The 111,899-nt window shown below is 37.3% G+C and overlaps 1 protein-coding gene across 6 annotated transcripts; it reads right to left on the bottom strand.

Moving 5' to 3' along the window:
- Positions 1 to 19,573: 19,573 nt before the first annotated feature.
- On the bottom strand, positions 19,574 to 90,418 carry SMARCA1 (SNF2 related chromatin remodeling ATPase 1). Of its 6 annotated transcripts, none has more exons than XM_080794853.1 (25): positions 90,038 to 90,418; positions 85,390 to 85,476; positions 82,384 to 82,550; positions 81,961 to 82,061; positions 81,554 to 81,654; positions 78,725 to 78,904; positions 74,454 to 74,609; positions 73,189 to 73,320; positions 72,104 to 72,172; positions 67,993 to 68,102; positions 65,772 to 65,998; positions 64,759 to 64,880; positions 61,866 to 61,901; positions 60,775 to 60,927; positions 58,403 to 58,535; positions 56,803 to 56,951; positions 55,929 to 56,048; positions 50,683 to 50,793; positions 50,308 to 50,421; positions 40,333 to 40,455; positions 37,671 to 37,803; positions 34,673 to 34,791; positions 34,348 to 34,560; positions 21,434 to 21,544; positions 19,574 to 20,313 (listed from the first exon to the last, which is right to left on the bottom strand). In XM_080794853.1, the coding sequence occupies exons 1-25, from the start codon at positions 90,209 to 90,211 to the stop codon at positions 20,242 to 20,244; spliced, it is 3,213 nt and encodes a 1,070-aa protein (XP_080650979.1). In that variant the 5' UTR covers positions 90,212 to 90,418; the 3' UTR covers positions 19,574 to 20,241. The 6 variants fall into 6 exon arrangements, with proteins under 6 accessions (XP_080650979.1, XP_080650983.1, XP_080650981.1 ...); XM_080794857.1 differs by having other exon boundaries at positions 19,574 to 20,382; XM_080794855.1 differs by having other exon boundaries at positions 21,403 to 21,544.
- Positions 90,419 to 111,899: the final 21,481 nt, after the last annotated feature.

A 111,899-nucleotide genomic window follows, 5' to 3' on the forward strand; every position in this document is an offset into this window, starting at 1 on the left:
TATATATACACAATGGCATATTATTCAACCATAAAAAAGAATGAAATCTTGCCATTTGTAATGACATGGATGGAACTAGAGAGTATAATGCTAAGTGAAATAAGTCAGAGAAAGACAAATACCATATGATTTCCCTTGTATCTGGAATTTAAGAAATGAAACAAATGAATATGGGGGGGAGAGACAGAGAGAGGCAAACCAAGAAAGAGACTCTTTAACTATAGAGAACACACTGATGGTTACCAGAGGGGACGGGGGTGGGGGGCGATGGGTGAAATAGGTGATGGAGATTAAGGAGGGCACTTGTGATAAGCAGCAGGTGATGTGTGGAATAGTTGGATCACTATATTGTACACTTGAAACTAATATAACACCGTATGTTAACTGACTGGTATTAAAATAAAAACCTAAAAAATAACTTAAAAAGCCAAAACAAAATTGAGGGGTTCCCAATAACACAACTGACAGATATCCTAGAGAAATTCTCCTGGATTGAAACAACCAACAAAACCCCACTTCTGCTTGACAACTAAAGGCCTGATTTACTCACCCTAGAACAGGGCTTTTTATTTAAAGTGTGGTTCCTGGACCTTTAGCATCAACATCACCAGGGAACCTGTTAGAATGCAAATTCCCACTGACGCAGAAGCTCTGGGGGTGGAGCTCAGTGCTCTGTGTTTTAATAAACCCTCCAGGTGATTCCAATCCAAGCTCAAGTTTGAGAACCAACCCCTCAAAACTGGCTTTGCCCAGAGTGCCAGTATCACCTGGAAGTGGACTGCTGCTGCTCATAGAGCATGTCAGGGGTAATCTTCCCAGACGCAGATTCTCCAGTTGGTCAGATTTGCTGACCAAGGAATGCACTTTTGTGCAATGATGTATGCCTACTGATATCAGTATATAATTCACCACACCCAAGCAGCTGCAGGATGCAATATATACTCTGAATAGACAACCATAGGTAGGCCCAGGAATTGAAGATTTGAAGATTATGAACACTGGGTCTGATAAACAACATTTAACGTGATCTTTTCTCACTACCTCTAGATAAAACTGGGTTGTCTTTTTCCTGCAAGTGGGAGAGTAGGTGTTTGTGGTTGAGGCATAACTGTAGACTGTTTTAGGCAGAGACAAATTTGGTACAGCATACAGGAGGAAGGTTAATATACCAATGGGCAAGAACCAGACTATAAGGAGATACAAATCACAGCCAGCCTGCAACCTCTGCTGCTCATGCTGCCAAGTTTAATATCATGTGACCTTGCCCTTAGCCACAGGGTATAGCCCTGACCCAGGTGCAGCCAAGTCAGTTAAACCACTTACCTACAATGCAACCTGATGCAGAAGATGATCTATACTCCTACGATTCTCCCACTTAAAAATCTGAAGACTGTAGTTAGAAATGACAATCATCACTTACCAAAAATGCCCTGAAGAAAAGAAGGATCTCTGGAGGATCATGGCAAGGCAAAGCAACAACAAAAGCAGAAATACACTGAACAGCATGGAGTTTCAAGAAATAAAATCAGTAGGCCATCCAATGAGGCTAAGACACATAGAGAAGCAGAGATACTGAGAGGGAATGACAAGGACAATGAGAGACTTCATGTAGTCCTGAAGAAAGATGGAAAGCATAACTGCCTGGATTCCTGCTGGCTGGTGTCCTTACAATGCCTGATGAGAGTGCTATTTAAATTAGTTTGAGTATAAAAGCAGGTGAGGACTTTAACAAAATGAAAGAAATACAGTCAATGAGAGACACAAAGATAATGACAGGGAAATATAGATCAAAAGAGACAGAGAAAGACAGTCCTAGTGATGCTAAGCTTAAAGGGCATTCTATCAGAAAAGCGGTCAAAGTTACAATTCCTTCTCCCAGGAGTTTTTCCTAACATCCAAATAAGTGAAGAATAAGTGAATAAAGGCACACATGAATAAATAATAAATATATTTTGGATAAATACATTAAGTTAATGACATTTGTCAGAATAGACAGAGGTGACTCTGGTCAAAGCTCAGTGGCAGAAAGAGCAACAAAATTTCAGAGATCAAATCACTATGAGAGTAGAAAGAGATGGCACTGGTGAGCCAGCCCTTGCCCCAAGCCAGGTAGTCAGAGAGGAACAGGATTGGATCTGTGCAGTGGCAAACCCAGCAACCAATCACACGTCAGCTCTTCTGATGTCCTGAAGAAAAGTCAATGTTTCTAAAGAGTTCAAGTGTTTTAATTCCAGATCAGTTTTTGCTAGAGCACTTTTACTCAGTGGTGGTCTGGGTTGGACCACAGTAAGAGGCCAGATAAGTGATGTGAGCGGAAGTGTTCTGCCCTAGACCAATCAATTCCGTCATAACAAGTGACAATGTCCAGTCCAGTAAGGCAATGGCAACAGGAGCAATCATGGGATCAAAAACCTTGCCAACTTCAATGACAGTAAAAGTGGCATGAAAGCCTGTCCTGAAACAAACAGCTTAGGGTAGCCAAGGTGGAAGTCTACAGCCTTGATAAGGTTTGCCTGGGTTCAGAGCCAGTGCCAAGAGAGGAATAGCAGAACCAAGCCCTGAACCTACATAAACATATAGGACTTGGGGGCATTCCCAGAGACACAGAACATTTTGCCCTCACTGCCTATTTTGACCCTGAGAACATTTTTCCTCTGTATTTTGCTCTTTCCTTCACCCAGAGTGGAGCCATTCACATTAGAACTCAACTTTGCTAGGAGTTTAATACCTCTACTTCAACTTATAAGAAATTCTTCTGAATGTATAAATAGGGATTTGACACCTTGAAAGTAGCTGAGCCCATGAGAGGAAAAACACTGCATGCTGATCTTCCCACTTATAGGGTTGGCACATGTTGCATTAAGGCTTCTTCTCAGAATACTCCTGTTTTGTTAGTTTATAGCAATGTCGACCTGAAGTGTGGTGCCTGAGAAAGAAAAAAGCCATCTCCTGAAATCCAAAAGCTGGTTTGATGGTCACAGCTAAGTCATGTTATTCTCCTATTGGACATTAACAATTTCTCGTATCAACTCTGAAAAACGTTACTTTGAGAACATGAGAATGTGAGATGAAACAAAGCCACATCATAAATTTGTCTTAAGCACAAAGTCAAGGTCACTGTGCCCCCAGCAAACTACCAACCACCACTCTCCTTGGCTAAAATGAATAATTGCTACTTCTTTACCAAATATAGCTTTATCCACTCTCTAGTCAATCCTCTCTATAGATAAGATTTTACTGAGGAACCTAGTTATAGAATTATCCCTGATTTCTCACAGCATCCAACCTAGAAGGATCCCTCATTTCCTTAGACCCTCCCTAATCACCTAACCAAAGCTCAAATCCCATAATAGATTCTACTATCCTCTCAGTGAGAGACCCACGGTTCCCCATGGTTTGTATTTTCTCTCCCTACAAGTAATAATAAGTCCAACCTATTAATCTACAGGTGTGATCATGGTGGACTTCAGTTGAAGGTCATTGACATACCCCTAAAATGTATTCTTTCAACTGATTTATTTTATTTCCATAGTTGTAGGTGTGTGTGCTGCAATAAAGGTTGAAGGACATAAACTTTCAGTACCATACTGATGATTGTGGGGGGGGTGATAACAGAGTTTTACACATTGAAAATATAATAACTGCAAAGAGTTTAAGGAGAACAGGTAAATAGCTATAATTATATTAGAAGAAACTGCTTAATTATGTTGTATTATGAGTAACATTAATTATTAAATCACTTGAGTCCATTTTAATGGAAATTTGTGGAGTTTTAATAAAATTGGTGTCAATTTGGGGGCTTGGGGTTTTATGACATTTTCTCCTATTTAAAGTAATGGTAGGGAAGAGTTAAGATGGCAGAGGAGTAGCAGACTGAGATGACATCAGGTTGCAGGTCTTCAGCTAGATAGTTATCAAACCATTCCGAACACCTACAAACCCAAAAGGAGATCGAAGAGAAGAAGAGTAGCAATTCTAGAAACAGAAAATCAACCACTTTCTGAAAGGTAGGACGTGCAGAGAAGTGAACCCGAAGTGACAAGAAGGTAGACTGCAGGGGAAGGGGCTGGCTCCCAGCAAGCGGTGGAGCAACAGAGCACAAAATTTGAACTTTCAGATGTCTGCTCCACTGAGGGACATCACTCCAGAGGCTAAGTGGGGGTGGAGCCCTTGCGGGGACAGTGTGGTCTCACGTCCCGTGGGGTCACAGAAGGATCAGGGGTGTCTGAGTGTAGCGGAGTTCGCAGGTATCAGAGCGGGGAAGCAAACTACAGAATGGAGCCAAGGAGTAATCTCTCAGCTCGGGGTTACCTTAAACTGTGATCTGTGGCATAGTTGGGCCACTGCTCTTTGAGCAGAGAACCCACAAGTGCCAGATCCAGGAAGACTCACCTTCATCCGCAGGAAAAGCAGAGCGGCAGGAATCTGCTAGGTTTGGAGACTCCAAATGGGGCTGTGTGCCAGAGACAGAAACACTTGGTCACAGGCTGGGTAAGCTCAGAGCACAGCCGGAGAACAGGGAGATGGGAGTGATTGAGCACTTTTCTCCAAGAGTGCACTGAAGAGTGGGGCCCTGAGCTCTCAGCTCCTCTGGGCCGGAGATTGGGAGGCCACCATTTTCATTCCCATCCACCAGAGCTCAATGGAAAGCATTCGGGGAACAAAAGCTACCGAGAGTGAACCCAAGCAGATTTCTTATCCTGGCCCCTGGCAAGGGTGGGACAATTCCACCTTGGGCAAAGACATTTGAGAATCACTACAACAGGCCCCTCCCCCAGAAGATCAGCAAAAACATACAGCCAAGACCAAGTTCAATGATCAAGGAGAACAGAGGAATTCCAGAAGAGGAGAAAGCAAAGCATGGAATTCATGGCTTTCTCCCCATGATTCATTACTCTTGCAAAGTTGATTAAATTTTTTTAATTTTATTTTTTATTCTAATTTTTTAACTTTTCCTCTTTCCTCTTTTAACATTTTTTAACTAGTTTATCTTAACAATACCTTTCTTTAAAAAAATCATTTTAAACATTCATTATTATAGACATATTTTATCCTTCATTGTATCTACCTTTATTTTTCATATACATATAGGGTTTTTTCTTCTAAAAAATGTCGGAATACAATTTCTTCAAATAGAACAAAATATACCCTAAATCTAGCACAGGGTTTTGTTCTATTCTCCAGCCTGAGTAAATTTTCTCCACTTTCTTTTTCTTTCTTTTTCCAACCAACTTATCAATTCCTTTTTTAGAATTTTTCTTCTTAAATTTTCATCTTCACAGTCAAATACCATCCCTTCATGGTGTTTACCCTTATTTTTGTATATAAGTGTTTTTCTTTCTTTAAAATTTTGGGAGGTAGTTTATTCCAAGACACCAAAATACACACAAAATCAAGTGGGTGGCTCTGTTCTATTCACCAGTCTATATACTATATATTATAGTATATTCACCAGTCTTTATACTATATATAAAGTGTGTGTGTGTGTGTATATACTTTAACATTTTTTTAATTTGTTTAAACTTCTTTTTTCCCCCTTTCTTCTCCCCCCGATTTGGGGTCTCTTCTGATTAGGTTAGCATACAATTTTCTGGGGTCTTTGCCGCCCTTTTGGTATTTTATTCTCCCATTCATATATTCTTATCTGGATAAAATGACAAGGCTGAAAAACTCAACACAAAAAAAAGAACAAGAGGCAGTATCAAAGGCTAGGGACCTAATCAACACGGACATTGGTGATATGTCATCGAGAGTTCAGAATCACGATTCTCAAGGTACTAGCTGGGCTCAAAAAAGGCATGGAAGATATTAGAGAAACCTGTCTGGAGAAATAAAAGCCCTTTCTGGAAATATAAAGGAACTAAAATCTAACCAAGCTGAAATTTAAAAAAAGCTATTAATGAGGTGCAATCAAAAATGGAGGCTCTTACTGTTAGGATAAATGAGGCAGAAGAGAGAATTAGTGAAATAGAAGACCAAATGATGGAGAATACAGAAGCTTAGCAAAAGAGAAACAAACAACTACTGAACCATGAGGGGAGAATTCAAGAGATAAGTGATACCATAAGATGAGACAATATAAGAATAACTGGGATTCCATAAGAAGAAGAAAGAGAGAGGGCAGCAGAAGGTATATTGGAGCGAATTATTGTAGAGGATTTCCCTAATATGGCAAAGGGAACAACCATCAAAATCCAGGAGGCACAGAGAATCCCTTCAAAATCAATAAAAATAGGTCCACATCCCATCATCTAATAGTAAAATTTACAAGTCTCAGTGACAGAGAGAAAAATCCTGAAAGCAGCCTGGGACAAGACGTCTGTAACATACAATAGTAGAAATATTAGATTGGCAGCAGACTTATCCACAGAGACCTGGGCAGCCAGAAAGAACTGGCATGATATATTCAGAGCACGAAATGAGAAAAACATGCAGCCAAGAATACTACATCCAGCTAGGCTATCACTGAAAATAGAAAAAGGGATTAAAAAGCTTCCAGGACAAACAAAAACTAAAGGAATTTGTAAGCATCAAACCCGCCCTACAGGAAATATTGAAAGGGGTCCTCTAAGCAAAGAGAAAGCCTAAAAGTAGTAGAAAAGAAAGGAAGAGAGACAACATACAGAAAACAGTCAGCTTACAGGCAATACAAAGGCACTAAATTCATATATTTCAATAGTTACCCTGAATGTAAATGGGCTAAATACTCCAATCAAAAGACAGAGGGTATCAGAATGGATAAAAAAACAAAACCCATCAATATGCTGTCTACAAGAAACTCATTTTAGACCCAAAGACACCTCCAGATTGAAAGTGAGGGGGTGGAAAACAATTTACCATGCTAATGGACATCAAAAGAAAGCTGGGGTGGCAATCGGTATATCAGATCAATTAGATTTTAAGCCAAAGACTATAATAAGAGATGAGGAAGGACACAATATCATATTCAAAGTGTCTCTCCAACAAGATCTAACAATTTAAAATACCAATGCCCCTAACATAGGAGCAGCCAAATATATAAGCCAATTAATAACAAAATCAAAGAAACACATTGACAGTAATACAAAAATAGTAGGGGACTTTAACACCACCCTCACTGAAATGGACAGATCATCCAAGCAAAAGATCAACAAGGAAATAAAGGCCTTAAATCACACACTGGACCAGAGGGACATCACAGATATATTTAGAACATTTCATTCCAAAGCAACAGAATAAACATTCTTCTCTAGTGCACATGGAACATTCTCCAGAATAGACCACACCCTGGGTAATAAATCAGGTCTCAACTGGTATCAAAAGATTGGGATCATTCCCGCATATTTTCAGACCACAATGCTCTGAAGCTAGAGCTCAATCACAAGAGGAAATTTGGAAAGAACCCAAATACATGGAGGCTAAAGAGCATCCTTCTGAAGAATGAATGGGTCAACCAGGAAATTAAAGAAGAATTGAAAAAGTTCATGGAAACAAATGATAATGAAAACACAACGGTTCAAAATCTGTGGGACACAGCAAAGGCAGTCCTGAGAGGAAAATATATAGTGATACAAGCCTTTCTCAAGAAACAAGAAAGGTCTCAAATACACAACCTATCCCTACACCTAAAGGAGCTGGAGAAAGCATAGCAAAGAAAGCCTAAACCCAAGCAGGAGAAGAGAAATCATAAAGATCAGATCAGAAATCAATGAAATAGAAACCAAAAAAACAGTAGAACAAATCAACGAAACTAGGAGCTGCTTCTTGGAAAGAATTAATAAGACTGATAAACCCCTGGCCAGACTTATCCAAAAGAAAAGAGAAAGGACCCAAGTAAATAAAATCATGAATGAAAGAGGAGAGATCACAACCAACACCAAAGAAATACAAACAATTATAAGAACATATTATGAGCAAATATATGCCAGCAAATTTGACAATCTGGAATAAATGGATGCATTCCTAGAGACTTATAAACTACCACAACTGAACCAGGAAGAAATAGAAAACCTGAGCAGACCCATAACCAGTAAGGAGATTGAAGCAGTCCTCAAAAATCTCCCAACAAACAAGAGCCCAGGGCCAGATAGCTTCCCAGGGGAATTCTACCAAACATTTAAAGAAGAATTAATACCTATTCTCCCGAACCTGTTCCAGAAAACAGAAATGGAAGGAAAACGTCCAAACTCTATTATGAGGCCAGCATTACCTTGATCCCAAAACCAAAGACCCCACCAAAAAGGAGAATTACAGACCAATATCCTTAATGAACAGAGACGTGAAAATTCTCACCAAAATACTAGCCAATAGGATCCAACAGTACATTAAAAGGATTATTCACCATGACCAAGTGGGGTTTATTCCAGGGCTGCAAGGTGGGTTCAACATCTGCAAATCAATGGGATACATAATACATCAATAAAAGAAAGAACAAGAACCATATGATACTCTCAATAGATGCTGAAAAAGCATTTGACAAAGTACAGCATCCTTTCCTGATCAAAACTCTTCAAAGTGTAGGGATAGAGGGTACATACCTCAATATCATCAAAGCCACCTATGAAAAACCCACAGCGAATATTATTCTCAATAGGGAAAAACTGAGAGCTTTTCCCCTAAGGTCAGGAACATGGCAGGGATGTCCATTATCAGCACTGCTGTTCAACATAGTACTAGAAGTCCTAGGCTCAGCAATCAGACAACAACAACAAAAAAAATTAAAGGCATCCAAATCGGCAAGGAAGAAGTCAAACTCTCACTCTTTCCAGATGATGTGATACTATATGTGGAAAACCCAAAAGACTCCACTCCAAATCTGCTCCGAACATGTACAGGAATTCAGAAAAGTGTCAGGATATAAAATCAATGCACAGAAATCAGCTGCATTCCTTTACACCAACAGCAAAACAGAAGAAAGAGAAATTAAGGAGTCGATCCCATTTACAATTGCACCCAAAACCATAAGATACTTAGGAATAAACCTAACCAAAGAGGCAAAGACTCTCTACTCAGAAGACTATAAAGTACTCATGAAAGAAACTGAGGAAGATACAAAGAAATGGAAAAACGTTCCATGCTCATGGATTGGCAGAACAAATATTGTGAAAATGTCTATGCTACCTAAAGCAATCTACACATTCAATGCAATCCCTATCAAAATAACATCAATTTTTTTCAAAGAAATGGAACAAATAATCCTAAAATTTATATGGAACCAGAAAAGACCTCGAATAGCCTGAGGAATATTGAAAAAGAAAGCCAAAGCTTTCTTAGCAACTCAACACCCAAAGAACAAACAATCCAATCAAGAAATGGGCAGAGGACCTGAACAGACATTTCTGCAAAGAAGACATCCAGATGGCCAACAGACACATGAAAAAGTTCTCCACATCACTCGGCATCAGGGAAATACAAATCAAAACCACAATGAGATAATACCTCACACCAGTCCGAATGGCTAAAATTAACAAGTCAGGAAACAACAGATGCTGGCGAGGATGTGGAGAAAGGGGAACCCTCCCACACTGTTGGTCAGCCACTCTGGAAAACAGCATGGAGGTTCCTCAAAAAGTTGAAAATAGAGGTACCAACGACCCAGCAATTGCAGTACTGGGTATTTACATTAAAGATACAAATGTGATCCGAAGGGGCATGTGCACCTGAATATTTATAGCAGCAATGTCCTCAGTAGCCAAACTATGGAAAGAACCTAGATGTCCATCAATAGATTAATGGATAAAGAAGATGTGGTATATATCTACAATGGAATACTATGCAGCCATCAAAAGAAATGAAATCTTGCCATTTACAATGACGTGGATGGAACTTGAGGGTATTATGCTGAGTGAAATAAGTCAGAGAAAGACAGTTATCATATGATATCCCTGATATGAGGATTTGAGAGGCAAACTGGGGAATTTGGGGGTAGGGAAGAAAAAAATGAAATCAGATGGAATCGGGAGGGAGACAAACCATAAGAGACTCTTAATCTCACAAAACAAACAGGGCTGCCAGGGAGAGAGGGGTAAGGAGAGGGTGGTTGGGTTATGGACATTGGGGAGGGTATGTGATATGGTGAGTGCTGTGAAGTGTGTAAGCCTGATGATTCACAAACCTGTACCCCTGGGGCTAATAATACATTATATGTTAATAAATAAATAACGTAATGGGAATTACAACTTTGATTTAGGAGGATTTGCACTAAAGGAGACTGCCAGAAACAGATCACTTATAAGTATGGATGTGCGATAGCATAGATCCAGTCTGAAGAATGGGAAAATTCTGGAACATCTGAGGGGAGTTGCTCACAAATTCCTCATGGAATCACCAAGAAATTAGCATCAATATCCAAGTCATAAAAATATATCAAGTAGAGGGACGGGCACCTTTGTGGTGCAGTTGGTTAAGCGTCCATATCTTTTTTTTTTTTAAGATTTTATTTATTTATTTGACAGAGAGAGACACAGCAAGAGAAGCAACACAAGCAGGGGGAGTGGTAAAGTGAGAAGCAGGCTTACTGCCAGGCAGGGAGCCCGATGTGGGTCTCGATCCCTGGACCCTGGGATCATGAACTCCACTAAGATAGATGCTTAATGACTGAGCATCCCAGGAACCCCAAAGCGTCCAACTCTTGATTTTGGCTCAGATCATAGGATAGAGCCGCGCATCAGGCTCTGAACTCACTGTAGAGTCTGCTTGTCCCTTTCCCTCTGCTCCTCCCCCCACATGCTTTCTTTCTATCTACCTCTTAAATAAATAAGATCTTTTAAAAATATATAGCAGGTAGAACTCACCAACACAAATACAATGGTCAATGTCTAAATATGCACATAGTAAAATTTATTAGAAACATAAAACTAAAAACTACATGTCATTTATAACATTGGCCACTCTGAAAACTGACCTGAGAAAATGTAGACTTGGTGGAAATAACCACCATAGAAAAACATGAAAAGTGGTGAAACTGCACATGATAAATTTTGTTATTGGCTGTAATTTTATAGAAAAATCACATATTCTTGAAAAAATAAGATCTGTAAATTTTGACTCAGAGAAACCAGACCTTGATAAAAATCATATCCACAAATCAAAAATTTACAATGCCAAGTAAATTTTACTATGAAAAAGAATTTATTGATAAGGCAAATCCTTACTATAAAGTTAAGATGGAACTAACCAATCCCAATGAAAATATGTTCAGTAGAATAAAATTACAAATGGAAAAAAATGGAAATAGTTTACCTTACAATTTAGAAAATTCATCAAGGACTTTAGTTGGTTTAAGGGAATTTGTTTCAACAAAAGCTTGCTCAATAAAATATCATCAATACTGGGGTATTAGGATAGAGTTCCATATACTAATAACAACAAAATGTAAGACAGTGCCTTAAACAGATGGAATACTATTTCTCAATATAAAGGAGTCTGGAAGTGGGGGCACCCCAGGACTGGAAGGCTGTTCCATGGTCATCAGGGACCCAGACTCCTTCTATACAGTTGCTACACCATCCTTGATGTGCATTCATATAATTCAAGATGGTGGCTTGAACTCCAGCCATCAAGTCCTCATCCCAACCGGGAGGAAAGAAGAAAGGATGAAGAAAACTTCTTTTCGGGACACTTTCCAAAAGTTGCAATGTTACTTGTCTTTACATCTCATTGGTCAAAACTTGTATGTCTTAAGTTAAAACTTGTATGTCTTACCTCACTACAAAGGAAGCTGGGTAATGCAGGCTTTTAGGTAAGTGGCAGTGTGGAAAAACTGAAAATAGATGTTCTTATTACTAAGCAAGAAGATATATATTGGAAAGCAACTCACAGTCTCTATCTCTGTTAGCATGATTGTGATAAAACTGTTTATACTCAGAAACAGGGAGTCCAAATATTCTTGGGACCAAAATAGATGGGGGGGTCCAAACTGCTAGGTCAAAAAGACTACTAGTTTAAAACGGCAGTCAAAAATAAAATATATCTGTACCCTTCAAAAACATATCAGGAAGGAAGGCTCTAAGTGATAGACTCTGGACTTTTCCACTGAGCTATGCACACGGGGACTCAAATGTTATAATTTGGGATACTACTAGAAGACTGTAAGTCACACACTAACTATAAATCAGGACACCTCAACAGAAAGAGCCTGCGATAGATTCCCTTCCACACTCATCTTATATCCAGATCTTCTGCAATGTAATTTTGCAGCATCTCCCATCTAGAAGTAGAATCAATTTCTCTATCCCTTTAATCTGGTCTGGCTTTATGATTTTCTTTGACCAATAGAATGTAGTAGAAGGTGTGTGAAATCTAAGCCTGGGTCTCAAGAGACTTGCAAGTTTTGCTCTTTCTGTTAGACCCCTGCCAAGCTACCATGTGAACAAGGCCAAGCTAACCCACTGGACAATAAGAAATATATGACTGAGTTACCCCCACTGACCAAGCCAACAATCAGTCGACCACCACAACCAGTGTCACCTAACTGATCAAAATTTGACCAAAGACACATGAGTGAGCCCAGTCAAAAGAACTACCTACCTGAGCCCAGCCCAAACTGCCAACCCACAGAATTGCAAGTTAAATGGTTGTCTTGGGGTATGTGGCTGGCTCAGTTGGTAGAGCATGTAACTCTTGATCTTGGGGTTGTTTGGAGTTTGAGCCCCATGTTGGGCATGGAGATTACTTAAAATAATAAAAATAAAAATAAATGGTTGTTTCAGGCCACCAAGTTTTAGAGTGATTTGTTATGCAAGAAAAGTTAACTGATACAGAACCTAAATAAAACCAAGATTAGTTGTCTTCAAAGGCTGAAGCTGACAGTTCTGAATATACTTCCAAATGTTTCCTTCAGTGTATTAATTCTAAAATCTGTATCCTGGGAGAGACAATCACTAGTTACAGCTCTACAAGGCTTGGGCAGTGCAGCTTGCTATGCTCCAGCACCTACATAACACTGCAGAAGATTTCCACGTGAGGAAAATTATGGCAGGCAAATTATTCACATACAGTTTACAATGTTTTTTTTTAAAAAATTACAAAATAAAAACAGATTTTTAAAAACATAATCCATGCATATTCAAATTTTAGCAGTAAATGTGCATTTATAATAGCATATGAAAAGCATCACTTTTTCTCCTACTATCATGACTGGCAAACATGATCTTTCTCCCAGAAGAGAAGACTCAAAATACCGTGACACTGTTGTATCATAAGCGATTATTCACTGATAAATTTTGTCTCACCAATAATCACAAAATATGATAGGTGATAAGAAATCCCACATAGGTGATACGATTCTTGTTAGAAGTTACCAAGTTTGCATTCTGTAACGGTACCTCTTCTGTAACAGTACCTCTTGTAATACTTTTTGTATTAGTCAATGTTCCAGCCATGTATCAACATGTATCAACCACAAGCTGTAGGACTTGACCTGACTATAGAAGTTAAGCGTTGAAACAGTATAAGCATAGTGTTCATACTGGCCTCCAGGGGAAGGGGTTCAAAGCTCCTCTGTGATCCTCTCCCTATCCTCCTACACAAGTAGGAGGAGTGCTGAACTGATGGGTAAGATTCCCAAACACTTTTTGAACCAGAGTTTCTAAATGGGTAGAGCCTTGGGAATCTAAACAATCCCATAGAGAAAGAAAGCCTCTTTCTGGATTCATTCCCTCTGGAGTTGGTAGTTGTGAGGTTTTTTCCTCATTGGAATGGCAAATTTTGAGATTTGATTTTGGCTTAAAGGAGATGCTAAACAATTCACCTTACTTTGGTTCTGAGGTCCAGGCAGCCTCTACCTTAAATCTCCTTGTGCTCAAGCACACCTCAGTAGCCTACTAAACTGGGGTTTGGAACCAAAATCCCAATTAATAGAATGCTACTTTGTTTCTTTTCTTTTTATGTACATACATTCCTTGTGGAACACACAGAGGCGGTAAGGTCGAGGCAGAATTTAAGTATTCCTGAGTCCCCTTGCCTATGACCATCATAATTTCATCCCTTAACAGTACTTGCCTCTCACCTTCACCCCTAACATGGGCATGATCTCAGCAGACAAAGCAAATATGTGCCCCAGGAACTGACATTTGGAGAGCAAAGTCCCTCTAAAGAGACTGAGGTTCAGGGGCGCCTGGGTGGCTCAGTGGGTTAAAGCCTCTGCCTTCAGCTCAGGTCATGATCCCAGGGTCCTGGGGTCGAGCCCTGCATCGGGCTCTCTGCTGAGCAGGGAGCCTTCTTCCTCCTCTCTCTCTACCTGCCTCTCTGCCTACTTGTGATCTCTCTCTGTCAAATAAATAAATAAAATCTTTAAAAAAAAAAAAAAAAAGAGAGAGAGAGACTGAGGTTCAGTCCTCCAACTTGAAGTACTGCTTCTGTAGGCCCAGAATATAATTTCCCATGGGTAACAGGCAGGTGCTGGTATTGGCACAAATATTCCCTTTAGGAGCTAGGGTAGACTTCAAATTACAGGAAGAGCAAGGTCCTAAAGTCTTCCTAAAATAAGCATCTTTGGCCTATTGGATTGGTAGATATAAATAGTCACATGGCCAGCTAGATGGCAGGCCCAAACTCTAACTCTCTTAATCATGTTTTAACCTGCATCCAGGGATAAAGAGAGAATGACAGCAAGATGAAATTCTGGGGTGCCTTCTCTAAAGTTTTCAGAGCCCCTTCTCCACCATATGTTCTCATGTTGACTCTGATTTGAGCAATATCTAAATCCTAATCTACAAATTTGTGGAAAGAAGATAAAGGGATAGAGTAACAAAAATAACCCTTAGTCATTTGCAAGCCTTATTCAGGAGAAAATACATTCCTTGAAATGGCTTTCCTGATCAGGTATCTTCAGCGAGCTCTGGTCAAATGTCTAATTATGGTTTTGGATTTCAGAGGCTTCAGAGTGTGGATACAATCACTGCAGGTAGAATTCACTAATAAGAAAGAAACTGAGGCCTTTGCTTCACAGTGAAAGTAGACTTTCTGAGGTGGAGAGGAAAATGTAGTGAAAGAAAAAAGTCAAAAAGATATTAAGTAATGCCTATACCCAGAATGCCTTGGCTTTGAGAAATGGGTTGGCCTGGAAATAGTGGAAGGCCCTTAGTCAGCAGGTACAATAATTACAGGGTATTTTAAAATTCTAAACCAGGAGATACTCTGAGTTTTAGTTGTGATGGGGTGGGGGTGGCAAACTAGGAAAGAATTAAGAAATTAAGAGAAAGAATAAAGCTTGAGATCTTAGAAACCAGGATAGATACATGAAGGAAAAAAGAACATACCTACAAAAATATGACCAGATGTAATTGTAATCATCTCTCACAAAGGTATGGGAGTCCATCTACCTAACCGTGAACAATATACCCAACACATACTGAGAAAGAGTAGACTGAATACTTGGTGATCAGAAAAAAATGGGTAAATTATCATATTTTAGCAATGCCCTCATATGGCCAGTACAAAAACTAAATGGCATTTGGAGACTTATAGTTGGGTTCTAGGAAAGAACTGAATAAGGTATCAATCCCAACTGATGATGATGATGATCACATACCAAATATTCTAGATAAGACAAGACCTTATGCAAAGATCTTTACTGTCTTAAATAGAGTAAACAGGCTTTGATCTCTATCACTAAAGGAAATATATTAGCTCAAAACTGTATTCATGATGGGAGGTAGATAACTGCACCTACATGACACTCACCATCCATTTTTCATAAATTGAAATCCTCAAAAATGGACCACAAAATTTGGTAGTACTATTTGAACAACTTCTAAAATGTATCTCATGGGAACATGATGAGAAATTAACCAAGCATGTCTTGGCAATATGGAAGACAAGGCTGAAAGCCAGTGGAAATACACAGCTTGAATCTGACTACAATGGCCTAGATGAAATTCTCCCCAGTAGGGAAGCGATTTATCAGGAAATGGACAAATCATCAGGTCACTAGGCCAACAGATGAAAAAGCCTGGTACCACCAGACTGTTACAATGGCTACATGTCATAGTATAGGGAGAAAGGGCAACACTTGGTCCAGTTATCTAAATGGACCACTGCTACAGGAAAGGGGCACCAACTAGCATGGAGAACACTTCCAGAGACCATAAACTGGGCACTAGCTTTGGCCTTACCAAAAGCTTGGGAACCCTTTAACTTCTGCCTAATGATAATTCCCAATGCCATAACTGTTGGTTATATGAGAAAGTTTCCTTTGTTTACAGAGAGAAATCAGAACCCAGCACTTTGTACCAGGGTAGAATATCCTGATGTAATCCTATCACCTACTAAGTGTCCACAGAGGGGTAGACCTTCTAAGAACAGATAAATGATATACGGTCATTACTCTCCTTAAACACTCTATACCTTTTAATGAAATAACTGAAGGGTAAGAACTATGTACACAAGGTGAGTGTCTTAATTTGGGTTTCCCCAGCCTATCATACAAAGGGTAGAAAAACCTTCCAAGGCCTCTGATGGAGTCCTCAGACAAAGCCCTTAGACAAAGAGATACCGGCAGTTCAAATCAGCTAGAGTACACAAAAATGATAAGGATGAGGGATAGGGGACATGACAAACAGCATTAGCTACATGTATTTTAACCACAGGAAAATCTTATCCCTTGTCAATTGGGGAGGATAGCTTAGGCAGACTAAATGAAGGAGACATGAAATAGAATACTGATAGAAGTTTGAAATTTGATGACAACTTGAGGAGTTCAGGATTTGGAAGAACAGCTACAGAGAAAGTGATGTGGACACCAGCACTGCCATGGCCTTGAAACTGGACAGGAATCTGAACTAGCTGGCTGCATTGGCTTCTGCACCATAGAGGAAGGAACACACAGACCACAGTGGAGACCTTTGTCAGTAATTGGGAAAGAACAGCATTTTATTTTGGTGACAGTAGATAGTTTCACCAGTTGAGTTCAGGCTTTTCAAACCAAACACCCAGCGCCTAAGATAGCTGCAATACCTTCTCTTAACTGGGAGGTCTCAGACAATGAATCAAGTTTAGGGGCATATTTCAAGGGAGAATTGTATAATGCAACAAGTACCCAGATTTTCCATTTTCCATTCCACTCATAGGCCAGGGAGCCAGCAGATAAAGGAGCTGTGCAATAAAGATTGAGATACAAATGGCTATTAGGCAAATGAGAGATTACTGAGCTCACCACCTTCTTTTGATTCTAAGGAAATTAGAGCCTGAGTACCCAGTGGATCAAGACAGATGCTTTCCAAGTGCCTCTGTGGGAGGATTATTGAAAAACCTATTCCCCTTTGTCTTCTACAGAGGTCCTGAGTGAAGAAAACCACTCAGGGTCCCTGTTCTTCTACTGACTTCCATTCTTGCACATTCTGCAAATAAGCAATCAGGTAGGGTCAGATTCTCATACAATTGATTGGACCATTTTTGCTGGTGGGCTGGATCATTATACATTTGCAAGATTATTGTCATGAAAACAGCACACTCTTCTGCTTCCCCTGGCCTCCAAGCAGCTGGTAAACTACATGTCCTGCTTTTTCTCCCCAACAGGACAGTTAGTTCTAGGGCTACTACCCCATCAGTCTCAGTCCCTTCTTTGAAATGAGATTTCTTTCCCAGGACTTTTGAATTGTCTATCATTCTTTAATTTCTCTGTGAGAACTGACAATAAGAGGTTTCAAATACAGACTCAGGGCATTTTGTATCCCCAACATTGTATTATTTGGACTGTGCTATCATCTGGTGTTCACTGCATGAGCCTCCTTGGTAGGCTATGTTCAACAATGCTGTATATAATCTAAGATAAGGAATAGAGTAGGTGGTGAATTTTTCACTAAATATAGTGTGATCTTTATGTTAATGTCCTGGATAAAACCATTTCACAAGTTTCTGAGGATGACACCAGAGGCATTCATTGAACATCCTGGAGAGCCGAATTTCACTTCTCTTTGGTCCAAGAAAGTCTCCTAAGAGTCATGATACGGATCAGGAAAATGGCCCCATGAAAAGGCTGGAAGAACTTACCTTCAGATTTTCTCCCCTAAAGCAGATAGTGACATACAGCTTAGCTATTAACCCCTCTGGGTTGACAGGGAAAGAACGAGCAGAGATTGTCAAATTTCCACGAAAGAAGTTTAAAGATCCTAATTGTATCAGCTCCCACCCTACATCTTAATTCCTAAGAAAAGAAATGCTGAGCTGATTGATCAGAGTCCACACCCCTCACTTTTCAGTACACAAAACTTGGGGGTTTCAGTAAAACCCTCTCGGGTATCATTTTCTCTAGCCCAGGCAACTATAGCATTTAAATCTCACTGAGTAGAAAATTCCAAGATTTTATTTTGGGCTTAAGAGCTCTGGATTGAAGTTTGGAGTCAAAGCACCAGGTACTGCAGTATTACTGTGCTTACCTTCACCTCTTTGTGGACCTTACAGAAAGGGTAGTTAAGACAGATTTGGGTAACTCTTGGTCCCTTGACCTAGTATCATCCTGACTTCATTGCCTAATAGCACCTCAATTTCACCCCAACTTCCAACAGAGTACAAGACTCTAAGTCCTAAGAGTAGAAACAGTAAAAGGAATCCAATCACAAGCATGGCAGTTAAGAAATATGAAATCTAGACAATGAATGAAGACTTGGAAGAGTCCAGCAGACAGGGGACTGTCATTCTAGATCGATTCCTAGGTGTCAGAACCCCCATGAGAAGACTGAGGGTGTGAATTTCATGGCTACCCAACTTTTGCCGGAGACAGAATTGGATAGGAAATGTAAAGGATTTTGGTAGAGGGAGGGAGCAACTCTTTAGTGATCCAAACGTTGTTTTGATAACTAAAATCACTGTCCTGCATTCCCAACTTTGCTTATTTGCTATGTGTTTCGCACTAGATTCCAATCCATTTTCCCTGTTCCCTTATAACCTGACCTTGATTTTGATTAATCACATGCTAACAGTTCCATGTGAGAGACACAGGTTCTTTGCTGAGCCAACAGGCCCTGTGGCAGAGGCAGTAATGTAAAACATTCCGCTTGTTCCCCTACATTTGCCAGCCATCTTTCACACACACAGGACCATGTGACTATTTTAGGACGATGAAATATAAATAGATAGGACATGTGTCACATGTCCCATGTCTGGGCCTAGGTAATGAAGAACCTACATGAGATTCTTCAGCCTTTCTCCTACAGCAGCAGCAGAAAAGGCCACATGTTCCAGATGGTACAGTGACAATACAAAACGTTGAAGCCTCAGTCAGCCTGGAACCTTGAGTGACTGCGTGGAACAGGTCTCCTCCCATTCTCATATCCTTTTGATCTGCGTGGAATCTGTAGTGTGAGCAAGAACTAAACTCTTGGTGTATAAAACCTCTGACACTTTGAAATTGTTTGTTATCCGAGCATAATTGTATTCCTATAGAAGCCAGACCCCCTTCTTCTACATGCATAGCACTTAGTTGTTAATAAATCTACATGTTATACCCAGACTCCTCCGAACTGGCTCTATGGGACAGAAGATCATGCACAATTCAGCAAGCAAAGCTTTAACTTTCAACCAAATACACAGTAGTGAGCAATGCAATTCAATAAACACAACTATTTTTCTACTGCACAAAACACAGGAAATAATTAAATTTCTTATAGACATTTCTTTATTATATTTTCCCACTTGAATATTTAGAGAATAATTTAAATGTAATGCATACTGACAGCAAGCACAGTATCAAATATTAGGGGTTTTTTTTAATATTTTTCTGTTCTCACCCTTTATTCCTTTAGGAAAAAAATATTTAGATGACCTCAAAAGAAACAATTATTATGCTAATCACAGTATGCAGTAACACATACAAGCCCATACTCAATAGAAAAGAAAGCAACAAAGAAGTGAAAAAGTCTTTCTCCTCAAATCATTTTAATTCATTTTTCCACAGCCATATAAATTTAAAGTATGAAACAACAATAATACAGCTATAGAATCTAGGTTCTCTTTCAAAGCAGCGGCATATAAAACATAGAAAAGCTAAAACCTCAGCACAAGCTTCAAAAAGAACAAGGACTGAGAGGATTTTGATGAAGACATGAAATGCACAAAATACAGTACACAAAAATACTAGAATGCATAAAATATAAAGCTACACATTTCAGGTAGAAAGCATTGTAAAATATATAAAATATGCAAGAAATCAAAACCAAAGAGATTTTTCTTAGAGTACCATGAATACACTGGAACTGGCAATTAGCATTTGAAGATGGGAACAAGAAAATAGCAGTTTCCCATTTAAAACTTTATTTCTAGGCTTTAGGATTTCACCTTCTTGACATCCTTCTTTCCAGAGCTCTCAGTAGCTGACTCTGCTTTTCTTTTCTGTGACTAAAATGGAAACAGATTTAATGTTCTGCTCCAATATGCACATTTTTAAATGGCCCAACAATGTTAAATCTAGGATGTAAATGCATTAAAAAAAAATTTTAACATGAATATTCACTTAAATGTTATACTCACAGTTAATGTTCTATATAGCCCAACAAAATATATAACCCAATGTAAAATAACCTCCAAAGATTTTTTTTAAGAAAAGACATAAAATACCCATCAAAAATAGTCAGCAAATGTCTACTTACAGATGGTACTATAAATGTACTTTCATCTTAAAGAACTACTTAATACTTAAAGTTTTCTGGACAAAATGCTATTTACGAATGTATTACTTTTTAAAACCATATGATAGATATTAAAATACCATATTTCATATATTCTATGATGTGCATTACTTTTTCACTTTAGCATCTCTGAAATCAGGATGCATCTTACCATTGATGACAAATTAGTTACTTGGCAGCAGTTTTACTTAGTGATACACAAAATAATGCTGTGTCTTACAAGAGGAAGCCATCTTAGACTTGACGAAATATGGTAGTTTATTTAACCACACTCAAATAAAATGATCTATTAAAGAATATTTTAAATTGTAGCTATACAAGGCAACCTGACTAGATTAAAATCAAGTCATCTTATTATTCAACAGTTAATTTATGACCAAGTAAACCAAATAAAGCTTTGCTGTCTGCTCAAAGTTCTCATTTATACTCATAGTTCCACAAATATCAGAAAACTTATTTGATCAAATCAGAACTCCCAGTTTCAACCTCAGCCCCATCCCATCCCCCCACCCCTCTCCTACTCCCCCACGACAACCAGAGTCTCAATTCAAAGGATTTTACTTGCATTATACTTCTGCTTAAAGTCATGAGGAATTTTTTTTTTTTTTGAAATACTGAGCCCTGTTACTAGGGAGTTCCTAACCATATGTTCTACAAACAAATAGGGAATGCGGTTGTAGCATATTCTTTTTCTGTCAAAAACAAATCAGCACTTCATAAAAACAGTTTTTATAATAGGTATCACGTGGCATTAAACATAATATAGGCATTTTAATTATGTAAAAAAAATGAGATCTACCTAAAAGTTAGGAAAATGCTGAAAATTTTACCATTGGAGTTTTAGTTGCCCGTTTCTTCTTTTCTGCTCTCTCTCTTTCCTCAATTTCCATATTTTCTTTCTCAATCAATGAAATCAGAGTATTACAGCGTCTCTGGAATTCCTAAACCAGATAATAAGAGTTTTAATTTCTGCAACTGAGACATAATCTTTAAAAAGTAGTAATTGTTTAATGGCATCATTTCTGTGGTACAGAATTTCTTAAGTTGGTATACTTAGAACAATATTCATACAGGATATTAATAGATTCCACCAAAAAGATGAGGAGGGGTAAATGTTATTCAGTGGGTGAATGGGTAAACATATGGTGGTCCATCCACACTACGAAATGTTATTCAGCAATAGAAAGGAAAGAACTATTGGTACACACAACAACCTGGATAAACCTGAAGTGAATTACGCTGAGTGAAAACAGTCAATCTCAAAAGGTTATTTACCATATTATTCCATTTATAGAACATTCTTGAAATGACAAAAGTTTAGGAATAGAGCACTTATCAATGGTGGCCAGGAGCTAGCACAGGGGGAAGAGTGCGTGTGACTATAAAGAACCAGCATAAGGGAGTCTTTGTGGTGCTGATTACACTAAACCTACATGTGATAAAACTGCACTGAAACACACACACACACACACACACACGAGTGCATGTATAACCAGTGAAATACGAATAAGCTCTATGGATTGTACTAATATGGATTTCCTAATTGTGACCCTGTAATATAGTTATGTAAGATGTTACCAATGGTTAAAATTTGGTGAAGGGTAAATAGGACATTCCTATATATTTCCGTATAATTTCCTGTGAATCATTTCAAAATTAAAAGGTAACAAAAGTCACAAAAACAGGAAAGAGGGGAAGGTCCTATTGCCAAAGTAAGTTTGGGAAATATTCAGGTTACAAATGTCAAACAGATTTCTCTACTCCAGGGCTTCTCAGAAACTTAACTTCCTGCTGAGCACCGTCAAGCACTAGGTGGGAGATGCAGGTTGCAAGCAGTTCCCAAAGCTACTGAACCAGCAGAAATCTCTTCTTACAGGATGTCTTGAGGGATTAGAGCTCTGAGGAGTGTATCTCAGGAAATGCTGCCGAATTTGTTAATGCAAAGCAAACAACAGCTGAAAAGATTCTGCATTAACCTTGCCACTACCTGTATTTCACCGCCAGCAAATCAATGCATCCAAACTATAAACAGTTTTCATGAATGTATGGTGAGCATTAAACATATGATTCGTTAATATAGGTACTCATACATATTAACCCTGTATACTCAGCTGTGTTTAGAGATAAATCATTGATAAATAACATTTTAAAGTATAATTCCTTTTCTGTATAAGCAAAAATGTCTGATACATACAAAATAGCTAAACACATGAAGAAAATGTATGTTTATTGGCAATTAGAACCCCAACAAAAACATGGGGAAAATATAAGAATAGAAATCACAGAAAATTAAAATATCCAAGTATTTTAAAATTTTTCACTGAAACTAATGATCCAAGAAATGCAAAGTAAAATAACGCCATCTTTATTAAATTGCCAGTGATATGTGCATGCATGTGTATTTGTATAGATCCAGTGTTGGCAATAAGATGGGGATACAGGGGGTGCCTGGGGGGCTCAGTCCATTAAGCACCTGCCTTCGGCTCAGGTCATGATCCCAGAGTCCTGGGATCAAGTCCCACATTGGGCTCCCTGCTCAGCGGGGAGCCTGCTTCTCCCTCTGCCTGCTGCTTCCCCTGCTTGTGCATGCCTGCTCACTCGCTCTCTCTTGGGTGCATGCACTCTCTCAAATAAATAAAATTTTTTAAAAAGATAAGTTTAAAATCTACATTTAAAAAAAAGATGGGGATACGGGAACTCTCATTCACTGATGATGGGATGCCAATGTTACTGCCTGCTACAGATTGCATTGTATCCCCCCAAAATTTATATGCTTAAGCTTAACACTCCCACAGTGTGACTATGTTTGAGTATAAAACCTTTAAGGAGGTAATAAAGCTTAAATGAGGTTGTAAGGGTAGGGCTCTAACCCGACAGGACTGGTGTCCTTACAGCAGAGGAGGAGGCACCCAGAGATACTTCTCTCTACACTCGTACAGAGAAAGGACCATGTGAGAACACAGTAAGAAGGCACCATCTACAAGCCAGGGAGAAAGACCTCACCACCAACCAACCCTGCTGGCACTGTGACCTTGGGCTTCCAATCTCCAAAACTGTGGAAAAACTTCTGTTTAAGTCACCCCATTTGCAGTATTCTGTATGGCATCCCAAACAGACTACTGCACTACACTTTTCAGGGCACCTGGCTGGCTCTGTTGGTGAAGCATGCAACACTTGATGTTGGGCTGTGGGTTTGAGTCCTACCTTGGGTGTGGAGGTCACTAAAATAAAATCTTTTTAAAAACTCTATACCTTTCTAGAAAGCAATTTGGGAATATCAATGAGGCATTTTAAAAATTTCCTCTTTTGAACAATTCCACTCCTAGAAACTTAAAGGAAGTAAGAGATGTACACAAAAATTTACAAAAGAATGTTTGGAGAAGTATTATTTTTAGCCAGGAAATACTGAGAACTAAATTTCTGATCATGTCAAAGTGGAGGGTCACCAGGATGCTCATTCGGTTAGCCATCTGTCTTCAGCTTAGGTCTGGATCCCAGATCCCGGGATTGAGTCCTGGGATTGAGTCCTGACCATGTTGGGCCCCGCTTAGTGGGGAGTCTACTTCTCCCTCTCCCTCTGCTCCTTCCCCCACTTGTGCTCGCTGTCTCTCTCTCTCTCACTCACTCACTTTCTCAAACAAAATCTTTAAAAAAGAGAAAATGGAATGCACAGACACATCTTACAGTATCTATGTATACAGAAAAACAGCAAGAGAATAGTAACCACAGCATTATGAATAGTCAGCAGCAACTACCTCTGAACATAGGACAAATGTTAAACTATTATTTTCATTTTCATGCTAGACTGTATTTTCCAAATTTTCTGTAATGAACGTTTAGGTCCTGGGCAACCTATAATGCTTTGAAGAAATGGCAAATGGTTTTAACTTTCAAATTATAAGCCAGAAAAAATGACATACAACATAGGAAATGATACATATGGAAAGATTATCAACTATCCAAGCATTTTCTACTTTCTAAAATTTCAAGCCCAAAAGGAGGCAGAAAACCAAAGGTAGTCTACCCAGAAAAACAAATCCTCCTTAATGTTTCTTTAAAAAATTACTATTTATTAAAAATAACCTTACAAAACACTGGCACATTCAAATATCTCCTGCATCCCCAATTACCCAAGGTTAAATAATTTAGGAAAAATAACATCCTTACTTACCAAAACAATAATGGTATCTTTAATATGCAGACCAAATACTCTTCATAGCTTCATTCAATAACACACATACAAATTAAACATCATGTTACCCAATTTATCTATTATAAAAAGGGCTAAGTTGGCCCTGGTAAGATTTGATTGTTGGTTTCTAGGGAGACTAGATAGAGTCTTTATGTAAAGCTGATTCTTGAATCATTAAGCTATACCCTCTGGCTGTTATTATTCTCAATAAGTAATAGTTGCCAGTGACTGCAGATATCTTTAGATACATGTTCATGGTTCATATAGGGTGATTCAGAGGAAAAAACTAATACTTTTGAGACTGGCTCATATTCAGGGAAGTAGAATATTTCCAAATGATTATAAATAGACTGTATAATAAGTTCTTATCTTCATTCCTTTTAACATGTCACTAACTACTCCAGACACAGAAAAATACCCTCTCAAGAGAAAGGCACCAAGGAATGGAAGAATATGGATGTTACCTTCCTAGCATATTTCTCTACAGATACCAACCCCATTTTTTATTCACATGCTTAAGCAATGACTAACTAAACAGATGGTATCATAAACAGAACACTAGCTAAAACCAGAAATTACAAGGCGAAAGGCCAGATTATCAATAAAAATGGTGACTCGCTTTTTGAATAACTCAGTGACTGAAAAATTTCATTATGTCAAAAGCACCTTCACCTTATACAATTTCTCCTTTCACACCCATATTCTTCTAAATTCATGTACATCTTTATATTCTCATTTTCCTGGGGTTACAGGGAATGTTTCTTGTGGTCTCTGTTTCCACAATTCTGTGGTCTAATTATCTTTTATCATTTCCCAATCAATGCTAGACTTAGGAATGAAGTTGGAGGAAGAAAAACAGCACACAAGAGGAAGAGAGAGGATGCAAAAAACAATAAAAAACTGAAGAGGGTGAGAAAATGACAAATGGAGGGGCGCCCGGGTGGCTCTGTCAGTTGAGCGTCTCACTTGGTTTCAGCTCATGATCTCAGGACCATGAGGTCAAGCCCTGTGCTGGGCTCTGTGCTCAGCATGAAGTCTGCTTGAGATTCTCTACCTCTCCCTCTCCCTTTACTCCTTCTTCCCCCATGCACTCTCTCCCTCTCATTCTCTCTCTCTCTCAAATAAATATATAATCTTCAAAAAAATAAAAAGAAAATGACAAATGGAAAACTGGTGTTAGTATCTGTGGCAAAAAAAAAAAAAAAGTATTGTGTTCATACACATGCGGGAAATACTGGATTTTTAAAAATTTAAACAAATTTCTTCAGGGCAGTACTTGGGAGATGCTGTACAGGGTAAGAGTGATAAAGCTAAGTTTGTATCAAAGGGCAAAGAACCTAGACACTAACAGTGAAGAACTTAGGAATTTTACTGAATTTAGCTGACAAAAGGATCTCATTAATGGATTTTTGAGCAGAACTGGTGATGTAATCAAAGATGTATTTTGTACTCGGAAATCTTCCCTTGATATAGACTCTCAATAGCATGAGTTCATAAAGTCACAGACTCTCAAGATTAGGATCTTTAAAAATCATTCAAGTTGATGCTGTATCCATTCTACTAGGTCTCTGCTAGTTAGTTGTCTGGTCTTTCTGAATTCTTCCAATGATGGCACTACCAATAGATTACCTCCCAAGGCTGTGTATTCCACCTTTGGACAAGTTGAAAACGTACCCTAATGCAGTACTGCCTTATATTTCCCACAATGGGTTCTAGGTCTAATTTTTGTAGTCACAGAGAACAAACTGGCTCTCCCTTTACCCATCCTTCATTTAACCAGAGCGCACATCTTTTCTGTGAAAAGCCAGATAGTACATATTTTCGGCTTTGCAGACCACACAGTCTCTGTCACAGCTACTCAGCTCTGCCACTGTAGCATGAAAGCAGCTGTAGACAATACACAAATGAGTGAGTGTGGTTGTGTTCCCATAAAGCCTTATCTACAGATACAAAAATTTGAAATTTGTATCATTTTCACATATCACATAATAGCTTTTTAATTTTCTTCCAACCATTTGAAAATGTAAAAATAACTCTTGGCTTATAGGCCATAGAAAAACAGGTCGGGGTAGGGGTCTGTAGTTTGGCAAACCCTGTTTTAAACTATAGTCTTTAGATTTACTTTAAACAAATTATGCTGCCTCAGTTTTCCATACCTTTCTAATCGTTTGTTATTCTACTCAATGCAGTCATCCAAGTTCCAACTTTTGAATACTAGGATATGTATCTCTACCTTTACTTAATAAATGATGAAATGTTTGCAATAAGCAGCATTGCCCCTTACTGTGCAGTGAATATCAATCATGCCAGGCACCAAGTTCAAATATCCTTTGCCCCAATACTCAGCTTCAAAGCATCAATTCAAAAGGCACAGAAAGCATCAGTAGACTTGAACTGGCTTATTGAAAGAGATTAAAGAGGCTCCACATTACATTTCCTATGTACTAAAATCCTAGACAGTAAGCCTACCTAAGTCTGAATGACAGAAGGTCTGTGCCTGTTATATAGTTCAAAGTCAAAAGCAGGTGAATGAACAAGGGCAATAAATAAATAAATAAATAAATAAATAAATAAAATTGCACTCCACATTTGTGCCTCTAAATTTGTAGGTAGCTCTATAAAGTCAGAATTTTCTTCTACACTTCTTAGTAAAATAAAATGGGTGTTTTTCTCCTTTGCTCTTTTATTAACTCCCTTAGCTTTACTTTAAGAATCAATACCTTAACTGTACATTCTGTGGTATATTTTCCAGGTTCTTTGTCACTTTTGAACCTCTATCATACTTCAAAAAAAAGCAACAGCATTCTATATTAGAATCTTAGGGCCCAAGCATACTGGCAGTTAAATGGGAGTTAATAGCCCAATAAATATATTCTATATTTCTCAAACAAGTATCAACATTATGATACTTTTAGTTAACTGATGCCATTTACACATCATTATTTATAAAATGTTATTGTCATCTCTTCACAAGAAAACACATACGTAAAAATACATAAAACGGACTCCCATTAGTGCATTTATCATATTTCAGACTACTAGAACAGTTCAGTTTTCAATCCAATACTACAGTTGCTAATAAAAACACATATTTATAACAGGCTACTCAAGCTTATGAAAAAATAAAAGCTTCAGGGATGACAGCCAAAGACAATCATTAGAAAAAGGTAGATTAAAAGAAAAGAACTCAAACTCATTGCTAGATTTCTTTACTTTCTATCTAAATCTGATCCAACCGTAGGAGTTTATGAGATAGAAGCCAACTGAAGCACGAAAGTTCCGTGCTCATTTATTCACTAAATGTCTACTTTGTGCAAGATGTCCTGCTGGTCCCTTTAGATATAACTTAATTGCACTTGAAGGTTAAGAGAGCAGCAGTTAAAAAAAAAAAAAAGACTCTGGGGCAGATGGTGAATATATTAGCCAAGGGAAGGGAAAAAAGTGGAGGAACAGAGGAAAGACAGAGATACAAATTTGGAGATTATCAGCTTATGTGGTAACTGAGGTAGACATTTGCCCACTTCCACAGAACAGTATTTCTAAAATGTTAATCTGATCATTGTCACTGCCCTATTAAAGCCTTTCAATGACTCCCTCCATTTCCTATAGACTAATAACGGAAGACTTCTGAACAGCAGCCAAGGCCCTTCATAATTTGGCAGCACACTATTTCCTCATCTCCCAAGACCTCCCTACTCACACCCTACTATACTAACCTACCTGCAATTTCTGAATATGCTGTGCTTGTTTATACCCTTGCATATGATGTTTCCACAACCTGGAATGTAGTCCCATGGCCAACTCCTAGTTTTTCAAGACTCAGATCCAAGAAGGACCTCTTCTGGGAAGCAGTTCCTCTCACCTAACCCTCAAGGCAAAGGTAAGCACTACCTCTCCTATACATGCCTCTGTATAGAACCTTTTTTAAAATAAAGACTCAAAAGGAATATTTTATTCTTTTAGATGCATGAGAAACACTACCCCTATGAGCATAAATATATTTTGTTTTTCATATTTTAATAATACTATAGTCAAGAATAACCCATCAATATATTTTACAGTTTACCAATTTTACCAATAGTGTATTAAATCATATTTTCATATTTCATTGTAATGCTCTAAGATATCAACATTGGCTATTATCACACAATTAAGTACTAACATATAAAATAAAAAGTCACAAGCAGCATTCTGTATGAAATTTCCTAGACTATGTTGCATAAGCACAAAAGTGTTATTGTGGCTACAGAACAAGTTGGAAATTTTTGAATTTGACTTTCATTTTTCTAAAGTATCTATTTAAAAAATCCTCTTCAATTGGACAGATAATTTATAAAATATCATGTCTCAAACTAATAACCTAATTAAGATTTGCTATAGATAAAATCCATAAAAAGGAAGCAAGCTAATAAAAAGCTACAGCAATATTTTCTAAAAAGTATTTTTTTCTCCTGCAGTTCTAATGAGGAATGTCATTGTCTTAATTTTAAATAAGGAACACTTTGATTAATAATAGAGTTGTGATTTGAAAACAAACAGTAATAAGGTGGAATTTTATTACCCTGTATATGACCATGTGCAATTCTTTCTCTGAGATGCTATCAGAAAAATTCATTGAACTGCCTAAGACAGGGTAACTATAAACAATTCATTACTAATACTTTGATTCAACTCCAAGGTACACGGCTACAGGCAAATGAGCACACAGCTTCTTGAGGTGGCTGAGAGGGGAAAGAAAAAACTCTTCAGAGGCTAAAAGGCAAGAATGTTTTTTGACTAAAATTAAAAGTCAAAGCAACCCTGCAAAGGATGCAATAAATGGTTATATCAAGAAATGTTCTTCATCTCAGAGAGTTAAAATTCTGCCTTTTCTCCTATAAGTCCTTAAAAGCACCTAAGCAGGTCTAAGGAATTACTGATTAAACTTTGGGTATCTTCCACATGCTCTTTCCAGTAAACTTGAATAACGTGCTAGATCTTTTGAATCTCTCAGATTCTTTTCAAATCTCCCAGTCACATTAAGTCTGTTACTAAATGAATGGAGATAATACCCTGAAACTCACTCCCTAAAAGGAATGGCAAAAAAATTAATGAGCTAATGTTAGTAAACAGATTGGCAAGTATTACATAAAGGATACTATATAAACACAGAGTATTATCATTTCCTAATAGTCACTTAGTAAAGTCCTTTTAATTCTGATCTCTGAAAGTCCTAAGATTAAGACTCCATTATAAGATATCTTTCTTAGCAAGAAAATGGTAAGACGATTCACAGCTTAAAAATCTAAATTGATCATATCCTTCCTACTTGTTTATGCAAGCTCAATAGCGACTGATTACTTACTTAAAGACCACACAAGTCCTCAAAGAAAAAAATCACAATCTTTTTAGCACATAGAAATAGAACTAAAACTCATTTTCTCTTTTGTATAGCCAGCATTTTTAAATGGAGAAGAGCCTCAAAGAAATCTTCATACTTTAGCTGAAGGCTTTCAAAGTGAGACATATTTAGAAGTGGAGGTTCATGCCTTTAAGCACTATAAGACTGTTAGTTAAGTCAGAAGCCACATATTCAGTGCTCTGAAATGGCTGAATAAAATATAACTATCAAGGTTCTCACTTTTTTCCAAAGTATTTCACACTATTTATTGGTGTCTCTGGGAAAGAAGAGTCACCTTTAAGAAAACTATGTTTTTTAAAGACAGCCCCTTTAGTAAGCTAAGCTTAACGTTTACTAAGATTTTAATTTGAACACAGTGACACACTCACATAATGTATCAAATTACATCCTTTGTAGTTCTAAGATAGGATTTTTCAATCAAACAAATTAACTTTGGAAAATACAACCGCCTTTTTCAAGAGGAAGTTCCTCTTCCTAGACTGTGCATGTGATTCACTATACAAGAACAATTATTTAAAATAAGAGGGCAGGGGTGCCTGGGTGGCTCAGTCGTTAAGCATCTGCCTTGGGCTCAGGTCACGATCCTGGGGTCCTGGGATCAAACCCCACATCAAGCCTTGCATTGGGCTCCCTACTCGGCAGGAGGCCTGCTTCTTCCTCTCCCCACTCCCCCTCCTTGTGTTCCCTCTCTAGCTGTGTATCTCTCTGTCAAATAAATAAGTGAAATCTTTAAAAAATAAAATAAAATAATAGGGCAAAGGGATCACCTAGAATTATTAATAATCCATTCCTTTAATTCCTTAATGACTGATAATGCCATGAAATATTCCAAAAAGACAGTCTAACTATATGCATGTTCTAAAATATATTACCTATACTCTAAATCCAGAAATATAAACAAAAATTATCCACTAACTAGGAGGGAAATAAAAACAATATGACAGAAAAGTTAACAAACAAAAAGCTTTGGATTAAAATATTTAAATATGAAATAAACTATTATATGTTCTTACAGATTCTTTAGAAATCATAAATTCCACCTCCCAGAAGGACAAAGGTATCTTCGTTATTAGCAGACAAAATAAAGGTTTCACTTTGCAATCACATAATTAGTGATAATTATAATATCTGCTCTTTGGAAAATATACATTGGAGATTTAAATCTCTTGGTAAAGAAAGAAGTAAATGCTTTGTAGAAAACAGAGGAAAATAAGAATCTTTACAAAGGAGTTCAGAGACATCTAGTGGTTGATAATAATATACCAGGGTTTTTTCTTAGAAAATAAAATAAAGTTATGTGGTTCTATAGCCATGTTCTTATTACAAATAATGTAAGGTTTTTCTTGCACTTTTGAATCTGTTTCATCCTCTGCTTTAGTTTAGTGATTCTAGAAACTGAAAACAGCATTAAACTCTCAACCTTTTAAAAAATTAATAAGATATCATTGAAATAATACTCAAAATTCAGCAAATGTTCTATCACATAAAAGGGCACTTATGAACTAAAACATGATTCATTGACAAATGCAGGTAGGCATTTGTCTTTTACAAGCTGTTGATGCTGCTCTACATTAGATCATTACACACATAAAACTCCAAATTGCTAAAATTTTTAAATTCAAGGCTTTTCAAAGGAGTTCTCTGCTAAACATGGTCATAAATGCACTGTGCTAGAAGATACGTCAAAAGGCCAACTAGCTCACTGCCAAAGTCTTCAGTCAAAATAGAATCTCATTTTCAAAGATAATAGAAAAGCTATTTACATTGTTCTTCAATAATCTATTTCAATCATCTAAAGGACCCTGTCAAACAACTCTTTCCTATCTCAAACATCAGCTTTTCATGCTACAGATTATCTTTTTTATTTTTAATTCAATCTTCCTACTATATCTTATTAACATATATACCTCTTCATATTCTTTTGTGTAAGCATAGCACTTTAAATTTTGTGCCATACAGTGGCTAACTGAACTAACTAAATAAATAAATATTCTTCTACACATTCTAAATAAGTAAATAAATAAATAAATTTATCCCTATTAAATGTCATGTTGTGAGACTCAACCTGTCCATCATTACAATTTCTCTAGTTCCTTTTGAATCCTGGCTTAATCCAAAGTATTTGCTAGCTCTCCAGCATTATGTATTCCATAAACATTCTAATAATCCAAGACCACTCTAAATTTATGTTCAAGTTTTAAGAAATATTTGATCTTATAAAGTATCTCCCCAAATTAGTGTCTTCAATATAGCAACTCAGATTTTTCTTTTCCTTTTATTCAGCTTGAACTGAAAATATAAAATGAATCAAATAAAGTATTAAGCACTGTTTCACACCCCTATTCACACTTTAGGCCAAGAAAACACTTATGATAGATACCAACTACCTAAAAATGTCCATTGTTCAGGGGCACCTGGGTGGCTCAGTCAGTTAAGCGGCCAACTCTTGATTTCAGCTCAGGTCATGATCTCAGGGTTGTGAGATCAAGTCCCACATTGGGCTCCGAACTGGACATGGAGCCTGCTTAAGATTCTCTCTCCCTCTCCCTCTGCCTTGTTCTCCCCCCAACTCTCTCTCTACCTCTCTAAAATAAAATGTCCATTGTTTAAATTGTTTGTTTCTGGTGCTTTTAATTTTTAAACTATATAAATCTATTTTATCTTAATTACCTCAGCTGACAAAAGACGGACAATCCTAACATTAAAAATGTGTTGCACTTAAAAAAGTGTTCAGTATCAATTTGAACACTGTCAAGCAGCAGTAGAATTTAACAGGAACACAATTCATGTTACAAAGTAATGAAGTAAATTGCACAAAGCTAAAATATCTCTTCTACTTAATTATTCTCTGTTGTATCATATTCTTTTAAAGATTCAACTTAAGCAAAAATTCCTTCTCATTAAAAACAAATCCTTAGGTCATTCACACCATCTCAAGTATCACCTGCCTAATTACAAAGGGGGAAGGTACCTTTAAAGCTCTGGTGGTCATCAGATTAACCAAGGGATCAAACTTAGCATAACCAAGAGTGGACAACCTATGTCAACGTGCCTCCTGATGTGATGTGATAAGTACACATCACTTATGTACATTCTTGCCCCAAATGCTTAACCTAAATTTAACAATAAGCAAATGAGTTAATGTGGGACGTTCTACAACACAATAAGCCCAAGCACCTTAAAAAAGCCACTGTCATAAAAAACAAAAAGAAAAACAAAAAGTTGTAGATTGAGAGAGACTAAAGAGAATCAACAACTAAATGCAATATGTGAACTTCCCGTGGATCATCAATTTAAAAAAAGAGTTGAGAGACACCTTGGGAACACCTGGACAATTTTGTACAGGGACTGTATACTACATGACATTACTGAATCAATGTTAACACTGTCAAGTAGAATAAAGCTATTGTGGTTATGTAAGAAAAGGTCCTTATTTTTAGCAGATAAATGCTTAAGTATTTAGAGATGAATACTCATGATGTCTGCAACTTACTTTCAACTGGCTCAGAAATCTAGATTTGTAGATTTATGAATACCAGATACAGGTATGTATTTCTGAATATAGATATATTCCTGTATTTCTGAATATAAAATACAGATTCTATATGTATATATAGATTCTATGCATGTACGTTAAGTGCATATCTGGGCAGAGGACAAAATGTTAACAATTAAAGAATCTAAATGAAGAATATGGGGCACCTGGGTGGCTCAGTGGGTTAAGACTCTGCCTTCGGCTCAGGTCATGATCCCAAAGTCTTGGGATCGAGCCCCACATCAGGCTCTCTAATCAGCAGGGAGCCTGCTTCCCCCACCTCTCTCTCTCTGCCTGCCTCTTTACCTACTTGCAATCTCTGTCTGTTCAAATAAATAAATTTAAAAAAAAAAAAAGCCTCTGCCTTCGGCTCAGGTCATGATCCCAGGGTCCTGGGATCGAGCCCCACATCGGGCTCTCTGCTCAGCGGGAAGCCTGCTTCCTCCTCTCTCTCTGCCTGCCTCTCTGCCTACTTGTGATCTCTGTCTGTCAAATAAATAAATAAAATAAAATAAAAATACTTATAAATAAATAAATAAATAAATGAAGAATATATGATATTTGAGATTTTTCAAGATAAAAAGTTGATGGAAATAATTAAGAAAAGAATACATACCATGGCAGTTCTAGACTTGATGAACCAGTCAAATCTAAACTGAGGAGCATTCCGTACGCACTGTCTTAATTCTTCATATACGTTTTCTCTATCAAAGCCCATTTTGTGTAACATACAAATCAAGAATCTATCTTCTTCCTCAGTATAGTTCTTTCCTTTGCTGGTTCCATACTGAATACGCAACTGATGAAATGGAGCCTTGTATCTTGCAATCTATAAATTTAAACAAAACAGTGATTTTAGCTAAATGTGCAATAACTCAAAGCTAATCATCCTGTCAATTAAAATAGTCTAATAATAATTTGAAAATTATGAAACATAGTACTTTGGCATCCAGGGCTTTCTTGATACTGATCCTTCGTTGAATTCTTGCTTCTCCACGTTCAATCTGAGCCATAATTTTCTCAATGTCCTGTAATTCATTGCAACGTTCCCAAAATACAGCTGAAAAACAGAATTATTACTTTTCAGTAACTGTACTACCATCTTAAGCAAATGAATCCAATGAGCTGTAGAACAAAGAATTAAGATTCCTAATAATTCTTTAACAAAGAATTAATAAAAATAAAAATAATTCATATATTTCTTTTCATGAAATATTATGTAATTTTTAGTCATCAACACCAAATGACTAGAATTTCAAAAGATGCTACAGACACTAATTTAAGCTATGTGTTCATTCAAACATGATACGGAAAGGACCAAACATATAAAAAGAAGAGAGGGTGACCATATAAACTTAGAGAACATAGCTTCCCAGCATATAAAATCAAAAATGAAACCCATTGGGGTGCCTGCTTGGCTCAGTGGGTTAAAGCTTCTGCCTTCGGCTCAGGTCATGATCCCAGGGTCCTAGGATTGAGCCCCGCATCAGGCTCTCTGCTCAGCAGGCAGCCTGCTTCCGCCTCTGTCTCTGCCTGCCTCTCTGCCTACTTGTGATCTCTGCCTGTCAAATAAAAAATAAATAAAATCTTTTAAAAAAATGAAACCCATTATCAACTGATCACTCAAACTTCCTAAGAAACAGCAATTTCTACCAAAACTTTTGCTTTACTTTTGGAACCACTCACTATACTTATAATATTTCCAATGACCTGTATCTTGTTTTCTAAACTTACTTGAAATAGCCTTTTCTCTTAAAAACAAAAAACAAAAAACCCAACAAAGTCACCCAAATTTTATGTATGATTTAAATAATTTGGCTGTATTATGTCACATGTTATGATTTCAGAGAAAGACCTTTTAATACCATACTCTACCTTCTCAAACTTTTCATTTTTAGAGCCTATTATAAAAGGAATGTTAGAGCTCTCTGACTTTTATTTATTTTTGTGGGGGTGGGGCTTCAACAACAAACATTTATTTTTCACAGTTATAGAAGCTGGGACGTTCCAAGATCAAGGTGCTGGCAGATGCCAAGTCCAGTGAGAGCCCACACTCTAGTTCATAGATGACCGTATTCCCAATGTGTCCTCACATGGCGGAAAAGGCAAGAGGGCTCTTTGGGGTCTCTTTTATAAGGGCACTAATCCCATTCATGACGGCTCTACTTTTATGACCTAATCACCTCCCAAAGCCCCCATCTGCTAATACCATCATGCTGGGGGTTATGATCTCAACATAGAAATTTGAGAGGGAAACATCCAGCCAAGAGCACAGAATTGGTACATTAGTGGGCCATTTTCTTCCTTGCACTGGACATTAACCACCCATCTCAGCATCACATGAGGAACTGACACTCTCTGACTTTCATAAGCACCTCTGTTCATTTTTCATTCTACTTATTCACTCATCATATAAATGCCTGCTATGTATAATATACCCACAAACAGCCAATTGTATTTTCTTTTATTACAACCAGCTACATAAAGTCATTCTAATCTCCCCACCCTCTGACATGACCCTAATTAAGCTGTCCTGAGGTAGTCATGCCACCAGAACATCTGACATGGTATTTTTTTAATCACTTGTTTTCTTACAATTTCATACACATTGATGCTATTTTAAAGAAAATTCTATTTCAGAAAAATCTCTCTGCACAAGATCTCTCTTAGACTCTTTTCATTCTATTCTTGCTACTAGAATTTTTCTCTCTCATCTATTTTTGCCCTCTCTAAGACCCCAAATGCCCTAAACTATGTGATAAAGCTTAAGAGTAATAGTAATGTTATGCTGGAATCAAGGAAAAGGTAGTTCTTAAACTTGATATTATATGAAATAAAAACTCAATATAATCAGCCTCAAAATTCCCTGGTAATCACCAGAAACCCTTTCAGATTTCTAAAATAAAAAGCATCTTTTCTCTAAGAACCTGGATTTCTTCAAGCACTAACACTCTAGATAAATTAAAAGCTGTTCCTAACTTGTGTCAATTGATGGTGTAATTATTAGTACTATAACATTTCCTCCCTGTTATTTTTCACTAAAAAGACACAGAATTTCAGTTATTAAGCTAAATAGGCTTTGAGAGGTTAACACTGAAACCTAAACCTACTTTGTATTATTGCTTCCATAAGAAAAAATGCTCTAGACTCTAAATAGTTCATATTCAGACTAAATGTGAAAGTTCAACCTATTCGGAAGTTAGAAACTTGCTATCCTGTATATAGAAAACTTGCTAGAGATAATTACCTGTCTTTAATAAGATTTGTTTCTGAAGCCTGAGGTTGGATGTGCTGTGACATGGGAATTAGTATTAACTCCATATGCTTCAAGACCAAAGACACAGCTGAGTAAGAAAGGGAGATGACTCTAGAGCCAATCAAAAGATTTATTCAACCAGGCTTTTTAGATCTATTTCAGCTTGCCCCAAGTTAATGGAATGCACATGACCTGCCGGGAGTTGACTGGAACCCTGAGGGTGTATGAGGATATAAAATGGCCTGAGAGGAATTTTCTACTTCAAGGATGACCTAGAAAGACACTAAGTCAATCCTTTGAACCTAAAGTCTCAGATTTGAATTGCCCAGAAGACCAAATTCCAGAGATGGGAAAGTGGGAAACTAAATTTTTCAATGCTCATTCAATAGCTACCTTTGTTGCATTAGGGCTTTACTTAACTCTATTAGCTAACTACTGATGATAATTGCAGTCCATTTAGATATTTTTAGATGATTTCTAAATATATAATTCTAATCAATAATTAGATAATTTAGATAATTAGATAATTTCCATTTTTGTGGAAATACAATTATTTTTTATATTTTCACTTACACTTCATTTGCAAAAGTTTAGAAGATCTCTGAACAATGATACAATTAAATTGACACTAAAGAAATGAATAAGCTTACAATTAAATACTATCTTTAAGGTCATATACAAACCTGAATATTCCATGACCTCCTCAGGGGATTTGCCCTCCACCTCTCGAGCTATATTATCAATGTCATCTCTTCCGTACTTCTCATTAGCTTTAATAAACTGGTTAAAATCTCGCTTAGTCCAGTTTGTGAATCCCTGTGAACAGAAATTAAGCATTATCAATACAAGTTAAATTAACAAACCCATTTATTGTTTTACTTTCTATACAATGATACATTAAAAATAGTTTAAAAGACTTAAAGTGCTCCTCCTTACAAAATCCCAGGTTTTTTTAGAAAGAGAAGTTGAGTGCTATAAAAATAACTGTTTTTGCATCATGAAGAGAATGTACTTCTCTCCAAGTACTATGAACGGATTTATAGTTCCAAGATATTGTGTTTTTAATTCCATATTTAATAGATGCCTACATTAAAATACAAATGCAATGATACAAAAATGCTAATACAAATAATGAAGCCCTGATATTCTAGTACTCAGTTTTTTTCAAAGATCTGTTCCCAATGTAAATTATGAAAGGAATGTGATCGCATTAGATCAAAAAACACAGAGGAAAAAATAAGAATGCAGAAAAAAAATGTGTAGCTCTTCACATCATTCCAAACTACAGGTGACTCTTGAAGAATATGTGTTTGAATCATGTAGGCCCACTTATAGATGGATTTTTTGATAAATACTGTGCAGTGCTGTAATGTATCTTCTCTTTCTTATGATCTTCTTAATACCATTTTCTCTCCTCTACTTTAATGTAAGAATACAGTATGCAATACATGTAACATACAAAATATGTGTTAATCAACTGTTTATGCTATCGGTAAGGCTTCCAGACAACAGTAGGATGTTAGGTATGTTTGGGGGGAGTCGAAAGTTACAGGAAATTTTTCAGCTACATAGGGGGTTAACACCCTAACTCCCACGTTGTCTAGGAACAACTGTACTGTGAATAAATTATTTCTATTCAAAATTGTATTCACAAATAGAATTTCTATAAATGGAATGTTATTGATCCCACTCAATTTCTTTATTAAAAGACAGAACAGTTTAACCAATCAATGTTCTAAATCTCTTTGGTATTATTAGTATGTCTGTGAAGTCACAAAACCAAGAATTTTTTTCCATTCCTTATATCTAAACCCATAACAATGTGATATCCCTGGCTGTTCAAGACTCTAACCCAAGCCTTTAGCTGATGAAGATTTCAGATGACCCCACATTTTGTACCTTTGCCATGATTTTTTTTAAAGATTAATTGTTTAAGTCACCAGAGAAAGCTGTTTCAAGGTGAATTCGACTACTAGGAGGAGCAAAAAAATTGATTTTACTTCTAATTAAAAACTAGAGCAATTCCTCAGTTGATACTGTATATTCACAATATAGTATACATTCACCATATACTGCAAGCCAAGTAGCATTCTAAGACCATAACTTTATTTCTATGTTCAGGAAATAAACTGTGAAAATAAAACATGAATATTTAAATGTTTTATTTTATTCTGCAGTAAGTCCTAATGGCCAACTGCAATTACATTTGTAAACTAAACTTTACAACTTCCAGGCATTTGGCTCAAAAACTTATGAATAATTTGTAAAAATTCATTCAGTAAAATTACACATCATAACAAAGACCTACATAATAAATAAGATATAAATACAAAAATTATCTCTCAATAATTAATGTGGCAACTTTCCTAGCACTGTGCCTTGCATTGTTCAAAAGAATTTGTTGAATAAATAAATCTTGCTGGCATCCTTCTACACTAAGGTGGTTTCATATAGTATACATGTTTGTTTATTATCTTGCAAAGGTCTTTTAAGCTATAATTTTTTTTATCTCCTATGGATTATTCATCTTCTATAGATTATTTGTATATTGTTTCTACACTCATAAGACTTATTAAAGCCACAATGGCCAGAAAGCATTAATATTTTGTTCAAATGAAAATGTTCCCTATTTAGTAACTATTAGCTTTTAATTATACAATAATCACCTTACAAAGTTTCAGAACTCTCTCACTGTTACATTAAAGTTCTTTCCAAGACAGGATAAAAGGCATTTTGAGAATTATGAAATTAGTCCATAAATAAAAGATTAGTAGAGTATAATTTCAGAGGACAGTTCACAATCAATAAAATAAATGTGAACTTAAAGAATATGCTAGTACTGGGGCGCCTGGGTGGCTCAGTGGTTTGAGCCTCTGCCTTCGGCTCGGGTCATGATCTCAGGGTCCGGGGGTCGAGCCCCGCATCGGGCTTTCTGTTCAGTGGGAGGCCTGCTTCCCCCTCTCTCTCTCTGCCTGCCTCTCTGCCTAACTGTGATCTCTCTCTGTGTTAAATAAATAAATAAAATCTTTAAAAAAGAAAAAAAAGAATATGCTAGTACTTATTGCTTATCAGGAGTCATATGTGGTTAACATAATTGATAAAATGTATGTCTTCATAGAAATAACTGACATATTTTGCATTTATGTATTTCCTAGCATTTCCAAATGGGTGTATTCTATAAACAGGATAAAAAATAGGAAAATAGCTGATGTAAATATATGTTTACAAAATAGCCCTGTGTGTTGTTGATGTGTCTAATCAGCCCATACATTAAAAGGTAAATGTGTTCTGTATTTTTTTTCTACTAGTTAATTAGAAACACTTCAGTCACTTAAACTATTTTACTTGGGTAAGAAGTTTTTCTTTTTCTTCAGTCTCCTCTGGTGTAAGAGGTTCAGCTCCATCAATCTTTTTTTGCTCCTCTCTTTGAGCCACAGCTGGATTTGGAATATCGGGATTCCTTGGGACCTATAAATCAAGAGATGAATTATAAGTAAACTGTTGAGAAAAATTAATTGAGAGTGTATATTTATATATCAATCTTAGAGTTATTTCAACAGTAAACATAAAGTCATACCAGAATGACATATAATCTTCTCCACATTCTTAGTACAATGATATTACCAAGATAAAAAACCATTCTTAAATGTGCTGCATGGTATTTTAGAGTTAAACCCCTTGTTAAGTGCCACATTATATTCTAGATTTAATTATAACTGTGGGGATGCCTGGGTGGCTCAGTTGGTTAAGCGGCTGCCTTCGGCCCAGGTCATGATCCCAGCGTCCTGGGATTGAGTCCCACATCGGGCTCCTTGCTCGGCAGGGAGCCTGCTTCTCCCTCTGCCTCCACCTGCCACTCCGCCTGCCTGTGCTCTCTCTCACTGACAAATAAATAAATAAAATCTTTAAAAAAATAATTATAACTGTGGAACAAAATACATCGTTGTAATATTGTAATATAGGGTAGTAACAATAATGTCATTATGCCAACACCAACATTATATAATAAAATCTCAAGCCCAGAACAAACAAAAAGTTTTGCAGTATAAAAAGAGCCCACATTCACCTGGCAATACAGACCAGGAGGGGCAGTGCAATGCACCTGAAGTATGTATTCAATGCTCTCATCAGGTCAAAATGCAAAAAGAAAGAAGTGCTTTTACTGCTTGTCAGGGTATGGAAAGGGATAGCATCTTCACATAAAATGTAAAGACTGGAAGAAGTGAGAGGATAATGAAGAACCAAAAAAAAAAAAAAAAAGAGAGAGAGAATATATATAAAAGGGAAAGGGTAGCAGAGCACACAAACAATTATGATGGAACCAGCAGTCAAGAGAAAAAGCTACAGTAGCAGTGACCAACAGAAACTCTAGTGTTTTAGATACAGAAGTACAAATACACTGCCAACTGAGAAGAGAGCTCAAGTCCAAAAGACTGAGGACAGAAGCTCAGCTCTCCAAAGAGGTAAGCAATAAGCCATTCACCTGCATCTCAAAGCTGTGGCCCCTATGTTCCATGTGTCACAGTGAACACAACCAGTACAGTTCAGCAATATGGAACAGCATTCATTGTAGGCAGTGACAAACTAAGTCACTCAGGCCAAAGCCTCACACCTTTTCTATGTGCACCTGCAGTAACAATGTAGCACCCTTGATTTAAGATAGCAGGTACAGGGGCACCTGGGTGGCTCAGTGGGTTAAGCCTCTGCCTTTGGCTCGGGTCATGATCAGGGTCCTGGGATCGAGCCCTGCATCGGGCTCTCTGATCGGCAGGGAGCCTGCTTCCCCCTCTCTCTCTGCCTGACTCTCTACCTACTTGTGATCTCTCTCTGCCAAATAAATAAATAAAATCCTTTAAAAAAAAGATAGCAGGTACATAACATGTGTGGTATATTTTATAGGATTCCATTAAACATGAAAAGGATTGACATTAGCCTTCCACTGTTTGATATGCACACCTACCACAAACAACTCATTCCCTAGAGATATCAGATAGTCATGGTTTTACTACGATGTAATTATAATATGTTTCAGAGTACACTTCCCTAACTGATATACATTTTCAGAGAGTTTGAGACTATAGCATGGCAACTTGAAAAAAAAATTTTTTAAAGATTTTATTTATTTATTTGTCAGAGAGAGAGAAAGAACAAGTGAGCCCGAGCAGGGAGAACAGCAGGCAGAGGGAGAAGCAGGCTCCCCAAGGAGCAGGGAGCCCAATGTGGGACTCGATCCCTGGACCTTGGGACCATTACCTGAGCCGAAGGCAGCCGCTTAACCAAATGAGCCACCCAGACATCCCAAAAAAACATATTTTTTAAAACGACTGCATCCAGTAGTTTTTTTTAAAATATAAACCCCACTAACTGGGTTTAAAAGAATTACTGAAAAAACACGTTCATTTGCAATCATAAGTATCACACAATCAAATTAATAAGTACTGATTAAATGTCTATTGTGTCCATAGCACTATGACAGGTATTCACTGGAATATAAAAGCAGTAGACATGATCCTTGCCTACAGGAAGCTCACAACCTAGTTGTGGAATTTTGAAGTCTAAGGACTTGGGGAAATGGAGAAGAGGGAAACAACATTCTAGGCTGGAACAGTATGAGCAAAAATGGTGAAAGCAAAGCCAAGAAGGACCATACAGGGTTTATATTGAAAAGGAGTAGAAACAAGACCAGGTTGAGATAGATTTGCAGGGGCTTTTGAAATTACACAGCAGTGGGGGCATCTCGGTGGCTCAGTCGGTTAAGCATCTGACTTTTGATCTCAGCTCAGGTCTTGCTCTCGGTGTTGTGAGTTCAAGCCCTACACTGGGCCCCATGCCAGGCATGGAGCCACTTTTTAAAAAAGCTATACAGTAGACAGCTGCAACCACTAGAGATTTTTCAGTAAGAGACTAAAGTGTCAAAACATAGTGTTTTCACTTGTAAGCTCTGTGCTGGATGGATTGAAGCAAGGAAGCAACTAGAGATAAGAGAACCAGCTGAATGGTCATAATCTAGAAATGAGGTATGACCACCTGGCCTAGGATGGTAACAAATGGAAATGGAAAAGAAAGTATAAATTAAAAATGAAATGCAGGCTAGTGATAAGCATAATTAAAAAGCAAAAACAATGAATACTGTTACGCTGAAAATAAAAAAATAAATAAATAAAAAATAAATAAAATAAAATAAAAACTTTTATCTTTTATATTTATTTTCTTGGGTAACTTTTTCAATAACTAAATTCAATTTTTAAATTAGAGGCACACCAGCAATTCCATTCCTATATATCTATAAAAAGACCTTTGCAAAAATGTTCACAGCAGCTTTACTTATAATAGCCAAAAAACATAAAACAGCCCAGATGTCCACCAACATGAGAATGGATAAGGAAACTGTGGTATAGCCTTACAATGGAATCGTACTCAGCAATAAAAAGGAATGAGTCACTGATAATGGGACATGAATGCATCTCAAAAAGCATTATGTTAAGGGAAAGATACCTTGCACATAATGTATGATTCCATGTGAAATTCTAGGGAAGAAACTAATCTATGAAGGAAAATAATATCAGAACAGTGGTTGTATTTGGGGAGTGGGTCTTGATATTGACTGGGAAGAGGCAATTTCTGGGGTGACAGAAATGCTCTAGATCTTTCTAGGGGTTCCAGTTATGTCAGCATATACATTTGTCAAAATACACTGAATGAAACACTTAAAAGTTTATACATTTCATTATATACAAATTTTACCTTAAGAAAAGAATCAAATAAATATTGAACTCTGGCTAATGATAGGCACATTGAAGTGTTTCTGGGTGAGATATACTTATGTCTGCAACTCTGAAATGCATTTTAAAAAGTTGGACAGGAGTGCCTAAGTGGCTCATTCAGTTGGGTGTCTGCCTTCAGCTCAAGTCATAATCCTGGAGTCCTGGGATCCAATCCTGCATAGGGTTTCACTGCTCAGCGGGGTCTGTTTCTCCCTCTGACCCTCTCCCCTCTCATACTTTCTCTCTCCCTCACTCTCTCTCAAATAAACAAATAAAATCTTTTTTTAAAAAGTTGGATATCCATTCGCTAGAGGCTGGATGAATGGACAAATAGATGACAAAGCAAATACAGTAAGATGTTGATTGGAAAATACATGTGGTGTGTATATAGATTTCACTATACAACTATTTCAATATTTTTGTATGTTAACAATTTTTTCATAACAAAATGTTTGGAAAAAATTATAGGCATAGCATTAAAAGTTTAACGGACCCTTGCTGGTATGTGAAATAACTTTGGCTTCAAATGTTAACTGAAGAAAAACCTCTTTAATTTTAAGCTATTTCTCTATCAAATAGCTTCAAATACTTCATGTCCAACAAACCATATTTTAACAAAGCATTTCATAAACACTGAACTTTATGCCAGAAAACAGAAATGCACCTAGAAACATACCCACATAAAATAAATGGTTTACTCCTATGTAGATATCCCCAATACTAAATATTGCCCCTTGAACTTTAATAAAAGCAAAATCATATTATATTATATTATATTATATTATACCACTAGTTTTTAGGCTCCATGGCAGACTTCTTTCACATCCACTGCTCATATTTTTAATACAACAAAACTTTAGAATGACTTCATCAATGTTATGGTAACTATTTTCTTTTTTTTTAATTTTTTAACATTTTTTAATTTGTGTGTGTGTGTGTTCCAAAATTCATTGTTTATGCACCTCACCCAGTGCTCCATGCAATACATGCCCTCCTTAATACCCACCACCAGGATATGCTAACTATTTTAATTCAAATACATAACTGCTAAAATTTCTAGAATTAGAAATGACTCAAAATTCCTATATTCCTGTACCTCCTCCCACAAGAAAAAAAACTTCTTAATATTCATCATTTTTAAAAGCTGTTCATTTTTTATTTCATGAGGTTCTTATCAGCATTAAACTTCCTGGAGTGATTTCAAAGTGCTATGTAAGAATTAAGTAGACAGGGGTGCCTGGGTGGCTCAGTGGGTTAAGCCTCTGCCTTCAGCCCAGGTCATGATCTCAGGGTCTTGGGATGGAGTTCTGCATTGGACTCTCTGCTCAGCAGGGAGCCTGCTTCCTCCTCTCTCTCTCTGCTTGCCTCTCTGCCTACTTGTGATCTCTCCCTGTCAAATAAATAAATGAATAAAATCTTTTATTAAAAAAAAGAATCAAGTAGACAAATTATAGACCAAGAATACTAATGAGATACCTAGAAGCTATCTCAAGTATTCATACTGTATGTCTTACTGATGGCCCCCAGTACCACTTAATACAGCCACAATTTAATCAGTTACCTTTCAAAAGGGAACAACTCAATGATTACTTGGATTTCTAGTCAGACACTAAGGAATTTGCAATTAAGAGCTATGTTCCATGGAAAAGTGAGAAGAAAATTCTGGTCTTGGCTAGAACAAGTTTTAGCAAACATTTCATAGAAACATGGAAAAATGAATTAAATGTGGCAGCACACAAACTGAAATCCACACACTATACTGTTCCACCACAGCAAACAGGTGGCTCACAATGGCACATTACCCAAACTCACAAAGATTATGAAACTTCCTCCATTTGTCAAATGTTTATATCTGTCCGTAAAGAATTTTTTTATGAAGATAAATGTTAGAATGTTTTACAGCTTTCTTCAGCTTCAAATATGGCAAAAGTCTTTCACTCCAGGTCTTAGATTCAAGGGACTTCTAGATCCTCTGGATTTTTAAATTCTACAATTGAAATTTCAAGATTTCTGGGAACACAATGACTAAATACATTAACTCCTTTAAGTTGCAAGAGCAATAAAACTGCTAAATGTGTCTAACTTGCAACAAGGTCAAAGCTTAGACAGCAGGGAGAATTGACACATAATGCACTGCTATCCACCAAGTGGTTAGGGCAAAACAAACAATACTTCTCAGCCTCAAATAAAACAAAACTCTTTATTTCCAGATATTATCATGAGCAATATAGTTGTGACCTTGCTGTGTTAAATATCAGGGAGGGAAAACAAAATAGAAAATAAAAATGCAAATAAGCAAGCTCTGGAGAAAAATGCTCTTTACCAAGTGCTTCAAAGTACCAAGCCCAGGGTGCTTGGGTAGCTCAGTAGGTTAAGCATCTGCCTTTGGCTCAGGTCATGACCTCAGTGTCCTAGGACTGAGCCCCTTGTCAGGCTCCCTGCTCAGCTGGGAGTCTACTTCTTCCTCTACCTCTGTCCCTCCCCTCAACTCATGTGTGTGTGTGTGTGTGTGTGCACGCGCGCGCACGCACACACACACACTCTCTGTCCAAATAAATGAAAATAAAATCTATTTTTTTAAAAAAAAGTACTGAGCCCCTTGCTGTCCCACCCCAAATCACTACAGAGTAAGGCTATGGGGACTCAAAATTGACAGAACAGTACCATACACCATAATACCCCCAGCTCTAAGACTACACCTCTCTCCCTTGAGCTAGCAATCCTTTAAGCAGAGGGTGGAAAGGAGTCCCTTTCTGAGAACCTAACTATGCATAGAGAATACCAAGTAACTGCACTGTAACAATTCTGTTCAACTGAGAATAAACTATTGCTCCACTCACTCTGTGGTTCTGGTGAGTTTTCTGGAGCTATAGTGGGAAAAAAAAAAACATTAGGTATCTTTGAGAAGATATGTATAACAGTTATCAATATCACATCATCCCTGAAAAAAAAAAGCAGATTTTGCAGATGACTAGCATGCCATGCTCATCTGTCTCTACTCTGAATTCAAACACAACACCTACCTAATTAAAGCACCCACCTTAGCTCAGGTCTGCATCCACTGGTAAAGAATGGAAGAGACAAGGTTTAGAAAGAGCCAACATCCAGAATGTACTCTTAATTTGTCTCATAAATCCTCAGCTAAATACGCATATATATGAGCACAAGGCAAGTCTTAAGATGATACAAAGACAACCCAAAATGAGGCTAAAGAGAGCACAAGGCTAGTAGAGTGGTAGGGGGTGGATTTTCCTTCCACCATCACCACCACACCACTATACTCCAAGCCACCACCATCTTCTCTCATCTTTTCACACTTTAACAGCCTCCTAGCTGGTTTTCCTATATAAACTCATCATTCTCTGTACTGCAACCAGAGTGATCTTTTAAAAATGTAAATCTGATCATATTCTACCATTTAAAAGTTGTTTGACCCAGGGAAAATTACTCGACCTCTATGCACCTCAGGTTCACCATCTATAAAACAGGGATGTAGTTTTAGGGCTGTTATGAGGATAATGAGCTAATCTTTTGAAAGAACTCAGAACAGAAAGCAACACAAGTAAGGACGAAATAAGTATTTGCTATTAGTATTTTACCTCCCACCCATCCATCTGCCTTAAAAAAAACCTTAGTGGTTTTCCTTTGCTCTAAAGCTAAAGTTCAACCTAATTAATGTGACCTACAATTAATGTTCATCACTTCAAATGGACTGACTACTCACTCACCAACTTCATCTCACCCCTGTCCCTCCTTACCAACACTGGGCTGCCTTCAGTTTCCGAAGGGGCCGTTGTCCTTCCTACTATAACCTATGGTTTCCCTGCCCGAGCTCTTCTCTCCCACACTTCCCTTGATTAATTCCTGTGTGTCTCTCTGATCTCAATGTAATAACACTTCCTTAGCGACCATCACCCTGATCTCCCAATCCACATTAGATACACATTGTCATGCTCCCTCATAGCACCCTCTGTAGGCACAGAAAACAAATAATGTCATTACTCTGTGGCGTCAGCTTACTATCTGTCTCCTCCATGAGAACACAAAATCCATGCACTGAGAGACCTCGTCTGTCTTCTTCACTACTTTATCACCAATGCATGGCCTAGGACCTGACACAGAGGAGTATTCAACAAGTATGGATTAAGTGAAAAACAGCCCTTGTTTCACTCATACACCCTTCTCCTGTCATGTAACTCTGGGAGGTGAGGAAGAGAAAAGAGTAAGGTGCCATCGCATAGAGTCCATGTCGCCTTCCCTCTCCTCATTCATCCCTGTTCTCTCTTCTTCCACCTGCCTCCTTCTTGTCACCTTTTGCAGTTGTCCCTTCATTCCTTCCCCTTCTAAGCTTTCTGTCTCCTCCATCTCCTTCCAGTTGGCCACCACTCAACTGTGATTATGAGACCTCACCCTAACCACAAACTGCCTGTAATGAAAGGAACTGCTTGCATTAAAACCAGAGCTGTGGCCAGGATGTGGTGGGCGCTGTACTATGGCAGGGAACAGAATCTCAGAATCTCCAAAGAAGGAGCATAAACAGTCATATTGGCAGAGAGGACTTTTTTTACTGCTGATATTTGACTACTCCTTGGCTCACCTCCCAAACAACATGTCACACCACTATAAACACAGTCCTTATTTAGGGCTGCAAAAAGCAGCAGGGCTATGTCACATGCAGAAATAGCACAGAATGTCTGAGTGGAAAGAGCATAACATTTGAACACTGAGAAACTGGAGTGGAGACCAGCACCCCTGTTAGCTATGTGACCTTGAACAAGTACCTCTCTGAACTTCAGTCTCCTCACCTCTTATATGGAGGTGATAACAACACCTATCTCACAGGGCTGTTAGAAATCAAATGACATATGTGATAAAGCATTTCATAAATCATAAAATGCTCTACACAGATATTTGGTTGACTACTAACTGGGCTTAACATTTCAATTTTTCTAAGTCTCACTAATAGCAATCTACAAAAGTAACAAAACAATGATCTAAACCTAAAATCTGTATAACTTTTAGTGGGATAATGCATATTTATTTACCTCATGAAATATTACTACTTTATTAACTTTTACTATTTTCATTTTTATTTTGGATCTACAATTTCCTGTTTCTTCTGGTATATCACCATTTTCACTTTCTTTGAAAGTGATTTCATTCCTGGTCTGAATGTTCAACAATGGTACTTTTATTCTTTGACAACTTCCAAAGACAGACTTTATCCAGTCATGTTGGTTAAATACATTCAAAGGTAATTGTATCTCCCTAAGAGATTATAACTAACTTATATTCACTTTCTTGTTCCTGTTTATGTATATATTGAAATTTGGTACATAAATAGCAAGCAAAACCTTTTTTGTTCCATTTCAAATGGTAATGCTCTCACTCTGGACAAATAGTACAAACACTCTAGAGATCCACTCTAGTTCCAAAATACAAATGAATTAAGTACCTGATACACATGAAGTTTTTCTCGGCACATTACAGCTACTAATCAAAATAATTGGGCTTTGTTCCACTTGTGATAAAGGTTCACAAAATAAATTTTAAAACACAGCTTCCAATTCATAAAATAGAAAACTTCATAAAATTACAATAGTATTAATATTTTTATAATTTTGCTTTTACTACTGAATTTTACACCTTTGGTCATCCACTGGAAAGTCATTCACTGGAAAGTCAATTTCAGCATATAGAAATAACCAGGTATGCTTATTCTCTCAGTATGATATACCTTTAGGGTGACAAACATTCCCCTCTCTAAAAACAGGTTTCTATCTAACTATATAAATAAGAATCTTCATTTCCAAAAGATCATTTTAAAATGTTAGAACTCATTATCACATTTATCATGAACACCTAAGTGGCAACAATCAAATAACTACCAATAGGGCTTTCCTCAACCCAAGAACAATAAATACAAAAGTACTGTTCCTTGGTCATTTTAAGGAAAAGGATTAAAAACTTCCTGTCGTCTATCATATATTCACTTCTAATTAAACATACGCCTATTGTTCATTCTACACATTCTTTCATTACTCAAATATTTAGCATTATTACAATAATATATGTTATTATCATGATTTTTGAAATATTGGATAATTCTCCATTAATCCCATTTTGTGATGCTCCTACTGGTGATTCAGTAGTTTAATGCTTGACTCCTAATTAAACCTCCTCTTTAGATTTTTTTTAAGATTTTTATTTATTTATTTATTGGACACAGAGAGAGAGAGATCACAAATAGAGCAGCAGGCAGAGAGAGCGGGGGAAGCAGGCTCCCCACTGAGCAGGGAGCCTGATGCGAGGCTCGATCCCAGGACCGAGATCACAACCCAAGCGGAAGGCAGAGGCTTAACCCACTGAGCAACCCAGGCGCCCCTCCTCTTTAGTTTTAGAAACATCACTATTTTGATTTACTTTTATGTTCTCTTACATTAAAATGGAATGCTTTCTAGTCTGATTTATAGATTATATTAGCTTAAAAGATTATATTATACAATCTAAAAAAATTTTTAAAATAAGTTAAATAAATAAAAACTTGAAAAATTACCTTATAGCCTATTGTCTTCCTATAATAAAGAATTTCCTTTTCCAGGAGCTCAAATAAACGTGGTGGGAAAAACTGGAAATCCTGGACATTTGGCTGCTTTGGAGGTCTTGGAGCCTATGGGAGAAAATTGCATTACATACATATTTGTTTTCAATACATAAAGTGAACATACTTCTTTTACTATTTCTTTTATATATAGAAAAATAAATACAATGACATCCCTTTATGTTGTGGAGCCATATCAAGTAATTTTATACATCATTGTTGTATTTTAAGAACTATAATGTTGCATTGATATAAGTCAATCTAAATCACAGACCATGTTACTAGAGAATTCTGCTGTAGAACATAAAAACTGGCCTCATAATGTTTTACCTTCGGAACCTTTGGCTCGCTGACACGTAAAGCCTCTCTAAAGTAGGCATCCACTGCATAGTTTGCTTTGCGTTCTCGTTTAGGAGGTTCAATCCATTCCACCATCCCAAGCTATACATAAGAACAAGGAATTTAATTATTCCAAATGTTTTTAAAAATCAAACACATCAAGGTTGTAGAAGCATAGAAAAACTAAAGCCATTCAGAAAAAAGCAAAACTTGCACTTTAGAAGTCACAATTTTACGTCCCAATTTCCAAACCCTTGTACTGTATATGCCAAGTTTAGGTGCAAGGATGCTTTTGTTTTCTTTTTTTAATAAGTAAGTTTAGTTGTTATTAAAAACTTAGCTCTTCCTTAGTAATTGAGAAGAATTTGCACAATCTGGTTAGTATTTTATGGTGAAATAAATAGTATTTAATATAGAAGACTAACATTGACTCTGGTAACCGAGTTAAGTGTATGAATTAGAAAGTAGCTGAAAGGGATAAATGATGAATATCAACACGACAGGCATATGTCCCTTCAAATCAAGAGAAATTTTAAACTGAAATAAGGTCTTGGTAAGGTAGCTATGGAAAAGGTCAGTGGAATCAGAAAAGACCTGAATTTGAAACCAGGTTCTGCCACTGTACCAGTTGTATAACTTGGGGAAAATTAATTTCTCCCTCTGTGAAGTGGGAAGAGTAATACCTATCTTGAGGATTAAATGTGACCACATAAGTTAAGGCATTAGATAAACTGCCAGGAGTTAAACCTAAATTATTATTAAACACCCAAAGTTGAGTGAACAATGATGATTAGGTAGCATTACAAAACTCTACCCCAATATCAGCTAGAAAATACAATTTAAAAGCCAATAGACTAAACTGACAATACAAAATTCTGGAGTCTATAAGGATGGTTTTCCAGTTCAGGTATTTTTCCCGATTTCACAGTGCTTATTCTAGTACCTGCACACAAAAGAGCTCACTAATCTACAATTAATGATCCCACTCTATTTGATCTTGTCTAAGGATGGAATTCCAACCTTAGTATCATAGTTTAAGAGTGGATGATAAACTAAGATGACTAGGATGGTTAGAGATCTACAAACTCTCACAGTGTCCAAAGAAGTAGACTAAAAACAGACATATTGTGGCCCTCACATATGTAAAAGCATATCAACTAGAAAAGAACATAGTTCTCTGTTGATCTATAAGGTTAAAACCAATGTGGAAAGTAGATTGCTACTCGATATAATTTAACAATTATGTCTTAAGTACCTATTGTATTATTTACAAGTCAATGTCAGATACAAAGCTGAATGAAATAATCTCTTCCATCAAGGAACTTATAAGTCAAATAAGAAGTTTTCTGAGAACGAAAAAAATATAAAACAGTGAAATGAACTCTCCCAAAAGGAGTAAGATTCCCAGTATGACCATATTCAAATAGAGGCTGGATAAATGCCCTATAGATGGGATTTCTTAATTACAAAAAGGTTAGACTAAATGACCTTTAAGTTTCTTTTAACTCTAAGAATCTCTGAGATAGACAGTATAATGTGAGTTTACACAAAATAAAAAATACTCAGAGCACTGCTAGTTTTGTTCCCTCCCTCAAATGGATTAATGTGAGAGGATAGAAATATAAAAGATAATTTACCAATGACCATTATGTCATTTGTCTCAATTGGAATGAAAATAAATCAGTAATAATTAAAGTTAACTTAGTCAAATTTAAGTTAAGTTAATGTATTGGCCATTTAACTCATACTTACATGCAGGTCTAGGTATTCAAATTTGGAATAAGTTTTTAGGGCCAATTCCCAAACTTTCAAATACACTAAATCATGCTGAATTAGTTTGTTTTAGATAAGAGTACATTAATACAAACTAATTCGGGTTAATTTCTTCAGGATCAATGTCAGTCATTATGACTTAATTTACCAGGCATGGTTATAAAATAATGCAACTGGTTCAACAAATCCTATATGAAAATCTACCTCATTGTAATTCCCATGATTTATGTATAAACAATATTTTTGTAGGTTTCAATTCTCTTCAAAGGATAATTTGAATCTATCTTAAGAACCTATCTAGAAAATATGAAAAGCCAGAAATAAAAGATAATGTCAAGTCAGAATATTTTTAAATCTGATTTTGTCATTCAATTGTAAAAATATAAGTAATCATAATTATTACTAAAATTTCTCTATACTTGTACATTATTTTACTGGAATTGGAAGCACAGGAAACCTCCTATATTAGACATAGACAAGTATTTAGTAAGTCTAATTTACTCTAAGAATGTAGAAGTTCCACCGATATTTAGACTCTTCACTGTTAAATATTTTTCCACTTTATAAAACACTCTTCATACCAATAACCCCATAGAAAGAATTGTAAAATTTTAAGAATTCGTATCACACAATGAGATCTCAAAAACAATTTCTACCTTTTCATGCAAATCATCATTTTCATCTCATCAAAATAAAATATAAGCAGTCTAAATTAAGGTTATAGATAGAACAACTAGATAGATGTAAGTCAAGACACTAAAAACTACCAAATACAATGATAGCAACAAAGCATTATCAGCATACTAGTGCGATGCAAACTAAAATGGCTCACCTCTCGTTCTTCAGTAAAATCAATATCCAAAAATAAGCTTTCTTATTTTAACAAAATTCATTTCTGTGAGTTAAAAATATAACAGCTTTACAGAACAATTTCGGCAAACAAAACAATGATAAAATTGTATTGTAACTCAAAAAAATAAAATAAATATCCATTGAGTCCATGCTGATATAAATGAGTAGAAAATAAATGAGAAGAGACAGGTCTTCCTTACAGAAAAATCCCAGTTAGTAAATGTAGATGGAATGAAAGAAATACAAAATTACTATTAGCCAAACATCACAATAATAACTGTTGCAGGCAAATGCCACCAACACATGCTAAAATCAGTGGGTATATGTTTGAGGAATGTATTCCCCAAGATATTTATCAAGTACAAAGAGAAAAATGGTAACTCTACAGTAAAGAAGCCCAGCAGACACCACCTCAACTAAGTGACAAGATTACTATTTCCTGTAATACAACACAACAACATCTTCTATTCCCTGGTAAGATGTTCTGAAGACTTAACATTCCTGCCATGGCATTCTTGCCAAAAAATATATAATCTCAATCCAATCATGAGACAATGTCAGACAAACCCAAAATGAGAGACAAACTAAAAACTAACTGACCAATACTCTTCGAAAGTATAAAGATCATGAAAGACAAAGGAAGACTGAGAACTAACATAAATTTCAGGAGCCTAAGAAGACACAGCCAGGAAAAAAAAAACAATGTGGGTCAAGAGAATGAGAGGAAAAGTCACAGAATGACAAGAAAATATTTGCAAACTGCATCTTATAAAGGACTGTTACCAAAATATAAAAAGAACTCTTAAAATTCAACAATAAGAAAACAATTTGATTTTAAAAAAGGGAAAAGACCTGAACAGATGCCTGACCAAAGAAAACACAGAGATGGAAATAAACAAATGAAAAGATGCTCAACATTTTATGTCAGTGAAATGCAAATTAGAACAAAATACCACTACACACCTATTAGAATGGCCAAAATCCAGAACACTGACAACACCAAATGCTAGTGAGAATGTGGAGCAACAGCAATTCTCATTCATTGCTCATGGGAATGCAAAATGGTATGGCCATTTTGGAAAAAGTGTTGGCAGCTTCTTACAAAACTAAACACAAGCTTATCATACACTCCAGCAATCATGCTCCTTGGCATCTACCCAAAGAAGTTAAAAATCTATGTCCACCCAAAAACCTACACATGGATTTTTATAACAGCTTTATTCATAATGGCCAAAACTTGGAGACAACCAAGATGTCCTTCAATAGATGAATGAATAAATTGTGATACATCCAGACAATGGAGTATTACTCAGCACTAAAAAGAAATGAGCTATCAAGCCATGAAAAAAACATGAAAGTATACCTTCAATGCATATGATATTGCTTAAGTGAAAGAAGCCAATATGAAAAGGCTACATACTGTATGATTCCAACTACATGATATTCTGGAAAAAGCAAAACTATGGAAAGTAAGAGGCTATAGAGAGAGAGAAATGAATAGGCAGAGCACAGAGGACTTTTTAGGGCAGTAACACTATTCTATATGATTCTGTAATGGTGGATACATGTCATTACACATTCATCCAAACCCACAGAATGTACAATACCAAGAGTGAACCTTAACGTAAAAGATGGACTTTGGGGATAGATAATGATGTGTCAATGTAGGTTCAATTGTAACGAATGTTACCACTCTGATGTGAGATATTGAGAGTGTAGTAGGCTATGTTTATTTGGGGCAGGTGGATATGGGAACTCTAATTTTTCCACTTTATTTTGTTGTGAACCTAAAACTGCTCTTAAAAATAAAGCTATTTTTAAAATTGCAATGTGAGATCCTGGATTGTATCCCCTGGAACAGGGAAAGAATGTTAGGGAGAAAACATGTTAATTTAAATGTACTATGATTATGTAAATTGTTAACATTAGGGGAAGCTGGGTGAAAGATATATGTGAACTCTGTACTATTTTTTGTAATAAAGTCATTTTCAAAGTTTATTTCTTTTAAAAATTAAAATTTTTAATTATAGCCATAATTTCAAACAAAATAAATAAAACTCCCATTTTTTTCAAAGGACCTTTGCTGTGCATGCAGTATATTACTATAACCTCCATTTGATAGTGGAAAAAAATGAGTACCCAAAGTCACCTAATTAGTGATACAGTTGGGATTTCAGCTTCAAAATCCAGGAATTCCACGATAATCCTATACTGTTTCTCAAAAACAATAGTAGCAGCAGCAACGGCAGCAAAAATGATGAGAAGGATGATGGTAATCACCATCATCATCATCATCATCATCATCCAGCAAAATTTATTAAAGATAGCAACTGCATGAAATCTGACCTACATCAAATTTCACTCCATAGCAGAGCATTGTAGTAGGTAAGTGACAGTGGGGTTTTTTTTTATTTTATTATTGTTTTAATTTTATTTATTTATTTATTTAAGTAATCCCAACCTCCAACATTGGGTTTGAACTCACAACCCCAAGATCAACAGGCACAAGCTCTACTGACTGAGACAGCCAAGCGCCCTGTCAGTGTTTTTTAATAATAGTTACGAGAAGAATTGCTAATTTGAGAGTCTAATGGCTGAGGGTAAAAAGTTACCTTCTGTTTTTCTCTGTAATCTTCTCCTTCAAACTTGTACAAACTTTGTTCAGTGTCCATTCTAAAATTTCTCAGAGAAGACTCTCCCATTTTCTGCAAGCGTTCATTCATCTCTGCAGTCTACAGTTCAATGCATTGAAATTAGAAAATTATCACTGAATTACTTATAAAAATCTGTGGGCTCTCTATCTTTTTAAAAGTCAGGTTTGACATGAAATACCCATTCCATTAATTTACAAGGTAAGAATGCAAGGCTAACATTAAATGAATATAAATTTAACTTGCTCCAAGTATTTTAAATATTTAAATGGTTATTCAAGTATTCTCAATTAGGCTTTCTTTAAAATCTTTTATCCCTGAAGATGTAGCCATATCATAATTTCTGTCTACTTTTACTATGTTTGAAATTATCCAAAATAATTTAAAAAAAAAGCAAATTCAACACAAAATTACAATATTCTGAAATAGTTTATTACACTTTAACAAATAATGCTTTAGTATTTTATGAAATGTTCACAAAAGATTTTCAGTTAATGCAATGTAATCCAGTGTAAGAAAAGGGTTGTGAAAATGTGGTCCTGATATATGTGACTGAACATGAAATTTATTTGGCTTTCAAGTAAATACCAACATTATTTTCAATAAACATGAGATATAAGGTCATTCAATTTTAAACTCTAGTTCTTAGTCGTTCTTAACAAAAATTAAACTAAAAAACCCTAAACTACCTTTGGATAAAAATCTACAAATCCTTAGAGAGAACAGGAGTCATTTGAAACATGCATTTGAAACAACACAAATCCAATTAAGCATGCTGAAGTACTTTGATTTTAAAGCAATTCATCATGAAAACAAATGCCATTTTAAAACTGACCTTCTTTTCCCCTCTTTCCAGAAGAGTTGTAATGTCTTCATCTGTCAGCTCACTTTCTTTAGAAGCAAAAACATGGGTGGCTCCATGACGTATCATCTGCAACATTTCCTCTTTTGCCAGCTTGTTAGACTGTTGGTCAATGAGTCTTCCTAATAATAAAAATAAAAGTTGTGTACATTCAATTATATTTCTGAGAAAGAATAGCACAACAGTTCTAATCAGACTCTATCATATTTAACCATAAGTAAAGCTCTGTAAGCAGATAAAATTAATGAGCTTTGAAGTTTTATTAATTGGGGCGCCTAGGAGGCTCAGTGGGTTAAAGCCTCTGCCTTCGGCTCAGGTCATAATCCCAGGGTCCTGGGATCGAGCCCCACATCAGGCTCTCTGCTTAGTAGGGAGCCTGCTTCCTCCTCTCTCTCTCTCTCTGCCTGCTTCTCTGCCTACTTGTGAACTCTGTCAAATAAATAAATAAAATCTTTTAAAAAATAATGAAGTTTTATTAATGAACATACCTACAAGTTTTTCTTCTACCATACCTTCTATTTCAATATGAGTTTCCTTCCATAAAATTCAGTTAAAACTCAGAAGAACAGAATATTTTTTTCATTTTCAAAATTCATTTTTCAGATCAAATTTTTTTTCTATTAACAGGCACTCTCTAGTAAGTGTTTAAAAAAATTTTAGGGGTGCCTGGATAGCTCAGTCAGTTAAGTGTCTGCCTTCAGCTCAGGTCATGATCCCAGAGTCCTGGGATGGAGTCTCATGTCCATCAGGCTCCAATTCTCCCTCTCCCTCCGCCCTTCCCCAACCTCCACTAGCTCATGCGCACGTGTGTGTGTGTGTGCGCGCGTGCACGCAAGTGCCTCTCTCTCTCATAAATAGTCTTAAATCTTTAAAAAAAATTTTTTTTAAGATTTTATTTATTTGACACAAAGAGAGAGAGAGATCACAAGGAGGCAGAGGGGCAGGCAGAGAGAGAGGGGAAAGCAGGCTCCCTGTTGAGCAGAAAGCCCAAAGCAGGGCTCGATCCCAGGACCCTGAGATCATGACCTGAGCCGAAGGCAGAGGCTTAACCCACTGAGCCACCCAGGTGCCCCTAAAAAAATTTTTAACAAGACATTTTACCTGCTAAATAATATCAGGTACTTCAGGAGACATGCCACTAGCATTCAACTATAAGCTAGTGATGTTCAGCTATCTATTCCATATATTGAATGCAAGGCTTTAAATTAAACAGATCTAAATTAGCACTTTTTTAAAAACTGACTTTTTTTCTGTAAGTTTGCAAATTTTAGTCAACTTTAAAAGTAATCTCCTTGGGGCGCATGGGTGGCTCAGTTGGTTAGGCATCCAACTCTTGATTTCGGATCAGGTCATGATCTCAGGGTCCTGGAATGCAGCCACACAGCAGGCTCCCGGCTCAGGAGGGAATCTGCTTGCCTCCCTCTCCCTCTACCGCTTCCCCCACAACACGCTTGCTTTGTCTCTCTCTCTAAAATAAATAAGTAAATCTGTAAAAAAATAAAAATCTCCTTTAAAGAAAATTCCATGTGTTTTTGGGACAAAAACACCTAATTAAGTTTACATGTATAATTACCTTGTTGTATAACAATTGAGTCAAGTCTCAGTTTTATCTCTGCTCTTTCTACAATCCTTTCTTCAACAGTATTATCAGTGATGAGACGGAACACACGTACTGGCTTCTTCTGACCAATACGATGTGCTCGATCCTAGAAGATAGAATCCTAATATAAGATATCGGGTATTTTGGATAAAATATATAGTACAGCCACAATATGCTATAAAATTCTGAATATAAAATTAGTTTCTGAGCTCTCTAGACGTGCCACTTGTTAAAGAAGGATAATGAATATTAAGAATATCTACGGGGTGCCTGGGTGGCTCAATCAGTTAAGCGTTTGCCTTTGGCTCAGGTCATGATCTCAGGGTCCTGGGATCAAGTCCCCTTCTGGCTCTCTGCTCAGCAGGGAGTCTGCTTTTCCCTCTCCCTCAGCCTGCCACTCCCCCTGCTTGTGCTCTCTCTCCTCTCTGTCAAATAAGTAGAATCTTTTTTTTTTTTTCAAAGAAAAAGTTATATCTAGAGGTCCTTGTGACCAAAAAAAAAAAAAAATCTGCCAGTATTATACTATACTAGAAATAGAAAACTTCCAGAAAGGCAACAGCCAAAGCCCCTTTAAGATGAGGACTAGAGGGAGTTTACTAAGCAACTTTAAGCCACTAAATACAAACATCTTCCACACTATCAAGTAGTTTTGTGAGGGACAAAGTAGTTAGCAAGTGTTGCTATGGTGGCAAAAGTCTGCATAATCAAGCAGTTCTTTCTGCTTATGGAGGCAATTCAGGGATATATAATAAAAAGTAATAAAAATTAATGGTATATTAATATCCTTATTATATAGTGGTCTGGAATTAGTCCTATGGTTTATAGTTGGTAAAGGTGACAGATGGCAAGTTCTGATAATACAAAAAATGCTAGGGGGAGTGTTTTTAAAACACAGAAGCTGCTAGAGCAAATAGGAGAAGGGAGGAGGGCAGGTGAGAAAAACAAAGCAAAGCAGCAAGATTCAAAACAGCCTTTGAACTAAATATAAAAACACTAGAGCTCAGTAACAATTTCAACAAGGCACACTAAATGAGAACGCAACACCTCTACACAAATTTAAAATTTCAAACTCAAATCAGTAAATCATGAAAGATATACTCCAACAATTTTAATGAAATGTAGTGCTATCAACAAGTTTTCCAGTTTAGTAACCCTGTATCTTACTGGGACTTACTTCTACTGAGTCATATTAAACAGGTAGCTCAGTACCATGCTAAAATAATGATAAAAAATCATTTTTATTTAAAAATGTCCTGGGATGCCTGTGTGGTTCAGTCAGCTAAGCATCCAACTCTTGGTGTCCACTCAGGTCATGATCTCATGGGTCATAAAACTGAGCCCCGCATCAGGCTCCGTGCTCAGTAGGGAGTCTGCTTGAAGATTCTCTCCCTCTGCCCCTCACTCCACTCATCCATGTGCACACATGTGAGCACTCTCTCTCTACAAATACAAATAAATCTTTAAAAAAAAATTAAAAAATTAAAATGTCCTGATGGTCAATGTTTTAATTCTGTTACCAAAAAAAGGGGTAAGGTGGGGAGTTCCCTCCCAGGTTTCAGCACCAAAAAATATAAATATAAATATATATATATATAAAATTTTTAAAAAGGAAGGACTTCTAAAGCTATGCCTCACTAACATGTGACTTTAATTGCTTCCAAAAATAGTAATTTATCCCATTAATTATTGGGATTTTGAGTGCATAGCTATTTTGCATCTTTGTACTTCTGAAATTACTTTTCTTTATCTCAAAATATGAGTCACACTGGCAGAAGCTGTAGCTCTAATTCAATAAACGACAGCATGATGACAGGTAAAAGAAATAGCTTCTTCAACTGTCTTTAAAAAAAGGGTAGGATATTTTCCAATGGTGTCCTTAGGTATCAAATGTTTTCCTGGAATATATTCCTTTGTTACCTTTTTATTTCCTCATCCAAAATGTTTTATTACAAAAGTTGAAATACCTCTCCCAATTTTAGTGCTGGGGATTTTAATATATCTAGTTATCCAGAAGAATTAATATCAACAGATCACTTTTTAACCCTTTTCATTAAGGCATATGTGTATGTCCTCTTCAATATTCAGGAATAGGAAACACATTTCTGTTTCATGATAAATGCTAAAATAGACACACAAATGCTGTAGCTGGATTTGGGGTGTGTGCATTTGTTTTAGTGTCCTTTTTTGTTTTTTAATAGCATAGCATCTTTGTTTTCCAATATAATCTATTTTAACATCTAGAAAATCTCCCAAAAATTGTTGTTGCCCTTTTATCATAAGGTACGTCTGTGCCTCATAAATAACAGTAGTATTCCCAGCTAAAATAAATTTCTGAGATTACTAACCATAGCCTGTAGATCAACCTGTGGATTCCAGTCTGAATCATATAATATAACCACATCAGCACTTGCCAAGTTAATTCCAAGTCCTCCAGCTCTGGTACTCAGCATAAAGATGAATTTGCTACTATTAGGAACATTAAAGGCCTCTATTGCTTCCTTTTTTTAATTGACACAGGAGATGGAAGAAAACAAAGAAAAATAAAATTATATTAACAGAGTCCTTAAGAAAGAAATATTTTTAACATACATATTCAAAAGCCCACTTTATGATATTCTTCCATCTCAAAAATACTTAAGCATATATCTATATACTGTACTGTGTGACTTGCTGTAGAAATTATATTACATAAAGTTCCTAATATTTAGAAGCTTACATCAATAGAGACAAACTCAGAACAATCGCAGAGACAAATTTAACTAGGCAGGCAATAAATCATTTAAATTATTTAAAGCAACAATAGTGAAAATATTTTGAGGGAGAGCTGAAAAATATCTAGGAGATAAAATGGCAGCTAACTCAACTTCATTCCCATTAGTTTACATAGGATTAACAAAGAAGGTATAGTTTGGAAGACCAACCGAGAAAGAAAAATGTTCAGAAATGTGAATGAGAGAATTGGATAAAGGGGAGGTTAAGCAGATTTATTTCCATATGGTGATAAGGGGCAAACAGGAAAGTAATGAAGAAATTCAATAAGGTAATCCAGGGATATTTAGTAAAGAGTCTTAAAATTAATGGGATGTTAATATCCCTACTATATAAAGAGCTCATACAAATTAATTAGAAAGAAACACTAAGACCCCAATATAAGAATGAACAAAAAAAAAGGAAAAAAAGAACAGACAATTCACAGAAGAACAAATACGAATGGCTAATAAATACAAAAATAATGTTCAATCTCACTAGTAATCAAATAAATGTAAATTAAAACATAATACCATTTTTTGAAGATTAAAAAATTATAATACTCAATGTTGACGAGGGGGCGGTGAGACGGGCACTCTCATACATTGCTGCAGGGAATGGAAATTGGTACAACCTTTCTGGAAAGCAATTTGGCAATATGCATCAAGAGTCTTAAAAATGTTCATACCCTTTGACCCAGTAATTCCACTTCTAGGAATTTATCCTAAGGAAATAATCAGAAATGTGCACAAAGATTTATGTATAAGGACTTTCAGTTTACCATTATTTATAATAGTGAAAAATTGGAAACAACCTAAATGATCAACAATTGGGAGATAAATTATTTATAGTATGTCCACTGGATGTAATATACTTAAATTATTTTTACAATAAATTTTATTATTGGTATAGGAAAGAACAACATAATGCTGAGTAAAAATGTTACCAAATTTTATATATAGTATATATAATAATATCAGCTTACTTATATAAATTATATATAGTATATATAATAATATCAGCTTACTTATATAAATTATATATACAAAAAGAGATTGGCCAGAAATACTTTTATTTTGCAAATTTCCTTCAGTAATCAGTTACTACTTTTATGATCAGAAAATACAGGAAGTCATATTTTTAATGAATGGAATGGCATGGTCAAAAGTTGCAGCAGAGAAGGTGACACTGCCACAGTCCATATAGCATGTAGAGGGCACAGTACAGAAAGCAGCATGGTGTAGTGAGAGGCAATTTGGTGTAGAGGAAATAGCAAAAACCTGGTGTGAATCATTACCATTTATTATATATGTGTTTCTAAGCAAGCTTTTAACCTCTCTGAGACAGTTTCAAGTAGAAAAAAATGATACTAGTAAATTATACTTTACTGAGCTGCTAGGAGAATTCAACTGGAACTATACATTGCCTAGCTTAGAGTCATTGCTTGACAAATGTTAGATCCTTTCCCTATAAAAGTGAGGAAACCAATTAAGTAAAGGTTATAGGAACTGAGTCAGAGGATGACGAGAAACTCAGCTAGCTGAATTTAGTTGTAGCAATGAAGAAAGGGCAAATCTGAGAACTACTGAAAAGGAATTGCTGGCAAATAATTAGAGTAAGGAATCAAATGTGGCTTCCTCTTCTTACTAGGAAAATAGACAAAATGATTATGTGGACAACAGTATAATGGAAAACTGGGGCATTTCAAAAAAAAAAGGGAAGAACGAACAAAAGAAAGAAAATAAAATAACAGCTCTGACTTTGCTGTACCTAAAGTTAACATATGTAATTCAAAATCTCTGAAGGGAGAAATTATTTGAAATTTTAAGAAACCAGAAAAATTTGGGTATAATTTGGTAAAGTCCACATTGCTCATAAGCAGGGAGATCAGTCAGAAATGTAAATTGGCTATCTGAGGTCAGAAAGCACCCACTTTTCTGCCTTAGTAACATCTTCATTCCAGGAAAAAGGGTCATTTTGAATACCACTATATGGCTTGTGCTTAATGTGGATTTGGAGAAACCCATTCTGAAGAATAAATCAGCAAAAGCCAATCAAGCTTCAAGTTACAATTTTAGAAAAAGTTAACTACTATAGAGCAGGAACCAGTGTAAACTTTGAAACACCCCCCTTTGTAAACGTTATCAAAAATATTTCCCTAGGGCACCTGGGTGGCTCAGTTGTTAAGCATCAGTTGTTTAGCTCAGGTCATGATCCCAGGGTCCTGGGATCGAGCCCCGCATCAGGCTCCATGCTCAGCGGGAAGACTGCTTCTCCCTCTCCCACTCCCCCTACTTGTGTTCCCTCTCTCGCTGTGTGTGTGTGTCTCTCTCTCTGTCAAATAAACAAATAAAATCTTAAAAAAAAATTTCCCCAAAATGGGTAGCAGGTAAACCCTTAATATGAAAAGTGCCGTATGCCTGCTATGGACCTTATCCTATGCTACAACCAAGCTTCGATAAGGAAGCACACAAGGGACAGAGTGCTCACTGAAGTTATAGAAGGACAGGGACATGGACTGAGTCTGTGGCCTGAAATGGGGCCCTAAAGCTGAGAGGTAAAAGGCCTGTGTGCAATTTCATGACATGTAGTATATTCTGCACTACAGTTTAAAAACTGCATTCATGTCTACTATACACAACAATCCTCATAATATTGTCAAAAAAGAAGCCTAGGTATTAATATTACCCTGAAAATAAAGATACTAAGGCTCAGAGAATTAAACAGCTTGCATACACTACAAAGTGGTGGAGTTGGTACTAAAATTTAGGTCTTCTGAAACCAAGTTCAATGCATTTTCCACTATACCATGAAATCACAATATTTGCCCAGAGCATGAGGATAGAATTAAAAGAGAGACCAAAGACAGAGCCTTAAAGGACCACAGAAAAGTGAAGCTAAATTAGCAAAGCCCTCCCCCCAAAAAAGTATTTAACATTAGACCCGTGACATTCGTGAGGGATAATCTAAAGATCTGTAAGCACTCCCAAATTTGAGAAAGACACTGGGTGCTAGGTAGGCTTCCTCACTGGCTAAGTAACTCAGTCCTATACACCAGCCTTTTGGTATTCCAAGATACAAATGCATGATAAGCACCTATACCTATGTTGTCCAATTTCGGTTTTACAAAAATCTAACACTGAGATTATTTCCTTTACAAATTATTGTTTCATGACTCTTTAGGGTTGCTCATAAACTGGAAAAATCTCAACTGTTAAACTCCACAAATGGCGAGGGTCTACTGTAGGAAGCAAACCAAGAAAAGAAAATGGCAGAATCAGAGATTACAGAGTAGAATGAGAAACAGTAACCAGAAGGTCAGAGATAGCAGTGGTTAAGAGTAATGGTATAGTATCACTTAGATAAGTAAGGATGTCTTTGAAGACCTTGAAAAGGATGCTTTGTAAAGAGTCAGTATAATGCAAGCCAAACTGAAGATCTGAGAGAGACAGAGAGGTGTTAGGGAGAAATTCAACGAACCTAGCTATTTTTTTAAAAGGCCAAAGTTCAAAACTACATAATGATGAGAAACATGGCTTAACTGAACTCTGATTTTTGAAGTTTTATTTTCTTTTCCTCACCTCTCTTTCTTCATGTGGGGTTTGTCCATCCAGTCGACAATACTCATAACCACGCCACATACAATAATCCTCCAAAATGTCCAGCAAGCGAGTCATCTGGCTAAAAATGAGAACCCTTGAACCTAAAACATTTCCCCCAAAAAAGCAAGTTATTCAACTTGTATAAAAACTAATTTGAAAATTACAAACACATAAGCAAATGTCACACATAATATAAATAAATAGTACATGAACACTTCATGAAACACATACACATACACCTTTGAGGAAAGCTATACAGAATTATGCATTGCTGAGTTATGCATGTTTAAGGATTTCAAAACCTTCCACACATACTGAGATGATTTAAAGTCTACCTTTTCTCTGTCCTGAGGATGTGATCGGTACACACAAACTTCCACTAGACTACTGCAATAGTCTCCCAACTAGTCTCCTGTTTCTCAACTCTCATCCTCAGTAGAATCCTGCTTCAAAGGTTCTCCTCCAAACATGCAAGTCTGATTGTGTCAGCTGACACAGCAAAATCTTCTATAACACACCTCCCTCCCCACCTTCTAAACAGTCCACACTTAAAGCATGTTGAAAAGGCCTTTCACAATCTGGCCCCATCCAGCTTCCCAGATTCATCAACTGCCACTCTACCCCAAATACTGTAAACTCTGCATTCCCTTTTTTCACGCTTCTGTTCCATTGCCCTGTGAAATGCTTTCCTCTCATTCTTCCCGTGATTTACTCCTAGACATTCTCCCAGGCTCACTTCAAATGTCGCTTTTTTGAAGATTTCCCCAACTCTCAGTTTCTCAACATATGGCACTTATCACAACGAACTGCAACTGTTCCTCCTCACTACACTGTGAGTTTGTCCAAGGCAAAGATGATTCCTGGCAGATAGTAAGTACTCAACAATATAAGGAGTGAATGAATCAATGAATGATGATATGGAAAATGTCATTCATATACAAGTCACTAATTTAAAAAGTCATTTCATGTTAATGTATAGATTTGCAACTCACCCTGTTCTTTGAGTTTGGCCAACAGTTTATCAAGAACTACCATTTTACCACTGTTGCTGACAATGTGCTCATCAGTGGTGTAAGGTGGACCAGGTTCAGCACCATCAAACAAATAAGGATGGTTACAACACTTTCGAAGCTGCATCAGAATGTTTAAGAGTCGCATCTTGTCCATCTTGCCAGCAGAGTTTAACACATCGATATCTTTCATCAGGATTTTTGTATACCTAAAAATTTTAACTATAATTAATCATTTATTATATGTAGTTAATGAATCACTAAATTCTATTCCTGAAACCAATATTACACTATATTGTAATATATTGTATAAAACCATATATTAACCAATAGGAATTTAAATAAAAATTTGAAAAGAAAAAGTAAAACATAGTTTTGGTGAATATGTGGTGAAATAGGAAGATCTAATAAACTGACATGGATATGTTAGTACACTCTTTCTGAAGGGCAATTTGGCAAGATAGATAAAAAGTTTTAAAGTGCGAATATTCTACATCTGCAACTTTGTCCCTTGTAGATAGCGATATAAGTGGAATAATGTTCATCACAGCACTGTTTGTAATAATAAAAAGTTATAGCAATCTAAAAAACAGTTCAGTGCCATCAAGCAACATGCCTTTGCGGATCAGCATAGAGTCCTATTTAGGGTAAACAACAAATTCAATTTTGAGACTAAATATGATCAGCAAAACCAAGAAACTCTTGAACATTTTAACTTGTATGCTGCCTACAAACCTGTTTCTTCTTGCTTTATCCATTGCTACAAATTGCTATCAACTGATTAACTATTCAGATAACCATATCTGATCATTAATTATTCAATAACTAAATATTTGCTGAAAGTTGGCATCCAACTTTTACTTGTTTGAACTAAAAACAGTCACAATTTCTTATACCTAATTTTCATAAGGCATTTTTTTCTGATCCATAAACATTTTTCATTCTCTTTTACCTTCACCCAGGTAAAAATAGACCTATGTATCCACCTGAACAGTAATTAATATTTAATTATAATAACTGCCAACTTGTATTGAGTGAAAGTGCCAGGTACCGTGTGAAGGGCTTTATATAAATCATCTTGTTAAATCTTCACAAAAACTCCCAGGTATGTACTAGAATCACCCCCACTTTACGAATGGAAATTCAGGCAGTAGTAAGAGAAGTAAAACAACCTACTCAGGGCCACAGAAAGGGAAAAAGTCAGAGTTTGATCTTATGTCTGAATCTAGAGAAATATACTCTTCACCACCACCCTATACTGGTTTCAATAGTAGAGAAGTCATTATATATTATAAGTGATCTAATTTTGTTTATATCAGCAACATTTTTCTTTTTTTTTTAAGTAGACTCCATGTCCAACACAGTACTTGAACTCATGACTCTGAAATCAAGACCTGAGCTGAGATCAAGAGTCAGATGCCTAACCAACTGAGTCACCCAGGTGCCCCACAACACTTTGTTTCTTTTAGCAGCATTATTACATAAGCATGTCTAATTTATGATTCCTTGTATCTTCTCTTGTCATTTTCCTGCTTTGCCTGTATTTATCAAACAAATTCAGCGTCTATTTTTATAACATCCACAATCACTGCTCTCATCCATCTTACTAATGTTTATTATTATGGTTATTACTACTTGCACTGATGGAAAAAGCAAAAATACCAAAAATATGTGCAAGTGACATTAGCCTCTTTAACCCTAACATTGACTCCATAAGCTAAGTATTATTATCCCCATTTTACAGAAGGGAAAATGAAGTTATATAATTTACCCAAGCTAATAGCTACAAAGGAGCAAAGTATGTGATTCAAATACAGGTCTTATAATTAACGAGGGCATGTGATATAATGAGCGCTGGGTATTATACAAGACTGATGAATCACTGACCTCTATCTCTGAAACCAATAACATGTAATTAATTGAATTTAAATTAAAACATATTTTTAAAAAACAAATTACAGTTCTATAGACTCAAAACCCATGCTTCTTCCCAAAGGCTAAATAAAATGAATACTTTTGGTGAATACCAATTTTTTATCAAAATATTTGAACTACTTAACTTGTTATTTAAATAGAAAATGTAAATTTTGATGTAAAGGCACAACTAAAATTTTTTAAAATTTAGCTTTGGAGAAAGCTACAAAGCTAGATTTTAATAAATCCTTACACATAAATGAATTCCAGTGGAAATAAAATAGCTTACCATTCTCGTTGCATCTTACTCAGTCCCAAGTAAATCTTTATTTCCTTTTTAGGAGGCAGGCTCTTCTCTACATCAGTTTTTATACGACGTAACAAAAATGGTTTTAAAACCTAAAAAGTGATAGTTTTTATAAAAGTTTGTAAGATATTTAATATTATAAACCACAACACCCTAATGTGAAATTTACTTCCCAATGCATAACCTGAAAAACACTACCAATGCCAGTTGCCAATTTTCTCAATAAAAGAGAACAAATGGCCCATTAAAAAATCAGAACAGGGGCCCTAAATTAGATATTCATAATTTGATGGCACAAAATACATTAAAATGTAAGACAACAAAATTATTGACTATTGAATAAGCACGAAAGCATCTTTTAAAAAAAAGTTACTGTCATACAACATTTGCTTCTTTATTCTGTATAGAAATAATTTTGATGGTAACAGAAATTTTTCCAAAAAAGACATCCAGATGACCAACAGACACACGAAGAAAAGATGCTCAACATCACTCATCATCAGGGAGAGGCAAATCAAAATTGCAATGAGATATCACCTTACATCTATCAGAATGGCTAGTATCAAAAAGACAAGAAATATCAAGAGCTGGCAAGGATGTGGAGAAAAGAAACTCTCATACACTATTGGTAGAAATATAAATTGGTGCAGCTACTGTGGAAAACAGTATGGAGGTTCCTCAAAAAAATAAAAATAGAAATACCATATGATCCAATAATTCCACTCCTGGGTATTTACCCATAGAAAATGAAACCACTAATTTGAAAACATATATGCACCCCTATGTTTATTGTAGCATTATTTATAATAACCAAGATACAGAAGCAACACCTAAGTATCCATTGACAGATGAATAGATAAAGAAGATATGGTCTATATATATACGTGTGTATACACATATTCATACGTACACACATACATATATATGTATATATGTGTATATATGTGTGTATGAATATATATTATATATACATACATTACACACACACACACACACACACACACACAATGGAATGTTACTCAGCCATAAAAAGGATGAGATCTTGCCATTTGTAATGACATAAATGGACCCAGAAGGTATTACACTAAGTGAAACAACAAGATTTTTGAATCTTAGAGGAAATCTGAAGTCAGAGTATGGATCAGAGAGTCTCTACAAGTGAGATAAAAATGCAGGTCATTTCAAAATAGTTAAATATATGAGTTAAGAGAAAATGGTTCAATATTAAGGAAGATATGGATGACTAGAGAAAAAAGATGAAATAATCAGTATATACCTGCCAGACAAATTCTATCACAGGAAAATAATAGAGCTACCATCACCCGTAGAGTATGTGTAGTGTGGCAGACGGTGCCCTATGAACTTTACAATCCAGGGTACTAAATCCTTACAATAAATCTTTAAGGGAAATGTGATTATTTTAATTTTATTTCTTTTTTTAAAGATTTTATTTATTTATTTCTTTTAGAGGGAGAAAGAGAGAGCACAAGTAAGGGAAGGGGCAGAGGAAGAGGTAGAGAATCTCAAGCAGACTGTGCACTCAGTGAGGAGCCCAAAGTGGGGCTCAGTCCCACACCCCTGAGATCATGACCTGAGCTGAAACCAAGAGCCAAACGCCCAAATGACTGAGCCACCCAGGCACTCTTCAATTTTATTAATTTAACTGAAGTCATTTTGCTAGTAAGTGGTAGAAGTCAAATTCAAATCAGATCAAGCTGATTCTACAAACAGCTCAGTCCCTGGTTAGCTGTTGTGAGCCCGGACAAGTTCCTTAACTTTTCTGAGTCTGTTTCCTAATCCACTCATAAAAAAAAATTATGGTATATGTCTATTACAAGCATTTTAAAATGAGGATAATGATACCTATTTCCAAAGCTGCTGTGAAAATTTATGGTAGTACTTGTGTAGAGCTTAACCATAGTAGACATTAGTAAACACTACTATTAGAGATCTATGGGAGGTAAGGAAAAGGAAAGAGTGAAAGACAACTTCTGATCTCCGGTTTGAGCCTCTTAAAATTGTCCAAGAGAGATTCCTTATGAGTTAAACTGCCCGTGAGACATTTAGAGAGAAAGACTTAGAAGGCAGTAGGATATACAGGAACTAGGCGAGAAATAATGGAAAGATAAATTTGGGAGTTATACGTAGATAGGTGGTAGCTGTAACCATAGGAGTGGATCCCCAGGGAGAGCACATATGAAAAGGAAAGTCAAAGACAAAGCCCTACAAAACACTAACCTTTCAGGGGCAGACTGAGAAAGAAAAGCCCATAAAGAGGAATAATATGAGTGGCCTAAAAGGTAAGAGAAAATCCAAGAAGAGAATCCAATTCCTACCAGAAACCAGGTAGGAAAGGGTTTCGTGCAGGAGTGGTTAGAAGTGCTAACCAGTACAGAGAAGCCAAAATACTGAGCAAAAAGTGTACCCTGAATTCAGCAACTGGAAAATGATTAAAGACCTTCCAAGATAAGTTTCAGTTGTGTAGGATGGATAGAAGCCAGTGGTCAATGAGGCAAGAGTAAATAGGAGATTAGGTAGTGGAGATGGAGAAAATAAACCACTTCTTCAAGAAGCTTAGCTATCAAGAGAAGACACCAGAATCACAGCTAGAGACACACAGTGTGAAGAGAGTACTATTTTGTACATGCATGAGGGTGGGTGTGTATGGGTATGGGTTTGGATTATAATACAGCAGATACTTGAGCATGTTTACATGTTAGTACAAAGAGCCAATATAGAGTAAGAGCTAGAAAAATCAGTCAGTAAAATGGGTAAATTATGGGGAAATTTCCCATAAGGAAACAGGGAGAACTGAGATCCAGGGTTCATGTCGGAAGACTTAGCTACTGACCAAAGAAAATACCTCTTCCCTTCAGAAAGAAGGTAACACAGAGGCATATATCCTTGGAAGCTAGATATCCTTGAAGGAGTTCCTACCTAATAACTTTTCCTTTTTCTTTGAGAAAATAATGATGTAACTTACTGAAAAAGGAGGGGGGGGGCAGAGAGTATCTGGGATAGAAGTCTTGGGGTGATTGGGAAAGGTCTGAAGCAGCTGTTACTGTAAATGGGAAAGAATGCTGTAGAAGGCCGTGTTCAAGGATTGCTGACATCATCAAACACCAGCTTATGTTATAGAACATGAAACTGGAGTTGTTCCAACATGTACAATTGTATACCCTTCTTTATCAGTGTTGAACAGCCTCAGTACAGAACAAGTTACTCTGCTAGTAAGTGGTAGAAACAGAATTCAAACCCAGATGACAGAGACATTACAGTATTCTGGTTTCAGGCTTCCAGGAAGAAATGGCAGATGGACAAGAAGGAAAGTTTGGGAGTATTGGCAAAAAGGTGGTTCCAGTGATAGAAAATGGATTCATTGTCTGATAGAGAAGAAAATAACAACAGGGGCACCTGACTCGCTCAGTTGGTGGAGCCTGCAACTCTTGATCTTGGGGTTGTGAGTTCAAGCCCTATGTTTAGTACAGAGTTTACTTAAAAAGTAAAGTCTGAAATAAGGTGATGGATGAGAAAAAGCAGGGATCCAAGGACTGGAGGTCTTTGTAAGGTAACAGAATAAGTACAGAAGGGAGTAACATGAGTGAAAGAGCTAAAAAAAGGAGACAAGAAGTTGTTATCAAAGAATGGAAAACTGGTATTTAATGAATGTGAGGGGTCACCTGGAGAAGAGTGGATGACAGAGAAGAGGGTGGAAGGGGGACCTGCAAGATAACTTCACCTTAAAGGAAGAATTCTATACATGATGGTGGAGAACTAGTGGCTTACAAGTGGCACTGGGGAACTAGGAAAATACAGATGCCATCTTAAGGACCTGTGGGGTATGGGAATATGAACAGCCTCTACTGGAGAGGATCACATTATCCATGCAGGAGAGCTAAAGCAAAAAGGCTATTTCCTAAACAGGCTAAAAAGACAGCCGAGTTCATTTCCCAAAGAGGCTGTCAGAATGACTGTGAGCGAGACACAGTGAGACTGAGCCAGGAGGTAAACCTACAAGTTCAGATTCTATGGCAATTTGTTTTCTAGCTTGGTATATATATTTAATTACTAAATTTTCTTGTTTATTACTTACTGCATGAAGTCTTTCCACAAGTTTTTGATCACCAAGACAATTTTTAGTGTCAAACCAAGAGTCAAAGTCCTGTGGAAGAGTGAAAATGCTGCAGTAAGCACAGAGGTGGTTGGTTGGTTTTTTGTTTTTGTTTTTTTTAATAAACTCGATACTGTATAAATTCCTGTACAGTGATACAACACTATTTCATTTTAAAAACACTTTCAAAAATAAGTTTACTGTGGTGGCCAATATTATTTATTTCTCAAAAATAGTTAAAATACTGAGGGAGTTAAAATTTGAACTCCACCAGCACTGTTTCCTTAAAAGACTTTTATTAGGCTTCCGCATACCATAGTACCATTATATCCAGTTAAAAGTCACTGTATAGTGACTAACATACCATAATAATTTAAAAAAAAGAGTTTGGAGTAGGAGTAAGAATATAAAATTGAAGGCACATAATGACAACAAAAATTTTAAACAATAAAAATAAAGCAAGATGAGGTATATAAAGCAATGGATAGCTGAACTTGGTACTTTTTATTACCAATTAATATCAGTAATGAGGAAAATAAAGCTCCAAAGTCCTTACATCATTCAATTCAGTTTGCTGCACTAACTTAACCTTATTTTAATGATAAAAACAATGTAAATCACACATTTACAAAATGTTGTTCTTTGAATCACACATTAATTATGAGCTCTTTAGTACTCACCAAATGTTAATGACTACAATATCAAAGACCATTTTAAAGACTCCACCTGCCAAACTAGTAGGTAGAAAGCCCTTCCAATTTAATTAAAAGAAAATTTTGAATTTACAATTATGAACTCTGCCTATCTCATTTCAGAAGTTGTGACAGTAGTGCAATATAGGCAAAGTTTAACAGGCAGAATAATCTCAAAGAAAAGAAATATTATTCCTCTAAATAACCCCATTTAAAATATTTGTGCTTAAGAGTTTTTTCTGAGAAAACTGAAACACACAGATTAAGAATTAAAAACGAAAAAGAATTATAAATTTCAATCTACATTCTATGCTTTGAAAACAGATGTCTATGAACATAAGAAAATTATATTTAAAACATATGACTTAAACTTACATCTGCAGAATTAAAGACATCAGGCAATAAAAAGTTGAGTAAAGCCCAGAGTTCATGCAGGTTATTCTGCAAAGGCGTTCCAGTTAGGAGCAAGCGGTTGGTTGACTTGAACTCACGAACAATCTCTGAAAGCTAGAAAAATAATAGTTATGTTAACATTACTTTATTTATTAGAATTCTCAAAATTCAGTTCTTCATCCAACCATGTTTTGAATAAAACAAAACCTGAAAATTATTTTTCTATAGAAAAATATCCTAGCTCAGGTGACATTGCCATAATGAATCACAACTAAACAAAATATTCTAGGCATTTCTACACCTACAAGAATGCAAATCATAGTCATACCTAAGACCCCTCCCTCACTTCAAAAAATGTATTTCTCCATTTTGGGTCCACAGAAACAGTCAAAACTCCATGGAATCCAGGCTAGTCACTTTACACAATAATATCTCCTTCTCCCTGCCAATCATGTTCATCTACATACCTAGCCAAGTTCTAACTTGGCCTCGTGACAGTTTCTAAACACCAGAGCTGCACCCATTTTTCCTATCTTAGATTAACTTTCTAAATATAAGACTATGAAAATCAAAGCACGAAAGCATAAAAGAACAACAACCTTATCAATAAAAATGCACATTTTTATAACACTCAAACAACTAACATGCATCTTTTTTTATTGGGTATTAGTTTCAATTTGAAATTAGTATCATCCACCTGGTGGTTTTCCTCCAGTTCTGTCCCTGTTTCTCCCAAAGTAGCCCAGTGATCCAAAGAGAGGTTCATCGTAATAACTGATGCTTTTCCTACTGTTGATGGAGTTGAATGGCAAGAAATATTGATATTTTTCAAAATTAATACCATACTCTAATTCACAGAAATCAGATAACTCCAGGAATGATTTTTTTCTAATCCTTATGAATACACATAAGCTGGTAGTCTCCTCAATAAAAGCCAAATCAATGCAAATAACTTTTGCACACCAAATATTACCAAAATATTAAAATACTGTAGCACAACAGAGTTAGGCTGCAACAGATATAGCAAATGAACACTTAATTTTCTTTATATTAAAAACTGCTCAATTTTCATTTGCCTCATATTCAATAATTTAAACTTTAAAACATTTTTAAAACTAATTTTCATTCACATTCTGTGAATAAAATCACAATCTTCCAACCCTTTTTAATTCTGAATACACAGAAGTAAACAAACAGACATGGTAGTTAAAAGAAAACTTTAACAATGATATTGAAAACTGGCTTACCTTAGATTTTTCATTCTTTATTCTATGAGCCTCATCAATGACTAGGTATCGCCAATGAAACTTTTTAAATACAGATTTTTCTTTAATTACCATCTCATAAGAAGTAACACAAACATCCCATTCTCCTGGCATCATTTCATCACGAATAAAAGCAGCCTAATGCAAAACAAAGTTCCTCATATTAAAACACGCTGACAAGATGGTTACGGAATTAAAACATCAAGAGAATATTAATAATTCTAAGAGACTTGGGAATCATTTAGTCTCATCCATTTTAAAGATAGGAAAACCAAGGCCCAAAGACACATCTGTGAGCAATTATCTAGATGACATGTTAATACATTCATTAACAAAAGAAGCAAATGCTTCCCTAAAATGACTACAGCATATCCAATGAACCAGAGAAATTCTTATCACCAGAAGAGGACTACATTACTAGGCTCTCTTCATAGGACAGACAGTCCAAAGAGAAATGGGCAAAGTAAACTGCCTTCTGAAAACCATGTTCTTACCAAGAGCCAAGCATTACCAACTATTACCAACACAGATTTAACAAATGAAAGGAACTTAATATACATGAGTGATTTCAACCTTTTGAAATCTCTTAATATGTTCCTTCCCTTTCTAGCAGGAATGAGTCACATATTTTGTTAAGGTTATGAAAGCCCATCAATGCTTTTGTGAACTTCCTGATGTTGTTTTGAGGCTACAGATATGATTTTATAAAGGGGACTTGCTCTATCTAGTACAGGAGACTATTTAAAACAGTGAGACTATTTAGAACTATTTTTAAATCTTCACAGGCAGTGGCCAACACAGTAGCCAAGCTGACTGAGAGCATTTTCAACTTGTACAAACTGAATTCCAGATGTTACAGGTCAAAATAAAACCACAGAAGTTAACAGGGAACAGCCAAACCTATATTGAGAAAGTTCTGATTTGTACTGTAAATCTGAAATTACAGTGCATAAACAAAATAACTGTTCACTGCAAACTCATTATTTCATAAAGTCAGTTATGCACCAAACACACTGTGGACTCATTCAACAAATATTTACTGAATGCCCATATATATAAAAGGATCACCTGGACTAAAGTAAAGAACAAAAAAAGGTCTTTCTAGAGATCTCAGTTGCACTCTGGGAAGTGGTCATATTCAAAAAGTTAATTAAGACATTAGGGAATTGGAAGCAACATAAAGAGAACCAGGGTGCCAGAACACTTTTAGTCTTGCCAACACTTTATCTTTCTTTGATATTACAAAACACTCAGTTTAATGGTTCCTCCTACAGTTTCATGAAACATATGCATATTTTTAATTTAAATTACCCCTACTTTGAATTTGTATGACAGAATATTTAGTATCATATAATCCAAAAGTTCTCACTTTATAAGTGACAAAATTAAGGCCCTTCAAGAGTCACTCAACGTTACACAGTCAATGGCAACTCTAGAACTAAAACCAGATCTCCTGTTTCCATGTCCAAGATCTTTGATGCCTCTGGAGTAGAAAAGGAAGGGGCCAAAAATCAAGTTAGGGGGTGCCTAGCTGGCTCAGTTGGTAGAGCATGCAACTCTTGATCTCAAGGTTATGAGATCAAGTCCCATGCTGGATGTGGAGCCTACTTTAAAAATATGTAAAAACCTTACTTGGGATTCATACCTCTATATACTTCAGGACTACATTGCATCAAACTGGATCAACAGTATTACTAAGAATTACCCAACTCAATCAAATACCTGTTATAATCTACATCAAATTTTAATAAAATATTGACCTCATAAAATGTTTACAAAAGACCAGGAACTATAAAGACCCAATATATTTATCCCATATGGCACCAAGATTCAAAATCTATCTATAAGTAATAATCTGGATTTTCTCTATACATACTGACATCAATCTCTAAATGTTGAATATAGTACATTATTTGTTATTAATAATTACCAGTTTACAAACACTTTTGCCCATGGCCCACAATAAAATTATAGTTTAGGTTGCAATCCTTAAAAAAAAGGAGCAGTACATATCCCCACCATGTGTGAAACACTCTGCCATTTTCCATTCTATTGTATCTCAATGTTTTAAAAAATTGTTGTCACCACCAACATGAATTCCCGATATTAACGAGTGGCAATATGAAAAACACTGACTTTGAAGATTGGTTTTCAAGGTTAAAAAATTTTGAAGCTGCCAGTAAAATTCCAGTCTCCCCTGGGGTAGAGATAGGACAGTCACAAATTAAATACATCCACTCTTTCTTCAAAACTCACAGAGGTATTTCATGAAATCCTTGGATTCCATATAATATAGTTGAAAACAACTGAGAATTTTACTGAGACACATGAAAACACAAGCATAGCATATTTCTTTTTGTTTATGATCTTCAAGAAATAATTTCAGCCAAAAATCAGTACTTTAGAAATGTAAAGTTTTATAAGGAGTGGTATTACATCAAAGAACAGCAGTGAGGGGCACCTGTGTGTCTGCCTTTGGCTCAGGTTGAGATCTCCAGGTCCTGGGATAAAGCCCTGTTTCCAGCTCTCTACTCAGAAGGAAGTCTGCTTCTCTTACTCCCTCTCCCTCTGTCCCTCCCCCTGCCACTCGTGTTCTTTCTCTTTCTCTAATAAATAAAGAAATAAAATCTTTTTTTTTTTTTTAAAGAAAAGAGGGCGCCTGAGTGGCTCAGTTAGTTAAGCAACTGCCTTCAGCTCAGGTCATGATCCCAGAGTCCTGGGATCGAGTCCCACATCAGGCTCCCAGCTCCAAGGAGAGTCTGCTTCTCCCTCTGACCTCCCCTCTCATGCTCTCTCTCACTGTCTCTTTCTCAAATAAATAAAATCTTAAAAAGAAAAAGAAAAAGGAAAAAAGAAAAGAACAGCAGTGGTAAGAAAGAGCTCTGAGTGAATAATTCACCACTGAGAAATATTAGGCATAGGGAAGAATCAAGCCTGTAATTCTAAATTTATGAGCTCAGTATTTCAATATTTAAATTATTTATAAGTTAAATTTAAATAAATTTAAGTAATTTTTCTTCAAACAAAATAAGAATAAAATTACATAATTCATTATGTTACCATTCTTTTGAGGATATCTTTTGATAACCTATCTAAATATGTAAAATAGAATAAATCTTTACTCTAAACTATGTCCTCTGGAGGCAAAATAAAGGCAAAGTTTAATAATATGCTTTCTGATTATTCATTTTGATATTTTTGCATAATTTATTTCTTTTAGATTAATTCTACAGTCCTAAATAATTGTAGCCTACTAGATCGACAAATGGATAATTTAAGCAAGAGCCCAGAATTTCTAATATCTAAGAATGTACGCAGATATGTATTTTTCCATTCAAAGACCAAAACTGAAAGTTGTGTCTATGCATAAACACAAAACACAAGGCTCTCTGTACAAATAGAAAAGATTCCAAGTACACTACAGGTGTACTTATATACCAAGTCAAAGTCAAAAGTGAAAAATTTAAACATAAATTAAGTCATGCAAATTTATAGTTTTGGTGTCAAAACAGCACAAACGATAAGAGTCACTGAAAAGATACACTGTAGATAAGGAATTTTTTAATAAAAAGTTATTCAAAATGCAACTCAAAAATGCTGAGGTTAATGACCTAGTTGAAATGAAATGCAGATAAGCATAGTAATGGATTGTCTGGGGACACCTGGGTGGCTCAGCTGTTAAGCGTGTGTCTTCGGCTCAGGTGGTGATCCCAGGGTCGCCTGCTTCTCCCTTTTGTCTATTCTAATGTCACAAAGTCGTTTTCTTAGACTCAAGTCAACTCTGTTTCATTCTGGCTTTCAGTTACTGGTCCTAGTTCTGGCGAAACTCAGCTATAAAGACCAAGCTCCTAGGGTGCTTGGGTGGCTCAGTTGGTTAAACAACTGCCTTCAGCTCAGGTCATGATCCTGGAGTCCCCAGATCAAGTCCTGCATCGGGCTCCCGGGGAAGCCTGCTTCTCCCTCTGACACTCCCCTTGCTTGTGTTCCCTCTCTCCCTGTGTCTCTCTCTGTCAAATAAATAAATAATTTTTTTAAAAAAGTGATGGATTGTCTGTTATTAATAAGCAACACATATACTTCACAAGAGTGTTGTGAGAATTAATTAATATATAAAAGGCACTTACAACAAAGCCTAACATAGAGTTATTTACTAGTAGCAGTCAACTTCAATGTCTTTTATGGTAATAGTATACAACTTAACTCCAGAAATGATGTTATTCTTGATGGCCTCTTTAAACCTATTTCTCACTTACTCTCACATCCTTGTCTCCGACGAAACAAATAACACGGAGGGATGGTACCCATCGTTTAAATTCATTCATCCAGTTGTATAAAGTAGACTTTGGAACTAAAACCATGTGAGGTCCGGGAATGTTTCGGTAATGTTTCAGGTAACCAAGCAAAGCAATCGTTTGTAAAGTCTTACCAAGACCCTGCATTATCATTACAAAGAAAAAAAATCCGTAAGTGTTTATTTAATGAAAACATTTTATTAGTAATAACATTACAAAAGACATTTGTCAACTATGTCACATAGGGAAAATTTTAAAGACTTTTGTTTTTTTAAGTGAATAACAATTCCAATTTGTACTTACTGTGTGTACAAAAAGAAACCAGGGGACTTGCAGTTAGAAAGCTCTTTGTTATTCCTCTTAAAGGAGCAAGCAGTCTACTTTATAATTTTTTCTAGAGGCAAAATTAGGAATTTTGTGTATATGTGTTTCACACTTATTTCCTTTACCAGCTTGCTTAGATACTAGTTTTTCTTTCCCATTGTTCCCAACATTATTATAGCCCAAGCATTCAGACTATGCATTTCAAGGGACTTTTGGCTCTCTGTACTTGTACCTCACACCCTTGAAGACCTATGGAACCATAAAAGAACAGAACATAAAGGAACTCTGCAGCCAGAAAGGGCCTTAGAGATCACCTGGTCTGGTGAACTTTTTAAAAAATAGCATATTGAACACCACAAACCCACCACCTGATAAGAAAGAGAATGATGTTCTATGATGTGTGGCCTTTTTAAAAAAGAGTTTCTGGCTTTATCTCTGTGCAAGGTATATATTTGCTTTTATAAACCCAGACTTAAACTATTTTTATAGGGTTTATTCCATCTAACGTTTCACTTAATGAGATGCATCAAAACCTTAAAATATTTAAAATTCTTTTATCATGTAATTCCATTTTTAGGAATCCTCTGGAAATAATTTGAAAGGTGGGAAAACTAAATTACAAGGGCTCTCAAAACAGTATTATTACATACCATATGTACATACATATTAACCCATATATATTAAATATACACAATATGTACAATATATATACTACACATCCATCCAAATGACCTGCAATAAGGGAGAAGATGAATAGAACTATGGTAACTTCCCAAGATTAATTATTATAGAATTAACAATTATTTTTACAAATATTTGAATTATGTAGAAAATATGTTTGAATGTGAAGAAATTAGAATATCATATTTTATGTAAAATATGATCTCAACTATATAAAATAAATACATTTGGACTTAAAACACTAAATGAAATGTGCCAAAATGTCAACTGTGATTATTTCTATGTAGCATAATTACGATTTACTTTCAATTTTTTTCTTGATTTTTTTTTCCAAATTTTCTATACCCCTTATTAAAGTCTCTCTCCCTTTTTTAATAATTAAAAAGTTATCTGGTGTCAGCATAATTTCAGTATGAAGGATCTTTAGATCCTTTAGACAGCCTGCAGCCAAGAGGAGCTTGGGGCAAGTAATCACGGTCTTTCTGTTATCCAATTAACCAAGCTCCTCCTCCTCTGAGCTAATTGTAGTCTCCAACCCAGAATACTAAATATAAGGACCTACAGACCCTTGATTTAAAGGACCTCCTGCCACATATCTAACAGTTCCTCAGCATCTATGGGATCAACTATTACACTACATGTTATAGACCATAAATTGTCATACGGCTCTTCTGCATAAAAGTAATTGCAAATATGGCTCCAGAGTCACATAAATATGAGTATCACTGGGTCATAAAGATCTAGAACTCCTTCCCCTTAATCCTATCTTATTCATTTGGTCTTAAAATACCAATCTAGGCCTTCATGTACTCCCCTGATCTGCTGAATTAGCATCTTAAATGCCTTACTTTTTCTCTTTGGCCATTTTGTTTATATACCCATCATTCCTTAACGTATTTCCCAGGTCCTACCTGGTAACTCTGCTATATCAGGACTCAACATTGCTCTTTACTTCTTTTTATTCTAACTATTCACTTTCTGACTGCTCACATATTGAGGTCCTTATATTCATTTATTCACACTTTCATCATTTATTGTTTGGTTTATTCATCCACTCATTTAGTGTTTGGTTTATATACCCCACCTCATTACCAAAAGGATTTCAGGTCACCTACAAAGAAAATAGGTTTCAGGTGGCCTACAATGAAAACATGGAACGTTAATAATAAAATAGAAATAAAGAAGGGCCAAGGCAAGATTAGAAGGTATAGAATAGGAAAAGACACAAAGGCACAATGGGCTGGCCATTATGTCACACAGGGTCTCCATTTTGGCATTCACTTTGGCTCTGAGTTTCCTGGAAGCCAAAGTGCAAACAAAAACAAAAGTACAAGGAGGTCTTTTAAACCATATGGGGAAATTGCACTAAGAATTGTGTAGCCTGTGAAAGTATATGTTCTTGAGGTTACTTAAAGAAACAATTCTAGACTTTACAAATGCCTTTTACATTGTAACTAAATAAAGCAGTTAGCCTTCAGGCCGGGGTGGAGGGGGGCAGGCAATACAGCTCAGGTATTTCAAATTTACTTAAAAATTGAAAACCGGGGCGCCTGGGTGGCTCAGTGGGTTAAAGCCTCTGCTTTCGGCTCGGGTCATGATCCCAGGATCCTGGGATCGAGCCCCACATCGGGCTCTCTGCTCCATGGAGAGCCTGCTTCCTCCTCTCTCCCCCTGCCTGGCTCTCTTGCCTACTTGTAATCTGTCTGTCAAATAAATAAATAAATAAATAAATCTTTAAAAAAACATTGAAAATCGATATTGTGCTTTTAGCTATCCACTCCTTACCATTTCATCTGCCAAGATACCATTGACTCCATTTTCATACAAAGAGATCAACCAGTTCAGCCCTCGAATCTGATAATCTCTCAGTGGTCCTCCTTTCACATCTGAAAAAGAAATCAAGATGTCTCATACTTTCATTAATACAGTCAAGTACAGGGGTGCCTGGGTTGTTCAGCTGGTTAAGCCTCTGCCTTCAGCTCAGGTCATGATCCTGGGGTCCTGGGATTGAGCCCCCTTTGTGGCTCCCTGCTCAGTGAGGAGTCTGCTTCTTCCTCTGCCCCCTTCCTCGTGCTCTCTTCATGCGTGCTCTTTCTCTCAAATATATAAATAAAATATTTTTAAAAATACAATCAAGTATAATTTTTCTAAGACCAAACTAGAAAAAAATACTAACATAATGAGATACTTACATGAAGGTGACACCTCAAATCTAACACACACGTTAGATGTTTTCCGACTCTCTGAGAGTAGCTCTTCATCTTCTTCTTGTTCTGTGCGCCTGTGGCGGTAGCTGAAATGAAAAGAAATACCTTTATATTCATCCCAAATATTAAGCTGTCAATTAAGTCACTACTATACACTGTTAATGTCTGTCATGAAAACAAAAGTGAGTTCTAAGGTCTTGCTGAGAAGTTGATAGAACCAGCATACATTTTTTTGATTTCTAGTGAGGAAAAATTATTGCTTCCAAAACTTATTTATACTGACAATAACCTTATTTTTTAAATACAGAATTATACTGAGTAAGAAAAGAGGGAATGAGAATATAAAAGGAGGGACAGGTGGAAACAGGAGGAAGAGAGGGAACAAAGTAGAGAGAGATGCCAACATACTCTCCAGCAGAAATTAAGCTCTGCTTGTCATCTTTCTTTATTCGAGGACGTCCCAATTTCATGTTCAGAGGAGATGTTGGAGATTTCTGTGCTGAAGGTTGAATGAAATGTGCAAAAAGTTCTGTCTGCTTTAATAAAAATTCAAATCTCTTTGCTCGGTCTGCTTTCTAATGTACAAAACAAAAGAAAAAGTAATGATTCTCTTTATTTGAAGTTATTTAACAAACACTTATATTGCCCTGCTACTTTGTACTATGTTCTAAGCACTTTAAACATACAGCTCACTTAATTTTCTTAGTAAACTTATGAGGTGGGTACTAATATTATCTCCATTTTACAGATGATAAAAGTAAAGTATGGAGAGGGTAACTAACTTGCCCAAGTTCCCAAAGCTAGTAAGCAGAATTTGAAAATGACATTTTCAGATAGTTTGGAGAGAAGCCAAGTGATCTAACAGCAGTAAATGCCCCAATTAAAAGTACCCTGCTTAAAGAATCAGGACCAAAAAGCAAATCTTCTTTCCAAAACATAATGATTTTCTTTTCCTAGTAAACAAAATAAAGCATCATAATATAAACTATATTCTAAATACAGAAATATAAATTATTAGCTATGCATCTAGGAATAATTAATATCTTAGAATACACCATCACCTTATCTCGAAATACTGTGAATGCATGGTAAAATAATGTAATAAATATTTCTCCCTTCAATTACAGTGATCTGGAAAATTGCACTTTCTTAAAGATTTTATTTATTTGAGAGAGAGAGAGTGCAAGAGTGGGGAGAGGGGCAGAGGGACAAGCAGATTCCCCACATGGAGCCCGATGTGGGGCTTGATCCCAGTTCCCGCAGATCATGACCTGAGCAAAAGTCAGACATTTAACTGATTGAGTCACCCAGGTGCCCCTGGAAAATTGTACTTTATGCTAACAATATAAAAAGTGAGCAGAATTTGGAGGAAAAATATATACACACATGTAAGTAAAAATAGTTAATATATATTAACTATTAAAAATTGGTATGTTTTATAATTTCTCAATAAATTATAAAAGGACGTATAACTTGTACCACATTAATGAAATGAAACTTCAATAAAAAAATCTTAGAAAACCAAAAGATATATACATCATTCTAGATAAAGAAAAAAATGAAAATGATTTTTTAATTCCCAATCACTTTCTGACCACAGGAAAGAGCATATCTCATTGCTAATGAAGACTACATAATTAGTAACACCAGAAAAGTACAAGAGTTCTTTAACATAAACACAAGAATTAGACAAGTACATTCAGACCAGAAGTTGGAAGGAGGCCAAAACTTTTCCATTTTATGTTACCCTCACTGGAATGTTGTTTTTAGAGTTGTTAAAACATTAACTGTCTGCATTAGATGTGACCTTAGACATTTAGGCATGGAGTTTGGTAAAATCACTATGAACAGCCAAAAAATAGACTTCATCTCTACTTATTTTTATAATATTATTGCAAAAACAACCCCTCAACCAAAAAGTTCAGTTCCAACTAAAATGAAAGCTAAAATACGGATTTTATCTCTTAAGATTTTACTTATTTATTTGACAGAGAGAGAGAGAACACAAGTAGGCAAGAAGCAGGCACAGAGAGAGGGGGAAGCAGGCTACCCACTAAGCAGAGAGCCCGATGCAGGGCTCCATCCCAGGACCCTGAGATCATGACCTGAGCCGAAGGCAGAGGCTTAACCCACTGAGCCACCCAGGCACCCCTAAAATATGGATTTTAGTGAATAAGAAATTTTTTAATTAAAAACTAAATTAAATCTATGGCAAAGCAGTAGGTGGGCATAACTGAGATTATACTGCTTAAATATGTAATGTTTCCAGGTATTGGGCTAATCTCCTTTCTTCCAGAAAATGTATTACTATATTACATGTTTTACAATGTGTAACATTAATATATACAAAGCAAGAAGAGAAGAAGAAAAGAAACATCAGTCTGGCTTTGTGACCTGCTTTCTTTCAGCCATACTGATGGTGCCACTGATTATGTTCACTTAGTGGAGACAGTATTTTTAGCATAAAACATCTTATGATGGAGGTGGCAGGGTGGCTCAGTCAGTTAAGTGTCTGACTCTTGATTCAGCTCAGGTCATGATCTCAGGGTCCTGGGGTGGAGCCCACACCAGGCTCTGGGCTCAGCAGGGAGTCGGCTTGAGGATTCTCTCCTTCTCCTTCCCCCTCCCCTCAAATAAATAAATAAATCTTTAAAAATATATCCTGGGGGCAGCTATGTGGCTCAGTTGCTTAAGCATCTGCCTTCGGCTCAGGTCATCATCCCAGCGTCCTGGGATCATCTCAGATGGGCTCCCTGCTCAGCGGGGAGTCTGCTTCTCCCTCACCCTCTCTCTCCTCTGCGCCCTCTCACGCTCTCTCTTGCACTCTCTCTCAAATAAATAAAATCTTTTAAAAAATCTTATTATGGGATAAAGAGCACTTAACAAAAGTGAAGAGATGTGACTTCTGTTCCCAACTAGTCCATATAGTTTCTCTGATCCTTATTCTCTCATGTGAAAACAAAGAGATTCATTTATTCAATAAAAATCTATTATGATGGGGCTGTCTAGGTGGCTCAGTTCATTGGGTGTCTGACTTTGGCTCAGGTCATGATCTCTGAGTCCTGGGATCAAGCCTCAAGCCCCAAGGCCAGCTTTAGACTCCCCACCCAGCAGGGAGTCTGCTTGTCCCCCTCCTTCTTCCTCTGCCCCTCCCCCCGGTTTGTGCTCTGTCTCTCTCAAATAAAAAAATAAAATATTTTTCAAAAAACCCATTATAATTGATTATATACTAAATTACTTTCCAATTCTAAAATCTAGGACCCTGTATTCATTATACATACACAGGTACTTTTTCAATCTTTCACATCTCCTCTGTAAAAATCAACTACGGTGAAACTAATTTAAGACTGAGTTTCTTCAATAAGAAAAAAACCAACTATGGTAATTCACTATCCTACCCAAGAATATATTTACCATTTTCTCTTCATATTCTGGGTCCATTTCCTTTTCAGATTTAGAAGCTTTAGCAGCAAGTTTGAGTTGAAATGAAGAAACATTTTTCTAAAATTTCAAAAAAAAATAAGCCATCGAATTACAAAGCAAGATCTTAAAAGTGGTCAACATCTGCATCTGAAGAAAGTGAAACTAATTAAATAATAAATAAATGAAACTGGACAACACACAGACCAAGGATGAGAGCATGTCATGAAGCAGGGCTTATAATTAATCCAGTTCTGTGCACCTGAGGTCCAATGAAAAACATCTGAATTGTTAAAGCCACAGAAATAACATTAATTAAACATCAAAAGGTGAAACACTGACCCTTTTCACCTTTTTTTAATTTAAAGCATAAAAAAGCCTATGACCATTGAATAGAAGATTCAAAATCTAGAATATGCTAATATTATCAACCACAAACCAAAAAATTCAAGGAAAGTAAATATTAATTCTCAGAAACACTTCTTTATGTAATGGAAACAAGCCAGACTTTCAGAAGAAGACTGTGGTTTCTGTTCCTGAAAAGACATGTTTTATTGTTTTCATATTCTTATCAGAACATTTAAACTTTTTAATGTAATGCGATGTGTTCATTCCTATTTAAATAATAAAACAGTACAGTTTCTAACTTTTGGTTTACGTTAATTTTCTCCAACTGGAAAGAAAAGTATTTTCAACCATATTACATAAACATTTCATAGAAGCAGTTTCTCAAGGCTATCAACTATTAACTTTGGATATTTAAAAAGTTGTAATTTAGTGAAAACTGGCATAAATCAGCTTCTTAAAAATACTGAAATTATCTGGAGGGTTATTTCATGCACGCCATCCTTCGTGAAGATAAAATTGTCCTTGTAAATACAAATAGGCATATAAAATACACCTCCTTTCCTGTAAGAAATGGAGAAATAAAATAATAAAAACACAAATCTACCCCTTAGTACCAGAACCAAGAGCATTTGTTTTAACACAGACAGCACAAATCAAAACACAAATCTGTTTGTGAAAACTAAAGAAATTCTGTCCATTTTATCGTGACTTTTTGTCGACCAGTTTCCAAAAATTTAGGTTCTAAATCAACAGAATGTGATCTTAAATGTAAGAAAGACATGACTCCGATAGTTAATGAGTATGTCTTCCAACATTTACTGAAATTTCTGTTTTGAGAAAATCCAAACAAAGATTATGGAATTTGACCCTTGTCAGAGTTTACTTTGAAGCACTGATCAGGTACTGTTCAATTATTCTTAACCCAAATAATAGCCATCTTGATTTAAGCACCTCATATGTATATATTGTCTATGTGGGGTGTTTTTAATATAATCCTGGATGGGCAAGAACAGAAAACTGCTAAAATTCCCTCAACCCCACACTTTCAGACTGTCACATATACTCTAAATCTGATTTTATTTTCAAAGCAACAAGTAAAGAAAAACTGGGTTAAAAAAAAAACACACCTTTACCATTACTTGAAAAGCTGTATAAAGTCCAGTTTTCAACTTTCAAAACAGTCAAAATTACTTCCCCTCATATACACAAGTGTATATCTAATAATGTGGGACATAGATTTTACTTATAGAATTAAATTAAAGCTTTAATTAGAAAAAATTTTCACTCAGTACTCCTGCCTACCTTGTGGTAGAATACTATAAAATTTAATTATATGCTGATTAAAATTCCTAATCTTGAGCAGTGCTATTAAAAGCTGTAGGTAATTACTTAATTGGCACTATCTTCCACAACAAATTTTAAAATACCTACCTTGTAAACCTCCTTTGTATATTTTCAAAAGTATACTTCTCACACAAGATAAAAAGTGACTAAAATAATCTAATGAATTTCTTATGGATTTTATCATCTGGTAGTTTAGATGCCATAAGAATATACCACAAGGTCATCAAGATGCCCTGTCTTAAAAGACCATGACCATTTTCTTGATGCTTTCATTACCAAAAACACCAACTCCAACTTCCAGTGTTAGGTTATCCAACTATCACTTAAACCAAGTAAATTCAAGAACCAGAAGGTAAGCAAAAATACCTTTCTGTAGCTGAATGTCACAGGTCAATCTACAAAATCTCATCTATATTACACATCACAAGATGCACTTCTTCAGAGCCTATTTTCTTTATTTGATATACAATTCTGGCAAGTTTGATAATCTGGCTTGCCATACTACAGAGAATAAAAGCAGCAGCAAATGACATGGGAAAGACCACTAGAAGAAGGCACAATGTAAAAAGCAAGAAGGGATGGCAGAAGCCCAGGACTAAAACATGAGTCCACCACAGTAACATCCCTTTTCCTTACTATACAGGGGTAATGATTTCCCTCTACCTACTGCATCACTTGTACTTTTGTCTCTTTGTATTTTTACAGTTTTAAATGGTTTTATGGTTTTGTAACATCTATGTCCTTTATTATAAATTCTTTCTGATGAAAGTAGATGAAGTGTTTAAAGAATGATAGCTAACAGCCTGACAATTGGAGGAGGAGAGAGAAAAATCATTAAGAGAATCAACACAATACTGGAAATGTCTGGGAAGTGGTTATTTAATTGAGGGGAAACAGCCTCCTGCATCTCAAATGCCTTTATATCACTTCCAGAGCACAATAACTAATGAACATGAGGAACAGGTTAATCTGCACTTTCAGTACATCACTTAAGGAGTCAAGGGAGTGAGCAATCTATTTAGATTTTGGGGGCGTGTTTGTCAAATTACTTTATTTGAAGGAATGATACAAATGAAAGAACTTAAGTAGATGTTTTAGTAGTCTTTAGCTTTTTCAGGAAAAATAAAAAAGATTTGGTGACTAAAGTAATAAACTTCAGGTACTCAGAAAGTTCCTGCCATGCAACACCTCATTTCCCTAAGCTGAGCAGACAAATGAGGTATTATCAGGGCAATTTCTGATGAGGTTACCGAATTCATGAATAGATATGTATCAGTTCAGTGTTTGTCACACGGGCTTTTTATTGACTCCCAATCTTTTCACAATTCAAAAAATTTACACAATCTGGAAATTCAGCAACCTTCACTGCCATACGAAAGACAGTTTAGCCCCTACATCTGCCCAGTCTAGGGAATAAAAAGCACCTAGACTCATGTCTGAATTCTCCAATATGTGATTTTGTATTGACACTTGGCATTTGACCCATCTTTACAATATTGTCTTATTGATCCAAGTACCACATAGATCTTAAAATGTGCATATTTTCTATGGTTTTCACTTAACACTACAATTGTCTTTCTGTTTAGTCAACCTTGTAACAGTAAAATATGTCACTTAAACAACTGCTGCATTTAAAAATCACTCTAATTTACGGCAAAAGGTGTTACTTTCCCTCAAAAGCTTTTCATTTGGTCGTATCCTATCAGATAATGATTCAGACAAAGCCACTTGAGATCTCTAAAACATAATTTTAATTACCTACCGTTTTTTTGTGATATGTCTACTCATAAACGGAAAGAAATCCACCCATAAACGATCCATTCTACAATTTTATTATACATCAACAATCCTTATGTCCTATCCTATTTTTTATTTCAAATTTTGAACTTGTTTCATGTTTCCATTTGAATGTCTTGGTCCATATGAGATATGCCTTATGGAAATAATACATATTTTCTGGATTTGGCTTTAATAAGGTGTCTGAGCGGTTCCTTACGTATGGTAGAAGCAGCTCATCCTAGCGACGCTGGGTTAAAGAAAAATAAAAATTTAAAAAAAAAAAAAAGCCTGCGTGTGTCCAGGAGCCAGCAGCGCCCACTAGGAGAGGGAGGCGGAAGCCTGGAAGGCTTGGGGCCGGATTGGGGGACCATTTGGGTGGCCCTGGAGTGAAACACTATACCGTCGGGGGCGGGGCAGGAGAGGGTGAGGGTGCACACGTTGGAAATTTTCCTAAGCCAGCGTCCACGATTCCTCAGTTTGGGGTTTGGATTGCGGGGGAGGGGGGGCTAGGACGTGGAGAGCTCATTTTCTCGGGGTGACAGCCCCGCTTCAGCAGGCGGGGACCAAACGAACAAGGGATGATTTTTTTGCTGCCACCTAAAAGGCCGACATTGCCATTCAAAAAAACAAGCCTCGCCTATCGTCCTCCCCCTCCCAATCACCAGCACCTTAAAATTCAAATTTAAAAAAATAAGCCCCAGCAGAACCCCTTTTGCGCGGGTGTGGGATTGAAGGGCCCAGATTTCCCAGGCAGAGGCCGACGGGAAGGGGGGGAGAGGGAGCGAGCGAGAGGAGAGGGAGAGGCGGAGGCTTTTTCCTGCATAGCCCCATCCCCCACCCTGTTACCCCAGTTCCGGGAATGTGAAAGGGGCCGGGGGCTGTCGAGGGGCTCCAAAGCCCCCAGCTCCCAGGATAACGGGCACCCTCCACCCCGCGCCGCGCCCGTGCCCAGCCCCGCCCCCGCCCTCCAGGCGGCAAGGAGGAAAGGGGGAGGGGAACGAATGCTAGACTGTTCCGCCGCCCCCCACCCCCAGCGCGCCCTCGGCCCCCATCCCCGCGGAGCTCCGCCGGTACCTGTCGGCGCCGAAAGGTCAGGGCTTGGGCCCCTCGGAGGGGCCCAACTCAGGATTTTTTCACCACACACACACACACACACCCCCTTCCTATTTACCTCCTTCTTCTTCTCGCCCTTCTCCGTGGCCACGGTGGCTTCGGTGGCCGCGGCGGCCGCTCCCTCCTCCTTAGAGGTGGATGGCCCCGGCTGCTCGTCCTCTATGACCACGATTGTGGCGGTCGCATTAGCGGCTGCCACGGTGGCTGCCACTGCAGCGGAGTCCGGCTCCATGGCGTTGGAGCGGGAATGAGAAGGGGGACGAGGAAGGGGACGACGGCTCCTGGGCGGCGGCAGTGGCTGCACTGGAAAGAGCTAGATGGAGCAGGGGTGGGGAATCACTCCGCTTCCAACCCCTTCGCTCAGCCCCCCCTTCTTTAAATAACCCTCAACCCTGCCCCACTTCCGTCCACCCACCCTACGTCATGGCCTCCCCCCGTCACCCTCCCCCCTTCCTCCACCCCCCCCTCAACGATCGCGAGACTCCCCCTCCCCACCCAGAGCCCGGGCCGGCCCCGCACGACCAACTGTTGCCTGAGTGTGGGGCGCGGACTGGGGTGGAGGCGGGAACCCACAAGCCCGCGGCTCCCTAAAAATGTCCTTTCCCACACGCCCCCAACAGTCAGCCTGAGCTCCCCTCGCAGATGTGTGCAGAAGGAATCCTCTTTCCCTTAAATCTGCTCTTTGTACCTCGAGGCGCTCTCCCCTTCTTGCACAAAGAACTTTTCCTCTGCTAGTAACTGCACTGCAAAAGGTCTTTCTCACCATTTGCAAAGCCCAGAACCCCTCCAGGGACTGCCCTTTCCCAGGTCTCCAAAGCGGGATTGGTGGTGCCATTCCCACCTTTGTAAATTCTGCAGGAGAAGAACTCCTTGGATCTCCTAATTGCAGCTGCAATCATTCTCTTACAAGGCAAAGCGTGACTTTTCGGTTTTATGTATATCGCTCTATTTGCAACTCTGATACTTCTCAGATGGCCAAAGTGCAGGAGCCCTTCTTTTGCCTTCACTACTGAATTTTAAAACTCCTGCAGGGAGACGAAGTGAAGGGCCTCACAGAACCTGGGGCAAATCATGGTAGGTACCCAATATTAGTAATTGGATTGAATTACTGTGAGTTTATTGGTGCATGTTCCTTTTGTACCTCTGTTATTAAGTAGTAATTAAACATCAATAATATGTGTGATCATGGATATGAAAGAATTTTGTAAAGGGGTAACAGTATGCAATGTCAATTATTAAATATTATTGTTTCTATTTATTTTGATCAAAAATGGGAAGATTCACATCTTAGTTTTTAAATTTCAGTCATTAGATAGGAAAGACAGAAAACACAACAAAAATAGCAGACCAAACAAGGATCACAAAATCTGTAATTTCCGAAATGAACCAAATGCTTTTCAAAGTATAGAGAAATCATGATTAATTTCCCTCAACACAAATTACCAACTAAAATCAAGTATGATTTCTGTGAATGGGAGGAAAGCACACAACTGTCCCCCAAATATCTCTTTTTCCTGGGGATAGTGCCTAAATTCTTTTTTTGTTTTAAACCTGCCACTCCTTAGTATGCAAAATCCTTGTGACATTTTCGTTTCTATTGGTCATTTAGACCTTAGTGTGAAGTAGTGTGAGGTCCCATCCAGGGACTGGTTTTACCCAGAGAAGTTTTTAGAGGAAAAGAGCAAGACACTGGTGACTGAAGGAATGTGTCACTGAGAATGGTGGTGCTAGCTTTGCTCTGATTTTACTTTTATTATGTTCTTATCATTTGCCCTTGTTTCCCATCCTGAAGTACACCTGTGTACTATACAATGGGTATAGGGATTCTCCGTATAGCAATGGTTCATATTTCTGGAACATCAACCTTAGTCAAAAAGTGGGATGGAATTAAGTCACTTAACTGATCACTTAAAACACTGTTTTTTCTATTAAATGTGCAGATGTATTAAGGAATGAGCTACAGAGTTTGAACTGTCTCCAAATAAAAGCTTGAGACTTCCAGTTAGACGTCCTACCCCTTCCCCAACACCTGTTCTGTCTCCTCAGTCATTAAAAGTCATTCGGTGGGGAATTCCGTTCAGGAAGGACTAAAAGAGAAGGATGCTGCAATGTATGCATCTACCTGATTTGAGAAGGATACTTCTAGACAAGCAGGATGGAAGATTTCTTTTTCACCAAACTGTAGCCATGGGGGATAGAATTCACCTTTCCTTGTCTGGGGCTTCAAAGGAAAAGGGGGTCAGTAAGTACTTGTTATGTACTGGTGTGTTCCTGCTAGTGAAAATACTTTGTTACATTGTATTTCTCATTGCCAAGGTAGGGTATTTTGGTTACATCCTGAGCTAAATGTACTTTTATGAGGACATCTGGGAAACTCACATTTCTTTATAATAGCTTTTCTGTAGAAATGTGTTCCAAGTTCCAAAAAAAAATTTAGAAATTAATTTGGGGGACAGAACATATTTGTATTTTGGCTATTTTCCATGTATGTATAATGTGATCCTTCCTTTTTCAGCATGACATCGCTGAAACTGCTACCAAGTTGTGCATTTGGTTGGAAAGGTCAGTGCTTGGTCCATAGACCTTGCTTCAGGATTCATGTAAATATTGCCCTTTGGCTTGTGGCAACAGCTGCTATTTACAGAGCATGTGCTATCCTTATTTGCAAATCTGCCTAAAATTCATGATCTGTAGACTCTGTTCAACAAGAGTCACCTCATTTCTGAACCTACTCAACACCTTGCTCTATCTGCTACTACTTCCTCCTATTTTGTCTTTTCATTTGAAATTGCTATACTCCAGAAATGTAGGAGAACAAAGCAAACTTTTATAGAGGACGTTGGGGCCATATTTGAGAACCTCAAGACCAATCTTAATCTACTGAACAATATATCCATTCCGGCAGGTTGTGAATATTGCAGAATTTATTCAATAGTCATTTTTGTATAGACAAACTTGTCAGTAGCTGCCAGAATGCATGTGCAGTGGTGATTTAAGACTTTTATAAAGTTCATGAAGGCAAGGTCAAAGACTTGGTGTTCATTCTCTTACATTGAAACCACAGTATGACTTAAAACTACATTGTAATTCCACTTATCAATGTTGTTCAGAAGCTGGTACAAGGGATTCTGGTCACAGTATCTTGCTTACAACTATAGTAACAATTCTGTTCACAGCAGTAAGCTTTCTCACCATTCTTCTTGAAGACATTTATGATAGTGGAATTTCTGAAAATGTGGTATTTCCTTGGTGCTCTGTATGTTAAGGAAAAGGTAATCATAATGGCTAGTATGCATCCACAATTTCTTAAGCACTGTGCTAGGTTCCTCACATAGGATATTGCTAATCCTCCTGGTGATTTTATGAAATAAATGTTATGATCCCTGTTTTACAGATCAGAAAATGGAGACTGAGGTTATATAACTTATCTAAGTTCTCACAGCTAGTGAGTGACAAAACCCAGATTCAAATCCCAGACCAGCTGGCTCCAAACTTCATCTTTCTACTTCACCTTTGTTTTTTTTAAAAGATTTTATTTATTTGTCAGAGAGAGAGAGTGCAAGAGTGAGCACAAGCGGTGAGAACAGCAGGCAGAAGCAGAAGCAGGCTCCCTGCTGAGCAAGGAGCTGTGCAGGACTCAATCCTAGGACTTTGGGATCATGACCTGAGCCGAAGGCAGGCACCTAACTGACTGAGCCACCCAGGCGCCCCTCCACTTTGCGTTTATTAAGTTCTCTGTTCTTCACAGGGCTTCCTCCTTGACAGTAGAAATCATATTGGGAAAATTACTGAAAAATATTTCTGCCATCTGTCTCCATAGTGTTCCCTCTGGATTTATGAGGAGACACTGTCACTCTTAAGGCTCTGGTAGTATGCACAGCCAGATAATTGCTTTAGCTCCACAGAAAAGTTGCTATAAGGTGGAGGTTAGAGAATAACTTGGGATTCTTGCATGGCCTGTACCCAAAGTAAATTCTCAGAAGAGTGATGGGACTCAGGACACAGTGCAGGGTTGGGGAAAACCTAACTGAAACAATAGAAATGTGCAAGAGGAATTGTTTGCAAAATGTTGTACAAAACATTCATAAATGGAATACTATGCAATCATTATGAAGGATTATGGAAATACGTATCTGTTGGCATGCAAATATGCTGCTAACATCTTTTTTTTCCCGTTTTTCTAGTTTTTCATTTTATTTGTTTCATTATGTGTATATAAAGTATTTAAGTCTCAACAGTCGAAATTATGTTAAAATATATATTCATAAAATCTCTGCTGCAACACTGCCTTATCTTTTTCCTGCTCCTAACAAGTAGCCACTTCAGTATTCTTTTCGGTTGTATTTCCCATTTTTACACCAAAAAGCTGGCTATGTCGTATTCTCCACATTTAGTGGAGATCACTCCATATTATATTAGTAGTCTTTTGGATTTTTATAGCTTCACGTTATATAATCATGTGTCTCCCCCCATTTCCTAGGTTATTTTCATCAGGGCAAGTCAATATGACAAATTCTGCCTAATAGGATAAGAGTAGAATAGATGTCTCTCTTCTAGGCCAGTTGTGTAAGAGCCAGTTTGTGACCTTCTTGCTCCCTGTTCCTTTGCAGTTGTGATGACAGAGGTCCCTAATATACCGTTAAGTGAAAAAAGGCAAGCAACAAAATAGAATGATCACATTTTTTAAAAGAAAGAAAGAAAGGAAGAAACTGTTTACACAAATCGATTCCCACAAAGGAAAAGGTCTCAAAGGTTCTACTCCAAATGTTAACAGTAGTTGTAGGAAGGTGGTGGGATTATGGGTGAATTTTTTCCTTATTTTTGTCCCTCTATTATTTCCGATTTTCCTTGATGAAGGTGTTTATACTTATACAGTGAATAAATAACATTTTAAAGATTAATTGAAAAATATTGCTCAAAATTAGACAGGTTGAAATAATCTCTAACAGATGGAGTAGGAACTAGTAGACAGGATGAGTCAAAAAAGGGAAAGAACAGTTTCATACCAAAGACACAAAGTAGTTATTTAATGTGTAAAATAAGAGAAGGAATATAAATTACTGGGCTATTTACAATGTTACCTGGTTAAGGAGCTATTTTTGACATTATCATTTTAAGTTGTATGTAAAAGAATTCTTCTACTTTTAAAAATTATCACACAGGGGCGCCGGGGTGGCTCAGTGGGTTAAAGCCTCTGCCTTCGGCTCGGGTCATGACCCCAGGGTGCTTGGATCGAGGCTGGGCTCTCAGCTCAGCAGGGAGCCTGCTTCTTCCCCTCTCTCTCTGCCTGCCTCTCTGCCTACTTGTGATCTCTGTCTGTCAAATAAATAAAATCTTTAAAAAAAAATAAAAATTATCACATAAATCCTGGCTCTGAAAAAAGATATAGTTGATTTTTTTAACACTTCCCAATCTGGAATTCTGTACACCAAAGTGTGCCCTAAAATATGTAACACATGCTAAGTAATCTGAATTGGGTTTGCTAAAAGCACATGGTGAATATTATTAGAAGCAGAATAACATAATTATTACCAACTTAGGCCTCCAGAGTCAAAAAGACTTGGAGTTCAAATGCTACCAAATTATTTAACCTCTCTAAGCCTCAGATTTACATCTGTAAAATGGATATAATATGTAACTCAAAACTAACTGGAATTAAAATAACAATAAAAAAACTAATTCAGAGTGACTTTATGAGGATTTAATGTAAAAATACATGTAAAACATTTAACATTGTCTTAGCATGTCATTTGCATGCAATGGATGGTAGTTAACAAGAAGAAAAAAAGCAAGGTGATGCATTGAGCATCAGACTGAGCCAAGGGAAAAGCCAGGACATAAGAAAGTCAGTCTAGAAGTCAGTCCTGAACTAAAGTGAGAATAAAGCAAAACTTAGGTTAATTTTTTCTGTTCATTATCATCTATTAGGGTCAACAATCTGGTGCAATTACACTTCATCAAAGGTAAGTTTTGAGGAGAAGCAGTAAATGAGGGAGAAAGGATCAGGATACTTGCCTACATAGAACATGACCTCCTTGAGGACAGGGACCATACCTGATTCATATTTGTTAAAAGGCTGCATGAAATGAGGTGGAAGGAAAGAGGCCCCAGGGCTGGTTCCCTAGCCTTCATTGTGCCCTCCACCCTCCACATATATCCTTCAGGTTTTATGTTGCCCTCTGTGGTTTCTCCCACTTTTCCTTCTCTAATTTTGACCTAGGTGTCTATTTTGGCCAGATTTCACATGCACAAAAATATATTTATAGAACACTTTTGAAGCCTCTTTTATAGCTTGCCCACTATGGGTAGAACAAAACATGAAGGACTATGATGGCTTGCAAAGAAAATGGATTAGGTCCTTGTCCAGCACCTAGACCAATTGTCTCAAACTTGAACACTTCAGCATTACCTGGAGGGCTTGTTAAAACTCAGGTAGCTTGCCCCAATCCCAGAGTTTCTGAATCAATAATTTTGGATTGTGGCTAGGAATTTACCTTTCTTTTTTTTTTAAGATTTTATTTATTTATTTGACAGAGAGACACAGCAAGAGAGGGAACACAGGCAGGGAGAGTGGGAGAGGAAGAAGCAGGCTTCCTGCTGAGCAGGGAGCCCAGTGCAGGGCTGGATACCAGGACCCTGGGATCATGACAGGAACCGAAGGCAGACACTCAACTGACTGAGCCACCCAGGCACCCCTGCTTTCTTTCTTTTTTTTTTTTTTAAGATTTTATTTATTTATTTGACAGAGAGCAAGAGAAAGCACAAACTGGGGGAGCAGCAGAGGGAGAGGGAGAAGCAGCTCTCCACTGAGCAGGGAGCCCCAGCATGGGGAGCAGCAGAGGGAAAGGGAGAAGCAGGCTCCCCAATGAACAGGGAACCTGACACAAGGCTCCTTGTGGGGCTCAAGGCAGGGTTCAATGAGGGGCTCCACGCAGGAATTGACCCCAGGACCTGGGATCATGATCGGAGCCAAAGGCAGACGCTTAACTAAATGAGCCACCCAGGCGCCCCAGAATTTTCCTTTCAACAAGTTCCCAGGTGATAATGATACTACTGGCCCAGGGACTACATCTTAGAACCAGTAACCTAGACTAGAGATCAGCACACTTTTCCTGTAAAAGGCCAGATAGTAAATATTTCAGACATCGTGGTCCTCGAGGTCTTTGTCACAATAACCTCTGATGGGGTAGCATGAAAACATCCAAAGACAATAGGTAAACACATGAGAATAGCTGGGTTCCAATAAAGCTTTATCTAGGGACACTGAAATTTGAATTTCATATAATGAAGTATTATTCCTCCTTTGATTTTTTTGGACAATTTAAAAATATGAAAACCATTATTAGGTTGAGGGGCATACAAATATTGGCATCAGGCTGTGTTCGCTGATTCCTACCTGAAAAAGGCTCATTATCTAGGGAAGACAAAACAAATACACGTGGGAAAAAGAGACATAACAAAGCAGTAAATGTATGAGGAGGTTTTAACCTCAGTAGTCCTCAGGGAAATGCAAATTGAAGCCACAATGAGATACTGGTACACATCCACTAGAATGGCTGAAATGTTTTAAAGATTAACCACACCAAGAGTTGACAAGGATGAGAAGCAATAGGAACTCTCATATAGTGCAGCTGAGAGTGTAAGTTGTACAACCACTTTGGAAACCAGTTTGGTATTATTACCTAGAACTGGACACGTATGTACCCTATCATGGGTTGTGGTAGAGAAACAGAGAAGCCACTCAGATTCCCCTTCAAGGAAGGACATTCTGCACAGGTATGGGGAATGCATCAACAGATAGCCTCCAGCTGCCAGCTCCTTGAGGGTCTGCCTTAGCTGCAGAGAGCTGCTTTACTCAAAGTCATGCTCTTCCTAAGGTGAATGAGTAAGGCAAGAGAGTAACTGAGTGAGGTTTGAAGCAGAACACACAGATGGGCACTACTTGTTCCCAAGTTCCACACCAAGTCAGCTCAAGCTTTGTCAGACTTGTATCACAGTTCATCTTCTTCCTCTGCTCAATCCTACTTCCTTCACCTTTCTTCCACAAGTGTTAGTCCCTAATAAACATCTTGCACTCAATACTCCATCTCAGCTTTTGTTTCTGGAGAGCCCAACTTGCAACACTTTGACCTAGTAATTCCACCAGGATAATATATCCTAGAAAATAATCATATGTGCACTAAAACTCATATACAAAAGTGTCCATAGTAGGTTTTATTTATAATAGCCAAATACTTGAAACCATTTCAATGTCCATCAACAGGAGAATGAATGAATTGTGATGTATTCATACAATGAAATATTATGCATCAATGAAAATGACAGTTATATACAGCTACATGCGTGACATAATATTGAGTGAAATGAGCAAGATACAAAAGAGTGAATACTGTATGAGGTCATTCATAGAAAGTTCAAAAACAGGCAAAGTCATTTATGGCTGCATCTGTAAGTGGCAAAACTATAAAGAAAAGCAACAAAATGGTTAACACAGAAGTCAAGATAGTGGTTATGTACAGGAATGATCTTCAAAAATTTTAACAGCTGTTATGACACAAACCTTGGCTAATCCAAATAGACAGAAGCTTTTATACCTCATCAGAGTATGCGGTCTCAATACCAGCCCTGGTTTAATTCTGGGTGGAAGAAGAAGAGGTGGTCGAGAGAAAGGCATCTGGTTTGGGGGTGTCTTCCAAACTGCTAACAACGTTTGCTTTCTTTTCTTTTTTCTTATTAAAGGTTTTATTTTTAAATAATCTCTACACCCAACATGGGGCTCAAACTCATGACCCTGAGGACAAGAGCCTCATGCTCTACCGACTGAGCCAGTCACACTCCAAAACGGTGTTTGATTTCTTGACCCGGATAGAAGTTACATGGGCACTCACTTTATAATCATTTGTTAAGCTGTACATATATATTTTATGTTCATTAAAAGAAGAAAAAATAGGGGCACCTGGGTGGCTCAGTCATTAAGTGTCTGCCTTTGGCTCAGGTCATGATCCCGGAGTCCTGGGATTGAGCCCCACATCGGGCTCCCTACTTAGTGGGGGGCCTGCTTCTCTCTCTCCCTCTGCCTCTCCCCCAGCTTGTGCTCTCTGTCTCACCCTCTCTCTCAAATAAAAAAAAATCTTTTTAAAATTTTTTAAGAAGAAGGAAAATAGGCATGCTATGGAAAAATGTAAAAAAATGTTTTGTAAACATTTCCTTAAAAAAGTATAACTGTAAAGTGCTGCAGAGGTGGCAGGGAAGTGAAGATAAGAATGATCAGAGCTCATCCTGTGCTTATTTGTTCTGTAACAATATGATACAAAGTAGACCTTGAGAAGTTCTATAAGAGATACACAGAGACACTTGTTCAGGAGAGGGAGAATTCTTTTCCAGCTGAGGACTGAGAGAAGAAAAGCTTCAAAGAGGACCATCTGAGGTGAGCATTGAAGAATAGAGAGGATTTCAGCAGGTATAGTTGCAGGGAAAGTTGGAGAAAAGACACCATTAATAAGATGGAAGTAGTAGCATGTGATCAAGAAATTAAATAGTCAAATATTTAAACCAGTATTTCACAACTTGTTTTGATGCTTAACACCCTTAGGAAAATTCCAAATCATGCATTATTTTCTGCAAGGGATGATTATATGTTCCACAGATACCTATCAAATAGCTACGGTGCTAGGTGCTAGGTGTATAGCCATAGCAACACAGACAAGGTTCTGGAGCTTACACTGCCTATATCTGGACTTATGTCTAAGTTACCATTCTTCCTGAGAGCAGAGAATAATCTAGCCTTATCCACATGAACTCAGTCAATTCAATGGGGTGTGTGTGTGTGTGTGTGTGTGTGTGTGTGAGAGATTTCATGCTAAACTCAGATTTCAGAGTTATCTCTTCCCTTCTTCATGCCCCTCATGTTGATTTGGAACTGTAGAGTTTATGCAAGACTGAAATAGCAGTGGTGGGGAGGAGGTGTCTACTTCTTGGGTTCTTAATATATTCTGCACCAACCTTCCTTAGGTCACCCTCTCATCTGTCCCTACTGCCATTCATTAAGGGGGGGACAGGTCCCCAGCAGGCCTCTAATGGCATAGTCCCTACTGTGTCCCTAATGGCTACCCAATGCTGCTTCCCCTCCTCATGACCACAAGATCCCATCTTCTGTTTTTTTTTAAGGTTTTATTTATTTATTTGTCAGAGAGAAAGATAGAGCACAAGGAGAGGGAGGAGTAGAGGGAGAAACCGACTCCGCTGAGCAAGGAGCCCAACATGGACTCAATCCCAGGACCCTGGGATTATGACCTGAGCTGAAGGCAGATGCTTAACCAACTGAGCCACACAGGTGTCCCAAGATCCTATCTTCTAAGTTCCCTTTTCTACTTGCCTTCTTCTTCTCAGTTCTGAGGCTCTTATCTACTAGGGTAGAGGGATGGGTTAAGTAACATAACACATCTTGCCCCGAAAGATTTCTTCCTAAATCTCTTACACCCTGGACTGAGACATAAAACAATAACCTAAAAAGCAAGAGTATATTCTGCCCTTCTTTCATGACAACTGTGTTGGAGGCAGGCCCAGCCTCATGTGCCACTGGTTGCCTTGAGAAGGGTCACAGGATTGTGGATAGAAGGGAGCTTATGTAATCTTCATAGGTCATCCCACTAGATCTATCACAGTGTAGATTAAATGTCACAAATAGACAAAAACTCAGTTGAATTTAGCCGTAACTCTACTTTCTCTTTTAGGGTTTTTGAAGTATGTACTAGAGAAATCTTTACATGCCGTGTAAGAATTTTGATCAGATAAATGCAGCTTATGGGTCTGATGAGTATCACCTTGAGAACTTGTAGAATTTTTATCATTTTTATGGTCTGTATTTCAACATCAGCATCTCTTTGATTTTTTATGGGTATATATTAAACAGCTTTTGACCATTAAAAAAATTGAACACTCTATAAAGGTCAAGACCAAGATAACATGTTAGCAGTATTCAGCTGAATGATCAGTGGAGTACCTGAATCACAAGCATACCCGTCTGATTGCTACTAACTGCTCCACGTGTTCAGTTCTTAAGGAAAATGCTGGGTAGAAAATAAGGTTTGTAAACAAGGATCTTGGTAAGTAACTGGGAAGATATGTTCAGGGCAGAATCCTTGGAGCCTTAAATGCCAGGCTAACTCCATATTCTTTCGGTTCAGCCTCTCCAATTTCTGAGGGGAGAAGGAAAGTAGGCCTGGGTGCGCAATGCCAGAGCTGACTATGGGATTCTTGAAGCAGAAAGGAGAGTCTGACCTTAGAGAATGAAATAGGGGTGGAGGTCAAAGGAAATGAAGAAACCACCTAGAATAGGAATTAAGTAGCAAGTACTAAATTCTATAAGGAATGAAAAGTATAAATGGAAATATGTAAAAAGAAATGAACTCTTCTTTATGCTGCTTTTTATGGAAAGCAGTATCTGTGTTGGATTTGTGTATATGAAAAGTGAGGCTTTTCAACTAGTGGTGATTTAAAAATCTGTGAATCATTTATACCTCTGCCCAGCCTGCCTTTCAGCCTCTGGCTGCTGACTCACCGATGCGAAATCTTCCCGGGCCTCATCTGTGTTAGGCAGGCCTGTTTCTGCCTTCACAGGCCCTAAGCTTTCTCACTTGTGAAGGCTTCAGCCAGCATCATATTAAACATATTAAAATGCATCCACATTCTGCATTAAATATTTATATTTTGTTATAAATTTTTGAAAGGGCTTTTGTAATTTTGCTCTTGAAATTATTTGTCTGTGCATAACTAATTTAATTTATGGTGGCTGTGATTTCTCCATAATCATTATGCATATTTGGACATTCTTGGGAAGTGAGAAGATCCAACCTAAAAATTGTTTTCAAAGACTGAATTTTTTAATAAATAGAAAATTTAATAATTAATGAACTTGATATGTTTTGTAGCCTTTAATTAAATGATTATTTTGGAGTTTTCCCATTTTCTTTTAGTATTTTATACTCTCCTTAAGATCTCACTTTTTAATTTGTCTCTAAAAAGCCTTTAAGTTCTAAGCTCTTAGTTACAGTTGTCTAATAAAAAAATAAGCACTGAGCACTGACTGAAGTGTGTATGTGTGTGTGTGTGTGTGTTGTGTGTGTGTTTGTGGTGGTGGTGGAGGTGGTGAGACTCGTGTTTTCTTGAAGCTAGAATTTCGTTTATTTGAATTTTATTCAACGACCGTTCAACTCTTTGCACTGCATGTTTCTTGTATGTAAATACAAGTATAGGGTATAAGACCTTTAGTTAGGCAAATTGTCATCTGATGATGATAGGTGAGAACAATCAGAGGTATACATTAAGGAATTTACTATAGAATTGACAAAACTTGAGTTATTAGGTACTGTAGATGAAGGTGAGCAAGTTCACCAATAAACCTGAAGCTTCAAACTGGGGTGACAAGTTTAACAGTGGTACCATTAACAACTGTAGCTGAGTCAGAAGGTGGTTGTGGATAAAATAATGATTTTAGTCAACTTACAAAAATTATTTAACACCTACATACGCTCTTAAGTAAGCATAATCCCTGAAGTGAGACTTCAAATATACAATAATTTGCTGCTGGGTCAGACCTAGGCATGATTACATTGGTCAAGCTTGCCTTCCTTCTGTCTGCTGACCCTAGGCTGAGGGGGTACATATTTTTACCTCACTTTGACTCCAGGATCAGCTATTCCAACATATCACAACTACCGCTTCAGACTCCCTCACTCCATGACTTCTGCTTTGCCTGCTATACTAATTCCCAAGCTTAGTACACCTTCTTGGTATATTTTCTCTACTCTTGCTTTTCATCTGCCAAGCAGTGACAAAGAAAATTATAGACATTTGCTGATTTGGACAGCCACAGAAATTCAGGTTATTTGCCTCCAGCTGGGCTTGCTCTGTTGCTCTAAAACCCTTATTTAAAAAAAAAAGATTTTATTTATTCATTTGAGAGAGAGAGAGAGAGAGAGAGAGCAGCGCAAGCGTGCATGACTGGGGAAGGAGCAGGGAGAGAGGAAAAAGCTGATTCCCCACTAAGTGGGTAGCTGGACTTTGGGCTTGATCTCAGGACCCCAAGATCATAACCTGAGCCAAAGTCAGACACTTAACCAACTGAGCCACCCAGGAGCTCCTCTAAAACCCCTTAATTTTTCTGGATTCACTGTCATTCTCCAATAGTGCCTGTTCCCTTTTTCTCCACCTTGTTCAAGTTCCCAACCCCTCTCTCTCAACTTCAGTTTCATTAACTTAAATGTGATAATTCAGGTAGAGCAGTTACCATAATGCCTGACACACAGAGGGTTCTCAATGAAAACTTATTGTTAGTACTGTTAATACTGAATGAACAGCATAATGTGTTTGGTTAAAAAGTTCTGACTTTGGAGTCAGACAAACATTAAGTTTGAATGTTAAATTTGACATTTACTAGTTAATGGGCAAGTTGCTAAACCTCTCCAAGTCTCAGCTTTCTCACCTTTAAAATGGAAACAATAATATTAGTATTTTACAAAGATTTAGTGAGGATTAAATGAAAGTGTATATGTAAATCCATGCAGAGAGTGTCTGTCACACGAGTATTGAACATCAGCCACCAGGATTATTACTGATATTATTATTATAACACTCACTTACTACTTTTTTTTTTTTGGAGAAAGTCATCTCCCCTGTGAGACCACAGTTTTTAGTGTCCTCATCTCAATATATTTCCAGTTTTTTCACAACCTCTTATTCTTTACAACAAATATTTGAGTACCCCACTATATGTCGGGCACTGTTTTAGATGCTGAGGATACTGTAGGTTTGGAGGAAGAAATCTCTCCCTTCTTCTCTAAAGTTGATTCCTCCATCTGTACCTTGGATCCTTGTCTTTCCCAATCACCAGGGAAATTTTCTTTTATTTTTTTAAAGATTTTATTCATTTCTTAGAGAGAGAGAGAGAGAGAGATGGAGCATATGGGGGCAGAGCTGAGGGAGAGGGAGAAGCAGGCTCCCCACTGTGCAGGGAGCCGGAAACAAGACTGGATCCCAGGACGGAGAGATCATGACCTGAGCTGAAGGCAGATGCTTAACTGTCTGAGCCACCCAGGCACCCCTGGAGGATTTTTCTTAGAACTTTTCTGTTTCCATCTTCTAATATCTTAAATGTTTCCCTCTTTCCTAGCCCCTTCCCCTTTGCTTTAAAATGGCTTCAGGTTTGTCAAGAATTTCTGACTCTGGGGCGCCTGGGTGGCTCAGTGGGTTAAACCTCTGCCTTCAGCTCAGGTCATGATCCCAGGGTCGTGGGATGGAGCCCCGCGTCGGGCTCTCTGCTCAGCGGGGAGCCTGCTTTCACCTCTCTCTCTCTCTCTGCCTGCCTCTCTGCCTACTTGTAACAAATAAATAAAATCTTTAAAAAAATAAAAGAATTTCTGACTCTTCTAATTAATTGAATTAAAATTGTATTTCACTCCCTTTTATTTTCAAGCCTCTTCAAGTACATGGAATCTTGTTTCCATTCCTCACAATACAATCCCTTCTCAATTCCCTATCATCTTGTTCCCATCCTCACTACTTACTGAAACCACTTACGCGGTGGTCTCCAGTGACTTCCTTGACACATCTAAAAAGTCTCTCCATCCTCATTTTTCCATGCAGCATTTGACACTGCTAACCTTCCCCTACATATTACTTCTTTGTTTTTCATTTTCATTGATTGCTAACAATTTCAAAAACAGGAATGTGCATAATATAATATAACCAATTTATGTACCCTCTACCCAGTTCTATTGAATCTTGCAACATTAACTTTCAGAATGGGTTTAAAGAAATAAGTATTATAGATATAGTTGATATTCCCTGTATGCCTCTCCCCAGTCTCAATCCACTTGAATTTGGTGATGATTATGCCCTATCATGTTTTATATACTATTACTATTATATCTATGTAACCATAAGCAACAGATAATATTTTCAGACTTTATATAAGTAGACTACTGCACATGTTCTGCTCTTTTTACTCAACATTATATTTTGAGATTTAACTCTGTTAATACATAGCTCAGATTATTCATTTGAATTTCAAAATAGTATTTAACTGTATTCATGGTGATTTATTTGTCCATTCACCTGCTGATGGACATTTAATTTGCTTCCCTTTTTTTTGAGAGAACATATAATGCTATAATGAACATTCTCTTTAAAAACTTTATTTATGGGGGCGCCTGGGTGGCTCAGGGGGTTAAAGCCTCTGCCTTCGGCTCAGGTCATGATCCCAGGGTCCTGGGATCGAGCCCCGCATCGGGCTCTCTGCTCAGCAGGGAGCCTGTTTCCTCCTCTCTCTCTGCCTGCCTCTCTGCCTACTTGTGATCTTTGTCTGTCAAATAGATGAATAAAATCTTTTTTAAAAAAAACTTTATTTATGTATTTATTTGAGAGAGAGAGAGTGCATGAGCACACATGCCTGCAAGTGGAGGGGGGAGGGAGAGAGGGAGAGAATCCCAAGTAGACTTGCACTGAGCATGGAGCCTGATGTGGGACTTGATCCCATAACCCTGAGATCCTGAGCCTGAGATCAGGATATAGCTGAAACCAAGAGCCTGAACCACCCGGGCACCCCTTCAATGAGCATTCTTTTTCATGTCTTCCTGTGCATAAAGGTTAGAGTTTTGCCTGGGTCTATACCTGGAAATTGAATTTCTGGGTTGAATTGTATTACATATTCAACTTTATTAGGCCATGTCAAATTTCTCTTCCTAGCAGTTCTACCAGCTTATGCTCCTTTTAGCAATGGATCCGAGAGTTTCATCTGTTCTATATCCTCAGCAACACTTGGTGGTATCTGAATTTTTAACGTTTGCGTATCAATGTTGTGAAATACTACCTCATTGTTTTAGTTTTCCATTTCTCTGAATAGTAATGAAGTGAAACATCCTTTCATGTCTTTTTAAAAAATTTTTATTTAAGTAATCTCTACACCCACCATGGGGCTCATGGGGCTTAAACTCACGACCCTGAGATCAAGAGTCAACGTGCTCTTCTGACTGAGCCAGCCAGGCACCCCCATCCTTTCATGTCTTTATTGGCCATTTGGGTTTCTTTGAATATGAATTGCTTATTCATGTATTTTATCAATTTTTTTTCTTTTTCTCACTGATTTATAGGAGGTCTTATACATTCTGAACACTAATTCATTCATTAATTTATTCAAAATTTCGCTAGTATATACTTTGTTTCAAGAATGGTTATATGTTCTGGGACTGTAGCTATGAACTAAACAGACAAAATTTCTGCCCTCATGGAACTTACATTCTTGTGGGGGAAGGAAGGTAAATAATAGACAATATCAATAAGTAAAATAGATAAAATAATGGATAGTGATAAATTTTATGGGAAAAAATGAACATGGAGGATGAATGAAGAGGCATGTTTTTGTGAAAGTGGTTAAGGAGATTGTTGAATGGCAATTTTAAATAAAGTTGTCTAGGAAGTCCTGGCTGAGAAAGTGACATTTGAGCAAAGACCCGAAGGAGGTGAAAGTGCAGGTAAACAGCAAGTGCAAAGGCCCTGAGGCAGGGATGTGCCTAGAAAGTTCTAGGAATAACAAGGAGCAGTGTGACTAGGCAGAGTGAGTTGCAGAGAGTGGTGGGAGACAATTCTGTAAGGTGATGACAGCTAGAAGTATAGAGCCTCATATTTTGTCCTTTGTCAGTTAAATGTATCAAAAATATCTTCTCCCAGTCTGTGGCTTGTCTTTTAACTTGTTTATGTTGTCTTGAAGTACAGGCATTTTGAAAGTTAATGTAGTTAAATGTATCTATCAATTCCTTTATTGTTTGTGCTGTTTGGTGTCTTAAGTAGTCATTCTTATTCCTTATTCCAAGCTCATAAAGATATTCTCCTATTTTCCTCTGAAGGTTGTGAAGTTTTGCTTTTTCACATTTGGATCTTGAATCCACTTGGAATTGAATTTCTCTTTTATGGTATAAGGTAGAGATCTAGTTTGATAATTTTCTATATGGATGATCAAGAGTCCCAGAACCATTTAGTGAATAATCCATTCTTTTTCTACTGATTCGAAATGCCACAATATGTTGCATATCAACTTTCCATATTTGTGTGTGGAACTGTTTGGGGCTCTGAATTCTGTTCTATGGGTCTGACTGAGTCACCCAGGCTCCCTTGTAGATTCTTGAGCAAGTAAAAAATGCAACTGAAACATTATTCCGGGAAGAATGTTCTTATGATTATTAACAGAGTAAAATGGTCAAAGGAGAGATCACAAGGGGTACCAGTAAAATGATGGGGTTGCAAGTGGAGAGAAAACAAGGAATCTGAAAGCAATTCCAAAGAAAATATTAATAATGTTTGTTTGTTGACCAATTCGATACAGAGAAATTAGGAGTAAAGAGGAAAGCACATGGCTTAGAAGTTTCAAGTCTGGGGACGCCTGGGTGGCTCAGTTGGTTAGGCGGCTGCCTTCGGCTCAGGTCATGATCCCAGCATCCTGGGATTGAGTCCCACATAGGGCTCCTTGCTCTGCAGGGAGCCTGCTTCTCCCTCTGCCACTCTGTCTGCCTGTGCTCACTCTCTCTCTCTCTCTCTCTCTCTGACAAATAAATAAATAAAATCTTAAAAAAAAAAGTTTCAAGTCTGAGTGGCTGTGTAAAATGATGAGTTAGTTTTGTGGTCCAGTATTGTGTTAACCAGTGGGATATGTTGGGCACGGGGTCTGGACCCGGGAAGTGTATTTGGTCTTTGCTTGCTTAGAGATTACCTGGATGGGGCGCAAAGGAAGAATAAAGGTCTGAGCTTTGGGGATCTTTCTAAAGATTTATGTGGTGTAAGGAAGACGGGGAATGGGAAAACATTTGAGGTAGGATAACCACCTAGTGCGTTATAACTGTAATAACGATTTTTTTTTTTTACTGGATGATGTAGGTCCTATCGGTCCATCACACTTGCGTTCTCTCATAGGTATAGCTGTGTTTTGTTTCTCTGGCAACCTTTGATGCCCACAGAACAATTTTTGTGTCACAGGGAGCATTTAAAACGCAGTCCTCCCTGGACGTGGTAGAGACGCCCCCGGTCCGTCGGGTCTCTCGCTGCAGTTCTGCCGGTTGGCCGAAGGGGGCGAAATCTGCGGCGGCCTGGAAAACTGGCGGGGGCGCGAGACGCCGCTCTCTCTCGGGTCAGGCTCTCGGCTCTCGGCTCGGCTCCCTGCTCCCGGCTCCCGGTTCCCGGCTCCCGGTTCCCGGTTCCCGGCTCCCGGCTCCCGGTTTCCGGCTCCGGGTTCCCTGTTCCCTGCGCAGGGCTGTTCCTCAAACGACGCGCAGCCGAGGACTGTGGGTGAGGACGCGGGAGGCAGTGTCGTCGGATCCGCCCGCAGTCCGCAGCCCCACTGAGCCCGGAGGCCGCCGGGATGGAGCCGCGGCTCCCAGTTGGAGCCCAGCCCCTTGCTGTATCCGCTTGAAGCGGGAGGGAAGGCCGGGCAGGGCGGGCGGGGGGTCGGGGGAACTGCGGAACGCGGTGGAGGGGTTGGGGTGCGGTCGGGCCGGGGCCGAGCCGACCGGGGAAAGGGGGCCGGCGCGGGAGGCGATGCCTTGGGTAGTGGGGAGGGCGGGCGAAGGGATGGGAGCCTCCTTCCAACCCGCACCGCGCCACCCCTGCCTGGCCGCGCATTTAGAGGAGACCCTTGACTACTGCCTGCATACTATCGAGGGTATGGAGATGAAGGGTACTCTGCGGGAGCCCCGCGCCCTGACGCTAGCCCAGAGGAACGGGCAATATGAGTAAGTAACCACCTGATTCCCACGGAGGAGGGGAGCCTGCCATTACCTCCCAACCCCAAACCGCGACAAGCTACCCACCCTCCTCCCCCTGAGGCTGCGTGGGCAACAGGTTCAGGCCCAGGTGTGAAGTGCGAGTGCTGTAGGCATGGGGCTTTGTCCCCAACTTCCAAGCCGCCAGATCGCTCCTAGCAGTGTGGTTCAGTGGGACTCAACAGGCGGGCGCTGAAGCAGGAAGCCTGGGTTTTTAGTTCCTGCCTCTGCAACTGACATGTGTTGTGTAACCTTGGGCAAGTCAATAATGTTTTCTGGGCTTTGGTGTCCTCAACAGTTAAATAAAAACATTAACTGCCTTTACCTTATGGACTTTGACGTTGTAACTGGGAGAATAATAAATGCTGAAATGGTTTGCAAAAAGTAAAAGTGTTATAGAAAGGCTTGTTAGCCTTACAGAAGTGCCTTTTCTTAATCCCATTCAACTGGTTCCTCCAGTCTGCCCACCCCCTATTCCACTTGCTTGAAGGCATAATCATAAATTCAGTAATGGTTTAGTGTACACCAGTAACTGCCTCACTTATTGACTTGACTGATAGAAAAAGTAATGAAATGTGTAGAAATACAAACATTTGGCAGTTTGTCAGTGTGTGTTAATCTTCCATTCTGCCTTGCATTTAGAAGCTCAGTAAACACTGTTGAATAAAAGATTATTTTGATAAGCTATCACTATAGTTGCTGATCTCACTCTTTTCCACTAATGCCACATCTTAAAAGTATCCATGGTGACCAGTACATATCATGGGCCCTATCCCTGTGTGTTCAAGCCACCTTTCTTGGTTGTTCATTGGTTTCTTGACATCAGATTTTAAAAATCATTGATCACTCAAATCTTGTCTTCTCCCAACATTGGATTCGGCCTAAAACCAGTTTTTCTCAATCTCTGCTTTTAGATTGCTCAGACCCAGTCTGTGTCTGTGCTGTCTAATTTACACAGAGGATATTCCCACTAACCTAGCCTTCTCTTTTCTGAGTCTCTTGGTGCCACTCTAACTGGACGTCAATTGGGCTTATAAAGTAGCTTTTCCCTAGGTCCCGTTTGGTCAGCTCTGTTGATATGGTAAATTCATGTTGCCTTTCCCAGATTTCAGCAAACCCTGGAAGAGCAGTTTAATAGTAAATTCAATAGAAAAGTGAATTGAAAAGTGGAATACCACTGCCACTTCCAAAGGCTAGAATGGGTGAAAAGATGTGACCCTTGGGTAAATCAGTAAATTTTTTGCACTTCTGTTTACTCTTCTGTAAAAACAAAATTAGGAGGATTAAATAAAAGAGCTACACTGTTGAGATGACCACAGATAGGATGTGGTTCCTTGGTTTGATAGGTTTAGAGCTCTAGTTAGCTAATACTGAAGTGAGCAGCTGGCCTTGAGATAATTCCTCGTTTCATCTGGCCTCCTGTACTACAAGAACTTTTAAACTTGGAGTGGGGGACACCTGGGTGGCTCTGTTGGTTATTTGTTTGCCTTTGGCTCAGGTCATGATCCCAGGGTCTTGGGATTGAGTCCCATATTGAGCTCGTTGCTTAGCGGGAAGCCTGCTTCTCCCTCTGCCTCTGCTGCTCCCCCTGCTTTGCGCTCTCTCTCTCTCTGACAAATAAATAAATAAAATCTCAAAACACAAAAAACAAATGGAGTGGCAGCTCTCCTGACTATTTGTGTCCTCTCCACAAAGAAATCAAAGTCTTATGTTCCATTTCTGTTTAAGGTACGAGGGTATAGGAACAACTAAGACTTTATGGCTTGGTATGTGCCAGGTACTCTTCTAAGTACTTTCCATGAATTAGTTCATTTAACCATCATGTGAGGTTTACTGTGAAATTATATTAATAGTCTCATCATCATCCCCCATTTCTAGATAAAGAAACTGAGGCACATAGAGATTAAGTCACTTGTTCACAGGAAGTACCATACCTGAGATGTGAACCCATGTAGAATTTCATAGTTACACTGTTTGAGAAGTTTCTTTTGAAATCATTTGTTGGTACCTAATACTGTCATATAATCTGTAATCCTCAGATTCTTATCTCATGGGTACTTCTCTGATATGCATTCTTCCTAGTACTTTTCTTCCAAGTAATTTTCTTACTTTTGGGCTTTTTATCTTAGAACTTGAAGCCTATTATAAACTTTAGTTCTGTGGTTCCTGATGACAACCATTGGAGAAATTTAGTTGAGAGAGTAAAATTATAATAAAAATAAGAGGTTTTTTTTGAAATAGGGAATCAAACACTATTCATTTTTTTTTCAAGGAAAATGGATTATGATGCAACGTGTTGTTTCATCTTTAACCTTCCTTGAACGAATCAAAGTATTTCTTAGTAATGCCGAGTTCATATTCACAATCTGTTACTTTTCTGTTTGACAACTACCAAATTCTAATTTCCATTTTTTGCCATATACCTATTACTTTTCATCTTCCTGTTCTGAAAGTAATGATTACATTTAAGAAGAATTTTTTATACTTATTTTTAGCCCTGTTGCTACAATTTATTTAGTGACTAACACATAGTAGATATTGGGGAATTGACTTAAATTCCAAGTTTATCTTTGTTTTGTGATGGATTTTGAGGAGGTTGCACTTTTTAAATTGAGATATATTTGACATATGTTTCAGGTGTACAACATAATGATTCAATATTTGTATATATTGTGAAATGGTCATAATCTAGCTAATATCCATCACCACACAGTTAGAGATTTTTTTCTTATAAGAATTTTTAAAATCTGCTCTCCTAGTATCTTTCAAATATACAATACAGTATTAGTGACAGTAGTCACCATGCTATACATTACATACCCATGACTTATTTTATGACTGGTAATACGTACCTTTTGACCCCCTTTGATCCATTTCACCCATACCGTACCCCTGAAAACCACTGATCTGTTCTCTGTATCTGTGATTTCAGGGTTTTGTTTTGTTTTAAGATTCTACATATAAGTGAAATCATATGGTATTTGTCTTTCTCTGACTTATTTCACTTACAATAATGCCCTCAAGGTCCATTCATGTTGTTTGTTTCATGATGGCTTTTTTTGGGAGATTTTTATTTATTCATTTATTTTTGAGAGAGAGAGAGAAAATGAGCCA

The sequence above is a fragment of the Martes martes genome (genome assembly GCF_963455335.1).
Source record: "Martes martes genome assembly, chromosome: X".
Taxonomy (NCBI): domain Eukaryota; kingdom Metazoa; phylum Chordata; class Mammalia; order Carnivora; family Mustelidae; genus Martes; species Martes martes.

Bases quoted from the DNA above. Each gene is read 5' to 3' on its own strand.
- SMARCA1 (XM_080794853.1), bottom strand. From the start codon at position 90,211: ATGGAGCCGGACTCCGCTGCAGTGGCAGCCACCGTGGCAGCCGCTAAT. The intron at 60,928-61,865 runs GTATGAACATTT...AATTAAAAAAAG, and splicing joins TGGAATTACTGGGTCAAAGG to GAAGCAATAGAGGCCTTTAA. The intron at 50,422-50,682 runs GTAAAACATTAT...TTTCTCCCATAG, and splicing joins GCGAGCCAAAGGTTCCGAAG to GCTCCAAGACCTCCAAAGCA.